At 43.1% G+C, this 101,273-nt stretch overlaps 19 non-coding genes across 19 annotated transcripts; all 19 read right to left on the bottom strand.

The window, feature by feature from the left end:
- Nucleotides 1-9,447: 9,447 nt before the first annotated feature.
- TRNAV-AAC (transfer RNA valine (anticodon AAC)) lies at nt 9,448-9,520 on the bottom strand. The gene has a single exon. It is a non-coding gene; the product is annotated as a tRNA-Val (tRNA).
- A 416-nt stretch (nt 9,521-9,936) lies between these two features.
- TRNAV-CAC (transfer RNA valine (anticodon CAC)) lies at nt 9,937-10,009 on the bottom strand. The gene has a single exon. It is a non-coding gene; the product is annotated as a tRNA-Val (tRNA).
- A 1,166-nt stretch (nt 10,010-11,175) lies between these two features.
- Nucleotides 11,176-11,248, bottom strand: TRNAV-AAC (transfer RNA valine (anticodon AAC)). The gene has a single exon. It is a non-coding gene; the product is annotated as a tRNA-Val (tRNA).
- A 10,566-nt stretch (nt 11,249-21,814) lies between these two features.
- On the bottom strand, nt 21,815-21,887 carry TRNAV-UAC (transfer RNA valine (anticodon UAC)). Its single transcript has one exon. It is a non-coding gene; the product is annotated as a tRNA-Val (tRNA).
- Nucleotides 21,888-23,294: 1,407 nt separating this feature from the next.
- TRNAV-AAC (transfer RNA valine (anticodon AAC)) lies at nt 23,295-23,367 on the bottom strand. Its single transcript has one exon. It is a non-coding gene; the product is annotated as a tRNA-Val (tRNA).
- A 665-nt stretch (nt 23,368-24,032) lies between these two features.
- Nucleotides 24,033-24,105, bottom strand: TRNAV-UAC (transfer RNA valine (anticodon UAC)). The gene has a single exon. It is a non-coding gene; the product is annotated as a tRNA-Val (tRNA).
- A 3,137-nt stretch (nt 24,106-27,242) lies between these two features.
- TRNAV-CAC (transfer RNA valine (anticodon CAC)) lies at nt 27,243-27,315 on the bottom strand. The gene has a single exon. It is a non-coding gene; the product is annotated as a tRNA-Val (tRNA).
- Nucleotides 27,316-38,429: 11,114 nt separating this feature from the next.
- Nucleotides 38,430-38,502, bottom strand: TRNAV-UAC (transfer RNA valine (anticodon UAC)). The gene has a single exon. It is a non-coding gene; the product is annotated as a tRNA-Val (tRNA).
- Nucleotides 38,503-39,393: 891 nt separating this feature from the next.
- On the bottom strand, nt 39,394-39,466 carry TRNAV-AAC (transfer RNA valine (anticodon AAC)). The gene has a single exon. It is a non-coding gene; the product is annotated as a tRNA-Val (tRNA).
- Nucleotides 39,467-40,132: 666 nt separating this feature from the next.
- Nucleotides 40,133-40,205, bottom strand: TRNAV-UAC (transfer RNA valine (anticodon UAC)). The gene has a single exon. It is a non-coding gene; the product is annotated as a tRNA-Val (tRNA).
- A 9,671-nt stretch (nt 40,206-49,876) lies between these two features.
- Nucleotides 49,877-49,949, bottom strand: TRNAV-AAC (transfer RNA valine (anticodon AAC)). The gene has a single exon. It is a non-coding gene; the product is annotated as a tRNA-Val (tRNA).
- A 3,625-nt stretch (nt 49,950-53,574) lies between these two features.
- TRNAV-CAC (transfer RNA valine (anticodon CAC)) lies at nt 53,575-53,647 on the bottom strand. Its single transcript has one exon. It is a non-coding gene; the product is annotated as a tRNA-Val (tRNA).
- Nucleotides 53,648-54,815: 1,168 nt separating this feature from the next.
- TRNAV-AAC (transfer RNA valine (anticodon AAC)) lies at nt 54,816-54,888 on the bottom strand. Its single transcript has one exon. It is a non-coding gene; the product is annotated as a tRNA-Val (tRNA).
- Nucleotides 54,889-59,490: 4,602 nt separating this feature from the next.
- On the bottom strand, nt 59,491-59,563 carry TRNAV-CAC (transfer RNA valine (anticodon CAC)). Its single transcript has one exon. It is a non-coding gene; the product is annotated as a tRNA-Val (tRNA).
- A 1,165-nt stretch (nt 59,564-60,728) lies between these two features.
- TRNAV-AAC (transfer RNA valine (anticodon AAC)) lies at nt 60,729-60,801 on the bottom strand. The gene has a single exon. It is a non-coding gene; the product is annotated as a tRNA-Val (tRNA).
- A 665-nt stretch (nt 60,802-61,466) lies between these two features.
- TRNAV-UAC (transfer RNA valine (anticodon UAC)) lies at nt 61,467-61,539 on the bottom strand. Its single transcript has one exon. It is a non-coding gene; the product is annotated as a tRNA-Val (tRNA).
- A 1,404-nt stretch (nt 61,540-62,943) lies between these two features.
- TRNAV-CAC (transfer RNA valine (anticodon CAC)) lies at nt 62,944-63,016 on the bottom strand. Its single transcript has one exon. It is a non-coding gene; the product is annotated as a tRNA-Val (tRNA).
- Nucleotides 63,017-63,192: 176 nt separating this feature from the next.
- On the bottom strand, nt 63,193-63,265 carry TRNAV-UAC (transfer RNA valine (anticodon UAC)). The gene has a single exon. It is a non-coding gene; the product is annotated as a tRNA-Val (tRNA).
- A 25,825-nt stretch (nt 63,266-89,090) lies between these two features.
- Nucleotides 89,091-89,163, bottom strand: TRNAV-UAC (transfer RNA valine (anticodon UAC)). Its single transcript has one exon. It is a non-coding gene; the product is annotated as a tRNA-Val (tRNA).
- Nucleotides 89,164-101,273: the final 12,110 nt, after the last annotated feature.

Here is a 101,273-nt window from a genome sequence, read left to right on the forward strand (position 1 = left end):
CCAAGATGAACAAGTCATGGATCAGCAAAGACTTTATCTACGTACCCCGGTGTCATCCTGGGGACGGATAAGAATGGCGTATTTTTGAATGTGCTTGATGCAAATGTAGCTGTGAAGTGTACAACTGGGGCACAAGTGCTGCCACTGAAGGGGTGGGTGTGTGTGTGGCCCAATTTTTGGAAAAAAGGGAGACTCCGCTTGGAGTCACCTTGCGGTGTTTTACATGATTTTAGAAGGGCGTGCCATGCCTATATCTGTGTGTCCTCCTCTTTTTCCTTGTCCAGCTGTTTTGTTTTCGCATGAGTATATGTCCTTGTCACTTTCCAATGTGTTTGAGTTGTTTGTCACCTTTAGGACACCTTTGAGGGTGTTTTCTAGGTGTTTTTCTGTGTTTGTGATTGCCTGCCATTGTTTCCTATGCAGTTCGAGTTCGGTTCGTCGAACGTTCGACGAACCGAACTCGAACGGGAGGTCCGTTCGGCGAACCAACCTCGAGCCGAACCGCGACCGGTTCGCTCATCTCTAGTCTTCACCCCATTTTTGTGTCCAGCCAGGTACAACTAGGCAGCTGGGGATTGGAATCCGCAGCACAGGTTGGCCTGAGCTTTCTGGGCCCCACTGCTGCGAATTGCAGTCTGCAGCCGCCTCAGAAAATGGCATTTTCATAGAAGCGCCATCTTCTGGCGCTGTATCCAACTCTTCCAGCACCTGCCTGCTATACCTGGCTAGCATACAAAAATATGGCGAAGCTCACGTCCTTTTTTTGTAGTTTTTTGGCAAAAAAATAAAAAATGCTTCCCTGGATTTTCCATTGCCAGTGAAGGTAACACCAAGCAGTGGGGGTTAGCAGCCAGTAGCTGCTTGGATTACCCTTACCTAGCAATACAAAAAATGCAGCGGGAGCCCATATATATTTTTTTTAATTATTTATTTAAATAACTAAAAACAAAATGGGCTTCCCTGTATTTTGATTGCTGGACATTACAGTGCTGTAAAAATAAATCTTTAAAAAAATGACGTAGCGCTCCGCGGTATTTTTGATTCTCAGCGCAGATAAAGCAGACAGCTATGGGTTGCCACCCCAGTCTGCCTGCCGTTACCTTGGTTGGCAATCAAAATACAGGGAAGCCCATTAATTTTTTCTATTTAAAAAATAGTTAAAAAAAAAAAATGACGTTGGGTCCCCCCATTTTTGATAGCCAGCTAGGGTAAAGCAGACGGCTGTAGCCTGAAAACCACAGCTGGCAGCTTTACCGTGGTTGGGGATCCAATGTGGAGGTCCCCTCAGGCTCTTTTTTATAATTATTTTATAAATATTAATAATTACACAATAAAAGTAGGGTCCCCCCCAAATTGGATCACCAGCCAAGGTAAAGCGGACAGCTGTGGTCTGGTATTCTCAGGGTGGGAAGGTACATAGTTATTGGGCCTTCACAGCCTAAAAATAGCAGGCCGCAGGCACCCCAGATGTGGCGCATCCACTAGATGCGCCAATCCTGGCGCTTCACCCCAGCTCATCCCGTGCCCTGGTGCAGTGGCAAACGGGGTAATAAATCGGGATGATACTAGCTGTAAAGTCACCTGAGATCAAGCCCAGCAGTTTGTGATGTTATGGCGTCTATTAGATACCCAACATCATAAACTGTCAGTACTAACAAAAAAAAAAAAATCGACAAAAGAAATTTATTTGAAAAAACAGTCCCCAAAACATTTCCTCTTTCACCAATTTATTGTAAGAAAAAAAATAAAGGGGTCCCACGACGACTCTGGACCGTCTAGAATATGGGGGGGAGACACTCAGGGAACGTATCCCCCATTTTCTAGGAGTGCGGACCCTTCATGTGAGGAGTGTGGGTGCAATGAATCTGCACTCACTCTCCCCGGGTCCACAGCAGCAGAGTCCATGTCGTAATGGTTGCTACCAAAGCTGCAATGCCCTGCTCATGAGGTAAGGGCATGCCTAATCAGGAGAACTACTGTAGAGGAAGCTCTGCTCACTGGTATATAGGTGCTCAGAGGTAATAATAGATAAAATTAGTGAGTAGCCTCGGCACTCTAAATCTCCCAGACTAAGTCAGTAAGTCACAGCGGATAGTAATGCAAAATCACTCTTTATTGGTCCGTATTAAGAAAAAAAAAATTTTCATAAGCATATATGTTTTTGTCCAAAACAAGTTACAAATGACGTTTCGGCCTGAGCCTTCGTCAGATTGGACTTATCTGCATGTAATCATGAAAAATGACAATAATCAGTATCACATAAGAGTGAGAGAACAATAACATAAACTCGAACAATGTAGAGGTACAATTGGGATGCAGCAAAAAAATTGCAACACAGCAAGAAATGAAACACATGATACAAATGTCATAATACAGTACAAGGACAATATAGTAATGACAAATATGGGGTCAGAGTAGGCTTAGACAGCTCTGGTACGAAAAAGATGTCAATCATAAAGTAACATGTGCAGTAGGTGTAGAGCTACAGTATGCATGGCAGAGCTAATGGATAGACCGACCATAGAAAAAGAACAGAGAAAAAGTGGAGAAAAAGTGGAGAAAAAATGGATAAAAAGTGGAGAAAAAGTGAAGAAAAAGTGGAGAAAAAGTGGAGAAAAAGTGGATAAAAAGTGGAGAAAAAAATGGAGAAAAAGTGGAGAAAAAGTGGAGAAAAAGTGGAGAAAAAGTGGAGCACCCTTTGGTGCCTTTCATGTGGCACTAAGGGGTGCTTAGCTTTGTATTTAGCCAAAAAAATGAAAACAAAATGACGTAGGGTTCCCCCTAGTTTTGTAGCCAGCTAGGGTAAAGCAGACAGCTGCAGCCTGCAGGCCACAGCTGGCAACCTCACCTTGGCTGGTAATCCAAAACTGAGGGCACCCCACGCTGTTATTGTAAATTAAATAAATAATTAAAAAAAAAACCACGTAGGGGTCCCCCAAAATTGGATCACCAGCCAAGGTAAAGCAGACAGCTGAGGCCTGATATTCTCAGACTAGGGAGGTCCATGGTTATTGGACTCTCCCCAGCCTAAAAATAGCAGGCCGCAGCCGCCCCAGAAGTGGCGCATCCATTAGATGCACCAATCCTGGTACTTCGCCCCAGCTCATCCCGCACCCTGGTGCGGTGGCAAACGGGGTAATATATGGGGTTAATACCAGATGTGTAATGTCACCTGGCATTAAGCCCTGGGGTTGGTGAGGTCAGGCGTCTATCAGATACCTGACATCACCAACCCAGTCAGTAATAAAAAAAAATAGACGACAAACACATTTTTATTTGAAAAAACACTCCCCAAAACATTCCCTCTTTAACCAATTTATTAGAATGAAAAACAAATCCAGGTCTGGTGTAATCCAAGGGGTTGCCATGACGATCCACACTGTCCCAGTCAATGAAGAGCAGGATGTTCCCCATTGGCTGGGAGAGCAGTGCAGTGACCTGAGCTAACATCAATGGGTCAGCCCAGGTCACTGCAGGGGATGACAAGTGCTGCTGTCAGCGAGGTACATTACCTGCGCTGATCTCCAGCACACTGACAGCCCCTGTCACTGAGTTCAATGACCGCCGCCTTCACAGCCAAGAATCGCGAGAGGCCCGTGACGTCACCGCTAGTCAGTCTCAGGTCAGAAGCGAGAGAAGGTGATGTGACAAGCGGCGGCCATGAAGGACAGTGACAGCGCTGAGGTCGGGATGGCGGAACTTCATCACCGCAGGCAGGGCCGGCTCCAGGTTTTTGTGGGCCCCGGGCGGAAGAGTCCCAGTGGGCCCCATAAACACGCAGACACACACACATACACAGATACATACACGTACATATACATATTTAAAGACAAACTCACAAAAATACATATAAACAGACAAATCTATACAGTCATATACACTGACATACATAGATACACATCATACATGCATACATACAGAGACACACACTGCTATGCTGCATACATACATACATACATACATACAGACACACACATACTGCTCTGCATGCATACATACATATAGACAGACACACACACACTGCTCTGCTACATACATACATATAGGCAGACACACACATAATGCTCTGCTGCATACATACATACATACAGACACACACACACACTGCTCTGCTGCATACATACATACAGACAGACACGCATACTGCTCTGCTGCATACATACATGCATACATACATACAAACAGACACACATACTGCTCTTCTGCATACATACATACATACATACAGACAGACACGCATACTGCTCTGCATGCATACATACAGACATGCATACTGCTCTGCTGCATACATACATGCATACATACAGACAGACACGCATATTGCTCTGCTGCATATATATATACATACATACATAGACACGCATACTACTCTGCTACATATATACATACATACATAGACACGCATACTGCTCTGCTGCATATATACATACATACAGACACGCATACTACTCTGCTACATATATACATACATACATAGACACGCATACTGCTCTGCTGCATATATACATACATACATACAGACATGCATACTACTCTGCTACATATATACATACATACATAGACACGCATACTGCTCTGCTTCATATATACATACATACATATAGACACGCATACTGCTCTGCTGCATATATACATACATACATACAGACACGTATACTGCTCTGCTGCATACATACATGCATACATACAGACACGCATACTGCTCTGCTGCATACATACAAGCATACATACAGACACGCATACTGCTCTGCTGCATACATACATGCATACATACAGACAGACACGCATATTGCTCTGCTGCATATATATATACATACATACAGACACGCATACTACTCTGCTACATATATACATACATACATACAGACACGCATACTGCTCTGCTGCATATATATATACATACACGCATACTGCTCTGCTGCATATATACATACATACATACATACAGACATGCATACTGCTCTGCTACATATATACATACATACAGACACGTATACTGCTCTGCTGCATACATACATGCATACATACAGACAGACACGCATACTACTCTGCTACATATATACATACATACATACAGACACGCATACTGCTCTGCTGCATATATACATACATACATACACGCATACTGCTCTGCTGCATATATACATACATACAGACACGCATACTGCTCTGCTGCATACATACATACATACATACAGACACATATATTGCTCTGCTGCATACATACATACATACATACAGACACGCATACTGCTCTGCTGCATATATACATACATACATACACGCATACTGCTCTGCTGCATATATACATACATACAGACACGCATACTGCTCTGCTGCATACATACATACATACATACAGACACATATATTGCTCTGCTGCATACATACATACATACATATATACAGACACGCATACTGCTCTGCTGCATATATACATACATACACGCATACTGCTCTGCTGCATATATACCTACATACATACAGTCACGCATACTGCTCTGCTGCATATATACATACATACATACAGACACGCATACTGCTCTGCTGCATATATACATACATACATACAGACACGTATACTGCTCTGCTGCATACATACATGCATACATACAGACACGCATATTGCTCTGCTGCATATATATATACATACAGACACGCATACTACTCTGCTACATATATACATACATACAGACACGTATACTGCTCTGCTGCATACATACATGCATACATACAGACAGACACGCATATTGCTCTGCTGCATATATATATATACATACATACAGACACGCATACTACTCTGCTACATATATACATACATACATACATACAGACACGCATACTGCTCTGCTGCATATATGCATACATACAGACACGCATACTGCTCTGCTGCATATATACATACATGCATACAGACACGCATACTGCTCTGCTGCATACATACATGCATACATACAGACAGACACGCATATTGCTCTGCTGCATATATATATACATACAGACACGCATACTACTCTGCTACATATATACAGACACGTATACTGCTCTGCTGCATACATACATACATGCATACATACAGACAGACACGCATATTGCTCTGCTGCATATATATATACATACATACAGACACGCATACTACTCTGCTACATATATACATACATACATACAGACACGCATACTGCTCTGCTGCATATATACATACATACAGAAACGCATACTGCTCTGCTGCATATATACATACATACATACAGACACGTATACTGCTCTGCTGCATATATATATATACATACATACAGACACGTATACTGCTCTGCTGCATATATACATGCATACATACAGACACACATACTGCTCCGCTGCATATATACATACATACAGACACGCATACTGCTCTGCTGCATATATACATACATACATACAGACACGCATACTGCTCTGCTGCATATATACATACATTTAGACACGCATACTGCTCTGCTGCATGCATACATACAAACACACACCTTGCTCTGCGGGGCCCACACATGCGGCTCCGGGGGCCACACACACGGCTCTGCGGGGCCCACACACGCACGGGGGGACAGGGAGGGGTGGGGAGGGAGTGATGTCCCACATACTGATCATGTCACGGTGCAGATGGGGCCCACACAGCGCCGGAGGGAAGCGATGTGCTGGGGGTCGCTGGCTGGCACTGTGACTCCTTCATCTGTGCGACCGAGCAGGACGCCGGGCGGTAGCTCCGCCCACAGATGATGCTCAATGCAGGAGAACACAGTGAACGCTGTGTTCTGCGGGCCTTAAAGGGCCGGCAGCCACAGTTTCCAGTGCCAAGGACTGCTGCCCCCGGGCCGACCGCAGGTAAGCCGAGCGGGACCGTGTGTGTGTGTGTGTGTGTATGTGTGTGTGTGTATACGTGTGTACATGCCGCGGGCAGGAGGGGGCGGAGCGAGCTGAGCGGGGAAGTGTGGGCTTCCTGCACGTAACTAGGATAAACATCGGGTTACTAACCAAAGCGCTTTGGTTGGATACCCGATGTATATCTTGGTTACCAGCTTGTGGCAGGCTGCCAGCGATGGCTCCTGCACACTATAGCTGTTAAAAGCCCTGCTTTTTGCTGCTAGAACCGTTCTCGAACGTATCTAGAACTATTGAGCTTTTGCAAAAAGCTCGAGTTCTAGTTCGATCAGCCCCCAAATTCACTCGTGCCTATAACTGGAGAACCTCGAACCTCGAACCGCGCTCAACTCTACCCAGGACCTTCTGCGTGTTAAGCAGAAATAATGACCACTACACTATGAATCCTGACGAAAAGTTACTGTGTATTGGCTAGCAGAGCAGAATTGTGACTGACGGGGCCTTTTTATTGCTGAAGGAAAGTATTTTTGGTTAATGAAACATTTACAATTATTATTACATATTTTACCAGTTTTATTCCTACAAAGGGATTTTGCTTAAATTGAAGTTTATATTGAATGTGTTACTTTTTTCTCCATAGTTTGGTCTTTTGCTTTTGTATTTATGGGAACTATATATTTTGAAACAAATAGGATTTTTATAATATGGGATTATGTTTTCTGCTAAAATGGTCAATAAAAAAGAAACCCAAAATCGTAGTTCTCTTTGTGATGGAAGCCAAAATGTATTGTCATTTGGCAACGAAACCAAGAATTTCACATATTACAAGTCGATAGGAAATTACTTCAACACCAAAAACAGATTGGTTTCACTGGGGATTGAACCCAGGACCTTCTGCGTGTGAAGCAGATGTGATTTCCACTACACTATGAAACCTTTGAAAGCCTGCAAAGTAATGGCAATTAGAGACGAGTTTTGACCGCCAGGGAAAAAAAAAACAAATTCGTAGCTCTGTTGGGGATGGAAGCCAAAACATCCCATCATTCGGCAACAAAGCCAAGAACTTCATATATTGTAGTTTAATTGAGTATTATTTCAACACCAAGAACAGATTGGTTTTACTGGGGATTGAACGCAGGACCTTCTGCGTGTTAAGCAGACGTGATGACCACTACTCTATGAAACCTGATGGAAAGTTACTGTGTATTGGCTAGCAGAGCAGAATTGTGACTGACGGGGCCTTTTTATTGCTGAAGGAAAGTATTTTTGGTTAATGAAACATTCACAATTTTTATTACATATTTTACCAGTTTTATTCCTACAAAGGGATTTTGCTTAAAAGGAAGTTTACATTGAATGTGTCACTTTTTTCCACATAGTTTAGTTGTTTGCTTCTGTATTTAAAGGAACTATATATTTTGAAACAAATAGGATTTTTATAATATGGGATTATGTTTTCTGCTAAATTGGTCAATAAAAAAGAAACCCAAAATCGTAGTTCTCTTGGTGATGGAAGCCAAAATTTATTATCAGTTGGCAACAAAACATAGAATTTCATGTGTTACAGGTTGATAGCAAATTACTTGAACAGCGAAAACGGCTTGTTTTTACTGGGGATTGAACCCAGGACCTTCTGCGTGTGAAGTAGACGTGATGACGACTCCACTATGAAACCTGTGAAATCCTGCAAAGTAATGGCATTTAGAGACGAGTTTTGACCGCCAGGGGAAAAAAAAAAATAATTTGTAGTTCTGTTTGTGATGGAAGCCAAAACATCCCGTCATTCGGCAACAAAGCCGAGAACTTCATATATTGTACTTGGATAGCGTATTATTTCAACACTAAGAAAAGATTGGTTTCACTGGCGATTGAACCCAGGACCTTCTGCGTGTTACGCAGACGTGATGACCACTACACTATGAAACCTGATGAAAAGTTACTGTGTATTGGCTAGCAGAGCAGAATTGTGACTGACGGGGCCTTTTTATTGCTGAAGGAAAGTATTTTTGGTTAATGAAACATTTACAATTATTATTACATATTTTACCAGTTTTATTCCTACAAAGGGATTTTGCTTAAATTGAAGTTTATATTGAATGTGTTACTTTTTTCTCCATAGTTTGGTCTTTTGCTTTTGTATTTATGGGAACTATATATTTTGAAACAAATAAGATTTTTATAATATGGGATTATGTTTTCTGCTAAAATGGTCAATAAAAAAGAAACCCAAAATCGTAGTTCTCTTGGTGATGGAAGCCAAAATATATTATCAGTTGGCAACAAAACAAAGAATTACATATGTTACAGGTTGATAGCAAATTACTTCAACAGCGAAAACGGCTTGTTTTTACTGGGGATTGAACCCAGGACCTTCTGCGTGTGAAGTAGACGTGATGACGACTCCACTATGAAACCTGTGAAATCCTGCAAAGTAATGACATTTAGAGACGAGTTTTGACCGTCAGGGGAAAAAATAAATAATTTGTAGCTCTGTTGGTGATGGAAGCCAAAACATCCCGTCATCCGTCAACAAAGCCAAGAACTTCATATATTGTAGTTGGATTGCGTATTTTTTCAACACTACGAACTGATTGGTTTCACTGGGGATTGAACCCAGGACCTTCTGCGTGTTAAGCAGACGTGATGACCACTACACTATGAAACCTGACGAAAAGTTACTGTGTATTGGCTAGCAGAGCAGAATTGTGACTGACGGGGCCTTTTTATTGCTGAAGGAAAGTATTTTTGGTTAATGAAACATTTACAATTATTATTACATATTTTACCAGTTTTATTCCTACAAAGGGATTTTGCTTAAATTGATGTTTATATTGAATGTGTTACTTTTTTCTCCATAGTTTGGTCTTTTGCTTTTGTATTTATGGGAACTATATTTTTTGAAACAAATAGGATTTTTATAATATGGGATTATGTTTTCTGCTAAAATGGTCAATAAAAAAGAAACCCAAAATCGTTGTTCTCTTTGTGATGGAAGCCAAAATGTATTGTCATTTGGCAACGAAACCAAGAATTTCACATATTACAAGTCGATAGGAAATTACTTCAACACCAAAAACAGATTGGTTTCACTGGGGATTGAACCCAGGACCTTCTGCGTGTGAAGCAGATGTGATGACCACTACACTATGAAACCTTCGAAATCCTGCAAAGTAATGGCAATTTGAAACGAGTTTTGACCGCCAGGGGGAAAAAACAAATTCGTAGCTCTGTTGGTGATGGAAGCTAAAACATCCCGTTATTCAGCAACAAAGCCAAGAATTTTATATACTGCAGGTTGATAGGGGATTATTTCAACACCAAGAACACATGGGTTTCACTGGGGATTAAACCCAGGACCTTCTGCGTGTAAAGCAGACGTGATTTCCACTACACTATGAAACCTTTGAAAGCCTGCAAAGTAATGGCAATTAGAGACGAGTTTTGACCGCCAGGGAAAAAAAAACAAATTCGTAGCTCTGTTGGGGATGGAAGCCAAAACATCCCATCATTCGGCAACAAAGCCAAGAACTTCATATATTGTAGTTTAATTGAGTATTATTTCAACACCAAGAACAGATTGGTTTTACTGGGGATTGAACGCAGGACCTTCTGCGTGTTAAGCAGACGTGATGACCACTACTCAATGAAACCTGATGGAAAGTTACTGTGTATTGGCTAGCAGAGCAGAATTGTGACTGACGGGGCCTTTTTATTGCTGAAGGAAAGTATTTTTGGTTAATGAAACATTCACAATTTTTATTGCATATTTTACCAGTTTTATTCCTACAAAGGGATTTTGCTTAAAAGGAAACTTACATTGAATGTGTTACTTTTTTCCCACATAGTTTAGTTGTTTGCTTCTGTATTTAAAGGAACTATATATTTTGAAACAAATAGGATTTTTATAATATGGGATTATGTTTTCTGCTAAAATGGTCAATAAAAAAGAAACCCAAAATCGTAGTTCTCTTGGTGATGGAAGCCAAAATATATTATCAGTTGGCAACAAAACAAAGAATTTCATATGTTACAGGTTGATAGCAAATTACTTGAACAGCAAAAACGGCTTGTTTTTACTGGGGATTGAACCCAGGACCTTCTGCGTGTGAAGTAGACGTGATGACGACTCCACTATGAAACCTGTGAAAACCTGCAAAGTAATGGCATTTAGAGACGAGTTTTGACCGCCAGGGGAAAAAAAAATAATAATTTGTAGTTCTGTTTGTGATGGAAGTCATAACATCCCGTCATTCGGCAACAAAGCCGAGAACTTCATATATTGTAGTTGGATAGCGTATTATTTCAAAACTAAGAACAGATTGATTTCACTGGGGATTGAACCCAGGACCTTCTGCGTGTTAAGCAGACGTGATGACCACTACACTATGAAACCTGATGAAAAGTTAGTGTTTATTGGCTAGCAGAGCAGAATTGTGACTGACGGGGCCTTTTTATTGCTGAAGGAAAGTATTTTTGGTTAATGAAACATTTACAATTATTATTACATATTTTACCAGTTTTATTCCTACAAAGGGATTTTGCTTAAATTGAAGTTTATATTGAATGTGTTACTTTTTTCTCCATAGTTTGGTCTTTTGCTTTTGTATTTATGGGAACTATATATTTTGAAACAAATAGGATTTTTATAATATGGGATTATGTTTTCTGCTAAAATGGTCAATAAAAAAGAAACCCAAAATCGTAGTTCTCTTGGTGATGGAAGCCAAAATATATTATCAGTTGGCAACAAAACAAAGAATTTCATATGTTACAGGTTGATAGCAAATTACTTCAACAGCAAAAACGGCTTGTTTTTACTGGGGATTGAACCCAGGACCTTCTGCGTGTGAAGTAGACGTGATGATGACTCCACTATGAAACCTGTGAAATCCTGCAAAGTAATGGCATTTAGAGACGAGTTTTGACCGCCAGGGGAAAAAAAAAAATAATTTGTAGTTCTGTTTGTGATGGAAGCCAAAACATCTCGTCATTCGGCAACAAAGCCGAGAACTTCATATATTGAAGTTGGATAGCGTATTATTTCAACACTAAGAACAGATTGGTTTCACTGGGGATTGAACCCAGGACTAGAGATGAGCGAACCGGTCGTGGTTCGGCTCGAGTCGGTTCGCCGAACGGGGGTCCCGTTCGAGTTCGGTTCGTCGAACGTTCGACGAACCGAACTCGAACCAATAGGCTATAATGGGAGGCAATCACAAACACATAAAAATGCATTATAAATGTACACAAACAGTTAATAAACATTGCCATAACACTTACCGGTCCCCGCGATCCCTCCTGTACTCTGTCTCCTGCCGCTATTCCATCCGATGATCGCTGAATCCTCCCCGTGACCAGCACTGCCAGCAGATATGCAGGACCTATCATGACGTCAAAATAGCCATGTGACCAGTCACGTGGCTATTATCTCATTGGCTACAGACTGGTCACATGACTATGACGCGTCATGTAGGACCTGCGAGTGCATCTCTCCGGTATACGGTGCACATATGTGTATCGCCGTGTACCGGCGACATGCTCTAGCACACGGTCGACTCCCCATTCCGTTGGGGACCGGCTGACATAGCCGGTCATTAACGGAGATCACCATTGCCATAGCAACGCAGTTAGTGGTGACGTCACCGCTAACCGCGGCTCCGAGAGCACCGTTGCTATGGTAACGCGTCTGTCAGCGTTACCGCTGTTACCGCTGACAGCCAGCACTGATCACTCACGGAGTGAAGGCTGCACGCTGCTTCCCGATTGTAGTGAGGATTGTAGTGAGGATGAGGTTCCTCAGCCCCAAGTGATGAGCTGGGTAAACTCATCCTCACTACAATCGTCACTACTACTACACTAGTGAGGATTGTAGTGAGGATGAGGTTCCTCAGCCCCAAGTGATGAGCTGGGTAAACTCATCCTCACTACAATCGTCACTACTACTACACTAGTGATGATTGTAGTGAGGATGAGGTTCCTCAGCCCCAAGTGATGAGCTGGGTAAACTCATCCTCACTACAATCGTCACTACTACTACACTAGTGATGATTGTAGTGAGGATGAGGTTCCTCAACCCCAAGTGATGAGCTGGGTAAACTCATCCTCACTACAATCGTCACTACTACTACACTAGTGAGGATTGTAGTGAGGATGAGGTTCCTCAGCCCCAAGTGATGAGCTGGGTAAACTCATCCTCACTACAATCGTCACTACTACTACACTAGTGATGATTGTAGTGAGGATGAGGTTCCTCAGCCCCAAGTGATGAGCTGGGTAAACTCATCCTCACTACAATCGTCACTACTACTACACTAGTGATGATTGTAGTGAGGATGAGGTTCCTCAGCCCCAAGTGATGAGCTGGGTAAACTCATCCTCACTACAATCGTCACTACTACTACACTAGTGAGGATTGTAGTGAGGATGAGGTTCCTCAGCCCCAAGTGATGAGCTAGGTAAACTCATCCTCACTACAATCGTCACTACTACTACACTAGTGAGGATTGTCGTGAGGATGAGGTTCCTCAGCCCCAAGTGATGAGCTGGTGAACCTCATCCTCACTACAATCGTCACTACTACTACACTAGAAAGAAAGAAGACAGAAGAGCAGGATCGTGGAGGGCTGACAGGGGGTAATAAAGATGGAGTCTCTAATGTGTCTGTGTATTTATTTCTATTAAAGTATTTTTTTCTCTGTGTGGTGTTTTTTTTTAACCCTTTATTGGAGATTCTTAATGGCCGGGTCAAACGTGCCTGACATGAAGAATCTCTGGCTTAATTCTGGCTAGTAAAACAAAGCCAGTATTAACTCATGATTACCCAACAAGCCACCCGGCTTCAGGGCTGTTGGAAGAGTTGGATACAGCGCCAGATGATGGCGCTTCTATGAGAGCGCCATTTTCTGGGACGGCTGCGGACTGAAATTCGCAGCAGAGGCGCCCAGAAACCTCGGGCTAACCTGTGCTGCGGATTCCAATCCCCAGCTGCCTAGTTGTACCCGGCTGGACATAAAAAATGGGGCGAAGCCCACGTCATTTGTTTTTTAATTATTTCATGAAATAAGTGAAATAATTAAAAAAAACGGGCTTCCCTATATTTTTGGTTCCCAGCCGGGTACAAATAGGCAACTGGGGGTTGGAGGCAGCCCGTGGGTGCCTGCTGTACCTGGCTAACATACAAAAATATGGCAAAGCCCACGTCATTTTTTTGGTGGGCAAAAAAATTCTGCATACAGTCCTGGATGGAGTATGCTGAGCCTTGTAGTTCTGCAGCTGCTGTCTGCTCTTCTCCATACAGACACACAGCAGCTGCAGAATTACAAGGCTCAGCATACTCCATCCAGGACTGTATGCAGAAGTTTTTTGCCCCCTGAAAAAATTATGTGGGCTTCGCCATATTTTTGTATGCTAGCCAGGTAAAGCAGGCAGGTACGGCTGCCCCCAACCCCCAGTTGCCTATTTGTACCCGGCTGGGAACCAAAAATAAAGGGAAGCCCTTTTTTTATTATTTCATGAATTTCATTAAATAATTAGAAAACAAATGACGTAGGCTTCACCCCATTTTTGTGGGAAGGTACATAGTTATTGGGCCTTCACAGCCTAAAAATAGCAGGCCGCAGGCACCCCAGATGTGGCGCATCCACTAGATGCGCCAATCCTGGCGCTTCACCCCAGCTCATCCCGTGCCCTGGTGCAGTGGCAAACGGGGTAATAAATCGGGATGATACTAGCTGTAAAGTCACCTGAGATCAAGCCCAGCAGTTTGTGATGTTATGGCGTCTATTAGATACCCAACATCATAAACTGTCAGTACTAACAAAAAAAAAAAAATCGACAAAAGAAATTTATTTGAAAAAACAGTCCCCAAAACATTTCCTCTTTCACCAATTTATTGTAAGAAAAAAAATAAAGGGGTCCCACGACGACTCTGGACCGTCTAGAATATGGGGGGGAGACACTCAGGGAACGTATCCCCCATTTTCTAGGAGTGCGGACCCTTCATGTGAGGAGTGTGGGTGCAATGAATCTGCACTCACTCTCCCCGGGTCCACAGCAGCAGAGTCCATGTCGTAATGGTTGCTACCAAAGCTGCAATGCCCTGCTCATGAGGTAAGGGCATGCCTAATCAGGAGAACTACTGTAGAGGAAGCTCTGCTCACTGGTATATAGGTGCTCAGAGGTAATAATAGATAAAATTAGTGAGTAGCCTCGGCACTCTAAATCTCCCAGACTAAGTCAGTAAGTCACAGCGGATAGTAATGCAAAATCACTCTTTATTGGTCCGTATTAAGAAAAAAAAAATTTTCATAAGCATATATGTTTTTGTCCAAAACAAGTTACAAATGACGTTTCGGCCTGAGCCTTCGTCAGATTGGACTTATCTGCATGTAATCATGAAAAATGACAATAATCAGTATCACATAAGAGTGAGAGAACAATAACATAAACTCGAACAATGTAGAGGTACAATTGGGATGCAGCAAAAAAATTGCAACACAGCAAGAAATGAAACACATGATACAAATGTCATAATACAGTACAAGGACAATATAGTAATGACAAATATGGGGTCAGAGTAGGCTTAGACAGCTCTGGTACGAAAAAGATGTCAATCATAAAGTAACATGTGCAGTAGGTGTAGAGCTACAGTATGCATGGCAGAGCTAATGGGTAGACCGACCATAGAAAAAGAACAGAGAAAAAGTGGAGAAAAAGTGGAGAAAAAATGGATAAAAAGTGGAGAAAAAGTGAAGAAAAAGTGGAGAAAAAGTGGAGAAAAAGTGGATAAAAAGTGGAGAAAAAAATGGAGAAAAAGTGGAGAAAAAGTGAAGAAAAAGTGGAGAAAAAGTGGAGAAAAAGTGGAGCACCCTTTGGTGCCTTTCATGTGGCACTAAGGGGTGCTTAGCTTTGTATTTAGCCAAAAAAATGAAAACAAAATGACGTAGGGTTCCCCCTAGTTTTGTAGCCAGCTAGGGTAAAGCAGACAGCTGCAGCCTGCAGGCCACAGCTGGCAACCTCACCTTGGCTGGTAATCCAAAACTGAGGGCACCCCACGCTGTTATTGTAAATTAAATAAATAATTAAAAAAAAAACCACGTAGGGGTCCCCCAAAATTGGATCACCAGCCAAGGTAAAGCAGACAGCTGAGGCCTGATATTCTCAGACTAGGGAGGTCCATGGTTATTGGACTTTCCCCAGCCTAAAAATAGCAGGCCGCAGCCGCCCCAGAAGTGGCGCATCCATTAGATGCGCCAATCCTGGTGCTTCGCCCCAGCTCATCCCGCGCCCTGGTGCGGTGGCAAACGGGGTAATATATGGGGTTAATACCAGATGTGTAATGTCACCTGGCATTAAGCCCTGGGGTTGGTGAGGTCAGGCGTCTATCAGATACCTGACATCACCAACCCAGTCAGTAATAAAAAAAAATAGACGACAAACACATTTTTATTTGAAAAAACACTCCCCAAAACATTCCCTCTTTAACCAATTTATTAGAATGAAAAACAAATCCAGGTCTGGTGTAATCCAAGGGGTTGCCATGACGATCCACACTGTCCCAGTCAATGAAGAGCAGGATGTTCCCCATTGGCTGGGAGAGCAGTGCAGTGACCTGAGCTAACATCAATGGGTCAGCCCAGGTCACTGCAGGGGATGACAAGTGCTGCTGTCAGCGAGGTACATTACCTGCGCTGATCTCCAGCACACTGACAGCCCCTGTCACTGAGTTCAATGACCGCCGCCTTCACAGCCAAGAATCGCGAGAGGCCCGTGACGTCACCGCTAGTCAGTCTCAGGTCAGAAGCGAGAGAAGGTGATGTGACAAGCGGCGGCCATGAAGGACAGTGACAGCGCTGAGGTCGGGATGGCGGAACTTCATCACCGCAGGCAGGGCCGGCTCCAGGTTTTTGTGGGCCCCGGGCGGAAGAGTCCCAGTGGGCCCCATAAACACGCAGACACACACACATACACAGATACATACACGTACATATACATATTTAAAGACAAACTCACAAAAATACATATAAACAGACAAATCTATACAGTCATATACACTGACATACATAGATACACATCATACATGCATACATACAGAGACACACACTGCTATGCTGCATACATACATACATACATACATACAGACACACACATACTGCTCTGCATGCATACATACATATAGACAGACACACACACACTGCTCTGCTACATACATACATATAGGCAGACACACACATAATGCTCTGCTGCATACATACATACATACAGACACACACACACACTGCTCTGCTGCATACATACATACAGACAGACACGCATACTGCTCTGCTGCATACATACATGCATACATACATACAAACAGACACACATACTGCTCTTCTGCATACATACATACATACATACAGACAGACACGCATACTGCTCTGCATGCATACATACAGACATGCATACTGCTCTGCTGCATACATACATGCATACATACAGACAGACACGCATATTGCTCTGCTGCATATATATATACATACATACATAGACACGCATACTACTCTGCTATATATATACATACATACATAGACACGCATACTGCTCTGCTGCATATATACATACATACAGACACGCATACTACTCTGCTACATATATACATACATACATAGACACGCATACTGCTCTGCTGCATATATACATACATACATACAGACATGCATACTACTCTGCTACATATATACATACATACATAGACACGCATACTGCTCTGCTTCATATATACATACATACATATAGACACGCATACTGCTCTGCTGCATATATACATACATACATACAGACACGTATACTGCTCTGCTGCATACATACATGTATACATACAGACACGCATACTGCTCTGCTGCATACATACAAGCATACATACAGACACGCATACTGCTCTGCTGCATACATACATGCATACATACAGACAGACACGCATATTGCTCTGCTGCATATATATATACATACATACAGACACGCATACTACTCTGCTACATATATACATACATACATACAGACACGCATACTGCTCTGCTGCATATATATATACATACACGCATACTGCTCTGCTGCATATATACATACATACATACATACAGACATGCATACTGCTCTGCTACATATATACATACATACAGACACGTATACTGCTCTGCTGCATACATACATGCATACATACAGACAGACACGCATACTACTCTGCTACATATATACATACATACATACAGACACGCATACTGCTCTGCTGCATATATACATACATACATACACGCATTATGCTCTGCTGCATATATACATACATACAGACACGCATACTGCTCTGCTGCATACATACATACATACATACAGACACATATATTGCTCTGCTGCATACATACATACATACATACATACAGACACGCATACTGCTCTGCTGCATATATACATACATACACGCATACTGCTCTGCTGCATATATACATACATACATACAGTCACGCATACTGCTCTGCTGCATATATACATACATACATACAGACACGCATACTGCTCTGCTGCATATATACATACATACATACAGACACGTATACTGCTCTGCTGCATACATACATGCATACATACAGACACGCATATTGCTCTGCTGCATATATATATACATACAGACACGCATACTACTCTGCTACATATATACATACATACAGACACGTATACTGCTCTGCTGCATACATACATGCATACATACAGACAGACACGCATATTGCTCTGCTGCATATATATATATACATACATACAGACACGCATACTACTCTGCTACATATATACATACATACATACATACAGACACGCATACTGCTCTGCTGCATATATGCATACATACAGACACGCATACTGCTCTGCTGCATATATACATACATACATACAGACACGCATACTGCTCTGCTGCATACATACCTGCATACATACAGACAGACACGCATATTGCTCTGCTGCATATATATATACATACAGACACGCATACTACTCTGCTACATATATACAGACACGTATACTGCTCTGCTGCATACATACATACATGCATACATACAGACAGACACGCATATTGCTCTGCTGCATATATATATACATACATACAGACACGCATACTACTCTGCTACATATATACATACATACATACAGACACGCATACTGCTCTGCTGCATATATACATACATACAGAAACGCATACTGCTCTGCTGCATATATACATACATACATACAGACACGTATACTGCTCTGCTGCATATATATATATATACATACATACAGACACGTATACTGCTCTGCTGCATATATACATGCATACATACAGACACACATACTGCTCCGCTGCATATATACATACATACAGACTCGCATACTGCTCTGCTGCATATATACATACATACATACAGACACGCATACTGCTCTGCTGCATATATACATACATTTAGACACGCATACTGCTCTGCTGCATGCATACATACAAACACACACCTTGCTCTGCGGGGCCCACACATGCGGCTCCGGGGGCCACACACACGGCTCTGCGGGGCCCACACACGCACGGGGGGACAGGGAGGGGTGGGGAGGGAGTGATGTCCCTCATACTGATCAGGTCACGGTGCAGATGGGGCCCACACAGCGCCGGAGGGAAGCGATGTGCTGGGGGTCGCTGGCTGGCACTGTGACTCCTTCATCTGTGCGACCGAGCAGGACGCCGGGCGGTAGCTCCGCCCACAGATGATGCTCAATGCAGGAGAACACAGTGAACGCTGTGTTCTGCGGGCCTTAAAGGGCCGGCAGCCACAGTTTCCAGTGCCAAGGACTGCTGCCCCCGGGCCGACCGCAGGTAAGCCGAGCGGGACTGTGTGTGTGTGTGTGTGTGTGTGTGTGTATACGTGTGTACATGCCGCGGGCAGGAGGGGGCGGAGCGAGCTGAGCGGGGAAGTGTGGGCTTCCTGCACGTAACTAGGATAAACATCGGGTTACTAACCAAAGCGCTTTGGTTGGATACCCGATGTATATCTTGGTTACCAGCTTGTGGCAGGCTGCCAGCGATGGCTCCTGCACACTATAGCTGTTAAAAGCCCTGCTTTTTGCTGCTAGAACCGTTCTCGAACGTATCTAGAACTATCGAGCTTTTGCAAAAAGCTCGAGTTCTAGTTCGATCAGCCCCCAAATTCACTCGTGCCTATAACTGGAGAACCTCAAACCTCGAACCGCGCTCAACTCTACCCAGGACCTTCTGCGTGTTAAGCAGAAATGATGACCACTACACTATGAATCCTGACGAAAAGTTACTGTGTATTGGCTAGCAGAGCAGAATTGTGACTGACGGGGCCTTTTTATTGCTGAAGGAAAGTATTTTTGGTTAATGAAACATTTACAATTATTATTACATATTTTACCAGTTTTATTCCTACAAAGGGATTTTGCTTAAATTGAAGTTTATATTGAATGTGTTACTTTTTTCTCCATAGTTTGGTCTTTTGCTTTTGTATTTATGGGAACTATATATTTTGAAACAAATAGGATTTTTATAATATGGGATTATGTTTTCTGCTAAAATGGTCAATAAAAAAGAAACCCAAAATCGTAGTTCTCTTTGTGATGGAAGCCAAAATGTATTGTCATTTGGCAACGAAACCAAGAATTTCACATATTACAAGTCGATAGGAAATTACTTCAACACCAAAAACAGATTGGTTTCACTGGGGATTGAACCAAGGCCCTTCTGCGTGTGAAGCAGACGTGATGACCACTACACTATGAAACCTTTGAAATCCTGCAAAGTAATGGCAATTAGAGACTAGTTTTGACCGCCAGGGGAAAAAAAACAAATTCGTAGCTCTGTTGGTGATGGAAGCTAAAACATCCCGTTATTCGGCAACAAAGCCAAGAACTTTATATACTGCAGGTTGATAGGGGATTATTTCAACACCAAGAACACATGGGTTTCACTGGGGATTGAACCCAGAACCTTCGGAGTGTAAAGCAGACGTGATTTCCACTACACTATGAAACCTTTGAAAACCTGCAAAGTAATGACAATTAGAGACGAGTTTTGACCGCCAGGGAAAAAAAAAACAAATTCATAGCTCTGTTAGGGATGGAAGCCAAAACATCCCATCATTCGGCAACAAAGCCAAGAACTTCATATATTGTAGTTTAATTGAGTATTATTTCATCACCAAGAACAGATTGGTTTTACTGGGGATTGAACACAGGACCGTCTGCGTGTTAAGCAGACGTGATGACCACTACTCTATGAAACCTGATGGAAAGTTACTGTGTATTGGCTAGCAGAGCAGAATTGTGACTGACGGGGCCTTTTTATTGCTGAAGGAAAGTATTTTTGGTTACTGAAACATTTACAATTATTATTACATATTTTACCAGTTTTATTCCTACAAAGGGATTTTGCTTAAAAGGAAGTTTACATTGAATGTGTTACTTTTTTCCACATAGTTTAGTTGTTTGCTTTTGTATTTAAAGGAACTATATATTTTGAAACAAACAGGATTTTTATAATATGGGATTATGTTTTCTGCTAAAATGGTCAATAAAAAAGAAACCCAAAATCGTAGTTCTCTTGGTGAGGGAAGCCAAAATATATTATCAGTTGGCAACAAAACCAAGAATTTCATATATTACAGGTTGATAGCAAATTACTTCAACACCAAAAACAGATTGGTTTCACTGGGGATTGAATCCAGGACCTTCTGCGTGTGAAGCAGACGTGATGACCACTACACAATGAAACCTTTGAAATTCTGCAAAGTAATGGCAATTAGAGATGAGTTTTGACCGCCAGTGGAAAAAAAACAAAATCGTAGCTCTGTTTGTGATGGAAGCTAAAACATCCCATTATTCGGCAACAAAGCCAAGAACTTTATATACTGCAGGTTGATAGGGGATTATTTCAACACCAAGAACACATGGGTTTCACTGGGGATTGAACCCAGGACCTTCTGCGTGTAAAGCAGACGTGATTTCCACTACACTATGAAACCTTTGAAAGCCTGCAAAGTAATGCCAATCAGAGACGAGTTTTGACCGCCAGGGAAAAAAAAAAACAAATTCGTAGCTCTGTTGGGGATGGAAGCCAAAACATCTCATCATTCAGCAACAAAGCCAAAAACTTCATATATTGTAGTTTAATTGAGTATTATTTTAACACCAAGAACAGATTGGTTTTACTGGGGATTGAACGCAGGACCTTCTGCGTGTTAAGCACACGTGATGACCACTACTCTATGAAACCTGATGGGAAGTTACTGTGTATTGGCTAGCAGAGCAGAATTGTGACTGACGCGGCCTTTCTATTGCTGAAGGAAAGTATTTTTGGTTAATGAAACATTTACAATTTTTATTACATATTTTACCAGTTTTATTCCTACAAAGGGATTTTGCTTAAAAGGAAGTTTACATTGAATGTGTTCCTTTTTTTTACATAGTTTAGTTGTTTGCTTTTGTATTTAAAGGAACTATATATTTTGAAACAAACAGGATTTTTATAATATGGGATTATGTTTTCTGCTAAAATGGTAAATAAAAAAGAAACCCAAAATCGTAGTTCTCTTGGTGATAAAAGCCAAAATATATTATCAGTTGGCAACAAAACAAAGAATTTCATATGTTACAGGTTGATAGCAAATTACTTCAACAGCGAAAACGGCTTGTTTTTACTGGGGATTGAACCCAGGACCTTCTGCGTGTGAAGTAGACGTGATGACGACTACACTATGAAACCTGTGAAATCCTGCGAAGTAATGGCATTTAGAGACGAGTTTTGACCGCCAGGGAAAAAAATAACAAATTCGTAGCTCTGTTGGGGATGGAAGCCAAAACATCCCATCATTCGGCAACAATGTCAAGAACTTCATATATTGTAGTTTAATTGAGTATTATTTCAACACCAAGAACAGATTGGTTTTACTGGGGATTGAACCCAGGACCTTCTGCATGTTAAGCAGACGTGATGACCACTACTCTATGAAACCTGATGGAAAGTTACTGTGTATTGGCCAGCAGAGCAGAATTGTGACTGACGGGGCCTTTTTATTGCTGAAGGAAAGTATTTTTGGTTAATGAAACATTTACAATTATTATTACATATTTTACCAGTTTTATTCCTACAAAGGGATTTTGCTTAAATTGAAGTTTATATTGAATGTGTTACTTTTTTCTCCATAGTTTGGTCTTTTGCTTTTGTATTTATGGGAACTATATATTTTGAAACAAATAGGATTTTTTTAATATGGGATTATGTTTTCTGCTAAAATGGTCAATAAAAAAAGACACCCAAAATCGTAGTTCTCTTTGTGATGGAAGCCAAAATGTATTGTCATTTGGCAACGAAACCAAGAATTTCACATATTACAAGTCGATAGGAAATTACTTCAACACCAAAAACAGATTGGTTTCACTGGGGATTGAACCCAGGACCTTCTGCGTGTTAAGCAGACGTGATGACCACTACACTATAAAACCTGACGAAAAGTTACTGTGTATTTGCTAGCAGAGCAGAATTGTGACTGACGGGGCCTTTTTATTGCTGAAGGAAAGTATTGTTGGTTAATGAAACATTTACAATTATTATTACATATTTTACCAGTTTTATTCCTACAAAGAGATTTTGCTTAAATTGAAGTTTATATTGAATGTGTTACTTTTTTCTCCATAGTTTGGTCCTTTGCTTTTGTATTTATGGGAACTATATATTTTGAAACAAATAGGATTTTTATAATCTGGGATTATGTTTTCTGCTAAAATGGTCAATAAAAAAGAAACCCAAAATTGTAGTTCTCTTTGTGATGGAAGCCAAAATGTGTTGTCATTTGGCAACGAAACCAAAAATTTCACATATTACAAGTCGATAGGAAATTACTTCAACACCAAAAACAGATTGGTTTCACTGGGGATTGAATCCAGGACCTTCTGCGTGTGAAGCAGACGTGATAACCACTACACTATGAAACCTTTGAAATTCTGCAAAGTAATGGCAATTAGAGATGAGTTTTGACCGCCAGTGGAAAAAAAACAAATTCGTAGCTCTGTTTGTGATGGAAGCTAAAACATCCCATTATTCGGCAACAAAGCCAAGAACTTTATATACTGCAGGTTGATAGGGGATTATTTCAACACCAAGAACACATGGGTTTCACTGGGGATTGAACCCAGGACCTTCTGCGTGTAAAGCAGACGTGATTTCCACTACACTATGAAACCTTTGAAAGCCTGCAAAGTAATGCCAATCAGAGACGAGTTTTGACCGCCAGGGAAAAAAAAAAACAAATTCGTAGCTCTGTTGGGGATGGAAGCCAAAACATCTCATCATTCAGCAACAAAGCCAAGAACTTCATATATTGTAGTTTAATTGAGTATTATTTTAACACCAAGAACAGATTGGTTTTACTGGGGATTGAACGCAGGACCTTCTGCGTGTTAAGCACACGTGATGACCACTACTCTATGAAACCTGATGGGAAGTTACTGTGTATTGGCTAGCAGAGCAGAATTGTGACTGACGCGGCCTTTCTATTGCTGAAGGAAAGTATTTTTGGTTAATGAAACATTTACAATTTTTATTACATATTTTACCAGTTTTATTCCTAATAAGGGATTTTGCTTAAAAGGAAGTTTACATTGAATGTGTTCCTTTTTTTTACATAGTTTAGTTGTTTGCTTTTGTATTTAAAGGAACTATATATTTTGAAACAAACAGGATTTTTATAATATGGGATTATGTTTTCTGCTAAAATGGTCAATAAAAAAGAAACCCAAAATCGTAGTTCTCTTGGTGATAAAAGCCAAAATATATTATCAGTTGGCAACAAAACAAAGAATTTCATATGTTACAGGTTGATAGCAAATTACTTCAACAGCGAAAACGGCTTGTTTTTACTGGGGATTGAACCCAGGACCTTCTGCGTGTGAAGTAGACGTGATGACGACTACACTATGAAACCTGTGAAATCCTGCGAAGTAATGGCATTTAGAGACGAGTTTTGACCGCCAGGGAAAAAAATAACAAATTCGTAGCTCTGTTGGGGATGGAAGCCAAAACATCCCATCATTCGGCAACAATGTCAAGAACTTCATATATTGTAGTTTAATTGAGTATTATTTCAACACCAAGAACAGATTGGTTTTACTGGGGATTGAACCCAGGACCTTCTGCATGTTAAGCAGACGTGATGACCACTACTCTATGAAACCTGATGGAAAGTTACTGTGTATTGGCCAGCAGAGCAGAATTGTGACTGACGGGGCCTTTTTATTGCTGAAGGAAAGTATTTTTGGTTAATGAAACATTTACAATTATTATTACATATTTTACCAGTTTTATTCCTACAAAGGGATTTTGCTTAAATTGAAGTTTATATTGAATGTGTTACTTTTTTCTCCATAGTTTGGTCTTTTGCTTTTGTATTTATGGGAACTATATATTTTGAAACAAATAGGATTTTTATAATATGGGATTATGTTTTCTGCTAAAATGGTCAATAAAAAAGACACCCAAAATCGTAGTTCTCTTTGTGATGGAAGCCAAAATGTATTGTCATTTGGCAACGAAACCAAGAATTTCACATATTACAAGTCGATAGGAAATTACTTCAACACCAAAAACAGATTGGTTTCACTGGGGATTAAACCCTGGACTTACTGTATGTTAAGCAGACGTGATGACCACTACACTATGAAACCTTTGAAATCCAGCAAAATAATGGCAATTAGAGACGAGGTTTGACCGCCAGGGGAAAAAAACAAATGCGTAGCTCTGTTGGTGATGGAAGCTAAAACATCCCGTTATTCGGCAACAAAGCCAAGAACTTTATATACTGCAGGTTGATAGGGGATTATTTCAACACCAAAAACACATGGGTTTCACTGGGGATTGAACCCAGGACCTTCTGAGTGTAAAGCAGACGTGATTTCCACTACACTATGAAACCTTTGAAAGCCTGCAAAGTAATGCCAATCAGAGACGAGTTTTGACCGCCAGGGAAAAAAAAAAACAAATTCGTAGCTCTGTTGGGGATGGAAGCCAAAACATCTCATCATTCAGCAACAAAGCCAAGAACTTCATATATTGTAGTTTAATTGAGTATTATTTTAACACCAAGAACAGATTGGTTTTACTGGGGATTGAACGCAGGACCTTCTGCGTGTTAAGCACACGTGATGACCACTACTCTATGAAACCTGATGGGAAGTTACTGTGTATTGGCTAGCAGAGCAGAATTGTGACTGACGGGGCCTTTTTATTGCTGAAGGAAAGTATTTTTGGTTAATGAAACATTTACAATTTTTATTACATATTTTACCAGTTTTATTCCTACAAAGGGATTTTGCTTAAAAGGAAGTTTACATTGAATGTGTTACTTTTTTCCACATAGTTTAGTTGTTTGCTTTTGTATTTAAAGGAACTATATATTTGGAAACAAACAGGATTTTTATAATATGGGATTATGTTTTCTGCTAAAATGGTCAATAAAAAAGAAACCCAAAATCGTAGTTCTCTTTGTGAGTTAAGCCAAAATATATTATCAGTTGGCAACAAAACCAAGAATTTCATATTTTACAGGTTCATAGCAAGTTACTTCAACAGCGAAAATGGCTTGTTTTTACTGGAGATTGAACCCAGGTCCTTCTGCGTGTGAAGTAGACGTGATGACCACTCCACTATGAAACCTGTGAAATCCTGCAAAGTAATGGCATTTAGAGACGAGTTTTGACCGCCAGGGGAAAAAAAAAAATAATAATTTGTAGTTCTGTTTGTGATGGAAGCCAAAACATACCGTCATTCGGCAACAATGCCGAGAACTTCATATATTGTAGTTAGATAGCGTATTATTTCAACACTAAGAACAGATTGGTTTCACTGGGGATTGAGCCCAGGACCTTCTGCGTGTTAAGCAGACGTGATGACCACTACACTATGAAACCTGACGAAAAGTTACTGTGTATTCGCTAGCAGAGCAGAATTGTGACTGACGGGGCCTTTTTATTGCTGAAGGAAAGTATTTTTTGTTAATGAAACATTTACAATTATTATTACATATTTTACCAGTTTTATTCCTACAAAAGGATTTTGCTTAAATTGAAGTTTATATTGAATGTGTTACTTTTTTCTCCATAGTTTGGTCTTTTGCTTTTGTATTTATGGGAACTATATATTTTGAAACAAATAGGATTTTTATAAAATGGGATTATGTTTTCTGCTAAAATGGTCAATAAAAAAGAAACCCAAAATCGTAGTTCTCTTTGTGATGGAAGCCAAAATGTATTGTCATTTGGCAACGAAACCAAGAATTTCACATATTACAAGTCGATAGGAAATTACTTCAACACCAAAAACAGATTGGTTTCACTGGGGATTGAACCCAGGACCTTCTGCGTGTGAAGCAGACGTGATGACCACTACACTATGAAACCTTTGAAATTCTGCAAAGTAATGGCAATTAGAGTCGAGTTTTGACCGCCAGGGGAAAAAAAACAAATTCGTAGCTCTGTTGGTGATGGAAGCTAAAACATCCCGTTATTCGGCAACAAAGCCAAGAACTTTATATACTGCAGGTTGATAGGGGATTATTTCAACACCAAGAACACATGGGTTTCACTGGGGATTGAACCCAAGACCTTCTGCGTGTAAAGCAGACGTGATTTCCACTACACTATGAAACCTTCTAAATCCTGCAAAGTAATGGCAATTAGAGACGAGTTTTGACCGCCAGGGAAAAAAAAAACAAATTCGTAGCTCTGTTGGGGATGGAAGCCAAAACATCCCATCATTCGGCAACAAAGCCAAGAACTTCATATATTGTAGTTTATTTGAGTATTATTTCAACACCAAGAACAGATTGGTTTTACTGGGGATTGAACGCAGGACCTTCTACATGTAAAGCAGACGTGATGACCACTACTCTATGAAACCTGATGGAAAGTTACTGTGTATTGGCCAGCAGAGCAGAATTTTGACTGACGGGGCCTTTTTATTGCTGAAGGAAAGTATTTTTGGTTAATGAAACATTTACAATTTTTATTACATATTTTACCAGTTTTATTCCTACAAAGGGATTTTGCTTAAAAGGAAGTTTACATTGAATGTGTTACTTTTTTCCACATAGTTTAGTTGTTTGCTTTTGTATTTATGGGAACTATACATTTTGAAACAAATAGGATTTTTATAATATGGGATTATGTTTTCTGCTAAAATGGTCAATAAAAAAGAAACCCAAAATCGTAGTTCTCTTGGTGATGGAAGCCAAAATATATTATCAGTTGGCAACAAAACAAAGAATTTCATATGTTACAGGTTGATAGCAAATTACTTCAACAGCGAAAACGGCTTGTTTTTACTGGGGATTGAACCCAGGACTTTCTGCGTGTGAAGTAGACGTGATGACGACTCCAGTATGAAACCTGTGAAATCCTGCAAAGTAATGGCATTTAGAGACGAGTTTTGACCGCCAGGGGAAAAAAAAAAAATAATTTGTAGTTCTGTTTGTGATGGAAGCCAAAACATCCCGTCATTCGGCAACAAAGCCGAGAACTTCATATATTGGAGTTGGATAGCGTATTATTTCAACACTAAGAACAGATTGGTTTCACTGGGGATTGAACCTAGGACTAGAGATGAGTGAACCGGTCGCGGTTCGGCTCGAGTCGGTTCGCCGAACGGGGGTCCCGTTCGAGTTCGGTTCGTCGAACGTTCGACGAATCGAACTCGAACCAATAGGCTATAATGGGAGGCAATCACAAACACATAAAAATGCATTATAAATGTACACAAACAGTTAATAAACATTGCCATAACACTTACCGGTCCCCGCGATCCCTCCTGTACTCTGTCTCCTGCCGCTATTCCATCCAATGATCGCTGAATCCTCCCCGTGACCAGCACTGCCAGCTGAGATGCAGGACCTATCATGACGTCAAAATAGCCATGTGACCAGTCACGTGGCTATTATCTCATTGGCTACAGACTGGTCACATGACTATGACACGTCATGTAGGACCTGCGAGTGCATCTCTCCGGTACACGGTGCACATATGTGTATCGCCGTGTACCGGCGACATGCTCTAGCACACGGTCGACTCCCCGTTCCGTTAAGAACCGGCTGACACAGCCGGTCATTAACGGAGATCACCGTTGCCATAGCAACGCAGTTAGCGGTGACGTCACCGCTAACCGCGGCTCCGAGAGCACCGTTGCTATGGTAACGCGTCTGTCAGCGTTACCGCTGTTACCGCTGACAGCCAGCACTGATCACTCACGGAGTGAAGGCTGCACGCTGATTCCCGATTGTAGTGAGGATTGTAGTGAGGATGAGGTTCCTCAGCCCCAAGTGATGAGCTGGGTAATCTCATCCTCACTACAATCGTCACTACTACTACACTAGTGAGTATTGTAGTGAGGATGAGGTTCCTCAGCCCCAAGTGATGAGCTGGGTAAACTCATCCTCACTACAATCGTCACTACTACTACACTAGTGATGATTGTAGTGAGGATGAGGTTCCTCAGCCCCAAGTGATGAGCTGGGTAAACTCATCCTCACTACAATCGTCACTACTACTACACTAGTGATGATTGTAGTGAGGATGAGGTTCCTCAGCCCCAAGTGATGAGCTGGGTAAACTCTTCCTCACTACAATCGTCACTACTACTACACTAGTGATGATTGTAGTGAGGATGAGGTTCCTCAGCCCCGAGTGATGAGCTGGGTAAACTTATCCTCACTACAATCGTCACTACTACTACACTAGTGAGGATTGTAGTGAGGATGAGGTTCCTCAGCCCCAAGTGATGAGCTGGGTAAACTCATCCTCACTACAATCATCACTACTACTACACTAGTGAGGATTGTAGTGAGGATGAGGTTCCTCAGCCCCAAGTGATGAGCTGGTGAACCTCATCCTCACTACAATCGTCACTACTACTACACTAGAAAGAAAGAAGACAGAAGAGCAGGATCGTGGAGGGCTGACAGGGGGTAATAAAGATGGAGTCTCTAATGTGTCTGTGTATTTATTTCTATTAAAGTATTTTTTTCTCTGTGTGGTGGTTTTTTTTAACCCTTTATTGGAGATTCTTAATGGCCGGGTCAAACGTGCCTGACATTAAGAATCTCTGGCTTAATAATGGCTAGTAAATCAAAGCCAGTATTAACTCATGATTACCCAACAAGCCACCCGGCTCCAGGGCTGTTGGAAGAGTTGGATACAGCGCCAGATGATGGCGCTTCTATGAGAGCGCCATTTTCTGGGACGGCTGCGGACTGAAATTCGCAGCAGAGGCGCCCAGAAACCTCGGGCTAACCTGTGCTGCGGATTCCAATCCCCAGCTGCCTAGTTGTACCCGGCTGGACACAAAAAATGGGACGAAGCCCACGTCATTAGTTTTTTAATTATTTCATGAAATAAGTGAAATAATTAAAAAAAACGGGCTTCCCTATATTTTTGGTTCCCAGCCGGGTACAAATAGGCAACTGGGGGTTGGAGGCAGCCCGTGGCTGCCTGCTGTACCTGGCTAGCATACAAAAATATGGCGAAGCCCACGTCATTTTTTTGGTGGGCAAAATAATTCTGCATACAGTCCTGGATGGAGTATGCTGAGCCTTGTAGTTCTGCAGCTGCTGTCTGCTCTTCTCCATACAGACACACAGCAGCTGCAGAACTACAAGGCTCAGCATACTCCATCCAGGACTGTATGCAGAAGTTTTTTGCCCCCTGAAAAAATTATGTGGGCTTCGCCATATTTTTGTATGTTAGCCAGGTACAGCAGGCAGGTACGGCTGCCCCCAACCCCCAGTTGCCTATTTGTACCCGGCTGGGAACCAAAAATACAGGGAAGCCCTTTTTTTATTATTTCATGAATATCATTAAATAATTAGAAAACAAATGACGTAGGCCTCGCCCCATTTTTGTGTCCAGCCAGGTACAACTAGGCAGCTGGGGATTGGAATCCGCAGCATAGGTTGGCCTGAGCTTTCTGGGCCCCACTGCTGCGAATTGCAGTCTGCAGCCGCCTCAGAAAATGGCATTTTCAAAGAAGCGCCATCTTCTGGCGCTGTATCCAACTCTTCCAGCACCTGCCTGCTATACCTGGCTAGCATACAAAAATATGGCGAAGCTCACGTCCTTTTTTTGTAGTTTTTTGGCAAAAAAAATAAAAAATGCTTCCCTGGATTTTCCATTGCCAGTGAAGGTAACACCAAGCAGTGGGGGTTAGCAGCCAGTAGCTGCTTGGATTACCCTTACCTAGCAATACAAAAAATGCAGCGGGAGCCCATATATATTTTTTTTTAATTATTTATTTAAATAACTAAAAACAAAATGGGCTTCCCTGTATTTTGATTGCTGGACATCACAGTGCTGTAAAAATAAATCTTTAAAAAAATGACGTAGCGCTCCGCGGTATTTTTGATTCTCAGTGCAGATAAAGCAGACAGCTATGGGTTGCCACCCCAGTCTGCCTGCCGTTACCTTGGTTGGCAATCAAAATACAGGGAAGCCCATTAATTTTTTCTATTTAAAAAATAGTTAAAAAAAAAAATGACGTTGGGTCCCCCCATTTTTGATAGCCAGCTGAGGTAAAGCAGACGGTTGTAGCCTGAAAACCACAGCTGGCAGCTTTACCGTGGTTGGGGATCCAATGTGGAGGTCCCCTCAGGCTCTTTTTTATAATTATTTTATAAATATTAATAATTACACAATGGTTGCTACCAAAGCTGCAATGCCCTGCTCATGAGGTAAGGGCATGCCTAATCAGGAGAACTACTGTAGAGGAAGCTCTGCTCACTGGTATATAGGTGCTCAGAGGTAATAATAGATAAAATTAGTGAGTAACCTCGGCACTCTAAATCTCCCAGACTAAGTCAGTAAGTCACAACGGATAGTAATGCAAAATCACTCTTTATTGGTCCGTATTAAGAAAAAAAATTTTTTCATAAGCATATATGTTTTTGTCCAAAACAAGTTACAAATGACGTTTCGGCCTGAGCCTTCGTCAGATTGGACTTATCTGCATGTAATCATGAAAAATGACAATAATCAGTATCACATAAGAGTGAGAGAACAATAACATAAACTCGAACAATGTAGAGGTACAATTGGGATGCAGCAAAAAAATTGCAACACAGCAAGAAATGAAACACATGATACAAATGTCATAATACAGTACAAGGACAATATAGTAATGACAAATATGGGGTCAGAGTAGGCTTAGACAGCTCTGGTACGAAAAAGATGTCAATCATAAAGTAACATGTGCAGTAGGTGTAGAGCTACAGTATGCATGGCAGAGCTAATGGGTAGAACGAACATAGAAAAAGAACGGAGAAAAAGTGGAGAAAAAGTGGAGAAAAAATGGATAAGAAGTGGAGAAAAAGTGAAGAAAAAGTGGAGAAAAAGTGGAGAAAAAGTGGAGAAAAAGTGGAGAAAAAGTGGAGAAGTGGAGAAGAAGTGGAGAAAAAGTGGAGAAAAAGTGGAGCACCCTTTGGTGCCTTTCATGTGGCACTAAGGGGTGCTTAGCTTTGTATTTAGCCAAAAAAATGAAAACAAAATGACGTAGGGTTCCCCCTAGTTTTGTAGCCAGCTAGGGTAAAGCAGACGGCTGCAGCCTGCAGGCCACAGCTGGCAACCTCACCTTGGCTGGTAATCCAAAACTGAGGGCACCCCACGCTGTTATTTTAAATTAAATAAATAATTAAAAAAAAAAACACGTAGGGGTCCCCCAAAATTGGATCACCAGCCAAGGTAAAGCAGACAGCTGAGGCCTGATATTCTCAGACTAGGGAGGTCCATGGTTATTGGACTCTCCCCAGCCTAAAAATAGCAGGCCGCAGCCGCCCCAGAAGTGGCGCATCCATTAGATGCGCCAATCCTGGTGCTTCGCCCCAGCTCATCCCGCGCCCTGGTGCGGTGGCAAACGGGGTAATATATGGGGTTAATACCAGATGTGTAATGTCACCTGGCATTAAGCCCTGGGGTTGGTGAGGTCAGGCGTCTATCAGATACCCGACATCACCAACCCAGTCAGTAATAAAAAAAAATAGACGACAAACACATTTTTATTTGAAAAAACACTCCCCAAAACATTAACTCTTTAACCAATTTATTAGAATGAAAAACAAATCCAGGTCTGGTGTAATCCAAGGGGTTGCCATGACGATCCACACTGTCCCAGTCAATGAAGAGCAGGATGTTCCCCATTGGCTGGGAGAGCAGTGCAGTGACCTGAGCTAACATCAATGGGTCAGCCCAGGTCACTGCAGGGGATGACAAGTGCTGCTGTCAGCGAGGTACATTACCTGCGCTGATCTCCAGCACACTGACAGCCCCTGTCACTGAGTTCAATGACCGCCGCCTTCACAGCCAAGAATCGCGAGAGGCCCGTGACGTCACCGCTAGTGAGTCTCGGGTCGGAAGCGAGAGAAGGTGATGTGACAAGCGGCGGCCATGAAGGACAGTGACAGCGCTGAGGTCGGGATGGCGGGACTTCATCACCGCAGGCAGGGCCGGCTCCAGGTTTTTGTGGGCCCCGGGCGGAAGAGTCCCAGTGGGCCCCATAAACACGCAGACACACACACATACACAGATACATACACGTACATATACATATTTAAAGGCAAACTCACAAAAATACATATAAACAGACAAACCTATACAGTCATATACACTGACATACATAGATACACATCATACATGCATACATACAGAGACACACACTGCTATGCTGCATACATACATACATACAGACACACACATACTGCTCTGCATGCATACATACATATAGACAGACACACACACACTGCTCTTCTACATACATACATATAGACAGACACACACATACTGCTCTGCTGCATACATACATACAGACACACACACACACACTGCTCTGCTGCATACATACATACAGACAGACACGCATACTGCTCTGCTGCATACATACATGCATACATACATACAAACAGACACGCATACTGCTCTTCTGCATACATACATACATACATACAGACAGACACGCATACTGCTCTGCATGCATACATACAGACACGCATACTGCTCTGCTGCATACATACATGCATACATACAGACAGACACGCATATTGCCCTGCTGCATACATATATACATACATACAGACACGCATACTACTCTGCTACATATATACATACATACATAGACACGCATACTGCTCTGCTGCATATATACATACATACAGACACGCATACTACTCTGCTACATATATACATACATACATAGACACGCATACTGCTCTGCTGCATATATACATACATACATACAGACACGCATACTACTCTGCTACATATATACATACATACATAGACACGCATACTGCTCTGCTGCATATATACATACATACATATAGACACGCATACTGCTCTGCTGCATATATACATACATACATACAGACACGTATACTGCTCTGCTGCATACATACATGCATACATACAGACACGCATACTGCTCTGCTGCATACATACATGCATACATACAGACACGCATACTGCTCTGCTGCATACATACATGCATACATACAGACAGACAAGCATATTGCTCTGCTGCATATATATATACATACATACAGACACGCATACTACTCTGCTACATATATACATACATACATACAGACACGCATACTGCTCTGCTGCATATATATATACATACACGCATACTGCTCTGCTACATATATACATACATACAGACACGTATACTGCTCTGCTGCATACGTACATGCATACATACAGACAGACACGCATATTGCTCTGCTGCATATATATATACATACAGACACGCATACTACTCTGCTACATATATACATACATACAGACACGCATACTGCTCTGCTGCATATATACATACATACACGCATACTGCTCTGCTGCATATATACATACATACATACATACAGACATGCATACTGCTCTGCTACATATATACATACATACAGACACGTATACTGCTCTGCTGCATACATACATGCATACATACAGACAGACACGCATACTACTCTGCTACATATATACATACATACATACAGACACGCATACTGCTCTGCTGCATATATCCATACATACACGCATACTGCTCTGCTGCATATATACATACATACATACATACACGCATACTGCTCTGCTGAATATATACATACATACAGACACGCATACTGCTCTGCTGCATACATACATACATACATACAGACACATATACTGCTCTGCTGCATACATACATACATACAGACACACATACTGCTCTGCTGCATATATACATACATACACGCATACTGCTCTGCTGCATATATACATACATACATACAGACACGCATACTGCTCTGCTGCATATATACATACATACATACAGACACGCATACTGCTCTGCTGCATATATACATACATACATACAAACACGTATACTGCTCTGCTGCATACATACATGCATACATACAGACACGCATATTGCTCTGCTGCATATATATATATACATACAGACACGCATACTACTCTGCTACATATATACATACATACAGACACGTATACTGCTCTGCTGCATACATACATGCATACATACAGACAGACACGCATATTGCTCTGCTGCATATATATATACATACATACAGACACGCATACTACTCTGCTACATATATACATACATACATACATACAGACACGCATACTGCTCTGCTGCATATATACATACATACAGACACGCATACTGCTCTGCTGCATATATACATACATACATACAGACACACATACTGCTCTGCTGCATACATACATGCATACATACAGACAGACACGCATATTGCTCTGCTGCATATATATATACATACAGACACGCATACTACTCTGCTACATATATACATACATACAGACACGTATACTGCTCTGCTGCATACATACATGCATACATACAGACAGACACGCATATTGCTCTGCTGCATATATATATATACATACAAACAGACACGCATACTACCCTGCTACATATATACATACATACATACAGACACGCATACTGCTCTGCTGCATATATACATACATACAGACACGCATACTGCTCTGCTGCATATATACATACATACAGACACGTATACTGCTCTGCTGCATATATATATACATACATACAGACACGTATACTGCTCTGCTGCATATATACATGCATACATACAGACACGCATACTGCTCTGCTGCATATATACATACATACAGACACGCATACTGCTCTGCTGCATATATACATACATACATACAGACACGCATACTGCTCTGCTGCATATATACATACATATAGACACGCATACTGCTCTGCTGCATGCATACATACAAACACACACCTTGCTCTGCGGGGCCCACACACGCGGCTCCGGGGGCCACACACACGGCTCTGCGGGGCCCACACACGCACAGGGGGACAGGGAGGGGCGGGAGTGATGTCCCACATACTGATCAGGTCACGGTGCAGATGGGGCCCACACAGCGCTGGAGGGAAGCGATGTGCTGGGGGTCGCTGGCTGGCACTGTGACTCCTTCATCTGTGCGACCGAGTAGGACGCCGGGCTGTAGCTCCGCCCACAGATGATGCTCAATGCAGGAGAACACAGTGAACGCTGTGGTCTGCGGGCCTTAAAGGGCTGGCAGCCACAGTTTCCAGTGCCAAGGACTGCTGCCCCCGGGCCGACCGCAGGTAAGCCGAGAGGGACCGTGTGTGTGTGTGTCTGTGTGTGTGTGTGTATACGTATGTACGTGTGTACATGCCGCGGGCAGGAGGGGCGGAGCGAGCTGAGAGGGGAAGTGTGGGCTTCCTGCACGTAACTAGGATGAACATCGGGTTACTAACCAAAGTGCTTTGGTTGGATACCTGATGTTTATCTTGGTTACCAGCTTGTGGCAGGCTGCCAGCGATGGCTCCTGCACACTATAGCTGTAAAAAGCCCTGCTTTTTGCTGCTAGAACCGTTCTCGAACGTATCTAGAACTATCGAGCTTTTGCAAAAAGCTCGAGTTCTAGTTCGATCTCGAACAGCCCCCAAAATCACTCGAGCCTATAACTGGAGAACCTCGAACCTCGAACCTCGCTCAACTCTACCCAGGACTTTCTGCATGTTAAGCAGAAATGATGACCACTACACTATTAAACCTGACGAAAAGTTACTGTGTATTGGCTAGCAGAGCAGAATTGTGACTGACGGGGCCTTTTTATTGCTGAAGGAAAGTATTTTTGGTTAATGAAACATTTACAATTATTATTACATATTTTACCAGTTTTATTCCTACAAAGGGATTTTGCTTAAATTGAAGTTTATATTGAATGTGTTACTTTTTTCTCCATAGTTTGGTCTTTTGCTTTTGTATTTATGGGAACTATATATTTTGAAACAAATAGGACTTTTATAATATGGGGTTATGTTTTCTGCTAAAACGGTCAATAAAAAAGAAACCCAAAATCGTAGTTCTCTTTGTGATGGAAGCCAAAATGTATTGTCATTTGGCAACGAAACCAAGAATTTCACATATTACAAGTCGATAGGAAATTACTGGGGATAGGTTTCACTGGGGATTGAACCCAGGACCTTCTGCGTGTGAAACAGACGTGATGACCACTACACTATGAAACCTTTGAAATCCTGCAAAGTAATGGCAATTAGAGTCAAGTTTTGACCGCCAGGGGGAAAAAAACAAATTCGTAGCTCTGTTGGTGATGGAAGCTAAAACATCCCGTTATTCGGCAACAAAGCCAAGAACTTCATATATTTTAGTTTAATTGAGTATTATTTCATCACCAAGAACAGATTAGTTCTACTGGGGATTGAACGCAGGACCTTCTGCGTGTTAAGCAGACGTGATGACCGCTACTCTATGAAACCTGATGGAAAGTTACTGCGTATTGGCTAGCAGAGCAGAATTGTGACTGACGGGGCCTTTTTATTGCTGAAGGAAACTATTTTTGGTTAATGAAACATTTACAATTTTTATTACATATTTTACCAGTTTTATTCCTACAAAGGGATTTTGCTTAAAAGGAAGTTTACATTGAATGTGTTACTTTTTTCCACATAGTTTAGTCGTTTGCTTTTGTATATAAAGGAACAATATATTTTGAAACAAACAAGATTTTTATAATATGGGATTATGTTTTCTGCTAAAATGGTCAATAAAAAAGAAACCCAAAATCGTAGTTCTCTTGGTGATGGAAGCCAAAATATATTATCAGTTGGCTACAAAACAAAGAATTTCATATATTACAGGTGTATAGCATATTAATTCAACAACGAAAACGGCTTGTTTTTACTGGGGATTGAACCCAGGACCTTCTGCGTGTTAAGCAGACGTGATGAAAACTACACTATGAAACCTTTGAAATCCTGAAAAGTAATGGCAATTAGAGACGAGTTTTGACCGCCAGGGAAAAAAAAACAAATTCGTAGCTCTGTTGGTGATGGAAGCTAAAACATCCCGTTATTCGGCAACAAAGCCAAGAACTTTATATACTGCAGGTTGATAGGGGATTATTTCAACACAAGAACAAAAGGGTTTCACTGGGGATTGAACCCAGGACCTTCTGCGTGTAAAGCAGACGTGATTTCCACTACACTATGAAACCTTTGAAAGCCTGCAAAGTAATGGCAATTAGAGACGAGTTTTGACCGCCAGGGAAAAAAAAAAACAAATTCGTAGCTCTGTTGGGGATGGAAGCCAAAACATTCCAAGAACTTCAAATATTGTAGTTTAATTGATTATTATTTCTACACCAAGAACAGATTGGTTTTACTGGGGATTGAACGCAGGACCTTCTGCGTGTTAAGCAGACGTGATGACCACTACTCTATGAAACCTGATGGAAAGTTACTGTGTATTGGCTAGCAGAGCAGAATTGTGACTGATGGGGCCTTTTTATTGCTGAAGGAAAGTATTTTTGGTTAATGAAACATTTACAATTTTTATTACATATTTTACCAGTTTTATTCCTACAAAGGGATTTTGCTTAAAAGGAAGTTTACATTGAATGTGTTACTTTTTTCCACATAGTTTAGTTGTTTGCTTTTGTATTTAAAGGAACTATATATTTTGAAACAAACAGGATTTTTATAATATGGGATTATGTTTTCTGCTAAAATGGTCAATAAAAAAGAAACCCAAAATCGTAGTTCTCTTGGTGATAAAAGCCAAAATATATTATCAGTTATCAACAAAACAAAGAATTTCATATGTTACAGGTTGATAGCAAATTACTTCAACAGCGAAAACGGCTTGTTTTTACTGGGGATTGAACCCAGGACCTTCTGCGTGTGAAGTAGACGTGATGATGACTCCACTATGAAACCTGTGAAATGTAATGGCATTTAGAGACGAGTTTTGACCGCCAGGGGAAAAAAAATAATAATTTGTAGTTCTGTTTGTGATGGAAGCCAAAACATCCCGTCATACGGCAACAAAGCCGAGAACTTCATATATTGTAGTTGGAAAACGTATTATTTCAACACTAAGAACAGACTGGTTTCACTGGGGATTGAACCCAGGACCTTCTGCGTGTTAAGCAGACGTGATGACCACTACACTATGAAACCTGACAATAAGTTACTGTGTATTGGCTAGCAGAGCAGAATTGTGACTGACGGGGCCTTTTTATTGCTGAAGGAAAGTATTTTTGGTTAATGAAACATTTACAATTATTATTACATATTTTACCAGTTTTATTCCTACAAAGGGATTTTGCTTAAATTGAAGTTTATATTGAATGTGTTACTTTTTTCTCCATAGTTTGGTCTTTTGCTTTTGTATTTATGGGAACTATATATTTTGAAACAAATAGGATTTTTATAATATGGGATTATGTTTTCTGCTAAAATGGTCAATAAAAAAGAAACCCAAAATCGTAGTTCTCTTTGTGATGGAAGCCAAAATGTATTGTCATTTGGCAACGAAACCAAAAATTTCACATATTACAAGTCGATAGGAAATTACTTCAACACCAAAAACAGATTGGTTTCACTAGGGATTGAACCCAGGAACTTCTGCGTGTGAAGCAGACGTGATGACCACTACACTATGAAACCTTTGAAATCCTGCAAAATAATGGCAATTAGAGACGAGTTTTGACCGCCAGGGGAAAAAAAAACAAATTCGTAGCTCTGTTGGGGATGGAAGCCAAAACATCCCGTTGTTCGGCAACAAAGCCAAGAAATTTATATACTGCAGGTTGATAGGGGATTATTTCAACACCAAGAACACATTGGTTTCACTGGGGATTGAACCCAGAACCTTCTGCGTGTAAAGCAGACGTAATTTCCACTACACTATGAAACCTTTGAAAGCCTGCAAAGTAATGGCAATTAGAGACGAGTTTTGACCGCCAGGGAAAAAAAAAACAAATTCGTAGCTCTGTTGGGGATGGAAGCCAAAACATCCCATCATTCGGCAACAAAGCCAAGAACTTCATATATAGTAGTTTAATTGAGTATTATTTCAACACCAAGAACAGATTGGTTTTACTGGGGATTGAACACAGGACCTTCTGCATGTTAAGCAGACGTGATGACCACTACTCTATGAAACCTGATGGAAAGTTATTGTGTATTGGCTAGCAGAGCAGAATTGTGGCTGGCGGGGCCTTTTTACTGCTGAAGGAAAATATTTTTGGTTAATGAAACATTTACAATTTTTATTACATATTTTACCAGTTTTATTCCTACAAAGGGATTTTGCTTAAAAAGAAGTTTACATTGAATGTGTTACTTTTTTCCACATAGTTTAGTTGTTTGCTTTTGTATTTAAAGGAACTATATATTTTGAAACAAACAGGATTTTAATAATATGGGATTATGTTTTCTGCTAAAATGGTCAATAAAAAAGAAACCCAAAATCGTAGTTCTCTTGGTGATGGAAGCCAAAATATATTATCAGTTGGCAACAAAGCAACGAATTTCATATGTTACAGGTTGATAGCAAATTACTTCAACAGTGATAACGGCTTGATTTTACTGGGGATTGAACCCAGGACCTCCTGCGTGTGAAGTAGACGTGTTGACGCCTCTACTATGAAACCTGTGAAATCCTGCAAAGTAATGGCATTTAGAGACGAGTTTTGACCGCCAGGGGAAAAAAAAAAATAATTTGTAGTTCTGTTTGTGATGGAAGCCAAAACATCCCGTCATTCGGCAACAAAGCCGAGAACTTCATATATTGGAGTTGGATAGCGTATTATTTCAACACTAAGAACAGATTGGTTTCACTGGGGATTGAACACAGGACCTTCTATGTGTTAAGCAGACGTGATGACCACTACACTATAAAACCTGACGAAAAGTGACTGTGTATTGGCTAGCAGAGCAGAATTGTGACTGACGGGGCCTTTTCATTGCTGAAGGAAAGTATTTTTGGTTAATGAAACATTTACAATTATGATTACATATTTTACCAGTTTTATTCCTACAAAGGGATTTTGCTTAAATTGAAGTTTATATTGAATGTGTTACTTTTTTCTCCATAGTTTGGTCTTTTGCTTTTGTATTTATGGGAACTATATATTTTGAAACAAATAGTATTTTTATAATATGGGATTATGTTTTCTGCTAAAATGGTCAATAAAAAAGAAACCCAAAATCGTAGTTCTCTTTGTGATGGAAGCCAAAATGTATTGTCATTTGGCAACGAAACCAAGAATTTCACATATTACAAGTCGATAGGAAATTACTTCAACACCAAAAACAGATTGGTTTCACTGGGGATTGAACCCAGGACCTTCAGCGTGTGAAGCAGACATGATGACCACTACACTATGAAACCTTTGCAATCCTGCATTGTAATGGCAATTAGAGACGAGTTTTGACCGCCAGGGGAAAAAAACAAATTCGTAGCTCTGTTGGTGATGGAAGCTAAAACAACCCGTTATTCGGCAACAAAGCCAAGAACTTTATATACTGCAGTTTGATAAAGGATTATTTCAACACCAAGAACACATGGGTTTCACTGTGGATTAAACCCAGGACCTTCTGCGTGTAAAGCAGACGTGATTTCCATTACACTATGAAACCTTTGAAAGCCTGCAAAGTAATGGCAATTAGAGACGAGTTTTGACCACCATGGAAAAAAAAAACATATTCGTAGCTCTGTTGGGGATGGAAGCCAAAACATCCCATCATTCGGCAACAAAGCCAAGAACTTCATATATTGTAGTTTAATTGAGTATTATTTCAACACCAGGAACAGATTGGTTTTACTGAGTATTGAACGCAGGACCTTCTGCGTGTTAAGCAGACATGATGACCACTACTCTATGAAACCTGATTGAAAGTTACTGTGTATTGGCCAGCAGAGCAGAATTGTGACTGACGGGGCCTTTTTATTGCTGAAGGAAAGTATTGTTGGTTAATGAAACATTTACAATTAATATTACATATTTTACTAGTGATGAGCGAGTACTAAAAAGCTCGGGTGCTCGAGGCTCGGGTCGAGCATCCCAAGATACTCATGTACTCGGCCCGAGCACCGAGCCCAATGTTATCCTATGGGAGACCCGAGTATTTTTCTGAAATGACCCCCGGCAGCATGTAGAAACCCTAAAAATGGCACAAAAGTCTCAGAAGAGTGCTCAAATGACATGGCAACAGCATGGGGAAGACCCCTTGAAGCATTTATCACTCAAAAGTCACAGCTGTGAACAATTTTGTCCGCGTTTTACGCCATTTTTACGGACTCACCAGAAAACCTTCCAAAATGACCCCAAAATGATTTTTCATGGCAGAAATGTAAAGGGCACATACCCAATAGTGAGATAGAGCTGGTGTATGTTACTTTTTGAGATTAATACATGAAAGATTTTACGTAAAACATTGTGTGGCACTCCGATGTCCCTGAGAAGAGACGTACATGAAGGCCTCTTGAGTCTAATGTGCCCATTTTGAGGAAGTGAGTCTTTGTAGTATTTTCCTTTGCCAGGGCAGTCCAAAATTGTGAGGTTCACCAATGCCCCTGCATACACATGTGCATGAGGGCCTGTAAACCTAAAGTGCCCATTGTAAGGAAGTGGGTCTATTGTAGTATAGCCCTTTGGCAGGGCAGCCAAAAATTGGGAGGCTCCACGTTGTCCCTGGATAGAGACGTGCATGAGGGCCTGTAAACATGAAGTGCCCATTGTAAGGAAGTGGGTCTATTGTAGTATAGCCCTTAGGCAGGGCAGCCAAAAATTGGGAGGCTCCACGTTGTCCCTGGATAGAGACGTGCATGAGGGCCTGTAAACATGAAGTGCCCATTGTAAGGAAGTGGGTCTATTGTAGTATAGCCCTTAGGCAGGGCAGCCAAAAATTGGGAGGCTCCACGTTGTCCCTGGATAGAGACGTGCATGAGGGCCTGTAAACCTGAAGTGCCCATTGTAAGGAAGTGGGTCTATTGTAGTATAGCCCTTAGGCAGGGCAGCCAAAAATTGGGAGGCTCCACGTTGTCCCTGGATAGAGACGTGCATGAGGGCCTGTAAACATGAAGTGCCCATTGAAAGGAAGTGGGTCTATTGTAGTATAGCCCTTTGGCAGGGCAGCCAAAAATTGGGAGGCTCCACGTTGTCCCTGGATAGAGACCTGTTAGGTTCTTAGTGCCTCCGTGCTTGCATTTAAAAACCGCACGTGTGTGCCTGTTGGTGGCAGCTTTCCGCTGCACTTGTGTGCGTTTTGCAAAAACTTGGATATAACGCACAAGTCTAGTGAATACACATCAGCACAGCATTGCAAAATGCGCAAGGGCATTGTCAACGAACAAGGAAGTGGACGTGATGGTGGTGAAGGCAGAGACCGAGGTCGTGTGCAAGCTCTAATTTCACCACAACAAAGGGCCACATCTACTCGCTCGCACGTCCTGTCCCAAATCCTTGGGGACTGCAGCAGTACACCGCTCTTGAACCAAGACCAGTGTCAACAGGTTGTTAGTTGGATAGCGGATAATGCTTCCAGTCAGATTGGCACCACCACAAACACTCTGTCTTCCACACGGTCAAGTGTCAGTAGCCGTGATACTGCACCGCACATTTTAGAACCTGATCCTCCTTCCTACCACCAGGCCGAGTACACGTCCACGGACATTACTGATCCCACACTTGGACACTCGGAAGAGCTGTTCGTTCACGTTTCCATTCACGCATTCTGGCCTCTCGCCAGCTCCTGTTGAAGTGGGCCATGACTAGATTGTATGTACAGATGCCCAAATATTTGAGCAGCCACGTTCTCACGAAGTTGGCAACCTGTCTCAACAAGGGGTGGAAGATGATGAGACACAATTGTCAGGAAGTCAGGAGGAGCATGGTGCGGAAGAGGAAGACGACGTGGTGGATGATCCAGTAACTGACCCAACCTGGCAGGAGGATATGCAGAGCGAGGACAGCAGTGCACAGGGGGAGGGAGGCGTAGCATCCCAACAGGCAGTAAGAAGAAGGGTGGTGGCCCCAGGCAGACATCAGGCAACTGTTCCCCGGAACAACACGACACAAGGTGCCTGTACAAATGTTAGGTCTTCCCGAGTCTGGCAGTTTTTTAAGTTGGCTCCAGATAATTCTAAAAAGGCCATTTGCAACACCTGCCGTGCCAGCATCAGCAGGGGTACCAAAACTAGCAGCCTGACCACCACCAGAATGATCAGGCACATGTCAGCCAATCACCCGACTTTGTGGGATGTACAACAGAGTCGAGGAGCAGTGCTTGCTGATGTCACTGCTACATCTTCGCTTGTTGTGCATGCGAGCCAATCCCCTGTCCATGCTGTCCACAAACAAGCCTCCTCCGGCCCTGCACCTGCAGTTGCCCACGCAGAAATAGCACCATCATCAAGCACGTCCTTGTCCCAGCGCAGCGTTCAGTTATCCATTCAGCAAACCTTTGAACGCAGGCGCAAATACACTGCCAACGCCCCACATGCCACACTTCTAAATGCTAACATTTCGCGACTGCTTGCGCTGGAAATGTTGCCTTTTAGGCTGGTTGAGACAGAAGCATTCCGCGACCTGATGGTGGCAGCTGTCCCATGTTACTCGGTCCCCAGCCGCCACTATTTCTCCCGGTGTGCCGTCCCCGCATTGCATAACCACGTGTCACAAAACATCACACGTGCCCTGAACAACGCTGTTTCACCCAAAGTCCACCTAACCACAGGCACGTGGACAAGTGCATGTGGGCAAGGCCACTACATCTCGTTGACGTCACACTGGGTTAATATTGTGGAAGCTGGGACCCAGTCTGAGCGAGGGACGGAACACGTCCTTCACACACCAAGTTTTGCAGGCCCTACCTCAGTCAGGGTTTCACCCACACTCTACAGCTCCGGAATGTCATGCTCCTCAGCCTCCTCCTCCTCCTGCGCATCCTCATCCACTTTACCCTCCACACCAGTCCCAAGCTGTAAGTGTCGCGGGTGGAGGAGGGGACGCTGCGCTCTCCCACTGCTCGGGTCCGGCTGCCGCTGCTCTACGGCTGCTGCTGCTCGGTGGCTCGAGCGATGGCCGGATCCCGGTGGCTCGAGCGGCGCTCCTCGCCCGTGATTGAAAAGGGGTGGTTTGGGTTTTGGGGATATTGTCCGTGACGCCACCCACGGTTGTGGTGATTGTGTGGACACCACCGCTGCTCTGGACGTGGATCCCGGGAGCCTGTGACAGGGAGCAGCTTTGTTGTTATTTCTCCCCTCCGTGGGTAGGGGGGTTGGTTGTCCCGGGGCCCGGTGATGGGGTAGAGATGGATGACAGGCAAATTGCGGGGCCTGATGAGGTGCAGGGTCGCAGGGGCAGCGCTGTGCCGCACGGCACGGAGGTACTCACTCAGCCCAATGATGATGACACAGTTCACGGTAAAACAAGTGGCTGGATGGACGGGTCCCTCGGACGGCTGCGGTTGTTCCTCCCTGCAGGTTAGTGATGACTGTCTCTCCCTGCACCTAAGTTCAGTGTTGGTAGTGATGGTTTCCCACCGGTAACCCGCTCCCCGACCTGGATATGGGCCGGAGGAGCCCCTTTTGCCCACAGGCGCTGGCCCTGGGAGACGGTTGCCCTTGGCGGTGGCGGTGTCTCCCCTTCACGGTTGGACGGTTGCCTTCTATCGTGACTTGGCTGTTTGGAAACCCTGAGGTCCCCTTCACTAACGGATTTGGCAAATTCACGGCGACACCAAGCCCTGCCGGGATCCGAAAGGCCCCTGCCAATGGTGCTGTCTTCTCTTTGTATACCGGTCCGGTACGGCCGGGTCACCACCCGTCCACGGTCCTTACGGCAGACTCCAATCGGCCTCCACTGCAGACGGTCACCACATCCTGCCAACCTTGCTGTCCTGTCCGGGCCACACACCCGGACCAACTTCAGGCTCTTTGCTGTCACTTTTCTCCTCTCTACTACTTTCCTCCTTCCACTTCCTTAGCTTAACTCTCACTGCCTGTGTTTTCCCTCCTCCTTGGTGGGTGGAGACCAACCGCCTGGCTCCACCCCCTGGTGTGGACAACAGCCCCTGGGGAAGGCAACAAGGATTTGGTGTTTTGACTATGATATGCCTGCAGGGAGTGTGGGGTGTGTAAGTGTTGTGCTCTGTGGCCCCTGGCTTGTCCAGGGCGACACAGAAGCACTGCAGCACTGCCTCGGCGAAGCGGCAACAGGCTGTGCTGAAGCTAATCTGCATAGGTGACAAACCCCACAATGCAGAAGAGGTGTGGACAGCTCTGAAACAGCAGGCAGATCACTGGCTCACACCTCTGAACCTAAAGCCAGGAAAGGTTGTGTGTGACAATGGCCGGAACCTGGTGGCGGCTTTGAGGCGAGGCCAGCTGACACATGTTCCATGCGTGGCCCATGTGCTCAACCTCGTGGTTCAGCGGTTTCTAAAGTCATACCCAGAGCTGTCTGATCTGCTGGTAAACGTTCGCCGCCTGTCTGCACATTTTCGAAAGTCACCTACTGCTTCAGCCGGCCTTGCCGGCTTTCAGCGCCATTTGCATCTTCCGGCTCACAGACTGGTGTGTGATGTCCCCACGTGTTGGAATTCAACTCTGCACATGTTGGTCATGATATGTGAGCAGAAGAGGGCAGTTGTTGAGTACCTGCATCACCTAAGCCGTCGGGAAATGGGTCAAACTCCACACATAACACCTGAGGAGTAGAGATGGATGTCCGACCTATGTACCATCCGCCAAAAGTTTGAGGACTCCACCAAGATGGTGAGCGGCGATGATGACATTATTAGCGTCACCATACCGCTTCTCTGCCTTCTAAAATGGTCTCTGCTCAAAAAACAACCACGATGCATTGCAGGCGGAGCGGGATGAGTTTGAGCAAGAAACAGTAGTGGGTGTGGGTGATAACACACAGCCCAGCCTCGTCTCATCACAACGTGCAATGGAGGACTATGACGAGGAGAAGGATGAAGACATGGAGCAACTCTCTGGCCAAATTGAGGATATGACATGCAGTCATATCCTCGGTTCAGCGTGGCTGGCCAGAGGACAGGGTAGATGAGGAGGAGGAGGACAGCATGTTCAGTCATCGTGTTGGTCAGGATACTGAAGTGATGGCTGTTAAGAGTCTGGCACACATGGCTGACTTTATGGTAAGCTGCCTGTCTCGTGACCCTCGTGTTAAGAACATCTTTGCCGACAATCATTACTGGTTGGTAACACTGTTAGACCCACGCTAAAATGAGAACTTTATGTCTCTTATTCCCGAGGCGAAGAGGTCTGGCAAAATGCAGCAGTTCCAGAAGGCCATAGTCACGGAAGTAGGCAAAGCATTACCCTCACAAAACGCTAGCGGCATAGGTCAGGAATCAGTGGACAACCAAGCCGTACAGCCGAGAGGGACACAAGTCCAATCCGCCAGAGGTAGGGGAACAGTCTTTAAGATGTGGGACAGTTTTCTCAGGCCCTCACATACCACAGCCCCTGAGGTGCGGGGTAGTGCCACAAAAAATCCTAAGTTTGCCCAGATGCTCAAGGAGTACCTTGCAGATCAAACAACTGTACTCCGACATTCCTCTGTGCCTTACAATTAATGGGTATCCAAGCTGGACATGTGGCATGAATTGGCTCTCTACGCCTTGGAAGTCCTGGCCTGCCCTGCCGCTAGCGTTTTGTCAGAGCGTGTTTTTAGTGCCGCAGGTGGAATCATTACAGATAAACGCACCTGCCTGTCAACTGTAAATGCTGACAGGCTGACTCTGATCAAGATGAACAAGGGTTGGATTGGGCCAGACTTCACCACACCACCAGCAAATGACAGCGAAATTTAAAGTTTGTAACGGGAATTTGCCATGTACCTCCACTCACCCATGGTAACACACTTCTGGACTTTGGCTAATCGCTGGACTTCTCCTCCTTCTCCTCATGCGCCATCATGATGACCGTTACAATAGTTAGGCCGTTGTTTCAGGTATACCCCAAGTGGTAAATTTTTTCGACCATTCTTTCAGAATGGGCATTACAACGACAGGAGACCCGCTCCTTTGCAATGGGAACAATGTTTTGAGGCCCTTATGCACATCTCTATCCAGGGACAATGTGGAGCCTCCAAATTTTTGGCTGCCCTGCCTAGGGGCTATACTACAATAGACCCACTGCCTTACAATGGGCACTTCAGGTTTACAGGCCATCATGCACGTCTCTATCCAGGGACAATATGGAGCCTGACACTTCCACCTACTGCCACACACGTGCGGTTTTTAAATGCAAGCACGGACGCACTAAGAACCTAACAGGTTTTTAGGAGCGACAATTACTGAGAAGTCTGACACTATCAGCCACTGCTGACTGACATGTATTATTCACTAGACTTGTGCGTTATATAATAGTTTGTGCAAAATGTGCACCTGTACGCTGCCACCGACAGACACACACGTGCTGTTTTTAAATGCAAGCACAGACGCAATAAGAACCTAACAGGTTTTTAGGAGCGACAATTACTGAGAAGACTGACACTATCAGCCACTGCTGACTGACGTGTATTATTCACTAGACTTGTGCGTTATATAATAGTTTGTGCAAAACGTGCACCTGTACGCTGCCACCGACAGACACACACGTGCTGTTTTTAAATGCAAGCACGGACGCAATAAGAACCTAACAGGTTTTTAGGAGCGACAATTACTGAGAAGTCTGACACTATCTGGACTGTTTTAGACTGTGTACACCAGCCCCAGATATGATGAAGGCTGGTATACGGTCACCACTAGGAATGGCTATATACCCTGCCTGCCTGCCTGTATACTGCTACAATAGTCCTGACAAGGACTCTTCTGGTCACTAGCCTGTATTCCGACCTGGCTATACCCTGCCTGTATATAGCAACAATAGTCCTGAGAAGGACTCTGCTACTGTACTCCGACCTGGCTATACCCTGCCTGCCTGTATACAACTAGAATAGTCTGACTCCTGAGAAGGACTTCTGGTCACACTGTTTGCAGCCCTGCTCCGGAACAAACTATAAAGGGCCGCAAACCTTTCCCTGAAGCAGCGACACTCTCCCTGCACTGACTGTCTGGATAGCTGTGAGCAGAGCACAGCGCGCCGGCCGGTATAAAGGCTCGGTCACGCTGTGCAGGCCGGCCAATCACTGCAATTCCACAACTAACAGGGCTGTGGAATTGCAGTGGTCTGCCAGCCAATCCCTGCATGAGGGCTGGCTCTCAAAAGTGCGCCAACATGCAGGGATGAAGACCACGAGTACAGCACGAGTATCGCGAGATTACTCGGTCCCCGCCGAGCAGCCCGAGTACAGTGATACTCATGCGAGTACCGAGTAGTAACAAGCATGCTCGCTCATCACTAGTGATGACCACTCCACTATGAAACCTGTGAAATCCTGCAAAGTAATGGCATTTAGAGACGAGTTTTGACAGCCAGGGGAAAAAAAATAATAATTTGTAGTTCTGTTTGTGATGGAAGCCAAAACATACCGTCATTCGGCAACAATGCCGAGAACTTCATACATTGTAGTTGGATAGCGTATTATTTCAACACTAAGAACAGATTGGTTTCACTGGGGATTGAACCCAGGACCTTCTGCGTGTTAAGCAGACGTGATGACCACTACACTATGAAACCTGACAAAAAGTTACTGTGTATTGGCTAGCAGAACAGAATTGTGACTGACGGGGCCTTTTTATTGCTGAAGGAAAGTATTTTTGATTAATGAAACATTTACAATTATTATTACATATTTTACCAGTTTTATTCCTACAAAGGGATTTTGCTTAAATTGAAGTTTATATTGAATGTGTTACTTTTTTCTCCATAGTTTGGTCTTTTGCTTTTGTATTTATGGGAACTATATAATTTGAAACAAATAGGATTTTTATAATATGGGATTATGTTTTCTGCTAAAATGGTCAATAAAAAAGAAACCCAGAATCGTAGTTCTCTTTGTGATGGAAGCCAAAATGTATTGTCATTTGGCAACGAAACCAAGAATTTCACATATTACAAGTCGAGAGGAAATTACTAGTGATGAGCGAGTACTAAAAAGCTCGAGTGCTCGAAGCTCGGGCCGAGCCTCCCAAGATACTCGTGTACTCGGGCCGAGCAACGAGCCCAATGTTATCCTATGGGAGACCCGAGTATTTTTGTGAAATGACCCCCCGGCAGCATGTAGAAACCCTAAAAATGTCACAAAAGTCTCAGAAGAGTGCTCAAATGACATGGCAACAGCATGGGGAAGACCCCTTGAAGCATTTATCACTCAAAAGTCACAGCTGTGAACAATTTTGTCCGCGTTTTACGCCATTTTTACGGACTCACCAGAAAACCTTGCAAAATGACCCCAAAATGAATTTTCATGGCGGAAATGTTAAGGGCACATACACAATAGTGAGATAGAGCTGTGTATGTTACTTTTTGAGATTAATACATGAAAGATTTTACATAAACATTGTGTGGCACTCCGATGTCCAAAACGCACGTTTTGTGCTTTTTACTAGCGATGTCGGTCATTTTTTTTTTCATTCTATCTCCCGTCGGTCGGTCTCGCTCTGTCGGTCTCTCTCTGTCTTGTCTGTCCCCCTCTCACAGTCTGTCGGTCATTCTCCCCCCTCTCTCTTACTCACCGTTCCCCGATCACTGCTGCGGCACTGCACGGCATGCACACTGCTCCTGCGGCTTTTCCTCTTTTGAAAAAGCCGGCCGTTCATTAATCAATCTCGTATTCTCTGCTTTCCTGCTTTTCGGCGCCTATGATTGGTTGCAGTGAGACACGCCCCCACTCTGAGTGACAGGTGTCACACTGCACCCAATCACAGCAGCCGGTGTGTGTGTGTATACTGTGCAGTGAAATAAATAATTAAATAATTAAAAAAACGGCGTGCGGTCCCCCCAATTTTAATACCAGCCAGATAAAGCCATACGGCTGAAGGCTGGTATTCTCAGGATGGGGAGCTCCACGTTATGGGGAGCCCCCCACCCTAACAATAACAGTCAGCAGCCGCCCAGAATTGCCGCATACATTATATGCGACAGTTCTGGGACTGTACCCGGCTCTTCCCGATTTACCCTGGTGAGTTGGCAAATCGGGGTAATAAGGAGTTATTGGCAGCCCATAGCTGCCAATAAGTCCTAGATTAATCATGTCAGGCGTCTCCCCGAGATTCCTTCCATGATTAATCTGTAAATTACAGTTAAAAAACACACACACCCGAAAAATCCTTTATTAGAAATAAAAAACAATAACAAAGTCCCTCATCACCAATTTATTACCCACAACAAAGCCCTCCATGTCCGGTGTAATCCATGGTCCTCCAGCGTCGCGTTCAGCTCTGCTACATGCAGGTGACAGGAGCTGCAGAATACACCGCCGCTCCGGTCACCTCCACGCAGCTAATGAGGTGAGTATAGCGATCAGCTGCTGTCACTGAGGTTACCTGGATCCAGCGGTGGATGCAGCGGTGGCCGCGGGTAACCTCAGTGACAGCTCAGCTGATCGCGCTACTCACCGCCGCTCCGGTCAGCTCCATGCACCAACTGAGGAGAGTATAGCGATCAGCTGCTGTCACTGAGGTTAATCGCGGCCACCGCTGCATCCAGCGGTGGCCGCGAGTTACCTGACTGACAGCAGCTGATCGCGCTTCTCACCTCAGTTGCTGTGTGAAGCTGACCGGAGCGGCGGTGAGTAGCGCGATCAGCTGCTGTCACTGAGGTTACCCGCGGCCACCGCTGGATCCAGGTAACCTCAGTGACAGCTCAGCTGATCGCTATACTCACCTCATTAGCTGCGTGGAGGTGACCGGAGCGGCGGTGTATTCTGCAGCTCCTGTCACCTGCATGCAGCAGAGCTGGACGCGACGCTGGAGGACCGTGGATTACACCGGACATGGAGGGCTTTGTTGTGGGTAATAAATTGGTGATGAGGGACTTTGTTATTGTTTTTTATTTCTAATAAAGGATTTTTTCATGTGTGTGTGTTTATTTACTGTAATTTACAGATTAATCATGGAGGGTGTCTCATAGACGCCTGACATGATTAATCTAGGACTTATTGGCAGCTATGGGCTGCCAATAACTCCTTATTACCCCGATTTGCCAACGCACCAGGGTAAATCGGGAAGAGCCGGGTACAGTCCCAGAACCGTCGCATATAATGTATGCGGCAATTCTGGGCGGCTGCTGACTGATATTGTTAGGGTGGGGGGCTCCCCATAACGTGGGGCTCCCCATCCTGAGAATACCAGCCTTCAGCCGTATGACTTTATCTGGCTGGTATTAAAATTGGGGGGACCGCACGCCGTTTTTTTTAATTATTTATTTTACTGCACAGTATAGACACGCCCACCGGCTGCTGTGATTGGGTGCAGTGAGACACCTGTCACTCAGCGTGGGGGCGTGTCTCACTGCAACCAATCATAGGCGCCTGTGGGCGTGGAAAGCAGGGAATATGAGATGGCTGTGTACAGAGCACAGCGCGCCGGCCGGTATAAAGGCTCGGTCACGCTGTGCAGGCCGACCAATCACTGCAATTCCACAACTAACAGGGCTGTGGCATTGCAGTGGTCTGCCAGCCAATCCCTGCATGAGGGCTGGCTCTCAAAAGAGCGCCAACATGCAGAAATGAAGACCACGAGTAAAGCACGAGTATCGCGAAATTACTCGGTACCCGCCGAGTAGCCCGAGTACAGTGATACTCGTGCGAGTACCGAGTAGTAACAAGCATACTCGCTCATCACTAGAAATTACTTCAACACTAAAAACAGATTGGTTTCACTGGGGATTGAAGCCAGGACCTTCTGCGTGTTAAGCAGACGTGATGACCACTACACTATGAAACCTGACGAATAGTTCCTGTGTATTGGCTAGCAGAGCAGAATTGTGACTGACGGGGCCTTTTTATTGCTGAAGGAAAGTATTTTTGGTTAATGAAACATTTACAATTATTATTACATATTTTACCAGTTTTATTCCTACAAAGGGATTTTGCTTAAATTGAAGTTTATATTGAATTTGTTACTTTTTTCTCCATAGTTTGGTCTTTTGCTTTTGTATTTATGGGAACTATATATTTTGAAACAAATAGGATTTTTGTAATATGGGATTATGTTTTCTGCTAAAATGGTCAATAAAAAAGAAACCCAAAATCGTAGTTCTCTTTGTGATGGAAGCCAAAATGTATTGTCATTTGGCAACGAAACCAAGAGTTTCACATATTACAAGTCGATAGGAAATTACTTCAACACCAAAAACATATCGGTTTCACTGGGGATTGAACCCAGGACCTTCTGCATGTGAAGCAGACGTGATGACCACTACACTATGAAACCTTTGAAATCCTGCAAAGTAATGGCAATTAGAGACGAGTTTTGACCGCCAGGGGAAAAAAAACAAATTCGTAGCTCTGTTGGTGATGGAAGCTAAAACATCCCGTTATTCGGCAACAAAGCCAAGAACTTTATATACTGCAGGTTGATAGGGGATTATTTCAACACCAAGAACACATGGGTTTCACCGGGGATTAAACCCAGGACCTTCTGCGTGTAAAGCAGACGTGATTTCCACTACACTATGAAACCTTTGAAAGCCTGCAAAGTAATGGCAATTAGAGACGAGTTTTGACCGCCAGGGAAAAAAAAAACAAATTTGTAGCTCTGTTGGGGATGGAAGCCAAAACATCCCATCATTCGGCAACAAAGCCAAAAACTTCATATATTGTAGTTTAATTGAGTATTATTTCAACAAAAAAGAACAGATTGGTTTTACTGGGGACTGAACGCAGGACCTTCTGCGTGTTAAGCAGATGTGATGACCACTGCTCTATGAAACCTGATGGAAAGTTACTGTGTATTGGCTAGCAGAGCAGAATTGTGACTGACGGGGCATTTTTATTGCTGAAGGAAAGTATTTTTTGTTAATGAAACATTTACAATTTTTATTACATATTTTTACCAGTTTTATTCCTACAAAGGGATTTTGCTTAAAAGGAAGTTTACATTGAATGTGTTACTTTGTTCCACATAGTTTAGTTGTTTGCTTTTGTATTTAAAGGAACTATATATTTTGAAACAAACAGGATTTTTATAAGATGGGATTATGTTTTCTGCTAAAATGGTCAATAAAAAAGAAACCCAAAATCGTAGTTCTCTTGGTGAGGGAAGCCAAAATAAATTATCAGTTGGCAACAAAACCAAGAATTTCATATACTACAGGTTGATAGCAAATTACTTCAACAGCGAAAACAGCTTGTTTTTACTGGGGATTGAACCCAGGACCTTCTGCGTGTGAAGTAGACGCGATGACGACTCCACTATGAAACCTGTGAAATCCTGCAAAGTAATGGCATTTAGAGACGAGTTTTGACCACCAGGGGAAAAAAAATAATAATTTGTAGTTCTGTTTGTGATGGAAGCCAAAACATCCCATCATACGGCAACAAAGCCGAGAACTTCATATATTGTAGTTGGATAGCGTATTATTTCAACACTAAGAACAGATTGGTTTCACTGGGGATTGAACCCAGGACCTTCTGCGTGTTAAGCAGACGTGATGACCACTACACTATGAAACCTGACGAAAAGTTCCTGTGTATTGGCTAGCAGAGCAGAATTGTGACTGACGGGGCCTTTTTATTGCTGAAGGAAAGTATTTTTGGTTAATGAAACATTTACAATTATTATTACATATTTTACCAGTTTTATTCCTACAAAGGGATTTTGCTTAAATTGAAGTTTATATTGAATGTGTTACTTTTTTCTCCATAGTTTGGTCTTTTGCTTTTGTATTTATGGGAACTATATATTTTGAAACAAATAGGATTTTTATAATATGGGATTATGTTTTCTGCTAAAATGGTCAATAAAAAAGAAACCCAAAATCGTAGTTCTCTTTGTGATGGAAGCCAAAATGTATTGTCATTTGGCAACGAAACCAAGAATTTCACATATTACAAGTCGATAGGAAATTACTTCAACACCAAAAACAGATTGGTTTCACTGGGGATTGAACCCAGGACTTTCTGCGTGTGAAGCAGTCGTAATGACCACTACACTATGAGACCTTTGAAATCCTGCAAAGAAGTGGAGAATAAGTGGAGAAAAAGTGGAGAAAAAGTGGAGAAAAAGTGGAGAAAAAGTGGAGAAAAAAATGGAGAAAAAGAGGAGAAAAAGTGGAGAAAAAGTGGAGAAAAAGTGGAGAATAAGTGGAGAAAAAAATGGAGAAAAAGTGGAGAAAAAGTGGAGAAAAAGTGGAGAAAATAATGGAGAAAAAGTGGAGAAAAAGTGGAGAAAAAGTGGAGAAAAAAATGTAGAAAAAGTGGAGAATAAGTGGAGAAAAAGTGGAGAATAAGTGGAGAAAAAGTGGAGAATAAGTGGAGAAAAAGTGGAGAATAAGTGGAGAAAAAGTGGAGAAAAAAATGGAGAAAAAATGGAGAAAAAAATAGAGAAAAAGTGGAGAAAAAGTGGAGAAAAAGTGGAGAAATAGTGGAGAAAAAAATGGAGAAAAAGTGGAGAAAAAGTGGAGAAAAAGTGGAGAAAAAAATGTAGAAAAAGTGGAGAAAAAAATGTAGAAAAAGTGGAGAATAAGTGGAGGAAAAGTGGAGAATAAGAGGAGAAAAAGTGGAGAATAAGTGGAGAAAAAGTGGAGAATAAGTGGAGAAAAAAATGGAGAAAAAGTGGAAAAAAAGTGGAGAAAAAGTGGAGAAAAAAATGGAGAAAAAGTGGAGAATAAGTGGAGAAAAAGTGGAGAATAAGTGGAGAAAAAAATGGAGAAAAAGTGGAGAAAAAGTGGAGAAAAAGTGGAGAAAAAAATGTAGAAAAAGTGGAGAAAAAGTGGAGAATAAGTGGAGAAAAAGTGGAGAATAAGTGGAGAAAAAGTGGAGAAAAAAATGTAGAAAAAGTGGAGAAAAAATGTAGAAAAAGTGGAGAATAAGTGGAGAAAAAGTGGAGAATAAGAGGAGAAAAAGTGGAGAATAAGTGGAGAAAAAGTGGAGAATAAGTGGAGAAAAAAATGGAGAAAAAGTGGAGAAAAAATGTAGAAAAAGTGGAGCACCCTTTGGTGCCTTTCATGTGGCACTAAGGGGTGCTTAGCTTTTTATTTAGCCAAAAAAATGAAAAAAAAAATGACGTAGGGTTCCCCCTAGTTTTGTAGCCAGCTAGGGTAAAGCAGACGGCTGCAGCCTGCAGACCACAGCTGGCAACCTCACCTTGGCTGGTAATCCAAAACTGAGGGCACCCCACGCTGTTATTTTAAATTAAATAAATAATTAAAAAAAAAAAACACGTAGGGGTCCCCCAAAATTGGATCACCAGCCAAGGTAAAGCAGACAGCTGGGGCCTGATATTCTCAGACTAGGGAGGTCCATGGTTATTGGACTCTCCCCAGCCTAAAAATAGCAGGCCGCAGCCGCCCCAGAAGTGGCGCATCCATTAGATGCGCCAATCCTGGTGCTTCGCCCCAGCTCATCCCGCGCCCTGGTGCGGTGACAAACGGGGTAATATATGGGGTTAATACCAGATGTGTAATGTCACCTGGCATTAAGCCCTGGGGTTGGTGAGGTCAGGCGTCTATCAGATACCCGACATCACCAACCCAGTCAGTAATAAAAAAGAATAGACGACAAACACATTTTTATTTGAAAAAACACTCCCCAAAACATTCCCTCTTTAACCAATTTATTAGAATGAAAAACAAATCTAGGTCTGGTGTAATCCAAGGGGTTGCCATGACGATCCACACTGTCCCAGTCAATGAAGAACAGAATGTTCCCCATTGGCTGGGAGAGCAGTGCAGTGACCTGAGCTAACATCAGTGGGTCAGCCCAGGTCACTGCAGGGCATGACAAGTGCTGCTGTCAGCTAAGTACATTACCTGCGCTGATCTCCAGCACTGCCGACAGCCCCTGTCACTGAGTTCAATGACCGGAGCCTTCACACCAAGTCTCGCGAGAGGCCCGTGACGTCACCGCTAGTCAGTCTCGGGTCGGAAGCGAGAGGTGATGTGACAAGCGGCGGACATGGAGGACAGTGACAGCGCTGAGGTCGGGATGGCGGGACTTCATCACCGCAGGTAAGCCGAGCGGGAACATGTGTGTGTGTGAGTGTATGTGTACATGCTGCGGGCAGGAGGGGGCGGAGCGAGCTGAGCGGGGAAGTGTGGGCTTCCTGCACGTAACTAGGATAAACATTGGGTTACTAACCAAAGCGCTTTGGTTGGATACCCGATGTTTATCTTGGTTACCAGCTTGTGGCAGGCTGCCAGCGATGGCTCCTGCACACTGTAGCCGTAAAAAGCCCTGCTTTTTACTGCTAGAACCGTTCTCGAACGTTTCTAGAACTATCGAGCTTTTGCAAAAAAGCTTGAGTTCTAGTTCGATCTAGAACAGCCCCGAAAATCACTCGAGCCCCGAACTGGAGAACCTCGAACCACGAACCGCGCTCAACTCTAGTGATGACCACTACTCTATGAAACCTGCTGGAAAGCTACTGTGTATTGGCCAGCAGAGCAGAATTTTGACTGACAGGGCCTTTTTATTGCTGAAGGAAAGTATTTTTGGTTAATGAAACATTTACAATTTTTATTATATATTTTACCAGTTTTACTCCTACAAAGGGATTTTGCTTAAAAGGAAGTTTACATTGAATGTGTTACTTTTTTCTCCATAGTTTGGTCTTTTGCTTTTGTATTTATGGGAACTATATATTTTGAAACAAATAGGATTTTTATAATATGGGATTATGTTTTCTGCTAAAATGGTCAATAAAAAAGAAACCCAAAATCGTAGTTCTCTTGGTGATGGAAGCCGAAATATATTATCAGTTGGCAACAAAACAAAGAATTTCATATGTTACAGGTTGATAGCAAATTACTTCAACAGCGAAAATGGCTTGTTTTTACTGGGGATTGAACCAAGGACCTTCTGCGTGTGAAGCAGACGTGATGACGACTCCACTATGAAACATGTGAAATCCTGCAAAGTAATGGCATTTAGAGACGAGTTTTGACCGCCATAGGAAAAAAAAAAAAAATTGTAGTTCTGTTTGTGATGGAAGCCAATACATCCCGTCATTTGGCAACAAAGCCGAGAACTTCATATATTGGAGTTGGATAGCGTATTATTTCAACACTAAGAACTGATTGGTTTCACTGGGGATGGAACCTAGGACCTTCTGCGTGTTAAGCAGACGTGATGACCACTACATTATGAAACCTGACGAAAAGTTACTGTGTATTGGCTAGCACAGCAGAATTGTGACTGACGGGGCCTTTTTATTGCTGAAGGAAAGTATTTTTGGTTAATGAAACATTTACAATTTTTATTACATATTTTACCAGTTTTATTCCTACAAAGTGATTTTCCTTAAAAGGAAGTTTACATTGAATGTGTTACATTTTTCCACATAGTTTAGTTGTTTGCTTTTGTATTTAAAGGAACTATATATTTTGAAACAAACAGGATTTTTATAGTATGGGATTATGTTTTCTGCTAAAATGGTCAATAAAAAAGAAACCCAAAATCGAAGTTCTCTTGGTGATGGAAGCCAAAATATATTATCAGTTGGCAACAAAAGAAAGAATTTCATATGTTACAGGTTGATAGCAAATTACTTCCCATCATTCGGCAACAAAGCCAAGAACTTCATATATTGTAGTTTAATTGAGTATTATTTCAACACCAAGAACAGATTGGTTTTACTGGGGATTGAACGCAGGACCTTCTGCATGTTAAGCAGACGTGATGACCACTACTCTGTGAAACCTGATGGAAAGTTACTGTGTATTGGCTAGCAGAGCAGAATTGTGACTGACGGGGCCTTTCTATTGCTGAAGGAAAGTATTTTTGGTTAATGAAACATTTACAATTTTTATTACATATTTTACCAGTTTTATTCCTACAAAGGGATTTTGCTTAAATTGAAGTTTATATTGAATGTGTTACTTTTTTCTCCATAGTTTGGTCTTTTGCTTTTGTATTTATGGGAACTATATATTTTGAAACATATAGGATTTTTATAATATGGGATTATGTTTTCTGCTAAAATGGTCAATAAAAAAGAAACCCAAAATCGTAGTTCTCTTTGTGATGGAAGCCAAAATGTATTGTCATATGGCAACGAAACCAAGAATTTCACATATTACAAGTCGATAGGAAATTACTTCAACACCAAAAACAGATTGGTTTCACTGGGGATTGAACCCAGGACCTTCTGCGTGTGAAGCAGACGTGATGACCACTACACTATGAAACCTTTGAAATCCTGCAAAGTAATGGCAATTAGAGACGAGTTTTGACCGCCAGGGGAAAAAAAACAAATTCGTAGCTCTGTTGGTGATGGAAGCTAAAATATCCCGTTATTCGGCAACAAAGCCAAGAACTTTATATACTTCAGGTTGATATGGGATTATTTCAACACCAAGAACACATGGGTTTCACTGGGGATTGAACCCAGGACCTTCTGCGTGTAAAGCAGACGTGATTTCAACTACACTATGAAACCTTTGAAAGCCTGCAAAGTAATGGCAATTAGAGACGAGTTTTGACCGCCAGGGAAAAAAAAAACAAATTCGTAGCTCTGTTGGGGATGGAAGCCAAAACATCCCATCATTCGGCAACAAAGCCAAGAACTTCATATATTGTAGTTTAATTGAGTATTATTTCAACACCAAGAACAGATTGGTTTTACTGGGGATTGAATGCAGGACCTGCTGCGTGTTAAGCAGACATGATGACCACTACTCTATGAAACCTGATGGAAAGTTACTGTGTATTGGCTATCAGAGCAGAATTGTGACTGACGGGGCCTTTTTATTGCTAAAGGAAAGTATTTTTGGTTAATGAAACATTTACAATTTTTATTACATATTTTACCAGTTTTATTCCTACAAAGAAATTTTACTTAAAAGGAAGTTTAAATTGAATGTGTTACTTTTTTCCACATAGTTTAGTTGTTTGCTTTTGTATTTAAAGGAACTATATATTTTGAAACAAACAGGATTTTTATAATATGGGATTATGTTTTCTGCTAAAATGGTCAATAAAAAAGAAACCCAAAATCGTAGTTCTCTTGGTAATAAAAGCCAAAATATATTATCAGTTGGCAACAAAACAAAGAATTTCATATGTTACAGGTTGATAGCAAATTACTTCAACAGCGAAAACGGCTTGTTTTTACTGGGGATTGAACCCAGGACCTTCTGCGTGTGAGGTAGACGTGATGACGACTTCACTATGAAACTTGTGAAATCATGCAAAGTAATGGCATTTAGAGACGAGTTTTGACCGCCAGGGGAAAAAAATAATAATTTGTAGTTCTGTTTGTGATGGAAGCCAAGACATCCCGTCATACGGCAACAAAGCCGAGAACTTCATATATTGTAGTTGGATAGCGTATTATTTCAACACTAAGAACAGATTGGTTTCACTGGGGATTGAACCCAGGACCTTCTGCGTGTTAAGCAGATGTGATGACCACTACACTATGAAACCTGACGATAAGTTACTGTGTTTTGGCTAGCAGAGCAGAATTGTGACTGACGGGGCCTTTTTATTGCTGAAGGAAAGTATTTTTGGTTAATGAAACATTTACAATTATTATTACATATTTTACCAGTTTTATTCCTACAAAGGGATTTTGCTTAAATTGAAGTTTATATTGAATGTGTTACTTTTTTCTCCATAGTTTGGTCTTTTGCTTTTGTATTTATGGGAACTATATATTTTGAAACAAATAGGATTTTTATAATATGGGATTATGTTTTCTGCTAAAATGGTCAATAAAAAAGAAACCCAAAATCGTAGTTCTCTTTGTGATGGAAGCCAAAATGTATTGTCATTTGGCAACGAAACCAAGAATTTCACATATTACAAGTCGATAGGAAATTACTTCAACACCAAAAACAGATTGGTTTCACTGGGGATTGAACCCAGGACCCTCTGCGTGTGAAGCAGACTTGATGACAACTACACTATGAAACCTTTGAACGTCTGCAAAGTAATGGCAATTAGAGACGAGTTTTGACTGCCAGGGGAAAAAAAACAAATTCGTAGCTCTGTTGGTGATGGAAGCTAAAACATCCCGTTATTCGGCAACAAAGCCAAGAACTTTATATACTGCAGGTTGATAGAGGATTATTTCAACACCAAGAACACATGGGTTTCACTGGGGATTGAACCCAGGACCTTCTGCGTGTAAAGCAGACGTGATTTCCACTACACTATGAAACCTTTGAAAGCCTGCAAAGTAATGGCAATTAGAGACGAGTTTTGACCGCCAGGGAAAAAAAAACCAAATTCGTAGCTCTGTTCGGATGGAAGCCAAAACATCCCATCATTCGGCAACAAAGCCAAGAACTTCATATATTGTAGTTTAATTGAGTATTATTTCAACACCAAGAACAGATTGGTTTCACTGGGGATTGAACGCAGGACCTTCTGCGCCTTAAGCAGACGTGATGACCACTACTCTATGAAACCTGATGGAAAGTTACTGTGTATTGGCTAGCAGAGCAGAATTGTGACTGACGGGGCCTTTTTATTGCTGAAGAAAGTATTTTTTGTTAATGAAACATTTACAATTTTTATTACATATTTTACCAGTTTTATTCCTACAAAGAAATTTTACTTAAAAGGAAGTTTAAATTGAATGTGTTACTTTTTTCCACATAGTTTAGTTGTTTGCTTTTGTATTTAAAGGAACTATATATTTTGAAACAAACAGGATTTTTATAATATGGGATTATGTTTTCTGCTAAAATGGTCAATAAAAAAGAAACCCAAAATCGTAGTTCTCTTGGTAATAAAAGCCAAAATATATTATCAGTTGGCAACAAAACAAAGAATTTCATATGTTACAGGTTGATAGCAAATTACTTCAACAGCGAAAACGGCTTGTTTTTACTGGGGATTGAACCCAGGACCTTCTGCGTGTGAAGTAGTCGTGATGACGACTCCACTATGAAACTTGTGAAATTCTGCAAAGTAAAGGCATTTAGAGACGAGTTTTGACCGCCAGGGGAAAAAAAATAATAATTTGTAGTTCTGTTTGTGATGGAAGCCGAAAAATCCCGTCATACGGCAACAAAGCCGAGAACTTCATATATTGTAGTTGGATAGCGTATTATTTCAACACTAAGAACAGATTGGTTTCACTGGGGATTGAACTTAGTACCTTCTGCGTGTTAAGCAGATGTGATGACCACTACACTATGAAACCTGACGATAAGTTACTGTGTATTGGCTAGCAGAGCAGAATTGTGACTGACGGGGCCTTTTTATTGCTGAAGGAAAGTATTTTTGGTTAATGAAACATTTACAATTATTATTACATATTTTACCAGTTTTATTCCTACAAAGGGATTTTGCTTAAATTGAAGTTTATATTGAATGTGTTACTTTTTTCTCCATAGTTTGGTCTTTTGCTTTTGTATTTATGGGAACTATATATTTTGAAACAAATAGGATTTTTATAATATGGGATTATGTTTTCTGCTAAAATGGTCAATAAAAAAGAAACCCAAAATCGTAGTTCTCTTTGTGATGGAAGCCAAAATGTATTGTCATTTGGCAACGAAACCAAGAATTTCACATATTACAAGTCGATAGGAAATTACTTCAACACCAAAAACAGATTGGTTTCACTGGGGATTGAACCCAGGACCTTCTGCGTGTGAAGCAGACGTGATGACCACTACACTATGAAACCTTTGAAATTCTGCAAAGTAATGGCAATTAGAGACGAGTTTTGACTGCCAGGGGAAAAAAAACAAATTCGTAGCTCTGTTGGTGATGGAAGCTAAAACATCCCGTTATTCAGCAACAAAGCCAAGAACTTTATATACTGCAGGTTGATAGGGGATTATTTCAACACCAAGAACACATGGGTTTCACTGGGGATTGAACCCAGGACCTTCTGCGTGTAAAGCAGACGTGATTTCCACTACACTATGAAACCTTTGAAAGCCTGCAAAGTAATGGCAATTAGAGACGAGTTTTGACCGCCAGGGAAAAAAAAAACAAATTCGTAGCTCTGTTCGGGATGGAAGCCAAAACATCCCATCATTCGGCAACAAAGCCAAGAACTTCATATATTGTAGTTTAATTGAGTATTATTTCAACACCAAGAACAGATTGGTTTTACTGGGGATTGAACGCAGGACCTTCTGCGCGTTAAGCAGCCGTGATGACCACTACTCTATGAAACCTGATGGAAAGTTACTGTGTATTGGCTAGCAGAGCAGAATTGTGACTGACGGGGCCTTTTTATTGCTGAAGGAAAGTATTTTTTGTTAATGAAACATTTACAATTTTTATTACATATTTTACCAGTTTTATTCCTACAAAGGGATTTTGCTTAAAAGGAAGTTTACATTGAATGTGTTACTTTTTTCCACATAGTTTAGTTGTTTGCTTTTGTATTTAAAGGAACTATATATTTTGAAACAAACAGGATTTTTATAATATGGGATTATGTTTTCTGCTGAAATGGTCAATAAAAAAGAAACCCAAAATCGTAGTTCTCTTGGTGATGGAAGCCAAAATATATTATCAGTTGGCAACAAAAGAAAGAATTTCATATGTTACAGGTTGATAGCAAATTACTTCCCATCATTCGTCAACAAAGCCAAGAACTTCATATATTGTAGTTTAATTGAGTATTATTTCAACACCAAGAACAGATTGGTTTTACTGGAGATTGAACGCAGGACCTTCTGCGTGTTAAGCAGACGTGATGACCACTACTCTATGAAACCTGATGATAAGTTACTGTGTATTGGCTAGCAGAGCAGAATTGTGACTGACGGGGCCTTTTTATTGCTGAAGGAAAGTATTTTTTGTTAATGAAACATTTACAATTTTTATTACATATTTTACCAGTTTTATTCCTACAAAGGGATTTTGCTTAAATGGAAGTTTACATTGAATGTGTTACTTTTTTCCACATAGTTTAGTTGTTTGCTTTTGTATTTAAAGGAACTATATATTTTGAAACAAACAGGATTTTTATAATATGGGATTATGTTTTCTGCTAAAATGGTCAATAAAAAAGAAACCCAAAATCGTAGTTCTCTTGGTAATAAAAGCCAAAATATATTATCAGTTGGCAACAAAACAAATAATTTCATATGTTACAGGTTGATAGCAAATTACTTCAACAGCCAAAACGGCTTGTTTTTACTGGGGATTGAACCTAGGACCTTCTGCCTGTGAAGTAGACGTGATGACGACTCCACTATGAAACTTGTGAAATCCTGCAAAGTAAAGGCATTTAGAGACGAGATTTGACCGCCAGGGGAAAAAAAAAAATAATTTGTAGTTCTGTTTGTGATGGAAGCCAAAAAATACCGTCATACGGCAACAAAGCTGAGAACTTCATATATTGTAGATGGATAGCGTATTATTTCAACACTAAGAACAGATTGGTTTCACTGGGGATTGAACCCAGGACTAGAGTTGAGCGCGGTTCGTGGTTCGTGGTTCTCCAGTTCGCGGCTCGAGTGATTTTGGGGCATGTTCTAGATCGAACTAGAACTCGAGCTTTTTGCAAAAGCTCGGTAGTTCTAGAAACGTTCGAGAACGGTTCTAGCAGCCAAAAAACAGCTAAATCATAGCTTGGTTTCTGCTGTAATAGTGTAAGTCACTCTGTGAATCAAACTATTATCACATTTCAGTGTATAGTGTGCGTGAACAGCGCCTTCAGATCACTGCTGTTTCTATAATGGCGATCGCCATTTTTTTTTTTTTTTTTTCTTGTCTTCCTTCCCTAAGCGCGCGCGTCTTGTGGGGCGGGCCAGCATGTCAGCCAATCCCAGACACACACACAGCTAAGTGGACTTTGAGCCAGAGAAGCAACGGCATGTGTGATAGGATCTGCATGTCACATGTCCCTGCATTATAAAACCGGACATTTTCTTCACGGACGCCATTATCTGCCTTCTGCGTCTTTGGTGTCAGACATCACTGTCGCAGCTCCGTCTTCCTGAGTCCTATAGCCGATACAGCTGTATGCGCTGCATACACAGCGTTAGACAGCTTAGGGAGAGCACTTTATAGCAGTCCTTTTAAGGGCTCCAACCGGCAGGGTCAGAGAGCCATAGGTGACAGGTCCTGCAAACAGCAACAGCGTCTGTGTAGCCCAGGTCAGGGATTTCCTACCTGCATTTCACCATTAGGAGGGAATAGAAAGGCAGGCTTCCATTCCTCTACCCAGAGCACCACAATCCTGCCACTGTACCCTCTTGTCCTCTGCACACTCCAACTGATAACTAAGCCATTATACTAGCAAACACTCAGTGTACCTAGTGGCATCCTATACGTGGCTATTGGACTTTGCTATAGTCCCACTAGTGCAAAGACATTTGCAGAGCGCGTCTGCCTGCATTGCACACTACAACTCATTCTAACCAAGCCATTATACTAGCAAACACTCAGTGTACCTAGTGGCATCCTATACGTGGCTATTGGACTTTGCTATAGTCCCACTAGTGCAAAGACATTTGCAGAGCGCGTCTGCCTGCATTGCACACTACAACTCATTCTAACCAAGCCATTATACTAGCAAACACTCAGTGTACCTAGTGGCATCCTATACGTGGCTATTGGACTTTGCTATAGTCCCACTAGTGCAAAGACATTTGCAGAGCGCGTCTGCCTGCATTGCACACTCCAACTCATTAAAACCAAGCCATTATACTAGCAAACACTCAGTGTACCTAGTGGCATCCTATACGTGGCTATTGGACTTTGCTATAGTCCCACTAGTGCAAAGACATTTGCATAGCGCGTCTGCCGGCATTGCACACTCAAACTCATTTTAACTAAGCCATTATACTAGCAAACACTCAGTGTACCTAGTGGCATCCTATACGTGGCTATTGGACTTTGCTATAGTCCCACTAGTGCAAAGACATTAGCAGAGCACATCTGCCTGCATTGCACACTACAACTCATTCTAACCAAGCCATTATACTAGCAAACACTCAGTGTACCTAGTGGCATCCTATACGTGGCTATTGGACTTTGCTATAGTCCCACTAGTGCAAAGACATTTGCATAGCGCGTCTGCCTGCATTGCACACTCAAACTCATTTTAACTAAGCCATTATACTAGCAAACACTCAGTGTACCTAGTGGCATCCTATACGTGGCTATTGGACTTTGCTATAGTCCCACTAGTGCAAAGACATTAGCAGAGCACATCTGCCTGCATTGCACACTACAACTCATTCTAACCAAGCCATTATACTAGCAAACACTCAGTGTACCTAGTGGCATCCTATACGTGGCTATTGGACTTTGCTATAGTCCCACTAGTGCAAAGACATTTGCAGAGCGCGTCTGCCTGCATTGCACACTCCAACTCATTAAAACCAAGCCATTATACTAGCAAACACTCAGTGTACCTAGTGGCATCCTATACGTGGCTATTGGACTTTGCTATAGTCCCACTAGTGCAAAGACATTTGCATAGCGCGTCTGCCTGCATTGCACACTCAAACTCATTTTAACTAAGCCATTATACTAGCAAACACTCAGTGTACCTAGTGGCATCCTATACGTGGCTATTGGACTTTGCTATAGTCCCACTAGTGCAAAGATATTAGCAGAGCACATCTGCCTGCATTGCACACTCCAACTTTTTTAAACTAAGCAATTTTACTAGCAAACACTCAGTGTACCTAGTGGCATCCTAAACGTGGCTATTGGACTTTGCTATAGTCCCACTAGTGCAAAGACATTTGCAGAGCACGTCTGCCTGCATTGCACACTACAACTCATTGTTACTAAGCCATTATACTAGCAAACACTCAGTGTACCTAGTTGTATCCTAAACGTGGCTATTGTACTTTTGTCTATTCACAGTATTGGAACGATATTTGCAGCACGTCTGCCTGCATTGCACACTCTAACTTTTTTAAACTCAGCCATTTATAGTAGCAAACACTCAGTGTACCTAGTTGTATCCTAAACGTGGCTATTGTACTTTTGTCAATTCACAGTATTGGAACGTTATTTGCAGCACGTCTGCCTGCATTGCACACTCAAACTTTTTTAAACTCAGCCATTTATAGTAGCAAACACTCAGTGTACCTAGTTGTATCCTAAACGTGGCTATTGTACTTTTGTCTATTCACAGTATTGGAACGATATTTGCAGCACGTCTGCCTGCATTGCACACTCTAACTTTTTTAAACTCAGCCATTATACTAGCAAACACTCAGTGTACCTAGTGGCATCCTATACGTGGCTATTGGAATTTGCTATAGTCCCACTAGTGCAAAGACATTAGCAGAGCACATCTGCCTGCATTGCACACTACAACTCATTCTAACCAAGCCATTATACTAGCAAACACTCAGTGTACCTAGTGGCATCCTATACGTGGCTATTGGACTTTGCTATAGTCCCACTAGTGCAAAGACATTTGCAGAGCGCGTCTGCCTGCATTGCACACTCCAACTCATTAAAACCAAGCCATTATACTAGCAAACACTCAGTGTACCTAGTGGCATCCTATACGTGGCTATTGGACTTTGCTATAGTCCCACTAGTGCAAAGACATTTGCATAGCGCGTCTGCCTGCATTGCACACTCAAACTCATTTTAACTAAGCCATTATACTAGCAAACACTCAGTGTACCTAGTGGCATCCTATACGTGGCTATTGGACTTTGCTATAGTCCCACTAGTGCAAAGATATTAGCAGAGCACATCTGCCTGCATTGCACACTCCAACTTTTTTAAACTAAGCAATTTTACTAGCAAACACTCAGTGTACCTAGTGGCATCCTAAACGTGGCTATTGGACTTTGCTATAGTCCCACTAGTGCAAAGACATTTGCAGAGCACGTCTGCCTGCATTGCACACTACAACTCATTGTTACTAAGCCATTATACTAGCAAACACTCAGTGTACCTAGTTGTATCCTAAACGTGGCTATTGTACTTTTGTCTATTCACAGTATTGGAACGATATTTGCAGCACGTCTGCCTGCATTGCACACTCTAACTTTTTTAAACTCAGCCATTTATAGTAGCAAACACTCAGTGTACCTAGTTGTATCCTAAACGTGGCTATTGTACTTTTGTCAATTCACAGTATTGGAACGTTATTTGCAGCACGTCTGCCTGCATTGCACACTCAAACTTTTTTAAACTCAGCCATTTATAGTAGCAAACACTCAGTGTACCTAGTTGTATCCTAAACGTGGCTATTGTACTTTTGTCTATTCACAGTATTGGAACGATATTTGCAGCACGTCTGCCTGCATTGCACACTCTAACTTTTTTAAACTCAGCCATTATACTAGCAAACACTCAGTGTACCTAGTGGCATCCTATACGTGGCTATTGGACTTTGCTATAGTCCCACTAGTGCAAAGACATTAGCAGAGCACATCTGCCTGCATTGCACACTACAACTCATTCTAACCAAGCCATTATACTAGCAAACACTCAGTGTACCTAGTGGCATCCTATACGTGGCTATTGGACTTTGCTATAGTCCCACTAGTGCAAAGACATTTGCAGAGCGCGTCTGCCTGCATTGCACACTCCAACTCATTAAAACCAAGCCATTATACTAGCAAACACTCAGTGTACCTAGTGGCATCCTATACGTGGCTATTGGACTTTGCTATAGTCCCACTAGTGCAAAGACATTTGCATAGCGCGTCTGCCTGCATTGCACACTCAAACTCATTTTAACTAAGCCATTATACTAGCAAACACTCAGTGTACCTAGTGGCATCCTATACGTGGCTATTGGACTTTGCTATAGTCCCACTAGTGCAAAGATATTAGCAGAGCACATCTGCCTGCATTGCACACTCCAACTTTTTTAAACTAAGCAATTTTACTAGCAAACACTCAGTGTACCTAGTGGCATCCTAAACGTGGCTATTGGACTTTGCTATAGTCCCACTAGTGCAAAGACATTTGCAGAGCACGTCTGCCTGCATTGCACACTACAACTCATTGTTACTAAGCCATTATACTAGCAAACACTCAGTGTACCTAGTTGTATCCTAAACGTGGCTATTGTACTTTTGTCTATTCACAGTATTGGAACGATATTTGCAGCACGTCTGCCTGCATTGCACACTCTAACTTTTTTAAACTCAGCCATTTATAGTAGCAAACACTCAGTGTACCTAGTTGTATCCTAAACGTGGCTATTGTACTTTTGTCTATTCACAGTATTGGAACGATATTTGCAGCACGTCTGCCTGCATTGCACACTCTAACTTTTTTAAACTCAGCCATTATACTAGCAAACACTCAGTGTACCTAGTTGTATCCTAAACGTGGCTATTGTACTTTTGTCAATTCACAGTATTGGAACGTTATTTGCAGCACGTCTGCCTGCATTGCACACTCAAACTTTTTTAAACTCAGCCATTTATAGTAGCAAACACTCAGTGTACCTAGTTGTATCCTAAACGTGGCTATTGTACTTTTGTCAATTCACAGTATTGGAACGTTATTTGCAGCACGTCTGCCTGCATTGCACACTCAAACTTTTTTAAACTCAGCCATTTATAGTAGCAAACACTCAGTGTACCTAGTTGTATCCTAAACGTGGCTATTGTACTTTTGTCTATTCACAGTATTGGAACGTTATTTGCAGCACGTCTGCCTGCATTGCACACTCTAACTTTTTTAAACTCAGCCATTATACTAGCAAACACTCAGTGTACCTAGTTGTATCCTAAACGTGGCTATTTTACTTTTGTCTATTCACAGTATTGGAACGATATTTGCAGCACGTCTGCCTGCATTGCACACTCTAACTTTTTTAAACTCAGCCATTATACTAGCAAACACTCACTGTACCTAGTTGTATCCTAAACGTGGCTATTGTACTTTTGTCAATTCACAGTATTGGAACGTTATTTGCAGCACGTCTGCCTGCATTGCACACTCAAACTTTTTTAAACTCAGCCATTATACTAGCAAACACTCACTGTACCTAGTTGTATCCTAAACGTGGCTATTGTACTTTTGTCAATTCACAGTATTGGAACGTTATTTGCAGCACGTCTGCCTGCATTGCACACTCAAACTTTTTTAAACTCAGCCATTATACTAGCAAACACTCACTGTACCTAGTTGTATCCTAAACGTGGCTATTGTACTTTTGTCAATTCACAGTATTGGAACGTTATTTGCAGCACGTCTGCCTGCATTGCACACTCAAACTTTTTTAAACTCAGCCATTATACTAGCAAACACTCACTGTACCTAGTTGTATCCTAAACGTGGCTATTGTACTTTTGTCAATTCACAGTATTGGAACGTTATTTGCAGCACGTCTGCCTGCATTGCACACTCAAACTTTTTTAAACTCAGCCATTTATAGTAGCAAACACTCAGTGTACCTAGTTGTATCCTAAACGTGGCTATTGTACTTTTGTCTATTCACAGTATTGGAACGTTATTTGCAGCACGTCTGCCTGCATTGCACACTCAAACTTTTTTAAACTCAGCCATTATACTAGCAAACACTCACTGTACCTAGTTGTATCCTAAACGTGGCTATTGTACTTTTGTCAATTCACAGTATTGGAACGTTATTTGCAGCACGTCTGCCTGCATTGCACACTCAAACTTTTTTAAACTCAGCCATTATACTAGCAAACACTCACTGTACCTAGTTGTATCCTAAACGTGGCTATTGTACTTTTGTCAATTCACAGTATTGGAACGTTATTTGCAGCACGTCTGCCTGCATTGCACACTCAAACTTTTTTAAACTCAGCCATTATACTAGCAAACACTCACTGTACCTAGTTGTATCCTAAACGTGGCTATTGTACTTTTGTCAATTCACAGTATTGGAACGTTATTTGCAGCACGTCTGCCTGCATTGCACACTCAAACTTTTTTAAACTCAGCCATTATACTAGCAAACACTCACTGTACCTAGTTGTATCCTAAACGTGGCTATTGTACTTTTGTCAATTCACAGTATTGGAACGTTATTTGCAGCACGTCTGCCTGCATTGCACACTCAAACTTTTTTAAACTCAGCCATTTATAGTAGCAAACACTCAGTGTACCTAGTTGTATCCTAAACGTGGCTATTGTACTTTTGTCTATTCACAGTATTGGAACGTTATTTGCAGCACGTCTGCCTGCATTGCACACTCAAACTTTTTTAAACTCAGCCATTATACTAGCAAACACTCACTGTACCTAGTTGTATCCTAAACGTGGCTATTGTACTTTTGTCAATTCACAGTATTGGAACGATATTTGCAGGACATCTGCCTGCATTGCACACTCAAACTTTTTTAAACTCAGCCATTATACTAGCAAACACTCACTGTACCTAGTTGTATCCTAAACGTGGCTATTGTACTTTTGTCTATTCACACTACTGCAAATCTATGTGCAGCACCTCTGCATGACAACCTCGTGCTCTGTTTTTAATAAGCTATAATGATAGCACAAAATACTGCCATTTTGTGGCATCATAGAACTGGCTGTTGTATTCCATTAGTGCCCCACTGGTGACAAGCTATTTCTAGCACCTCTACATCACACCCTCATGCACATTTAGCTACGCTAATGTTATAGCAAACTCATGGAATTCATTGCTGCATTTCATAATTCGGAGGGATAGAAAGTCAGGCTTCCTTTAGCTTTTCCTTCTGTTCATAGACAGCATCTCCAAGACAAATTTCCCCTCCACGTCTAAGTGTGGAGAGGCAGCTAGTGCGCATGCGTGTGCCGATGTACCCCAGCTGCAGCATAATTACAGTGTTTCGCCTAGTGAGTATGCTCAGCCTGACTGTGCCATTCCTGACGCTAAGTCTTCATTTCGGGATACAGCGCATGCTCCCACACTAAGTGTGAAAAGCCTCTTTGCACAGGTGCTTGCATTCTGTGCCGGGTCTAAGTCCTGTTTTGTGCCTAGACACCATGCTAAAGCTGATAGTCTTTTTTCAGAGACTGTATTTCATGCTACTGAGCATGCTCAGGCACTTCCTGCATCAGAGACTAGGTCCGGTAATGAACTCTTTGGCCCTGGCCCTGATGTGGGGGTCCCATATAGACCACAGGGCATCAGGTGTCCTCCCAAATGGCTTGCAGAGGCCCACACCTATGACTTGTCACCGCATTATTGATGGTCAGACGATGACTGGTGAGGTGTTTGGGTCATGGCAGCCATGAGGTCATCATTGAAGTTGCGTTTCCAAATAGGACGCTAGTTATGCCACTCATGACGTGTCACTCTGCTTTTGTCTCCAGGAGGTGCATTGTGGTTCACCCTGGTTTGGGGCGGACCCAGGTTATAAAAGGGGCTGGAGCCAACAAGGAGGTGCGCAGTCTTCTATTATGCTCCGAAAGAGCACACCTCCATGTGTTGAACCCATTGCGGCTTTAGGCCAGAGGTAGGCAGGGATAGGGTGGTGGATGCAGGCCACCACCACAGTTGGTAACGCAGAACGGTTAAGACCAGCTCCTGTCCTAACAGTCCTGCTTGTGCAGCCCAGTGGCATTAACAGGCCTGCTGCTGCTGATGCGCCTGCTGTCCACAGGTGTGGCCCCTACGCACACGGTCAGCGTACTCAATGGCCCCTGTGTTGTTAACAGGGAGTTCCTGGGCTGGGTGGGCATGTGGACCCTGTGACGCTAACAGGGCTCACAGTCTCCAGATCCGAATGGCGTCTAACTCGGTTCAGGCTACTATTAGTTTCATAGCCACACAGCTCTGTATCCTCCACCAAACCTTCAAGTTGCCAACCTCTCCTTTTCCAACTGGGAGCACGGTGGACACTGACTGCTGAAGGTGATATATACCTTTCTCTTTCTTTTCTTATTAATTTTTGTTATATAGCGGTCACAGATTATATACCACTTTATCCAAATCTGCCAGTCCCACTGTAACAGATGTTGTTTCTTCAGCAAATATTACAGTTGTTTAACCACCAAATCCACGGACCAAAATTTTTTTCCCCTTTCCAACACACCTGTTCCCCTTTCCAACAGCATCTGTCCTTTTTCAACTCATTTTGGGATATGACCAAAAGTGCAACTGTGCAGGGACACCGTACTCAACGCCATCTCAGCACAGCAGCCATCCCTCGGTCCCTCCGATGTGGACAAGTAAAAGACCATTTCCTCCTATCCATGACAAAGTGTTGAGATTCACTCTGTGCAGCACTGGTGTTTAGTGGAAAAGTAGATCTAAGATTGCGTACCACATTCTGCAGATACTCCTGTATACGTGCGTCTATTTCTATGGCAGGAATTAGTTCGCCAAATTTTGTCTTGTACCGGGGATCTAACAGTGTGGCAACCCAGTATTCAGGATTACTTCAAATTCATACAATCCGAGGGTCATGTAGGTAGTGCAGCAAGAAGGCGCTCATGTGTCTTGTGCATCCAGGAGGACCAAGTCCTTGGTGTGTTGGTGGCAGAGAGGTGAGAATCGTGCATCCTTCCTCTGCCCTCTACCCACAACCTCGCACAACCGAAATGTGAGCAAGCTCTCACTCATCTGCTGAGTCTTCCATGCCCATCGCCAGTTCGTCCTCCATTTCTTCATGGGCTCCTGCACTTTCATCAACACTTTTTGCTGATACTATGCGCCCTTGTTAATCCCTCTCCCTCACCATGACTGCCGCATAGGTGCCGCTGACCATCTGGACCTCGTAGATCTTGTTATCCCTTCCGCATATGACTCCTCCTGTACTTCCTCCCCTTCCTCTTGTCCCAACACCTGACTCCGAATAATAATTACAGTGTGCTCCATCATGTAGATGACCAGAATTGTCACGCTGAGAATGACATTGCCAGTGCTAAACATCTTCGTCGACATTTCAAAACTGTGTAGCAGGGTGCATAGGTCCTTGATCTGACACCACTCCAGCAGCGTGATCTGCACCACCTCTGGATCAACTTATCCCAGGCTATATGTCTTACCGTATTTCAGCAGGGCTCTGCGGTGCTGCCACACACGCTGCAACATGTGCAGATTCCAATTCCTGCGTGTCGGAACATCGCATTTCCGGCGTTTAACTGCCAGACCCTAAGACTTCCGGAGTGATGAAAGTTGTTGAGCTGCTGTGTGCGCACGATGGAAGTGAGCACATAGCGAGCGTGCCCGCTGCACAAGGCCATGTAGGCCGTGATGGTGTTTTAAAAATTGCTGGAGAATTCGGATCAACACGTGAGCCATAAAAGGCACGTGTGTCACATTGCCCTGAGGATGGCCCGCAGCCAGGTTTGCATCATTGCCGCACACGGCTGTTAAGTCACCAACGGAGTCCGCTCCGTCAATTTGTACTCCGGTCGCCAGGTGACAACGTGTTCCTTTCATGAATAGTGCTGATGATGGGAGAGTAGTCGATGCCAGCGGCGCAGGTGGACGCAGGTTATGCTCACCCACTGGGCTGCATTACCTTGACAGATGCAGAATCTCTGGCTGAATGTAGCTGGTGGGTATCTCACAGATGAAATACCATCATTCAGCTACAACCAATGGGAAGACACCACACCCTTTTTTATGCCCATCCTGTCTGCAGACCACTGCCAGACATAGCTATGAACCTCTGGTTAATTTTACCCCCAGTTCAGTTTTATGATTTTGTGTGCTTGTTACCTGACTACTTTTCCTGCTTGCTGTTTATGTACCTTGTTGGCCGATACGCATTTCACCTCTGCTTGTTTTCTGATTAAGTCCTGGCCGTCCCATTCTGTTCCTGTTCCTCAATTAATGTTTTGACCCTGCCTGACTACTATTCTCTGTAATAGCGGTGTGACTCACATTTCCCATACATTTCAAAGTAAAACTTTGACCGCCTGATGGCATTGAGCTCTGCTGCCAGCATAGTAAGGAGGTGTGTGGTAGTCCTTGTGCGCAGTTGCAAGGAAGGGTGGCCTGACCACACAGGGTTTGCGCAAAGGTAGAGGACCCACACGAGGTTGAAGAGGCAGAAGCAGTGTATTAACTTCTACATACAGAACAAGGATTGAAACAACTCGTGGGGACGGCAAGACTTGTACAGCAGACCCTTCTCCATCTCTCACCATAGTTTGCCAGTGCCCAGTCAGTGACATGTAATGACCCTGTCTATGCTTACTGGTCCAAGTATCTGTGTTGAAATGCACCCTGTCGCACACAGATTTTCTCAAGGAAGTGGTGATGTTGTGTGCGACATGCCGGTGTAGCGCGGGCATGCTTTTCTTGGAGAAGCAGTGGTGATTGGGCATCTGGTACTGGGGCACAGCGACAGACATAAGGTCTGTAAAATCCTGTGTGTCCACTACGCGTAAAGGCAGCATTTCGGTAGCCAACAGCTTACAGAGGGATAGAGTCAACCACTTAGCTTTGTCATGGGTCGCAGTAAGTGGCCTTTTATTTGACCACATCTGAGGGACAGAGATCTGGCTGCTGTCTGTAGACGGTGTTGAGTAGGGTGTCCCTGGAAAAATGCAGGTTTGTGAGAAAAGTGCAGGCAGAGACATGATGTTGGCTTCATCTTGCCTTCAGATCTGTTCATCTTGTATCATTTTTAAAAAACACAGCAAGCAAGGGTTACTCCAAGCGGAGTCTCCCTTTTTTTCCAAAAATTGGGCCCCACACAGACACCTTATCAGTGGCAGCACTTGTGCCCTAGTTGCAAACAGGATGTTTTGATTTGCATCAAGCACATTCCAAATCCACAAGCATTTACTCTCCCCAGGATGACACAGGGGTAGTAAATTCCTTCTGGATCCATGACTTGTTCATTTTGATGAACGTCAGTCTGTCCACATTGTCACTGGACAGACGCGTGCGCTTATCTGTCAGCACACACCCAGCAGCACTGAAGACACGTTCAGAGACAACGCTGGCAGCTGGACACGACAAAATCTTCGAGGCGTAACTGGAGAGCTCTTGACATTTTTCTAGATTTGAAGCACAAAAGGAGCAAGGCTCCATTTGCAAAGTCATTGCATCGATGTTCATTTGGAGATACTCCTGTAACATCCTCTCCATCCGTTGACTATGTGTCAGACTTGTTGTCTCTGGTGGCCTTGCAAAGGAGGGTCTAAAAAAATTATGAAAAGATTCCATAAAATTGCTGTTACCAGCACCAGATACGGTCCTACTGGTACGGGTAGACTGTTGAAGATGACGAGGCCGTCCCATGTTTGTCAAGTTACAACTGGGAGAATCACTCCCTTCACCTGCACGGTTGTTTGGTGGAAAAGCCGAGCTAAGATCGAGTAACAGCTTCTGCTGATACTCCTGCATACGTGCGTCCCTTTCTATGGGTGGAATTATGTCACAAAATTTGGACTTGTCCCGGGGATCTAATAGTGTGGCAAGCCAGTAGTCATCATCACTTCTAATTTTGACAATACGAGGGTCATGTTGGAGGTAGTGCAACAAGAAGGCACTCATGTGTCTTGCGCAGCCATGCGCACCAAGTCCACGCTGTGTTTGTGGCATAGAGGTGCTAACCGTTCTTTCTTCCTCTGTCATCTCCCCCCAACCTCTTTCAACTGAAATTTGACCAAGGTCCCCCTCATCTGCTGAGTCTTCCATGTCCATGGACAGTTCGTCCTCCATATCTTCATGTCCTCCTGCACCTTCCTCAACATCTCACCTGCTACCATGCGCCCTTGTTGATCCCTGTCCCCCATGGTCCCATGCCTGCCGCGTTGGTGATGATGAACGTCTGGACCTTGGTGATGTTGTTGTGTCTTGCGCATATGAATCCTCCTGTAGTTCCTCCCCTTCCTGTTGTCCCACCCCCTGACTACGAATAGTGTTTAGCGTGTGCTCCAGCATGTAAATGACTGTAATCGTCATGCTGATAATGGCATTGTCAGCGCTAAACATATTCGTCGCCATGTCGAAACTGTGCAGAAGGGTGCATAGGTCCTTGATCTGAGATCACTCCATCAGGGTGATCTGCCCCACTTCTGCATCTCGTTGGCCCAGGCTATACATCATGACGTATTGCACCAGGGCTCGCCGGTGCTGCCACAGTCGCTGTAACATGTGGAGAGTTGAATTCCAGCGTGTCGCCACATCGCATTTCAGGCGATGAACCGGCAGGCCGAAAGACTTCTGGAGCGATGCAAGTCGCTCAGGTGCGGCGGTTGAACGGCGGAAGTGAGCACTGCAGACAGTTTCCGTGCCCTGGTCAGAAGGCCATCTAGGCCGGGATAGTGTGTTAAAAATTGCTGGACAACAAGGTTAAACACGTGAGCCATACAAGGCACGTGTGTCACCTTGCCCAGGCGAAGGGCCGCACCCAGGTTTGCAGCATTGTCGCACACGGCCTTACCAGGCTGCAGGTTGAGTGGAGACAACCATTTATCAAAATCAGTCTCCAGAGCTGCCCACAACTCAGTCGCTGTGTGACTCCTATTTCAAAGACATGTCAAGCTAAAGACCGCCTGATGCCGTTGCGCTCTGCTACCAGCATAGTAATGAGGGGTGCGTGATTCCTTCTGCGCAGTGAGAACGCTGGTGGCCTGACCAGGCAGGCTTGGGGCGGAGGTGGAGGACCCAGATGAGGTGGAGGATACAGAAGCAGTGGCGGAACTTGGACAGACAGAGGATTGACACACAAGTCGTGGGGACGGCAAGACTTGTGCAGCAGACCCTTCACCATCTATCACCATAGTTACCCAGTGGCCAGTCAGCGACATGTAACGTCCCTGTCCATGCTTACTGGTCCAAGTATCGGTGGTGAAATGCACCCGTTGACACACAGAGTTTCTCAAGGAAGCGGTGATGTTGTGTGCGACATGCTGGTGTAGCGCGGGCACACCTTTCTTAGAGAAGTAGTGGCGACTAGGCATCTGGTACTGGGGCACAGCGACAGACATAAGGTCTCTAAAATCCTGTGTGTCCACTAGGCGGAAAGGCAGCATTTCTGTAGTCAACAGCTTACAGAGGGATAGAGTCAACCTCTTCGCTTTGTCATGGGTCGCAGGAAGTGGCCTTTTATTTGACCACATCTGAGGGACAGAGATCTGGCTGCTGTGTGTAGACGGTGTTGAGTCGGGTGTCCCTGGAAAAATGCAGCTTTGTGAGGAAAGTGCAGGCGGAGACATGATGTTGCCTTCATCCAAAGTTGGTGCTATCGATGTCTGAGAGAGCTGTACACACTCACTTGTTTCCCCTTCCAAACCAACTGACGACCTACCAAGCAAACTGCCTGTTGCGGTTACAGTGGTGGAAGTTGTGGGTGGAAAAACAGGTGTGACAGCTGTCCCCACAGTCCTAGAAGATGACGAGCGCGCGGATGCACTGGAAGGGGCAGGCGGTGGATGGTTCGCTCCGCTAGGCCGCATTGCAGCACGGTGAGCTTCCCATCGGGCCATATGATATTTATTCATGTGACGATTCATGGAAGAAGTTGTCAAACTGCTGAGGTTTTGACCTCTACTAAGAGAACCATGACAAATTTTACAGATCACATAATTTGGGCGATCTTTTTCTATGTCAAAAAAGGACCTGGCTAGGCAAGGCTTAGAGGCCATGCGACCTGTTGATCCACCCCGAATAATGCTCAGAGGCAGAGTGGTGGCTGAGGATGCAGTTGTAGACGTGCTACCAGTGCTCCGACTGTGTCCAGGAAGGCGCCAGGTTACTTCGACGTCGGTTGCATCCTCCTCCACCGCCTCTGTTGACCTCCTCGAGTGTCTGACTGTGGGTTGACAGTAGGTGTGATCTAGAACTTAATCATCAATTGTTGTGTTTGCACTCCCCTACCCCTCAGACCGAGTTTCTTCTTGCCCTGACCGAATATTTAAGTTGTCATCCCAATCGGGTATCTGCGTCTCATCTTCATCAGTATGTTCCTCATTGCCTATAACCACAGTTGTTGGAAAGGCAGCATTTTGGTAGCCAACAGTTTGCATATGATGAAAGTCAACCTCCAAGCCATTTCATGCCCTTCTAAAAGCATGTAAAACACAGCGAGGGGACTCCAACCACAGTCTCCCTCGTTGCCACTAACTGGGCCACACACACCCCACTTGACTGGCATCGGTTGAGCCCCCTTTTGAAAAAGAAAAAGATGCTTTGCATGAAGCACTCTCAAAAATACGCGTGCCTTTCCCGTCCCCTGGCTGACCCAGGGGAAGAAAAGTCCTCTGAGAGCCATGACTTGTTCATCTTGGTTCTTTTAGAGACACAGCGAGGGGACTCCAACCACAGTCTCCCTCGTTGCCACTAACTGGGCCACACACACCCCACTTGACTGGCATCGGTTGAGCCCCCTTTTGAAAAAGAAAAAGATGCTTTGCATGAAGCACTCTCAAAAATACGCGTGCCTTTCCCGTCCCCTGGCTGACCCAGGGGAAGAAAAGTCCTCTGAGAGCCATGACTTGTTCATCTTGGTTCTTTTAGAGACACAGCGAGGGGACTCCAACCACAGTCTCCCTCGTTGCCACTAACTGGGCCACACACACCCCACTTGACTGGCATCGGTTGAGCCCCCTTTTGAAAAAGAAAAAGATGCTTTGCATGAAGCACTCTCAAAAATACGCGTGCCTTTCCCGTCCCCTGGCTGACCCAGGGGAAGAAAAGTCCTCTGAGAGCCATGACTTGTTCATCTTGGTTCTTTTAGAGACACAGCGAGGGGACTCCAACCACAGTCTCCCTCGTTGCCACTAACTGGGCCACACACACCCCACTTGACTGGCATCGGTTGACCCCCCCTTTTGACAAAGAAAAAGATGCTTTGCATGAAGCACTCTCAAAAATACGCGTGCCTTTCCCGTCCCCTGGCTGACCCAAGGGAAGAAAAGTCCTCTGAGAGCCATGACTTGTTCATCTTGGTTCTTTTAGAGACACAGCGAGGGGACTCCAACCACAGTCTCCCTCGTTGCCACTAACTGGGCCACACACACCCCACTTGACTGGCATCGGTTGAGCCCCCTTTTGAAAAAGAAAAAGATGCTTTGCATGAAGCACTCTCAAAAATACGCGTGCCTTTCCCGTCCCCTGGCTGACCCAGGGGAAGAAAAGTCCTCTGAGAGCCATGACTTGTTCATCTTGGTTCTTTTAGAGACACAGCGAGGGGACTCCAACCACAGTCTCCCTCGTTGCCACTAACTGGGCCACACACACCCCACTTGACTGGCATCGGTTGAGCCCCCTTTTGAAAAAGAAAAAGATGCTTTGCATGAAGCACTCTCAAAAATACGCGTGCCTTTCCCGTCCCCTGGCTGACCCAGGGGAAGAAAAGTCCTCTGAGAGCCATGACTTGTTCATCTTGGTTCTTTTAGAGACACAGCGAGGGGACTCCAACCACAGTCTCCCTCGTTGCCACTAACTGGGCCACACACACCCCACTTGACTGGCATCGGTTGACCCCCCCTTTTGACAAAGAAAAAGATGCTTTGCATGAAGCACTCTCAAAAATACGCGTGCCTTTCCCGTCCCCTGGCTGACCCAGGGGAAGAAAAGTCCTCTGAGAGCCATGACTTGTTCATCTTGGTTCTTTTAGAGACACAGCGAGGGGACTCCAACCACAGTCTCCCTCGTTGCCACTAACTGGGCCACACACACCCCACTTGACTGGCATCGGTTGAGCCCCCTTTTGAAAAAGAAAAAGATGCTTTGCATGAAGCACTCTCAAAAATACGCGTGCCTTTCCCGTCCCCTGGCTGACCCAGGGGAAGAAAAGTCCTCTGAGAGCCATGACTTGTTCATCTTGGTTCTTTTAGAGACACAGCGAGGGGACTCCAACCACAGTCTCCCTCGTTGCCACTAACTGGGCCACACACACCCCACTTGACTGGCATCGGTTGAGCCCCCCTTTTGACAAAGAAAAAGATGCTTTGCATGAAGCACTCTCAAAAATACGCGTGCCTTTCCCGTCCCCTGGCTGACCCAGGGGAAGAAAAGTCCTCTGAGAGCCATGACTTGTTCATTTTGGTTCTTTTAGAGACACAGCGAGGGGACTCCAACCACAGTCTCCCTCGTTGCCACTAACTGGGCCACACACACCCCACTTGACTGGCATCGGTTGACCCCCCCTTTTGACAAAGAAAAAGATGCTTTTCATGAAGCACTCTCAAAAATACGCGTGCCTTTCCCGTCCCCTGGCTGACCCAGGGGAAGAAAAGTCCTCTGAGAGCCATGACTTGTTCATCTTGGTTCTTTTAGAGACACAGCGAGGGGACTCCAACCACAGTCTCCCTCGTTGCCACTAACTGGGCCACACACACCCCACTTGACTGGCATCGGTTGAGCCCCCTTTTGAAAAAGAAAAAGATGCTTTGCATGAAGCACTCTCAAAAATACGCGTGCCTTTCCCGTCCCCTGGCTGACCCAGGGGAAGAAAAGTCCTCTGAGAGCCATGACTTGTTCATCTTGGTTCTTTTAGAGACACAGCGAGGGGACTCCAACCACAGTCTCCCTCGTTGCCACTAACTGGGCCACACACACCCCACTTGACTGGCATCGGTTGAGCCCCCCTTTTGACAAAGAAAAAGATGCTTTGCATGAAGCACTCTCAAAAATACGCGTGCCTTTCCCGTCCCCTGGCTGACCCAGGGGAAGAAAAGTCCTCTGAGAGCCATGACTTGTTCATCTTGGTTCTTTTAGAGACACAGCGAGGGGACTCCAACCACAGTCTCCCTCGTTGCCACTAACTGGGCCACACACACCCCACTTGACTGGCATCGGTTGACCCCCCCTTTTGACAAAGAAAAAGATGCTTTTCATGAAGCACTCTCAAAAATACGCGTGCCTTTCCCGTCCCCTGGCTGACCCAGGGGAAGAAAAGTCCTCTGAGAGCCATGACTTGTTCATCTTGGTTCTTTTAGAGACACAGCGAGGGGACTCCAACCACAGTCTCCCTCGTTGCCACTAACTGGGCCACACACACCCCACTTGACTGGCATCGGTTGAGCCCCCTTTTGAAAAAGAAAAAGATGCTTTGCATGAAGCACTCTCAAAAATACGCGTGCCTTTCCCGTCCCCTGGCTGACCCAGGGGAAGAAAAGTCCTCTGAGAGCCATGACTTGTTCATCTTGGTTCTTTTAGAGACACAGCGAGGGGACTCCAACCACAGTCTCCCTCGTTGCCACTAACTGGGCCACACACACCCCACTTGACTGGCATCGGTTGACCCCCCCTTTTGACAAAGAAAAAGATGCTTTGCATGAAGCACTCTCAAAAATACGCGTGCCTTTCCCGTCCCCTGGCTGACCCAGGGGAAGAAAAGTCCTCTGAGAGCCATGACTTGTTCATCTTGGTTCTTTTAGAGACACAGCGAGGGGACTCCAACCACAGTCTCCCTCGTTGCCACTAACTGGGCCACACACACCCCACTTGACTGGCATCGGTTGACCCCCCCTTTTGACAAAGAAAAAGATGCTTTGCATGAAGCACTCTCAAAAATACGCGTGCCTTTCCCGTCCCCTGGCTGACCCAGGGGAAGAAAAGTCCTCTGAGAGCCATGACTTGTTCATCTTGGTTCTTTTAGAGACACAGCGAGGGGACTCCAACCACAGTCTCCCTCGTTGCCACTAACTGGGCCACACACACCCCACTTGACTGGCATCGGTTGAGCCCCCTTTTGAAAAAGAAAAAGATGCTTTGCATGAAGCACTCTCAAAAATACGCGTGCCTTTCCCGTCCCCTGGCTGACCCAGGGGAAGAAAAGTCCTCTGAGAGCCATGACTTGTTCATCTTGGTTCTTTTAGAGACACAGCGAGGGGACTCCAACCACAGTCTCCCTCGTTGCCACTAACTGGGCCACACACACCCCACTTGACTGGCATCGGTTGAGCCCCCCTTTTGACAAAGAAAAAGATGCTTTGCATGAAGCACTCTCAAAAATACGCGTGCCTTTCGCCTCCCCTGGCTGACCCAGGGGAAGAAAAGTCCTCTGAGAGCCAGGTCCACATTGTCAGTGGACAGACACGTGTGCTTATCTGCCAGCAGACCCCCAGCAGCACTGAAGACAGGTTCCGAGAGACCGCTGGCTGCAGGACACGACAAGATCCTCAAGGCGTACGTGGCGAGCTCAGGCAATTTATCCAGATTGGAAGCCTAAAATGAGCAGGGCTCAAGTTGCACAATAATGGAATCGATGTTTCTTTGCATATACTCATATATCTGTGTGTCTCCCTCTTTTTCCTTGTCCAGCTGTTTTGTTTTCACATGAGTATATGTCCTTGTCACTTTCCCATGTGTTTGTGTTATGTTGTGAGTTGTTTGTCACCTTTTGGACACCTTTCAGGGTGTTTTCTAGGTGTTTTACTGTGTTTGTGATTGCCTGCCATTGTTTCCTATGGGCTCGAGTTCGGTTCGTCGAACGTTCGACGAGCCGAACTCGAGCCAGACCCCCCGTTCGGCAAACCGCCTCGAGCCGAACCGGGACCGGTTCGCTCATCTCTACCCAGGACCTTCTGCGTGTTAAGCAGATATGATGACCACTGCACTATGAAACCTGACGATAAGTTACTGTGTATTGGCTAGCAGAGCAGAATTGTGACTGACGGGGCCTTTTTATTGCTGAAGGAAAGTATTTTTGGTTAATGAAACATTTACAATTATTATTACATATTTTACCAGTTTTATTCCTACAAAGTGATTTTGATTAAATTGAAGTTTATATTGAATGTGTTACTTTTTTCTCCATAGTTTGGTCTTTTGCTTTTGTATTTATGGGAACTATATATTTTGAAACAAATAGGATTTTTATAATATGGGATTTTGTTTTCTGCTAAAATGGTCAATAAAAAAGAAACCCAAAATCGTAGTTCTCTTTGTGATTAAAGCCAAAATGTATTGTCATTTGGCAACGAAACCAAGAATTTCACATATTACAAGTCGATAGGAAATTACTTCAACACCAAAAACAGATTGGTTTAACTGGGGATTCAACCCAGGACCTTCTGCGTGTGAAGCAGACGTGATGACTACTACACTATAAAACCTTTGAAATTCTGCAAAGTAATGGCAATTAGAGACGAGTTTTGACTGCCAGGGGAAAAAAAACAAATTCGTAGCTCTGTTGGTGATGGAAGCTAAAACATCCCGTTATTCGGCAACAAAGCCAAGAACTTTATATACTGCGGGTTGATAGGGGATTATTTCAACACCAAGAACACATGGGTTTCACTGGGGATTAAACCCAGGACCTTCTGCGTGTAAAGCAGACGTGATTTCCACTACACTATGTAACCTTTGAAAATCTGCAAAGTAATGGCAATTAGAGACGAGTTTTGACCGCCAGGGAAAAAAAAAACAAATTCGTAGCTCTGTTCGGGATGGAAGCCAAAACATCCCATCATTCGGCAACAAAGCCAAGAACTTCATATATTGTAGTTTAAGTGAGTATTATTTCAACACCAAGAACAGATTGGTTTTACTGGGGATTGAACGCAGGACCTTCTGCGTGTTAAGCAGACGTGATGACCACTACTCTATGAAACCTGATGGAAAGTTACTGTGTATTGGCTAGCAGAGCAGAATTGTGACTGACAGGGCCTTTTTATTGCTGAAGGAAAGTATTTTTGGTTAATGAAACATTTACAATTTTTATTACATATTTTACCAGTTTTATTCCTACAAAGAAATTTTACTTAAAAGGAAGTTTACATTGAATGTGTTACTTTTTTTCCACATAGTTTAGTTGTTTGCTTTTGTATTTAAAGGAACTATATATTTTGAAACAAACAGGATTTTTATAATATGGGATTATGTTTTCTGCTAAAATGGTCAATAAAAAAGAAACCCAAAATCGTAGTTCTCTTGGTGATGGAAGCCAAAATATATTATCAGTTGGCAACAAAAGAAAGAATTTCATATGTTACAGGTTGATAGCAAATTACTTCCCATCTTTCGGCAACAAAGCCTCGCACTTCATATATTGTAGTTTAATTGAGTATTATTTCAACACCAAGAACAGATTGGTTTTACTGGGGATTGAACGCAGGACCTTCTCCGTGTTAAGCAGACGTGATGACAACTACTCTATGAAACCTGATGGAAAGTTACTGTGTATTGGCTAGCAGAGCAGAATTGTGACTGACGGGGCCTTTTTATTGCTGAAGGAAAGTATTTTTTGTTAATGAAACATTTACAATTTTTATTACATATTTTACCAGTTTTATTCCTACAAAGGGATTTTGCTTAAAAGGAAGTTTACATTGAATGTGTTACTTTTTTCCACATAGTTTAGTTGTTTGCTTTTGTATTTAAAGGAACTATATATTTTGAAACAAACAGGATTTTTATAATATGGGATTATGTTTTCTGCTAAAATGGTCAATAAAAAAGAAACCCAAAATCGTAGTTCTCTTGGTGATGGAAGCCAAAATATATTATCAGTTGGCAACAAAAGAAAGAATTTTATATGTTACAGGTTGATAGCAAATTACTTCCCATCATTCGGCAACAAAGCCAAGAACTTCATATATTGTAGTTTAATTGAGTATTATTTCAACACCAAGAACAGATTAGTTTTACTGGGGATTGAACGCAGGACCTTCTGCGTGTTAAGCAGACGTGATGACCACTACTCTATGAAACCTGATGGAAAGTTACTGTGTATTGGCTAGCAGAGCAGAATTGTGACTGACGGTGCCTTTTTATTGCTGAAGGAAAGTATTTTTTGTTAATGAAACATTTACAATTTTTATTACATATTTTACCAGTTTTATTCCTACAAAGGGATTTTGCTTAAATGGAAGTTTACATTGAATGTGTTACTTTTTTCCACATAGTTTAGTTGTTTGCTTTTGTATTTAAAGGAACTATATATTTTGAAACAAACAGGATTTTTATAATATGGGATTATGTTTTCTGCTAAAATGGTAAATAAAAAAGAAACCCAAAATCGTAGTTCTCTTGGTGATAAAAGCCAAAATATATTATCAGTTGGCAACAAAACAAATAATTTTATATGTTACAGGTTGATAGCAAATTACTTCAACAGCCAAAACGGCTTGTTTTTACTGGGGATTGAACCCAGGACCTTCTGCCTGTGAAGTAGACGTGATGACGACTCCACTATGAAACTTGTGAAATCCTGCAAAGTAAAGGCATTTAGAGACGAGATTTGACCGCCAGGGGAAAAAAAATAATAATTTGTAGTTCTGTTTGTGATGGAAGCCAAAAAATACCGTCATACGGCAACAAAGCCGAGAACTTCATATATTGTAGATGGATAGCGTATTATTTCAACACTAAGAACAGATTGGTTTCACTGGGGATTGAACCCAGGACCTTCTGCGTGTTAAGCAGATATGATGACCACTGCACTATGAAACCTGACAATAAGTTACTGTGTATTGGCTAGCAGAGCAGAATTGTGACTGACGGGGCCTTTTTATTGCTGAAGGAAAGTATTTTTGGTTAATGAAGCATTTACAATTATTATTACATATTTTACCAGTTTTATTCCTACAAAGTGATTTTGATTAAATTGAAGTTTATATTGAATGTGTTACTTTTTTCTCCATAGTTTGGTCTTTTGCTTTTGTATTTATGGGAACTATATATTTTGAAACAAATAGGATTTTTATAATATGGGATTTTGTTTTCTGCTAAAATGGTCAATAAAAAAGAAACCCAAAATCGTAGTTCTCTTTGTGATTAAAGCCAAAATGTATTGTCATTTGGCAACGAAACCAAGAATTTCACATATTACAAGTCGATAGGAAATTACTTAAACACCAAAAACAGATTGGTTTAACTTGGGATTCAACCCAGGACCTTCTGCGTGTGAAGCAGACGTGATGACCACTACACTATAAAACCTTTGAAGCTCTGCAAAGTAATGGCAATTAGAGACGAGTTTTGACTGCCAGGGGAAAAAAACAAATTCGTAGCTCTATATAACGAGAGTATGGGCAAGATGTGACATGAATTGCATTACATACAGACTACACCCTAAGAATCAATATATAAATGAGAGGACAAGGGAACGGGTAGTCAAGGTCATCCTACAGACCAGCAAAAGATGCGAGATATCAATCACTACTTTTTGCAAAAATATAGCAAATATTTATTAAATTCATATAAGTAGCAAAAAGTGACATAAAGACATAAACAGACATATTACATACAGATCAGGTTCGACAGGAGATGTCACTGAAGCATAACAGACCAAGGATCCATATCCCGTCAGGGGGGCAGTATAACAAGATAGTAACAAAAGGGGGACATGGTCTAAGGGAGACTCCGGACAGTAGAAACAATACACTCTCCGATGTATCCAAGTGTGCACCCTAAAATTAGTAGGCACACACAAGGATAACAACAGTAGACAATCATATGACCACAGAGTCAGACCATGAACCAGGCATAAAACATGTCAAAACAGGTGACAGACCTCAAATACACCTAAATCTAATATGTCCCTGTACTGCACTCACCCATGATAAGGGGATGGAACCCGAGCAAAACGTGCCCCGACGCGCACGTTTCGATATCTTCTTCGGGGGGCCGTGGTGGCTCTGTTGGTGATGGAAGCTAAAACATCCCGTTATTCGGCAACAAAGCCAAGAACTTTATATACTGCGGGTTGATAGGGGATTATTTCAACACCAAGAACACATGGGTTTCACTGGGGATTGAACCCAGGACCTTCTGCGTGTAAAGCAGACGTGATTTCCACTACACTATGTAACCTTTGAAAACCTGCAAAGTAATGGCAATTAGAGACGAGTTTTGACCGCCAGGGAAAAAACAAACAAATTCGTAGCTCTGTTCGGGATGGAAGCCAAAACATCCCATCATTCGGCAACAAAGCCAAGAACTTCATATATTGTAGTTTAATTGAGTATTATTTCAACACCAAGAACAGATTAGTTTTACTGGGGATTGAACACAGGACCTTCTGCGTGTTAAGCAGACGTGATGACCACTACTCTATGAAACCTGATGGAAAGTTACTGTGTATTGGCTAGCAGAGCAGAATTGTGACTGACGGGGCCATTTTATTGCTGAAGGAAAGTATTTTTTGTTAATGAAACATTTACAATTTTTATTACATATTTTACCAGTTTTATTCCTACAAAGGGATTTTGCTTAAATGGAAGTTTACATTGAATGTGTTACTTTTTTCCACATAGTTTAGTTGTTTGCTTTTGTATTTAAAGGAACTATATATTTTGAAACAAACAGGATTTTTATAATATGGGATTATGTTTTCTGCTAAAATGGTAAATAAAAAAGAAACCCAAAATCGTAGTTCTCTTGGTGATAAAAGCCAAAATATATTATCAGTTGGCAACAAAACAAAGAATTTCATATGTTACAGGTTGATAGCAAATAACTTCAACAGCAAAAACGGCTTGTTTTTACTGGGGATTTTCCCAGGACCTTCTGCGTGTGAAGTAGACGTGATGACGACTCCACTATGAAACTTGTGAAATCCTGCAAAGTAATGGCATTTAGAGACGAGTTTTGACCTCCAGGGGAAAAAAAATAATAATTTGTAGTTCTGTTTGTGATGGAAGCCAAAAAATCCCGTCATACGGCAACAAAGCCAAGAACTTCATATATTGTAGTTGGATAGCGTATTATTTCAACACTAAGAACAGATTGGTTTCACTGGGGATTGAACCCAGGACCTTCTGCGTGTGAAGCAGATGTGATGACCACTACACTTTGAAACATTTGAAATCCTGCAAAGTAATGGCAATTAGAGACAAGTTTTGACCGCCAGGGGAAAAATACCAAATTCGTAGCTCTGTTGGTGATGGAAGCTAAAACATCCCGTTATTCGGCAACAAAGCCAAGAACTTTATATACTGCAGGTTGATAGGGGATTATTTCAACACCAAGAACACATGGGTTTCACTGGGGATTGAACCCAGGACCTTCTACGTGTAAAGCAGACGTGATTTCCACTACACTATGAAACCTTTGAAAGCCTGCAAAGTAATGGCAATTAGAGACGAGTTTTGACCGCCAGAGAAAAAAAAAACAAATTCGTAGCTCTGTTGGGGATGGAAGCCAAAACATCCCATCATTCGGCAACAAAGCCAAGAACTTCTTATATTGTAGTTTAATTGAGTATTATTTAAACACCAAGAGCAGAATGGTTTTACTGGGGGTTGAACGCAGGACCTTCTGCGTGTTATGCAGACGTGATGACCACTACTCTATGAAACCTGATGGAAAGTTACTGTGTATTGGCTAGCAGAGAAGAATTGTGACTGACGGGGCCTTTTTATTGCTGAAGGAAAGTATTTTTGGTTAATGAAACATTTACAATTTTTATTACATATTTTACCAGTTTTATTCCTACAAAGGGATTTTGCTTAAAAGGAAGTTTACATTGAATGTGTTACTTTTTTCCACATAGTTTAGTTGTTTGCTTTTGTATTTAAAGGAACTATATATTTTGAAACAAACAGGATTTTTATAATATGGGATTATGTTTTCTGCTAAAATGGTCAATAAAAAAGAAACCCAAAATCGTAGTTCTCTTGGTGATGGAAGCCAAAATATATTATCAGTTGGCAACAAAAGAAAGACTTTCATATGTTACAGGTTGATAGCAAATTACTTCCCATCATTCGGCAACAAAGCCAAGAACTTCATATATTGTAGTTTAATTGAGTATTATTTCAACACCAAGAACAGATTGGTTTTACTGGGGATTGAACGCAGGACCTTCTGCGTGTTATGTAGAGATGAGCGAACCGGTCCCGGTTTGGCTCGAGTTCGGTTCGCCGAACGAAGGTCCCGTTCGAGTTCGGTTCGTCGAACGTTCGACGAACCGTACTCGAACTGCATAGGAAACAATGGCAGGCAATCACAAACACAGAAAAACACCTAGAAAACACCCTCAAAGGTGTCCAAAAGGTGACAAACAACTCACAACACAACACAAACACATGGGAAAGTGACAAGGACATGTACTCATGCGAAAACAAAACAGCTGGACAAGGAAAAAGAGGAGGACACACAGATATAGGCATGGCACGCCCTTCTAAAGTCATGTAAAACACCGCAAGGTGACTCCAAGCGGAGTCTCCCTTTTTTCCAAAAATTGGGCCCCACACACACCCACCCCTTCAGTGGCAGCAGTTGTGCCCCAGTTGTACACTTCACAGCTAGATTTGCATCAAGCACATTCAAAAATACGCCATAATTAACCGTCCCCAGGATGACACCAGGGTAGGTAGCAAAGTCTTTCCTGATCCCAGCTCTGTTCATCTTGGCTTCTTTTAAAAACAATGTAAGCAAGGGTTACTCCAAGCGCAGTCTCCCTTTTTTCAAAAAATTGGGCCCCACACACACCCACCCCTTCAGTGGCAGCAGTTGTGCCCCAGTTGTACACTTCACAGCTAGATTTGCATCAAGCACATTCAAAAATACGCCATAATTAACCGTCCCCAGGATGACACCAGGGTAGGTAGCAAAGTCTTTCCTGATCCCAGCTCTGTTCATCTTGGCTTCTTTTAAAAACACATCAAGCAAGGGTTACTCCAAGCGGAGTCTCCCTTTTTTCAAAAAATTGGGCCCCACACACACCCACCCCTTCAGTGGCAGCAGTTGTGCCCCAGTTGTACACTTCACAGCTAGATTTGCATCAAGCACATTCAAAAATACGCCATAATTAACCGTCCCCAGGATGACACCAGGGTAGGTAGCAAAGTCTTTCCTGATCCCAGCTCTGTTCATCTTGGCTTCTTTTAAAAACACATCAAGCAAGGGTTACTCCAAGCGGAGTCTCCCTTTTTTCCAAAAATTGGGCCCCACACACACCCACCCCTTCAGTGGCAGCAGTTGTGCCCCAGTTGTACACTTCACAGCTAGATTTGCATCAAGCATATTCAAAAATACGCCATAATTAACCGTACCCAGGATGACACCAGGGTAGGTAGCAAAGTCTTTCCTGATCCCAGCTCTGTTCATCTTGGCTTCTTTTAAAAACAATGTAAGCAAGGGTTACTCCAAGCGCAGTCTCCCTTTTTTCAAAAAATTGGGCCCCACACACACCCACCCCTTCAGTGGCAGCAGTTGTGCCCCAGTTGTACACTTCACAGCTAGATTTGCATCAAGCACATTCAAAAATACGCCTTAATTAACCGTCCCCAGGATGACACCAGGGTAGGTAGCAAAGTCTTTCCTGATCCCAGCTCTGTTCATCTTGGCTTCTTTTAAAAACACATCAAGCAAGGGTTACTCCAAGCGGAGTCTCCCTTTTTTCAAAAAATTGGGCCCCACACACACCCACCCCTTCAGTGGCAGCAGTTGTGCCCCAGTTGTACACTTCACAGCTAGATTTGCATCAAGCACATTCAAAAATACGCCATAATTAACCGTACCCAGGATGACACCAGGGTAGGTAGCAAAGTCTTTCCTGATCCCAGCTCTGTTCATCTTGGCTTCTTTTAAAAACACATCAAGCAAGGGTTACTCCAAGCGGAGTCTCCCTTTTTTCAAAAAATTGGGCCCCACACACACCCACCCCTTCAGTGGCAGCAGTTGTGCCCCAGTTGTACACTTCACAGCTAGATTTGCATCAAGCACATTCAAAAATATGCCATAATTAACCGTACCCAGGATGACACCAGGGTAGGTAGCAAAGTCTTTCCTGATCCCAGCTCTGTTCATCTTGGCTTCTTTTAAAAACACATCAAGCAAGGGTTACTCCAAGCGGAGTCTCCCTTTTTTCCATAAATTGGGCCCCACACACACCCACCCCATCAGTGGCAGCAGTTGTGCCCTAGTTGCAAACAGGATGTTTTGATTTGCATCAAGCACATTCCAAATCCACAAGCATTTACTCTCCCCAGGATGACACAGGGGTAGTAATTTCCTTCTGGATCCATGACTTGTTCATTTTGATGAACGTCAGTCTGTCCACATTGTCACTGGACAGACGCGTGCGCTTATCTGTCAGCACACACCCAGCAGCACTGAAGACACGTTCAGAGACAACGCTGGCAGCTGGACACGACAAAATCTCCAAGGCGTAACTGGAGAGCTCTGGCCATTTTTCTAGATTTGAAGCCCAAAAGGAGCAAGGCTCCATTTGCAAAGTCATGGCATCGATGTTCATTTGGAGATACTCCTGTATCATCCTCTCCAGCCGTTGACTATGTGTCAGACTTGTTGTCTCTGGTGGCCTTGCAAAGGAGGGTCTAAAAAAATTATGAAAAGATTCCATAAAAGTGCTGTTACCAGCACCAGATACGGTCCTACTGGTACGGGTAGACTGTTGAAGATGACGAGACCGTCCCATGTTTGTCAAGTTACAACTGGGAGAATCACTCCCTGAACCTGCACGGTTGTTTGGTGGAAAAGCCGATCTAAGATCGAGTAACAGCTTCTGCTGATACTCCTGCATACGTGCGTCCCTTTCTATGGCTGGAATTATGTCACAAAATTTGGACTTGTACCGGGGATCTAATAGTGTGGTAAGCCAGTAGTCATCATCACTTCTAATTTTGACAATACGAGGGTCATGTTGGAGGTAGTGCAACAAGAAGGCACTCATGTGTCTTGCGCAGCCATGCGGACCAAGTCCACGCTGTTTTTGTGGCATAGAGGTGCTAACCGTTCTTTCTTCCTCTGACATCTCCCCCCAACCTCTTTCAACTGAAATTTGACCAAGGTCTCCCTCATCCGCTGAGTCTTCCATGTCCATGGACACTTCGTCCTCCATTTCTTCATGTCCTCCTGCACCTTCCTCAACATCTCGCCTGCTACCATGCGCCCTGGTTGATCCCTGTCCCCCATGGTCCCATGCCTGGCGTCTTGGTGATGATGAACGTCTGGACCTTGGTGATGTTGTTGTGTCTTGCGCATGTGAATCCTCCTGTAGTTCCTCCCCTTCCTGTTGTCCCACCCCCTGACTCCGAATAGTGTTTAGCGTCTGCTCCAGCATGTAAATGACTGGAATCGTCATGCTGATAATGGCATTGTCAGCGCTAAACATATTCGTCGCCATGTCGAAACTGTGCAGAAGGGTGCATAGGTCCTTGATCTGAGACCACTCCATCAGGGTGATCTGACCCACCTCTGCATCTCGTTGTCCCAGGCTATACGTCATGACGTATTGCACCAGGGCACGGCGGTGCTGCCACAGTCGCTGTAACATGTGGAGAGTTGAATTCCAGCGTGTCGCCACATCGCATTTCAGCCGATGAACCGGCAGGCCGAAAGACTTCTGGAGCGATGCAAGTCGCTCAGCTGCGGCGCTTGAACGGCGGAAGTGAGCAGACAGTTTTCGTGCCCTGTTCAGAAGGCCATCTAGGCCGGGATAGTGTGTTAAAAATTGCTGGACGACAAGGTTCAACACGTGAGCCATACAAGGCACGTGTGTCACCTTGCCCAGGCGAAGGGCCGCACCCAGGTTTGCAGCATTGTCGCACACGGCCTTACCAGGCTGCAGGTTGAGTGGAGACAACCATTTATTAAACTCGGACCGCAGAGCTGACCACAACTCCTCAGCTGTGTGACTCTTATTACCAAGACATGTCAAGCTAAAGACCGCCTGATGCCGTTGCGCTCTGCTGCCAGCATAGTAATGAGGGGTGCGTGATTCCTTTTGCGCTGTGAGAACGCTGGTGGCCTGACCAGGCAGGCATGGGGCGGAGGTGGAGGACCCAGATGAGGTGGAGGATGCAGAAGCAGTGGCGGAACTTGGACAGACATAGGATTGACACACAAGTCGTGGGGACGGCAAGACTTGTGCAGCAGACCCTTCACCATCTATCACCATAGTTACCCAGTGCCCAGTCAGCGACATGTAACGTCCCTGTCCATGCTTACTGGTCCAAGTATCGGTGGTGAAATGCACCCGTTGACACACAGAGTTTCTCAAGGAAGCGGTGATGTTGTGTGCGACATGCTGGTGTAGCGCGGGCACACCTTTGTTAGAGAAGTAGTGGCGACTAGGCATCTGGTACTGGGGCACAGCGACAGACATAAGGTCTCTAAAATCCTGTGTGTCCACTGGGCGGAAAGGCAGCATTTCGGTAGCCAACAGCTTACAGAGGGATAGAGTCAACCTCTTAGCTTTGTCATGGGTCGCAGGAAGTGGCCTTTTATTTGACCACATCTGAGGGACAGAGATCTGGCTGCTGTGTGTAGACGGTGTTGAGTAGGGTGTCCCTGGAAAAATGCAGGTTTGTGAGGAAAGTGCAGGCGGAGACATGATGTTGCCTTCATCCAATGTTGGTGCAATTGATGTCTGAGAGAGCTGTACACACTCACTTGTTTCCCCTTCCAAACCAACTGATGACCTACCAAGCAAACTGCCTGTTGCGGTTACAGTGGTGGAAGTTGTGGGTGGAAAAACAGGTGTGACAGCTGTCCCCACAGTCCTAGAAGATGACGAGCGCGCGGATGCCATGGAAGGGGCAGGCGGTGGATGGTTCGCTCCGCTAGGCCGCATTGCAGCACGGTGAGCTTCCCACCGGGCCAAATGATATTTATTCATGTGACGATTCATGCAAGAAGTTGTCAAACAGCTGAGGTTTTGACCTCTACTAAGAGAACCCTGACAAATTTTACAGATCACATAATTTGGCCGATCTTTTTCTATGTCAAAAAAGGACCAGGCTAGGCAAGGCTTAGAGGCCATGCGACCTGTTGATCCACCCCGAATAATGCTCAGAGGCAGAGTGGTGGCTGAGGATGCAGTTGAAGACGTGCTACCAGTACTCCGACTGTGTCCAGGAAGGCGCAAGGTAACTTCGTCATCAGTTGCATCCTCCTCCACCACCTCTGTTGACCTCCTCGAGTGCCTGACTGTGGGTTGACAGTAGGTGGGATCTAGAACTTCATCATCAATTGTTGTGTTTGCACTCCCCTCCCCCTCAGACCGAGCCTCTTCTTGCCCTGACCGAATATTTAAGTTGTCATCCCAATCGGGTATCTGAGTCTCATCTTCATCAGTATGTTCCTCATTGTCTATAACCACAGGTGTTACAGTTTGTGACAAAGGGTCAACATTATGCTCAGAAACTTGGTCCTCACGGCCTGAATCAGAGTCACAAAGGTTCTGGGCATCACTGCAGACCATTTCCTGTTCTGTACTCACTGTAGCTTGGGAGCAGATCTCTGATTCCCAGGCTATAGTGTGACTGAACAGCTCTGCAGACTCAGCCATCTCAGTTCCACCATACTGTGCAGGGCTGATGGAGACTTCAGAGCTGGGAGAAAGCAAGTTTGATTGGGATGACAACTCAGAGGACTGGTGTTTTTTGGATGCGGTACTTGAAGTGGCTGAGAGGGCACTTGTTGGACCACTTGAGATCCATTCAAGCATTTTCCTTTTTTGGCCATCATCTACCTTTGTTCCTCTTGTTCGTGTCCGTAAAAAAGGGAGCACATCGGATTGTCCACGGTAAGTAGTAGACATCTTACTTTTGCTGGTAGATGGTCTATCTTCAGCAGATGATAATGGAGCTTTGCCACCTTCCCCACGGACAAAACCTTTTTTGCCTTTTCCACCACGCCTCTTCCCCTTTCCACCAGCATCTGACATTTTGCCACTCATGTTGATTGCGACAAAATTGTGCACTGAAAATGTGGTAGTAAAAATTGAGAGGTGGTGTAGATTGCAGTGGTGGTCTAGCTTTATTAACAGCAGAATAATAAAGAATAAACATACCTGACAATGCAACTACAGCCCTTAAACTGGCAGCAAAAATACTAGTATAATGGCTTAGTTATAATGAGTTGGAGTGTGCAATGCAGGTAGAGGTGCTGCAAATGTCTTTGCACTAGTGTGACTATAGCAAAGTCCAATAGCCACGTATAGGATGCCACTAGGTACACTGAGTGTTTGCTAGTATAATGGCTTAGTTATCATGAGTTGGTGTGTGCAATGCAGGCAGACGCGCTCTGCAAATGTCTTTGCACTAGTGTGACTATAGCAAAGTCCAATAGCCACGTATAGGATGCCACTAGGTACACTGAGTGTTTGCTAGTATAATGGCTTAGTTATAATGAGTTGGAGTGTGCAATGCAGGCAGACGCGCTCTGCAAATGTCTTTGCACTAGTGTGACTATAGCAAAGTCCAATAGCCACGTATAGAATGCCACTAGGTACACTGAGTGTTTGCTAGTATAATGGCTTAGTTATAATGAGTTGGAGTGTGCAATGCAGGCAGACGCGCTCTGCAAATGTCTTTGCACTAGTGTGACTATAGCAAAGTCCAATAGCCACGTATAGGATGCCACTAGGTACACTGAGTGTTTGCTAGTATAATGGCTTAGTTATAATGAGTTGGAGTGTGCAATGCAGGCAGACGCGCTCTGCAAATGTCTTTGCACTAGTGTGACTATAGCAAAGTCCAATAGCCACGTATAGAATGCCACTAGGTACACTGAGTGTTTGCTAGTATAATGGCTTAGTTATCATGAGTTGGAGTGTGCAATGCAGGTAGAGGTGCTGCAAATGTCTTTGCACTAGTGTGAATATAGCAAAGTCCAATAGCCACGTATAGGATGCCACTAGGTACACTGAGTGTTTGCTAGTATAATGGCTTAGTTATCATGAGTTGGAGTGTGCAATGCAGGTAGAGGTGCTGCAAATGTCTTTGCACTAGTGTGACTATAGCAAAGTCCAATAGCCACCGTATAGGATGCCACTAGGTACACTGAGTGTTTGCTAGTATAATGGCTTAGTTATCATGAGTTGGAGTGTGCAATGCAGGCAGACGCGCTCTGCAAATGTCTTTGCACTAGTGTGACTATAGCAAAGTCCAATAGCCACGTATAGGATGCCACTAGGTACACTGAGTGTTTGCTAGTATAATGGCTTAGTTATCATGAGTTGGAGTGTGCAATGCAGGTAGAGGTGCTGCAAATGTCTTTGCACTAGTGTGACTATAGCAAAGTCCAATAGCCACGTATAGAATGCCACTAGGTACACTGAGTGTTTGCTAGTATAATGGCTTAGTTATCATGAGTTGGAGTGTGCAATGCAGGTAGAGGTGCTGCAAATGTCTTTGCACTAGTGTGACTATAGCAAAGTCCAATAGCCACGTATAGGATGCCACTAGGTACACTGAGTGTTTGCTAGTATAATGGCTTAGTTATAATGAGTTGGAGTGTGCAATGCAGGCAGACGCGCTCTGCAAATGTCTTTGCACTAGTGTGACTATAGCAAAGTCCAATAGCCACGTATAGGATGCCACTAGGTACACTGAGTGTTTGCTAGTATAATGGCTTAGTTATAATGAGTTGGAGTGTGCAATGCAGGCAGACGCGCTCTGCAAATGTCTTTGCACTAGTGTGACTATAGCAAAGTCCAATAGCCACGTATAGAATGCCACTAGGTACACTGAGTGTTTGCTAGTATAATGGCTTAGTTATCATGAGTTGGTGTGTGCAATGCAGGCAGACGCGCTCTGCAAATGTCTTTGCACTAGTGTGACTATAGCAAAGTCCAATAGCCACGTATAGGATGCCACTAGGTACACTGAGTGTTTGCTAGTATAATGGCTTAGTTATCATGAGTTGGAGTGTGCAATGCAGGTAGAGGTGCTGCAAATGTCTTTGCACTAGTGTGACTATAGCAAAGTCCAATAGCCACCGTATAGGATGCCACTAGGTACACTGAGTGTTTGCTAGTATAATGGCTTAGTTATCATGAGTTGGAGTGTGCAATGCAGGCAGACGCGCTCTGCAAATGTCTTTGCACTAGTGTGACTATAGCAAAGTCCAATAGCCACGTATAGGATGCCACTAGGTACACTGAGTGTTTGCTAGTATAATGGCTTAGTTATCATGAGTTGGAGTGTGCAATGCAGGTAGAGGTGCTGCAAATGTCTTTGCACTAGTGTGACTATAGCAAAGTCCAATAGCCACGTATAGAATGCCACTAGGTACACTGAGTGTTTGCTAGTATAATGGCTTAGTTATCATGAGTTGGAGTGTGCAATGCAGGTAGAGGTGCTGCAAATGTCTTTGCACTAGTGTGACTATAGCAACGTCCAATAGCCACGTATAGGATGCCACTAGGTACACTGAGTGTTTGCTAGTATAATGGCTTAGTTATAATGAGTTGGCGTGTGCAATGCAGGCAGACGCGCTCTGCAAATGTCTTTGCACTAGTGTGACTATAGCAAAGTCCAATAGCCACGTATAGGATGCCACTAGGTACACTGAGTGTTTGCTAGTATAATGGCTTAGTTATAATGAGTTGGAGTGTGCAATGCAGGCAGACGCGCTCTGCAAATGTCTTTGCACTAGTGTGACTATAGCAAAGTCCAATAGCCACGTATAGAATGCCACTAGGTACACTGAGTGTTTGCTAGTATAATGGCTTAGTTATCATGAGTTGGAGTGTGCAATGCAGGTAGAGGTGCTGCAAATGTCTTTGCACTAGTGTGACTATAGCAAAGTCCAATAGCCACGTATAGGATGCCACTAGGTACACTGAGTGTTTGCTAGTATAATGGCTTAGTTATCATGAGTTGGAGTGTGCTATGCAGGTAGAGGTGCTGCAAATGTCTTTGCACTAGTGTGACTATAGCAAAGTCCAATAGCCACGTATAGAATGCCACTAGGTACACTGAGTGTTTGCTAGTATAATGGCTTAGTTATAATGAGTTGGAGTGTGCAATGAAGGCAGACGCGCTCTGCAAATGTCTTTGCACTAGTGTGACTATAGCAAAGTCCAATAGCCACGTATAGGATGCCACTAGGTACACTGAGTGTTTGCTAGTATAATGGCTTAGTTATAATGAGTTGGAGTATGCAATGCAGGCAGAGGCGCTCTGCAAATGTCTTTGCACTAGTGGGACTATAGCAAAGTCCAATAGCCACGTATAGGATGCCACTAGGTACACTGAGTGTTTGCTAGTATAATGGCTTAGTTATGATTTGGAGTGTGCAGAGGACAGGAGGGTACAGTGCCAGGATTTTGGGGCTCTGGATAGAGGAATGGAAGCCTGCCTTTCTATCCCTCCTAATAGGCAAATGCAGCGAGGAAATCCCTGACCTTGGCTACACAGACGCTGGCGCAGTTTTCAGGACCTGTCACCTTAACTCTGACCCTGCCGGTTTGAGCCCTTAAAAGGACTGCTAGAAAGTGCTCTCCCTAAGCTGTCCAGCGCTGTGTATGGAGCGCATACAGCTGTATCAGCGATAGGACTCAGGATGGAGCTGCGAAAGTGATGTCTGACACCAAAGACGCAGAAGAGATAATGGCGTCCTGGAGGAAAATGTCCGGTTTTATAATGCAGGGACATGTGACATGGACATCCTATCACACATGCCGTTGCTTCTCTGGCTAAAAGTCCACTTAGCTGTGTGTGTGTCTGGGATTGGCTGACATGCTGGCCCGCCCCACAAGACGCACGCGCTTAGGGAAGGAAGACAAGAAAAAAAAAAAAAAAAATGGCGATCGCCATTATAGAAACAGCAGTGATCTGAAGGCGCTATTCACGCACACTATACATTGAAATGTCATAATAGTGTGATTCACAGAGTGACTTACACTATTACAGCAGAAAACAAGCTAGGATTTAGCTGTTTTTTTGCTGCTAGAACCGTTCTCGAACGTTTCTAGAACTATCGAGCTTTTGCAAAAAGCTCGAGTTCTAGTTCGATCTAGAACATGCCCCAAAATCACTCGAGCCTAAAACTGGAGAACCACGAACCACGAACCGCGCTCAACTCTAGTGTTAAGCAGACATGATGACCACTACTCTATGAAACCTGATGGAAAGTTACTGTGTATTGGCTAGCAGAGCAGAATTGTGACTGACGGGGCCTTTTTATTGCTGAAGGAAAGTATTTTTTTGTTAATGAAACATTTACAATTTTTATTACATATTTTACCAGTTTTATTCCTACAAAGGGAATTTGCTTAAAAGGAAGTTTACATTGAATATGTTACTTTTTTCCACATAGTTTAGTTGTTTGCTTTTGTATTTAAAGGAACTATATATTTTGAAACAAACAGGATTTTTATAATATGGGATTATGTTTTCTGCTAAAATGGTAAATAAAAAAGAAACCCAAAATCGTAGTTCTCTTGGTGATAAAAGCCAAAATATATTATCAGTTGGCAACAAAACAAAGAATTTCATATGTTACAGGTTGATAGCAAATTACTTCAACAGCAAAAACGGCTTGTTTTCACTGGGGATTGAACCTAGGACCCTCTGCGTGTGAAGTAGACGTGATGACGACTCCACTATGAAACTTGTGAAATCCTGCAAAGTAATGGTATTTAGAGACGAGTTTTGACCGCCAGGGGAAAAAAAATAATAATTTGTAGTTCTGTTTGTGATGGAAGCCAAAAAATCCCGTCATATGGCAACAAAGCCGAGAACTTCATATATTGTAGTTGGATAGCGTATTATTTCAACACTAAGAACAGATTGGTTTCACTGGGGATTGAACCCAGGACCTTCTGCGTGTGAAGCAGATGTGATGACCACTACACTTTGAAACATTTGAAATCCTGCAAAGTAATGGCAATTAGAGACAAGTTTTGACCGCCAGGGGAAAAAAACCAAATTCGTAGCTCTGTTGGTGATGGAAGCTAAAACATCCCGTTATTCGGCAACAAAGCCAAGAACTTTATATACTGCAGGTTGATAGGGGATTATTTCAACACCAAGAACACATGGGTTTCACTGGGGATTGAACCCAGGACCTTCTGCATGTACAGCAGACGTGATTTCCAATACACTATGAAACCTTTGAAAGCCTGCAAAGTAATGGCAATTAGAGACGAGTTTTGACCGCCAGAGAAAAAAAAACAAATTCGTAGCTCTGTTGGGGATGGAAGCCAAAACATCCCATCATTCGGCAACAAAGCCAAGAACTTCATATATTGTAGTTTAATTGAGTATTATTTAAACACCAAGATCAGAATGGTTTTACTGGGGGTTAAACGCAGGACCTTCTGCGTGTTATGCAGACGTGATGACCACTACTCTATGAAACCTGATGGAAAGTTACTGTGTATTGGCTAGCAGAGAAGAATTGTGACTGACGGGGCCTTTTTATTGCTGAAGGAAAGTATTTTTGGTTAATGAAACATTTA

This window comes from Anomaloglossus baeobatrachus, chromosome 2, assembly GCF_048569485.1.
Source record: "Anomaloglossus baeobatrachus isolate aAnoBae1 chromosome 2, aAnoBae1.hap1, whole genome shotgun sequence".
Classification (NCBI taxonomy): domain Eukaryota; kingdom Metazoa; phylum Chordata; class Amphibia; order Anura; family Aromobatidae; genus Anomaloglossus; species Anomaloglossus baeobatrachus.